The 144,179-nt window shown below is 43.5% G+C and overlaps 2 protein-coding genes across 2 annotated transcripts; both read right to left on the bottom strand.

Annotated features, from left to right (window-relative positions):
* Positions 1–34,892: 34,892 nt before the first annotated feature.
* Positions 34,893–100,802, bottom strand: LOC308258831 (guanylate cyclase soluble subunit beta-2-like; the record flags this gene model as incomplete). The annotated part of the gene is made up of 15 exons (XM_080689454.1): positions 100,735–100,802; positions 88,605–88,699; positions 69,372–69,532; positions 65,864–65,963; positions 63,590–63,786; positions 62,409–62,511; positions 61,060–61,163; positions 59,458–59,674; positions 55,534–55,854; positions 53,619–53,767; positions 52,817–52,963; positions 49,348–49,502; positions 47,695–47,846; positions 42,985–43,080; positions 34,893–35,038 (listed from the first exon to the last, which is right to left on the bottom strand). The coding sequence occupies exons 1-15, from the start codon at positions 100,749–100,751 to the stop codon at positions 34,893–34,895; spliced, it is 2,160 nt and encodes a 719-aa protein (XP_080545580.1). The 5' UTR covers positions 100,752–100,802.
* Positions 100,803–117,999: 17,197 nt separating this feature from the next.
* On the bottom strand, positions 118,000–140,665 carry LOC308259095 (uncharacterized protein C13orf42; the record flags this gene model as incomplete). Its single annotated transcript, XM_080689843.1, has 4 exons — positions 118,000–118,174; positions 119,058–119,298; positions 122,466–122,613; positions 140,252–140,665. 4 exons carry the CDS (start codon positions 140,663–140,665, stop codon positions 118,000–118,002), a joined length of 978 nt encoding a protein of 325 aa, XP_080545969.1.
* Between the last annotated feature and the right edge of the window lie 3,514 nt (positions 140,666–144,179).

The following is a 144,179-nucleotide window of genomic DNA, read 5'->3' as shown; positions in this document are numbered from 1 at the left end:
AGAGGAATAATATTAGGAACAAATAAATATGGGTTTATATATAAACACCATAAGCACACAAAACCATTAACATACCCAAATATATCCACATATGCATGCACATATATCCTACCCTTCTTTCATACTTATAAAAGAATTTCAAATAAGACCCATTTTAGATTTTATTATACCAAACCTTAGGCTACTTTAGCTTACTCATCCTTTGGCCTCTTGCTTCTCTTACATTATTATTTTTTTTATCAATATGCTAAGTTTGGGAAAGCTTAAAAAATTTCTGCAAATCATAAAACCACTTTGGTTCACATGCAAGACCTCTATCTTTTTCATCAAACTATACATATTTTTCAAACTGATCCCAGATTACCAATATTCTTTGCTTTTGTATATCCAATTTAGCTTCAATTTAAATGTTCCTCATACTCTACTCCCAGGCCCTTTCATCTTTTGCGACCTATACTTTGATTCTACGCTTCTAAGGAGATTCCCTTCTATCGGTTCAAGGTGGATGTCAAGGGAAATTGTTTTTTATTGGTTCTGGTCCTTTCCATAATGTGCTACAGGCCATGCCCAGAATCATATTTATTTTATTCAAGGGCCTTTATAAGATACCAAGGCAATCTGGGAGTGAAAATTTACTTACTAAACATGCAGTGTTGTTTATTTCACATGCAAACCTGTGACAACAGTAAATATCTTAAATTTTTTAAAGTACAAATGAGTGGAAAGAAACTGACTTTAAATGATCAATCATGTTTCAGTACCAGAAAGGCCAATTAATTTAGAGGAGCTGAATTGTTCCCAGTTGTAGTCTCCATCCTGCCATAACTCTGAGCCCTGGCCAAATCACTCATTACTGACCTGCAATCTCCCGTCCTGTGATATGGGACTAAATCATTGTCTTTTCATGCCCTTTGCAACACTTGCTGATTCCTGGGGCACCTTGTCTCTTTCACACTCGGAGGAAAGTGCTTCCAGAGTTCACATTCGTGAGATGTAGACCATACGCAGTGCACTCCTCTAAGCTCTTTTGGTGGGTCATCGTCTGTTTCTCTGGAAGAGAGTCTAATGGAAATAACACCACAACATTGCAGTGTCTGAGGGGTACATGTGTGTGTGCATCTTTCCAAAGAATACATGACTTTGCAGTGGAAAGAAATACACAGAGCACAATTACTGGAAAGTAATACCAAAGACTGGCAAAGTTCTTTGCAATTTTTAAAGTGCCTTTCACATGAATTTATGTGTTAATCCTTCAAAAAACTATGTGACACAAGTGGTATTATTTCCCTCATTTTACAGTAGAACAAGGCAAGATCAGTTGACTTACCCACAGTCACACAGTTAATAAATAACTGAGCCAGAACCTGAACTCAGATCTTTGGTTCCCAGGCCCTACCAGAGCCCCTCCCTTGACTGCTGCTGCATCCTAGGAAGTCACCTCTTCTCCAGATTTGGAAGACAGCTTTTTCACATACTTAAGAGACTGACCATCTCTCCTCTGTTCTTACAGCTGATATAATTGGCTAGCCATCTTGTATCACAAAAAGGCATTTCTTCCAAACACCCCTTTCTCCAGCACTAGCCTAAAATTCCATGATCCTATATGTCAGTTGTTTCATGCAACAGAGCCTATTCCTGAAAGACAGGGCTCAGGTCCAGGGAGGCGAGGAAAGGATGTTCTCTCAGGATGCCTAGAAGGTGTCTAGTGGCTTTGATCTGGTATGAATAATTAAAAAAAAACATTTGATGTTCATACTTTTATACACAGTTATTTACACACTCCTTGCTCTTTTTTTCCCCCCCTTGGTGGTACTGGGGATGGAACCCTACCTCCGGGCTACATTCCCAGACCTATTTTATATTTTATTTGGAAACAGGGTCTCTTAAGCCAGCAGGGTCTCTAAATCTGGCTTCAAACCTGTGCGATCCTCCTGTCTCCACCTCCCAAGTGCGGGGATTACAAGCGTGCACCACCACGCCCGGCAACACACTGCTCATTTTTTGCACACCTCTTGGGCCATCAGACTCACTGATTTTCTAGCTATGTATAATTCTATTCTACAGCTTCTGGGGCAATTATTTAAATTCACCTTTACAATCCTCCAAAGTCCATAGAAAGGGGTGCTATCTGTGTTCTAGGTAGTCAAAGTGAGGTCATATCGGCTCTCCTGGCCAGGCCAGGATGCCCCCTTCTCCATACAAGCCCAGGCCTCTTCTTCTTGGCTTATTCAAGGTTCTTATTTATACCACTGTCTATGTAGTTATGGGCATTTATCCTTAAGCAGACTGTTTTAATTACAAATTTCAAATTTACAAATTTTAAGAGATCCCATTTATTCTGCTGCATCTTCTTGTTCTATTCTTAATAAATTCTTCAGGTCAGTTGATCATCAGTGGTTGACAAACCAGAACTGAAGGAAAGATTCTACTTAACTGATGCATTTGCATGTCAAATCTTTAATCCAGCTGTCAGCTTTTTAGTATTTACTGTGCTTTCAATAATGTCATTCTGATGGTCTCATACTAATTGAGCTCATTTGAGAGGGGGAAAAGCACAAAATGAAATTTACAAAGAGAATCGGGGCATCTTGATTTTTTTTTTTTTTTTTTTTTTTTTTGGTGGTACTGGGGATGGAACCCTTCTACCTCCAGCCTACACTCCCAGACCTATTTTATATTTCATTTGGAAACAGGGTCTCTTAAGCCAGCGAGGCTGGCTTCGAACCTGCACGATCCTCCTGTCTCTGCCTCCCAAGCACGGGGATTACAAGCGTGCGCCACCACCCCCAGCCATCTCAATAAATATTAAAGGAATGTTTTTACCTTACACATGTTTTAATCAGAATATGTATAAAATGAAAGTCATGTTTTTAGTTCTTGTAAAAAAAAAAAAAAGAAGAAGAAGAAGAAGCCAAAGGATAAGCTTAGGTCATTTGAATCCTTTAAGAACATGCACAGAGAATCTATGTGCCAAACATTGTTCTAGGGACTAGATATGAAACTCAACATAGCAGACAAACTGCCCTGCCCTCTAGAAGTTCCCATTCCTAGGGTGGGCAGACAAGTAACATACTGGATAGTGGGATGGGGATGGGCATGGGAAAACGAGAAAAGGAAAGAGTTCTAGGAAGGGAGAATCAGGGAAAGCCTTTATATCTTATACTTTAAAATAGAGAAATATGATTTCCATCATCATTTTTTATAATTTTTACTCCATAAATTATTTTTAACTTTGTATTTGGTAAAAAAATAACTTATGGTAATTACACTTCTTCAGTTACATTCTTCAGAAAGATATTAGGGACTACAACTTCTGCTTACAAGTTTATGTTTATCTCCTTTGTTTTACACTTGAGTTTACAGCCCTCCACAGTAGATAGAAAGCGAGTGCTATCCCTGTTTATAAGTGGCCAAAATGAGGTCCTACAGACTGTTGGGTCCAAACCCAGGGTGCCAGTCAAAGGCTTCAATGCCTTAAAAAGAAAAATCTGTTAAAAAAAAAAAAGAAAGAAAAGCAAAAAGAGAAAAACATTTTAAGAATACATCTTAAATTCATTATATTCATCCTAGAATCTTGTATTTATGCATATCTTGTGTTTTCGTTTTTTCCTAAAATAATGGCATTAGTTGTATAAGTTTGGGCAATGTCAACATGATTTCATATTTTTGACATTAGTTTGTAACGCCTTTTAACACTTAAATGGTTGTCCAGGGACCTGCTATTAGCCCTAAAATGAGATCACCAGTGCTGACCACAGAGGGACCCCCTTCCTTCCCCTGAAGGTGAGAAGTCTAAGCTGCTGACTCCAGGCCTAAGGCAGTACCTGGTCTGCCGTTCTGGAAGCTGCAGATCATGCGGAGCTTTCAGGTGACTTCTTTCCTTTCCTCTCTAGATGGCAACACAAAGACGGAGAAGGAGCAAGTGACCAGCTCCACATGAGGTGAGGCTGCTCCCTGCGCAACTTCAAACACTCCAAAGGGCTGACTGTCTTCTGCACTTTCTAGAAAGCCAGAAAATGCCAACAACTATATTTTAAAGGGCCAACAATGAATGCTTTATTTCTTTGCTCAATGATGGCATTATCCCTTCTGAGAGCTGAAGGCGCCCCAGAGTATGAATCTGAGGAGTTCAAGCCAGTTGCCCGATAACCTGACCCTCCCCCACAACAGTATGGATCTTTCCAGATTTCAAAATGTCACAAGAAGAGAATGTACATTGTGGAACTTGGATCATTTCTTGGGCCTGACTGCACTGACTTGTCCCACTTGGGCAAGCATATTTTAGGGATATACATGGTGATGTAAGCACTTTTGATTTCACACTGAGAGCTCTAGCGAACCAAGTTTCAATCCTTGCCTTAAATACTTACCAAAAACCTGACCCTTCTCTACTCCTTAACAATTTTGCAGCTTTTATTCATAACAATACCCAAACATGTGCACTTTATGATCTCTTGGAGTTATGAAGTTATAAACATTCCTTCATTTTTAAAAGATTTGTTTGGTATGTGGATTATTGTTATGTTTTGGAGTGGGGGCATAGGATATGAGGGAAAGTTTGAAGTAGATGCCAAAAAGTAATTTAGTGGGGAATTTAACTAGTGAATATATTTTAGAAGTCAGTAAGAGGTTTTGTGAAAATATTTGGGGGCTCAAGCAGGCTCATCCACTAGACACGCAGAATGAATGGGGTGGCTGCCATTCAGTTAATTTTCCTGAATTCAAATGGATGCCTTCCCCAAACCTCTTCAGGAAATAATCCTGTTTCTGATTTTCCAACTCTATCAGATAAGTCAAACCTGGTCCTGGCAAGTAGACTATAGTTTTTCAGTGACTCCTTTCTTATGAAAAAATGTTTGTTAACCTCAAGGAACTTTGAACATTTAGTCATCTTCCGCTCTCAAACTCCAGCTCCAGGAAGTCAACATAGAATTCTGGACTACTGTAGACTTCCAGGAGGGGGTACTCTACAGAAACAAACCCTTTGAAGCCCAGGCCATTTGGGTAGGAACGGAGAAACTGCTGCATGATTTCACACACAGTTGTGGAATTAAAATATGACATCTCCCATTCTCTTCATGTACAGTCCCAAGCACTGTCCTGCAAGATCACTGTATATTTTGACCCAAAGCAATTGCCAACACAACAGTGCCACTGCTGGGTAGGTTCTGTGTCCTTGAACAAATTATTTAACCTCTTAGGACCTCATCTCAAGGAAAGGGAGCTGCTAGTGTAGTTGCTGTCAGATGCCAGTGGATGCTTATCTCTCCCTGCTCCAGAAAGAGTTACAGCTGGGGGACCTGTAGGCAAGCGCCAGGGACCCGGATGTGTGCGGCTCCCCTGGTGTGTGAAAGGCTTGTTGGTACAATTCTGTTTCTATCACTGGCTCCACTTACCAGCCATGTCTTTAGCCTTCTGCTTCTCTGTCTTCCTCCCCTCTCTCTACTCTCTCTTTCTTATTGTCTCTCCACAATATGCACCCCAAAGCCACTGGATGCTGAAGTTATCCACGTGGTTACCAGAAACCCTGCTCTCTTATTTGTGCCCCAAGTTCATGTTACATTGGCCTCTGAACTTTGAAGAGCTACTGATGCTTCAAAATTCAACACACCTAAAGTGACAATCACTTAATATAAGTGATTTCTGATACATCCCCCCCAAAAGAGCAAAAACAACTTCTACCTCTTGCCACCACCACCCAGGCTCCTCTTAGTAACTATATTCTTGGTCCTGAATCAGGTTTTTTGTTTTTTTTAGTTACTCAATCTCCAATACCCAATTTCTTTCCTTTTTCTAGTTAGCAGCCCGATAGTCACTGTTCTTGCCATTCACCTCATTATTTAATAATTAGATCCTACTGAGTTTGCCATCAAAAATACTTCATGAGAAAATTAAAATTAAAACAGATCAACAGATAGAAAACCCTAACATTCTCAAATAAGCCCTTTCCTCTCCACTCCCACTGCCACGAAGCAGAAGGCGGTTTCCCAGCTGGGTCGCCAGCTCACTTGAGGGCAGGGACCATATGTCTTGAGTCTCAAATAGAGACACACCCACAGTGCCCATGTGTCCCACACTCAGAGCATGAGTCACAGGTAGACAAATGAAGTCAGATTCCCCGTCCCTACCAGGTTGTCAAGGACTTAGACAACAGTCATGCTCAGAGCTGGAGAGGAGGTAAAAAATGGGCGCTATTGGTGAGGTTATAAAAAGCTACCACTTGTGGAGGACAACTTGCAAATAAATATTAAAAGCCTGGAAATTCTGCATTCCCTGTATTTCAAGCGATGATACTCACTACTAGAAGAACAGCCAGGAGAAATCATGAATGTGTGCATATATTTAGCTATAAGAGCATTCATTGTGGACTGTTTAAATGGCAAGCCATTGGGGAAAAAATAAATTGGAGGATTGATGGAAATCCTATTAAAAATTCAGTATAAGTGATCAGCTTTTCATCCCTTCTTTCTTCTTTTCTTTTTTCCTGCCTTTTCTCCTTCCCCCCCCCCATCTGAGAAATTTTCTATGATTAACATGTATTACTATTACATTAATACCAAAACATTAATGGTAAAAAAACAGTTGATTAACTCATACCATTAGTTTCTTAAAATTTTTTTAACATTATAATCTTTTAAACATTTTTGTCTTATTTAGTAAGTTTCTTGGAGAAAGAATTATGCCAAATGTATTTTATTATTCTGTGATTTGTACTCAATTGGATGCTTTGTAAATAGTACAGCAGATACTTAGCTCCATTAATCAAATAAAAGATCTTCTATTTCAAGATCTTTAAAAGTTTCAGATCCCCTACTCTTGCCCAGTCAAAATTATATTATTTTCTTTCTTTCTTTCTTTCTTTCTTTCTTTCTTTCTTTCTTTCTTTTTTTTTTTTTTTTTTTTTTGTGGTACTGGGGATGGAACCCTTCTACCTCCGGGCTACACTCCCAGACCTATTTTATATTTTATTTGGAAACAGGGTCTCTTAAACCAGCGAGGCTGGCTTCGAACCTGTGTGATCCTCCTGTCTCTGCCTCCCAGCGCAGGGATTACAAATGTGCGCCACCACGCCCGGCTATATTATTTTCTTTAAATTGGGAAGAGGAGGGTATGTTCATGATGCCAAAATTAATTAACTTTGTTTCAAGGTCTCCTGAGAGCCTGAGAAATAATTGCGAATTCTCTAGGGCATATCACAACCAAGGCTAAGAGTTGTTGTTCCTGTGTACAAAACTGAGGTGACAGAAAAACAAACAACTTACCAATTGAGGAGAACACTTAAAAAAAATAGTCCATGATTGCTAATGTTCAGCTTTTGTCAGTTTTTTCCTAGTATACAGTAACTGTGTTAGTCAGTTTCCATTGTTGTGACAAAATACTTGAGATAAACAATTTAAAAAGAGGAAAGGTTTACTTAGCCTCATGGTTTCCGAGGTCTCTGTCCATGGTTTCCTGGCCTTGTTGCTGTTGGGCTCTGGTGGCACAGGACATCATGGTGAACATGTAAGATAGAAGAGAGCTGATCATCCCATGATGGCTGAGAAGCAAGGAGAGAGAGGGGAAGGGGCCAGGGTCCCAATTTCCTCTTCAAGGGCCTGCCCTTAATGACCTAACTTCCTTCTACAAAGGCCTACCCCCTAAATGTTCCACCACCCCCAATTGCACCACAGACTGGCTACCAAGCCTTTAGTACACGGGCCTTTAGGGAACATTCTAGATTCAACCTAACTGTAACTCCAAAGCAGGAACTAGAAACTCAAGTCCTGAACTAATAGTTGTTTTTTCAAAAGAAGTTCATAGGGATGAGTTAAGATGGATTATTAACTGTAATTTTAATGGTTTATTTATTTATTTATTTATTTATTTTGGTGGTATTGGGGTTCCTGGAAACCCTTCTACTTCTGGGCTATACTTCTAGACCTATTTTTATACTTTTTTATTTGGAAACAGGGTCTCTTAAGCCAGCACGGCTGGCTTCAAACCTGCATGATCCTCCTGTCTCCGCCTCCCAAGTGCAGGGATTACAAGTGTGCACCACTATGCCTGGCTTAATGGTTTAAAAGTTGTTTAGGGCCAGGCATGGTGGCGCACACTTGTAATCCTAGTACTTGAGAAGCTGAGGCAGGAGGATCATGTAGGTTCGAAAACAGCCTCAGCTACTTAAGGCCTCTAGGTTCCATCTCCAGTACCACAAAAAAAAAAAAAAAAAAAAAAAAGTTTTAGGCCACTTGTAGAAATATGTAACTGATCCTAACTTAGTGTTGGACTTCTTCCTCGTATTTTACATGATTTGATAACTTAATAAAGGAGATTATAAAACCGTAATTGTTGAGACATTTTTAGGACAAGGAGACATGTTTCTTTGTATCATTGTTGCCAAAAAGACTAGAGAATGGTAAATGTTCTTTGACAAGAGGCTGTGGCAAAGTCAGCAATCTGTGCTAAATTCAATAAATTTTTTTCCTGGTTGACTTTGAAGCACAATTCTTAATGTATATTGAAATTTTTATAGAAATATAGATCCCCAAATATGTTTTACCACTAAACTCTTCCCCATAAAGCTTCTTTTTTTTTTTTTTTTTTGCAGTACTGGGGATGAAACCCAGAGGCATTTTACCTCCTAGCTACAAACCCTGCCCAACTTTTTATTCTTTATTTTGAAACATGGCCTCACTGAGTTGCAGAGGGCCTCACTAAGTAGCTGAGGCTGTCCCCAAACCGCGATCCTCCAGTCTCAGCCTCCCGAATGCTGGGATTACAAGCATGCACCACCATGCCCAGCTCCCAGCCCTATTTTTTATTCTTTATAAAATAATAAAAACGCAAAAGGCCTCACTAAGTAGCTGAGGCTGTCCGTGAACCACTATCTTCCTGTCTCGGCTGCATCTGACCCCTACTTCAACCTAAAAGCATGGGCAGAAAGGCCCAAGTGAGTCCTGCTCCAGGATTTTATCCCTTCCAGAAAGCTTGGAGGCTTTGTTTGCTCACATACACGTATATATGCTCACACCATTTGTTCCATCCTTGTACAGCTGTTAAGGACTTTGATATCTATCACTCAACTTTGACAAACCCAGTAGTCTTCTGTTATATATTAAAATGTTAAGTACTTTTTTTCTAGAGGCTTAGTCAGTCTGAATTCCACTTTTTTGTTATTTAAAAGTCTCAAGACTCTACTCCACAAATCTAATTCTCTACCCAACTTCCTATCCAAACCAGCCATAAATGTCTAGTCTAGTGCTTGTTATATATCACATTTGGATATTGTAAGGTCTAGCAAACTCATGACCTCTCCCTTGATGGGGGGGGAGGAGACGTGGGGGGGAGGAATTGCATAAGGAAGCAAAATTAAGAAACAATAATAAATCAGGATGAGCCAGATGTGGTGGCACATGCCTGTAATCTCAGTCCTTGTAAGGCTCAGTCAGGAGGACTGCAGGTTCAAGGCCAGACTCAGCAACTTAGCAAGACTCTCGGCACCCTAACAAAATCCTGTTTCAAAACAAAAATAATAAAAAGGGCTGAGGGTATAGCTCAGAGGCAGAACATCCCTGGGTTCAATCCCAAGTACCAAAACAAATAAATAAATCATGGTGACTTTTTCCTTAGCTTTACCCAGTCATACAAGTCACAAATCTCTGAGTCATTCTTAAACTTTTCCCCTATTTTACTCCTGCCACCCATGTATGGCCTTCAGTTTTACTTTGTGAAAGTCTCACAAAACCAGATTCTTTGCTCCACCCTCTCACCTTTGGGTCACCTATGCCAATCGCTTCACTCTGGCCCACAGGCTGGTTCTATGGCAAAGGAACCAGCCGACCATGAATCAAAACCTCTGAGACACTGTGTCAAAATAAACCTTTCCTCTTCTAAGTTGTGCTTGTCAAGTTTTGGTCACAGCCATACGAAGCTGCTTAACGTATCAGGTGCAAAGGGAGGCTCCATGGAGAGAATGAGCCTGGGCTGGAAGAAATGGGATTCCAGATCCACGAGGCCAAGGATGAGGAGGGAATGACGGTCCCTTTGCTCCCCACCTGCTGATCCCTTGGGAATCAGAAGCCCTGAGAATTCAGGAAGGAGTCAGCATCAGCTCTTTGGGTTTAGATATATTTCTACTTTTTCTTTGCCTGGTGCTGGAGTATAAAGATAAGGTGAAAATTGCAATTTAAGTTGTAGTTAAAGCTACAAGGAGGGCTGGCTAACAGGTCAGTGGGGACATGGCTCAGTAGTTGTCTGGGGACCCTGGTGTTGACGGGTCTGGGCAGGATGAAAAGTCAGGGGACTGCCTTTACCCAGGTGCAAAGAAAGGTGTCCGCTTTCCCAGCCGGTCAAGCCCATCCCCATTGTTAACAAGCCGACCAGAGGCAACAAATCACTAGGTGGAGACTAATCACTTTGCTGCTCATTTATTTTTCCAGTTAATGCTTTTCAACACAGTGCGTACCTCTCCAAAGAACAAAGACTTACATGGTAGAGTTTAGGATGGCAGGAAACTGGCCCTTGCTTTTCTCCGCTGACAGGTTTATAAGGCCAAGGAAGTTCGAACGGTAAAAAGAATTTCTAAGCAATGTATTCTCAGCATGCAGTTTTTCCTTTACTTTTTTTTTTTTAATGAAGGTTATTTGTATTGATTTCATTAGGGAACCATGACAAATGGTAAAAATGTGACATTAATTTTTAAATATAACAAAAACACCAGTGGGTTTTTTGTTTGAGGAAATAGACTAGGTAAAGATATTTGGGTTTTCAAACATATCTACTTGGTCTATTTGTTAAGTGAATAGTTTGCCTGAAATTGTCCTACCAAGGTATTAATAAGTGCCAGCCTGAGCAGGCTGAACACAGCAACCCCTAGCACAACACGGATTTGGTCAACGGACAAGTAATACAGTATGTTCTTTCAGTTGGATTCGTGATTAGCGACTATGTTGATATGTTGAATATTAGAAGGCCTGGTTTTAAAATAATTACCATCAAGCCAGGCATAATGAGGCATTCCCGTAATGCCAATACCTGGGAGGCTGAGAGAGGAGGGTTGCAGGTTCAAAACCAGCCTTAGCAATTTGGCAAGATGATCAGTAACTTAGCAAGACCCTATTCCAAAATTTAAAAAAGGGTTAGGGATGTAGCCCAGTGGTAGAGTTTTCCTGGGTTCAATCCAGAAAATTAATTAATTAACTTCAGAGAAGTACCAGAAAAATTAATTAATTGCAGAGAAGATTGGGCAGAGGGCAGGTAGACAGAGGGCAGTGGCTGGAAACTTGAACATAGTCCATGGATATCAAGCCATTTTCTATGACCCTGGAATGGCTCATAATAAGCAAGGTGCCTAGTAATGTCTCAATACATGTTAGTTCTCCTCTTTCAGTTCCAAGGCCCCAAGCTTCTCTCCCACATAAGTATCCCATGCCTAAATTCCACTACCAGGGATGCTTCTCCTGGCCCTAAGCTTTGGATTGTTCACTCTGTCTTAAGATTTTGTGAATCATTTCATTTAGTCCATCCCATGGGGGGAAAAAAAAAAAAAATGAGGCTCACAGGGATTGGATGACTTGCCCAAGTGATAAACTAAGAAAATACCCTGAAAACTTTAAATCCACTGTGAAGCTGCAATATTATCAGTATGCTCTCAAAAGGGAATCCCATATTATTTTTCTTTAAAAGGTTTTCAAGAGCCGGGCATGGTGGCACATGCTTCTAATCCCAGTATTTGAGAGTCTGAAGGAGGATCACAGGGGTTCACAGCCAGCCTCAGCTACTTAGTGAAGCCCTCTGCAACTTAGTGAGACTCTGTTTCAAAATAAAAAATAAAGCTAGGGGTAAAAAATAGCTCAGAGGTAGAATGTTCCTGGGTTCAATTCCCAGTACCTCAAAACAAAAAAACAAAAAAAAGGTTTTCAAAATTAACTGCCTTCAACCCTTTAGACACTTTACACTGAAATTTTAAAATATTAATGTCCGTGTTTCTGGTTTGGAAATGGAAATGGGAAATCTGTCTTCTACTTTTCCTGGAAATTATTCAAAAGGAAAAAAGGAAATAAAAAATGAAAACAAAAATTTTATTTTCAATAATACTATGAGATAGTTAAAAACCATACACAACCCAACATATAGATGCAGGGGCTGCAAAAAGCATCTATGAGGAGCATCCAGAAGAAAGAGGAAGAACTTATGGCTGCAGAGAACAGGCACAGTCAGGAAAAACACATTTGTAAACAGAGAGGGGTGAGGTGGGGAACAGAGTTGGGGCCCCGTGTTTACAGAGGAACACTGCACATGCCAGCGTAGCAGGAACTGTCCTAGCTGGGCTTGTCAGCACATGCTCATGATCCCACACTTGAGCAGCTGAGACAGGATGGTCACAGGTTCATAGCCAGCCTCAGCAATTTAGTGAGGCCCTCTGCAACTCAGTGAGGCCCCATTTCAAAAAAAAAAAAAAAAATAGGGCTGAGGGTTTAGCACAGAGGTAGATGTCACTAGATTCAATCCCTAGTACCTGTCCCACTTAAAAAAGAATTCTGCTGTACCCAGCTCAGTTGTGAGAAGCAGAGATGATGGGGTTGTAAACATTGCTGATGCCAGGATGAAATCATTCTTATTAGGCTCAGTAGAAACCAGATTGGGAAATCATGAAGGAGAATTCATGCATGCCTGTCTGAAATAACTACTATCTCAAGGATTTTCTAAAAACCCACAAGAAATTCTTTCACATTCTACACACACTTCAAGTTTTGCACGCCGTGTACATATGCACCGATTTCTATAACAAAGTTTAACATTCTTTATGACTGCAGCAATTCAGATAAGATGCTCTTGACAGAACACTGGTCCAGTGTTGGTACCTCCACAGGAAAGCTGACTCCAACTCCAACCTCCAGTACCCAAGACCAGTGAACACTGGATCTAAGCAGTTTACATGACTTCCCTCTTTTTGCTAATGAGATCTTCCTCTTGCCTTGACTTTCTTGAATGTGTCATGTGACTCCCATTGCAATTTAACTGTCAAATAAACATTAATCTTTGGGACATCTCTGTTATTTTGAAAGAGTAAAGAAATTATACACACAACACATTTGTAAGAAAAGTCTTATCTCAGTGACAGCTTGAAAAAAGAGAGACATTGCTTTTGCAAAATCTCATACCTGCCTATCTTTATTGTCTGAGGAGAAGATTCCCTAAAACTCACACCTAAAGCTGTGGTTAATAAAGAAAATACCCACTAGGCTGGGATGCGGTCCTGCAGATATTTGGTCCTTGAACTTATTTGCCTGAAAAGTGGGAAATCAAAAAGAAGCAACCTAAATTGTTATAGAGGTGCAAAGCATGATGGAAAAAAAAAAATGTTCAGGAAAAGGAAGTGATGGATAAAATGTTGCCAGTGAGCATTTGAGAAGAGTAACACTCATTTAACTGCAATCACTCATTTAATTGCAATCACAACTGCAATTGCAATTGATGAAGCAATTACCTCACCAAAACTTGGGAGCACAGCAGAGATACAGGCATCCATGGAAGTGATAGGCTAGAGATGGCATTTCAACTGGTGAGGTGCAGAGGAGACGTGTGTGGAGGGGGACCACCAAAGAAGAGAAAACGCACTCAAAAGAGAGAATAATAAAAACTCAAGAGCTCAAAGAATAAAAACGAGAAAACCAAACAAAATGACACAGATATGACTATTGGAAAGATTTACTAAGACACAAAAAGTAAGCATAATACTGTTATAAAACTCTGGTAATTGCACAAATAAAGTAAATATAGCCAGGCCTAGTGGAGCCCGCCTGTAATCCCAGTACTTTGGAGGCCGAGACAGGAGGATTGCAGGTTCTTGGCCAGCTTCAGCAATCTCACAAGGCTCTATGCAACTTAGTGAGACCTTGTTTCAAACTGAAAAATAAAATAGAACTGAAGGTTCAGCTCAGAGGTAGAAGGCCCCTGGGTTCAATCCCCAGTACCACCACAAAAATAAATAGATTTAAAATTTTTAATTATAATACTGATACAAAAATATTAAATAAAATATCACCAAATAGACTCAAGTCACTAAAGAATAATGCATTGTTACAAAGTAGTTATTCATAATTCAAAAATGGTTCCAGATTAGGAAGTCTAGGATGTGAGGGCCATCTGGCTGCAACATCTGTTACCACACTGATCACCAGGGTTGTTGATTTGGCTGATCTGGCTGGCTAGGCAGGTGTCCCCTTCCTCCCTCACTGCTCCATGTGCGTCCCTCCCGAAGCTGCACGCTCAGTGGAAGAGGACAACCTTCCCCAGATAGAGGAGGACCGGTCTTCGGTCAAGGGTATAGGAGTAGCTGCGCTCCCCTGCTAGAACCTCCAAACAAGCTCTCAAGGTCCATCTGTAGGAGAACATAGGGTAGTCAAGCTTCCAAGATGAGGTGCTGCATGTGGCGTGGCAATCTGCCTTTCTTAAAAATAAAATATATATATATATAAAATTAAATTTAAAAATTAAGTTTTAAAAAAGATTAGGAAGTCTATGAAAATTTACCATATTAGTGATCAAAGAAAAAAGCAGGTATATATCTCCTTAAAAGCTTAAACAATACTCAGCATAATTCATCTTCCATTATTCATCTGAAGAAGTTTGACAAAATTAGATAGATGTATGCTTACCTAATATAAAACAAGTTGAAAGGCCACAATATGTTTAGTGTAAAAATACCATTAGCCTTCCTATTTAAAGTCAGAGAAAACCTAAGAATGTTCTAAACAGATAAATGAGAGAAAATAGATCTGTAAAAATTGAAAATAGTAAAATTATCATTACTTGCAGATGGCATATTTGTATACTTGGATAACCCAAAAGGATCATCTGAAAAAGATTATAAAAATAAGAATTCAGTAAGGCAGGTGAATAGAAAGTCAATATATAAATACCATATGATTTCATACTTTTTTTTTTTTTTTTTGGTGGTACTGGGGGTGGAACCCAGGGGCTTTTCTACCCTGGGCTATACTCTCAGACCTGTTTTATACTTTATTTGGAAACAGGGTCTCACTAAGTTGCTGAGAGCCTCACTAAGTAGCTGAGGCTGGCTTCGAACCCGTGTGATCCTCCTGTCTCAGCCTCCCAAGCGCGGGGATTACAAGTGTGCGCCACCGCACCCGGCGATTTCATACATTTAAATATTACTTGTTAAAGAATATGAAGGCATAAAAGATCCTTTTATGCTTACAAGAACAATAAAAAAGCCAAAACAACCAGAAATAAATATCAGAAATGTTTTGTATATTTAAAGAAATTTAAAATTAATCCTTATAGACACACAGCAGTCTTTAATAAATACAAAGACATACTATGCTCTTGCAAAAGAGAACTGAACATCAGAGAGACATCAAGTATCCCTAAATTAATCAATTTATAATTCTAGTGAATACACTATCAGGGTATTTTTATAGTCCAACAAGTTCAATTGCATAGTCAAATTTAGATATGGCAAAAGTAGTATTTCAAATTTGTTGGCAAAAGAAGGATTAACTTAGTAAATGGCAATAATTAAGAAGGAATTTAAAAAATAAAGTAGATTCAAATCTCATACATCGTGAAAAATTCCAAATATACCAATGATTGAATGTTAAAACACAAAAATAATGACAGAAATACAAGAGATTTTAAAATAAAATTCTTCATGGCACAAATCAGCATAAGCAAAGTCTAAAGATAAGATAACTTGAAAAATATATTTTTATCTCATATCACCAAGAACTAATTTTCTAGAAATTAAGAAGTAATAAAAGAACAAGCCAAGCTGAACATGGCCCCATACACTGTAACCGCAGTATGTGGGAGGCTGAGACAGGCGGATCACAAGTTCAAAGCCATCCCCAGAAGACTAGTGAGACACTTTCAAAATAAAAAGGGCTGGGAGCTCAGGTAGAATGCCCTGGGTTCAGTCCCTGATTCAAAAAAGAAAAGATAAAAGAAGAAGAAATAGAAAAGAAACAAGTCAATAGAACACTAACTACTGAATAGAAAGAATTTGATTGTGAAGGCATCTACCTGATTACAAATGCATTTATCCTTTGACTCACTAATTTCAGTTCTGGGACTCTACCTACAAGTGTATGACACAATATACAGGGAAACATTTGTTATATTGTTGGTTGAAATAACAAAAGATTGGAAATGAATGATCATCTATAAGGAGTTGAATCGTGATGTAGCTGAATAATCCAAAGTTATCTATCTCTATATAACAAGCTACTTTAAATATAGTGGCTAGGACCACAATGTATTATTCTCTCTTATTTATTATTCTGTGGGTTGACCAGACTCAGGTGGACATTTCTCACTTAGGGAATCTCATCTCATTACAGCCAGGAGTTGACTAGGCCAGACTCCTCTGGAGGCTCAACTTCCTTCATGCCCATGTCTGCAGTGTGGACCACCATCTCTCCTCGTGGTCTCTAAACATGGCTAGCTTGAGCTTTCTCACAAAAGAGTGGTATCAGGCTGGTCAGTTTGCCTAACATCTGGCTGCACCAGAAACAAATGTTTCAGGAGGAAGGAGGAGCCACTCCTCATGCCTGACCTACGATTGGCAGACTCTCATTTGCACTGTATTTTGATAGTCAAACAAATCGCCAAGGCTAGCACCACATACTGTGGTAGGGGCACTAGAATCTACCTCTCAGTGGGAAGAGGAGCTAAGAATGGGGGCCATCTTGTCGGGGCCACATAATTAAACACAATACCAAAAAAAAAAAAAAAAAAAAAGAACAAGAAGGATTTCTATAGACTAACTTGAAAAAAAAAAGTCAGCTTTTTATTCTTTTTTTATTTTTTTAATTTTTTTATTTTTTTTAATTTTTTATTGGTGCACGGTATTCATACATCATAGTGGGATACAAAAAAACTTTTGTAGACATACATGCACACATCGCCAGTCAACCCCCACCCGATCCCCACCCCATTCCCTCCCCATCCCTCCTTCCCATGCTTGGCTTAGTGGTTGACATCTAGTATTATAGCAATTCATCCAAAATTTAAAAAGCCATATACAGAACAGCATAAAAAATATAATATAGAAGCTGAGTGTGGTAGCTCATGCTACAATCCCAGCACTTGGGACAAGAGGATCTCAGATCTGAGGATAGCCTCACCAACTTAGCAAGATACTGTTTCAAAATATGTATGTATAGGAAAAGTCAAAGTTTATAGAAGTTCCTATACTATCCATGATTTCAGACATCCACTGGGGTCTTGGAACCACTCTGTCCTGGATAAAGGGGTAACTATTCCATCTTTTGTGTAAGAAAGATAGCAGTAGGGAATAAAAATACCTATGCAAGTTTGCTTCTGTTTTCATAAAGAAAATATAAACAAATCAATAGAAATTATTACTATTAGAGAACAATGAGTGACCAAGGATGGGGCCAGAAGTGAGACCCCTTTTTTGTAGTACTAGGAATGGAATCCAGGGACCTTTTATCTCTAAGCTATGCCCCCAGGACTATTTTATATTTTATTTGGAAACAGGGTCTCATTAAGTTTCTGAGAGCCTCACTAGAGATCTTTTAATGTATACCTTGTGTATTTTTTCAACTTTTGAAATAAATTGGAAAAAATAAGATACTTGCATCTTAAAGAACTCAAAGATGTTTAAACTTGTTTGTTTCTTCAGGGCAAAGGACTTATTTGGAGAAGTAAGGCTGGGTTCTGATTTTATAATGTCATCCAAAGAATCTTACATTTTGCTACCAGAATTATTAAAAAAAAAAAAACAACCTAGAAAATGGTCGGTTTGCTCATTTGTTTAGTTATAGCTGATGGCCCCCATTGCTAATACTGCCTAGATTTGCCTATAATTGCCATATTTGTATTTGCCTACAAATGTAAGGAAGAGTCCATTTCCCTTTATTATCAAACCTAAATTACTAATTAACATGCAACTTAACATGCTAAACTTGTCAAAACAGAAGCTCAGCCAGTGGTGTGCTATCTCACGAAATCTATTTATTAAATATTCGAGAATTTTGCAAGCTACTTGTTAGACCATAGGTAGCTTAACATCAGCAGTGGTGGCAGAAAAGTACATAAACATGGGATTGCAATAAGTGCTGTGCGTAAAAGACACAGGGAAGCATGGCAGAGAAGGAATAAGGTGAGCGTTAATACACCACTGGAAAATTACATTGACTTCATCGTGAGATGGAGAATTTCTAGTTTTTGCCACTTCTTTCTTTTTCTTTTTTCTTTTTTGTACTGGGGATTGAACCCAGAGGCATATTATCTCCAAGATACACCCCCCACCAGCCTGAATTTATTTCTTATTTAGAAACAGGGTCTCACTAGATTGCTGAGAGGCTCACTAAATTGCAGAAACTGGCTTTGAACTTGCAATCCTCCTGTCTCAGCCTCCTAAGTATTGGGATTAGAAGTGTGCATCGCCATGACTGGCTTAGTTTTTCTTTTCTTTTTTTTTTTTTGTTTCTGTTTTTGGTAGTACTGGGGTTCCTGGAAACCCTTCTACCTCCGGGCTACATTCCCAGACACCTATTTTTTTATATTTTTATTTTGAAACAGGGTCTCTTAAGCCAGCGAGGCTGGCTTCGAACCTGCACGATCCTCCTGTCTCTGCCTCCCAAGCTCAGGGATTACAAGTGTGCGCCACCTTGCCCAGGCTTAGTTTTTCTATTGCTATACAGACATAGAAGCCACAAACATTTTTTTCTTAAATGGTTAACATTTATTGCACAGTTACACATTCAAGATTCTCTGTACTTTGCCTGTGTTACGTCACTAATCATAACAACTTTTTGAAGTTATGATTATTTCCCTGATATAGAGAAAATATTGAGGGTCCAAAGGTGGAAAATGGTTTGCAGAAGCCAAAGAGCTACAGAGCCAATCTCTAAACCCAGGGCTTGGCTTCAGTGCTCCATTTCTGCATCATGCTAAAAACCCATCACACTATTATTTAGAGAAGCACGAAGAAGAAACATAGAATTATCCACAATTGTAGCTCCTAAGATGACCAGTTTCCATTTCTACCCTTTCTTCACCCCATCCATCTACGCCCGCGACTCACTCACTTTGTGAGTAACTGTGGCACTCTCTGGAATGATATTCTCAGATATTATGATATTCACAATCCAAAATATCCCACATGTGTTTTTATATGATCTGTACAGTCACATTTTGTTCTTCTAATTAAAGATCTGGCTTTTCAAAGTTCACAATGCCCATGGTCAGGGGTAGAGAAGTCTGATATGTTTATATTGAAATGACAAATGAAAAGTTCTCCTGCTCTCTAGCAACTCTTCTGATTTAACTGAAATCTTTAGCACCCAGTGCTTTACTTTTCTTAGGACACTAAGATTTCTGGTAATATGCACACAGGGTCACTTATACCTGCATTCACCAAGAGGCTAGTTATTATCCAAATATACACATACGTTAACACACATACACACACACACAAACACACACATTTAGAAGAGCTGGATCAAAATAAATTTTTATTTCACCAATCACAGTCACTCTGAAAAAGTCACAACTACAAGGTATTATAATAATATTTTCAAATAAATGGTTAGATACAAAAGAAACCCAATTTATATTTTTAATCAGAAATTTGTAAACATTTTTATATCATAAACTGATGGCCAAAAAGTTCTTGAATTGTTTTCTAAATGAATTCTTATATTCAAGAAGTTAAAATGATTATGTGTGTGTGAATTTTTTATGTTTATTAATCACAGGTAAACTAGTTAACACTCAGGTTTTGAATAATTAATAACTATCTCCCTACAATTGTGCATTTGGAACTTCAAAATGGTATTTGTTGAGTCTAGGAAAATGTTAGAGATTACAAAGTGATCTCTCTTTTTCTATCAAATGGTTAATTAAAAATACTTTTTGCAAAAAAAATAGGAACAAAAATTACTTCTTGATGTGTAAGGAACTTGAAGATGTTAAAGTTATTTTTGAAAGGATATTATGTGCTAAGAACTGATCATGGACATTGAATGGCATTTACTGTGAAATATAGTTTGAAAGCTATTAGTTTTAACAGCTCTCAAACTGTATGCTCATCCTGACTTTGAAATGCTGATTGATTTTCCTGTTTTCTTCCCTCCAGTTCATTTTCCTTTTATTCTTTGGTATTGAGTTTCGGTTGATCAAAAGTTAGCCAATATGGTCTAAACTGGGTATAAGCCCCCCTCTTTCTTACACACACACACACACACACACACACACACACACACACACACACACTATAATGTTCCTCTTGCTTTCTGGAGCTCCTGAGTGAGGTTTGACTGGTGCCTCTTGTGCTTGTCATTGTTTTCAGTCCTTTTTAATAAAGGGAATTGTTGAAGAAGACTATAGGAAAGTTCCAACTTACCCTCTGAAGGTTCAATACTTGTGTCTGTTGAAATAAACTGAGCAGAGACAGATTAACAGGAAAAGTGGCATACAAATTTAACATGCACATGAGCCCCACAAAAAATGAACCTCTAAGTGGGGCCACGTGGTTGAAGCTTAAATACCCTCTTCATAGAGGCAGAGGAAGCGGGGGCATTTTCAAGTGGTTATAAATAAATGTGAGGGGAGACGCTACAACTAAAGAATAGAAAATGGCCTGGTTGACAAAGTTCCTGTAGGTGTGGTGTTTGATTTGGTCACTTCTTCTGTGATATGAGATCAATCTTCCTTGGTTAATGAAATTTCAGTAAGAAGATTAAAAGCAATTGTATTCCTTTTTGGTAGATTTGGTCTTTCAGAAGATAAAGTAACTTCAGAGAAAATATCTAGTATCTACTAATCCCTAAGTGCTTTTCATTTAAAATAATCTGTAAACCAAGGCATCATATTTTGGGGTACCACTTTCCAAGACTGAAAATGACACCTCAATAATATTTTTCACTTTGCAGCCAGGCTTGGTAGCGTACACTTGTAATCCCAGTGCTTGGGAGGCTGAGACTGGAGGATTGTAGGCTCATGGCCAACCTCAGCTACTTACTGAGGCCCACCACAACTTAGTGAGACTCTGTTTTAAAATAAAGAATAAAAATAGGGGACTTCTGGGAAGATGGTGGCTGAGAAGAGCAGCATTTACAAGTCCTGCCAAAACTCCATCTCTATTGCCACAAAATCAGCGCTTTTCATAGCCAGAAAACACTAGCAACAGAGAAATAAAAAATGTAAACACAAGGAATGGAGAAAAAAAGACTAGAAGAACAACCAGAGACCAGAAAAGAAATCAAGCCCAAAATGCGGCTGCAGAGCCACGCCGGCACCATCTTCCCTCACAGCACCAGGCTCCAGAGAGGAAAGTTAAAGAAGGAGCTGAAGTGAGCAGCTACGGATCATTCGGGTATAATTCAGCAGTTCTTTCAGCGCAAAGAACGTCTAACACTCCCAGTGGCAAAGCTCATCACGCCTTCCAGGGACTCATAATGGAGCTCAAAACCAGAAAAGAAATACGCCAGCCTCACGGCCGAAGGCATGGCAACAGCACAATATTGCCAGAAGCGACAGTGAGTACACCGCGCTCCGCGACAGCTCCTGATCAACGCACACAACAACTGTGAGTAAAATTGTGGCCCCTAAAAGAAATCCCTGTACTGCACTCCCAGGGACTTGAGCAGCTTTGATAACCTCCTTGGGTCTGAGATTTTGCAGTCCAACCCAGTGAAGGTGTAGCGGTGGCAGAGATACCACACCCTAGTCACAGCTCCCTGTGGGAAAATGCTGAGCCTGGCACCCCCACGGTCTCGTGCAGCCTCGATTAACTCCCTGGGTCTGACACTTTGTGATACAACCCAGTAAAGGAGTAGGGGCAGCTGAGATTATCACAAACTTGAGATCCAGAGCACCCTAAGTGAAGTCTTAGTGACCCAGGGAAGGCACAAAATTCTGAAATCATGGGAAAGAGGAACAATAGAGCAATGAATGCCCACAATCCCATATTATCAGAACCTGATAACACAGAAATTCAGAGATCTCCAGAAGATCAAATCAGGAATATAACTGTAGAAATAATACAGGACCTTCAAAAAGAATTTAGAGAGAGTCTAAAAGAAATAAAGGATGCAATCATTAAAGTAAAGGCAAAAATTCAAACTATAAACAATCGATTAGACCACATGGAGAATAGAATCTCGCTCCTAGAAGAGGATCACTCCAAAAACGAACGCATAACTTAAAACAGAAAAAAAAAATCAGACAGCAGGAATCTGACATTGAAGAAGTATGGGCCCATTTAAGAGAGCTAACCTAAGAATAATTGGAATAGAGGAGGGAAAAGAAGGTGAAACCAAAGGGATCAATAATCTCTTCAAGGAAGTAATAGCAGAAAATTTTCCAAACATAGAGCAAGTGGTCAATACACAGGTTCAGGAAACTTATAGAACTCCCTTTAGACAGGATCAGAGAAGAGGTTCCCCATGCCACATAATTGTCAAAATGACCACTGTGGAAGCCAAGCAGAGAATCTTAAAGGCAACAAAAACAAAAGGCCAAGTGACATTCAGAGGCAAACCAATTAGAATCACTCCAGACTTCCCAAACCAAGTCATGAGAGTCAGAAGGGCTTGGAATAACATTTTCCAAACTCTGAAAGAAAACAACTTCCAGCCAAAAATTTCCTACCCAGCAAAACTTTCTATCAAATTAGATGGGGAAATAAGAAGCTTCCATAACAAACAGAAACTGAAGGAATTTATGTCTTCAAAACCAGCGCTAGAGAAAATACTCAGAGATTAACTACAAAGAAGAAATAGGTAACACTCACCAGAACCAGAGAAACAAGATTTTCCATCCAACAGACAACTAAGATTGGTTATCTGTGGAGATTCATTATTTATGTTAGTCTTTTACATATCTCTAACTTGTATTGTTTGCTTTTATTGTTGCTAATTTTTAGAATTTCTAGTTGGAATATTAATATACCTTCAGATATTTGGAAATATTTTATCCCATTCTATCAGTAACTTTTAACTCTGTTTACATTGTCTTTGGATATACAATATTTTTTTATTTCTTAGGGAGTTTGTTTACCCCTCTGTTGCCTGTGCCATTGAAATCATATCCAAGAAATCACTGCCAACTTCAATGCTGTGAGGTTTTATGACCCAGATTTTCTTCTAAAAGTTTATAGTCTTAAGATTTATATTTAGGTCTTTTGTCTATTTTGAGTTAATATTTGTATATGGTGTTAGGTAAGGGTCCAATTTTATTCTTTTTCATGTAATTATTATTTTCAACAATATTTAGTTAAAAGATTATTATTTCCTCCACCAAATGTTTGTGGAAACCTAGTCAAAAATAACTTGACAAAATATAGAAGATTCATTATTTATTTTAGTCTTTTACCTATTTCTAAATTGTATTGTTTGCTTTTATTGTTGCTAATTTTTTTATGTTTTATTTTATTTATTTTATTTATTTTTTCTTTTAACAATTTTTTATTGAACATAAATAGTATACATTTAAACTATATTTGGTGCCCTCTCCCCCCTGCCCCCGTTTTCCCTTCCCCCCTCCCACCAATGGTTGTCCAGGTTAACCATGTCTTATTCATAATTTTACACATGTTCAGGTGTAGACCCTCATTAATCAAGATCAGCCTTCCTCCTCTCCTATCTTTCCATTCAAACTTAGCTCGTATTTCCCCTCTAATATCTGGAGTCCCACTGCTATCCTTTGTGTTTCCTAGTTTGGGCATATTAGAGGAAACATTTGTATCTTCTCCTTCTGTGCTTGGCTGATCTCACTTAACATAATGTTCTCCATGGCTTTCCATCTTCTTGCAAATGATATAATTTTGTTCTTCTTTATGGCTGAATAGAATTCCATTGTGTGTATTTCCCACAGGTTTGCTATCCATTCATCTGTTGATGGTGATCTGGGTTGGTTCCATATTTTGGCTATTACAAATTGTGTTGCTAATTTTTAGGATATCTATTTGGAATATTAATGTACCTTCAGATATAGCATTTGGAAATATTTTATCCCATTTTATCAGTAACTTTTAAACTCTATTTACATTGTCTTTGGATGTACTTTTTTTTTTTTTTAGGAAGTTTGTTTGTTTATTCTTTTGTTGCCTGTGCCTTTGAAATCATATCCAAAAAATCACTGCCAATTTCAATGTTGTGAAGTTTTATGACCCAGGTTGTCTTTTAAAAGTTTATAGTCTTAAGATTTATATTTAGGTCTTTTATCTCTTTTGAATTAATATTTGTATATGGTGTTAGGTAAGGGTCCAATTTTATTCTTTTTCATGTAATTATTATTTTTCAACAATATTTAGTGAAAAGATTATTATTTCCTTCACCAAATGTTCTTGGAAACCTCGTCAAAAATAACTTGACCATATATGGAATAATTTATTTCTAGGCTCCTTATTTTACCCCACTGGTTTATATATCTGCCTTTATAACAGTACTACACTGTTTCAATTATTGTAGCTTTATAAGGTTTAAAATCAGAAAATGTACATCTTCTAGCTTTGTTCTTTTTCGAGATTTTTTTGGGTATTTAGAGTTCATATCTCATGTTAGGATAGATTTTTTCTGAAAATAAAAATGTATGATAGTTTCCCCTCAAAAAAAAAAAAAAGAAAATATCCTCTAGTAAGAAAGAAAGCAAAAAGAAATATTGAAATGTTATCTCTAAGTAATCAAAAGCTTGATATCAGACAAATGAATCTGTTATGTGAGATTATTATTGTTCATTTTGGATAAATTGCTATAATATTAGATGTCAACCACTAAGCCAAGCATAGGAAGGAGGGATGAGAAGGGAATGGGGTTGGGATTGGGGAGAGGCTAACTGGACGATGTGTGCATGTATGTCTACAGAAGTTTTTTTTATCCCATCATGATATATGAATACAGTGCACCAATTAAAAAAATTTTTTAAAGAATAAAAATAGGGCTAGGTGTGTAGCTTGGAGGTTGAATGCCCCTTTGTTCAATCCCCAGTACCTCAAAAAATTGCAATACTCAATTATTATACTAATATATATATATATTATATATATATATATATATATATATATATATATATATATATTTTTTTTTTTTTTTTTTTTTTTTTTTTTTTTTGGTGGTACTGGTGTTCCTGGAAACCCTTCTACCTCCGGGTTACACTCCCAGACCTATTTTTATACTTTTTACTTTTTTTTTGGAAACAGGGTCTCTTAAGCCAGCGTGGCTAGCTTCAAACCTGCGTGATACTCCTGTCTCCGCCTCCTAAGCACAGGGATTACAAGCATGTGCCACCATGTCCGGCTATTATACTAATATTTTTAAACAAATATTTTCCATAGAGAAGAAAAGAGTAAACAGAATTCTTCCATAAGCAGAAACTTTTTTCTAACATAAAAAATGTTAATGGTGTAAAAGATTCTGAATCTCCTTAAATGTTTCTCTACCCTTGGGTATAGATATAGTAAAAACAAATCATATGGGATGGAGTTGTGAGTGTGACATGTTTACTTGTCACTAGCAAATGAGTAAGGGTTTTGTCTCCTGACACCTCTAGTTTTGTTTGAGTAATGCATTCTCTCTACAATGGTGTCTCGTGGACTTCCTCAAAATGGCATTTACTGAGCTAAGAAAGGATTACAGACTCCTATGTAAACCTCTATCATTTATTTACTTTATTACATGCTTAGTTTAAAAAATACTTTCTCTGGGAGACAAAATGTCCTCTCTTTTTCTCTCAGTTCTAATTGGCCTCAGTTTTAATGGAATCCAAGGCTCAGTGAGGAAATCCAGGAGCTGCTGGAGTCCAAACTAAAAGGCCCGATCCCTGGATACTTCCTTTATCGCAGGAGGGAATGACAACTAGTAATTGGGGGCGCTTCTGTTTTGGGTAAAATAAGCTAATTTAAACTCAGTTTGGAGGGTGCATTCATTCGAGTCACCCCTCCATGCCAGTCTGGTATGGAGTTGTACCTATCCTCTGTATTTCTATCTTTCTAATAAACTTCTTTAAATGTTCACAAAAAAAAAAAAAACCCTCAGTTTGGAAAACATTAAGAGATTAATCTTCCTGCATATTTCAGGTTCAAAATCAACCAACCATTTGAACAGCTGATTTTTTATTTTTTTTGTACTTGGGATTAAATCAAGGAGACTTCTCCTAACTTTGAGCTACACCTCCAATGTACCAGTATTGGGAAGAGGTTTCAAAATGTATTAATGTACCAGTATTGGGAAAGATTTCCAATTTTAAAATATATATTTGGTAGAAGAAAGCCAGGAGCTGTGGGGAGAGGGGAGCATATGTCCCCATGGATATAAATTACCAAAGGAATAGAAGAAGCCTAGGGTCTTTTTACATTTCTGAAAAGAGGCAAACTCCCTCCAGGAGGTGAGGAAATCCCAGATTCAGATTCCGGATAAGCAACTTAACACATTTTGGAGTGTAACAAAAGGTGTAGGGGTCTGTGCCAGAGACAGAGATGCCCCCCCTGCCCCAGAGTGGGTGGATCTGGTTGGGGTGGAGACAGAGCAGGTTACCTGGGCTAGAGATGGGGCAGGATATCTACACATCAAAGGACCTGCAGCAGATCTGGTCAGGCTGCCTATAAGAATGCTCCACATGTTGTATCTTTGGTAAATTCCTTTGAACCACCCCTTCATGTTACCCCTGGGTAACATGAGGCTGTAACTGTCTTCTGTATTTCTATTATTTATTTATTTATTTATTTATTTATTTATTTATTCATTTATTTATTTTGGCGTTACTAGGAGTAGAACCCAGAGGCTTTCTACCTCCGGGCTATACTCTCAGACCTATTTTATATTTTTTATTTGGGAAAAGGGTCTCACTAAGTTGCTGAGAGCCTCACTAAGTAGCTGAGGCTGGCTTAGAACCTGTGTGATCCTCCTGTCTCAGCCTCCCAAGCACGGGGATTACAAGCGTGCACCACCACGCCCGGCTGTATCTTTTTAATAAACTCCTTTAAATCTTCATCAAGAGCCCAGGCTATTGCATATTTATCCTTAGCTCAGGACTAGAACCCATGCTTTTTTTTTTTTTTTTTTTTTTGGTGGTACTGGGGTTCCTGGAAGCCCTTCTATACCTCCGGGCTACACTCCCAGACCTATTTTTACATTTTTATTTGGAAACAGGGTCTCCTAAACCAGCGCTCACGGCTGGCTTCGAACCTGCGCGATCCTCCTGTCTCTGCCTCCCAAGTGCGGGGATTACAAGCGTGCGCCACCACGCCCGGCTTAGAACCCATGCTTTTTATCTTTTTTTGTGGGTTTTTGTGTGTGTGTTTTGAGGGCATTTGTGTCTGGGAGCCTAACAAGGGTCCCCAGGGACAGTTTCCCAAACCATAACATCTTCCCTTAAACCCATAACATCCAGCCCTATTTTTTTATTTTGAAATATGGTCTGGCTAAATAGCTGAGGCTGGCCACCAACCTACAATCCTCCTTTCTCAGCCTCCTAAGTACTAGAATTACAGGTGTGTGCCACTGAAACGGGGTGGGGGGTGGTTCTTGAGAAGAAACCTAGCGTTTCATCAAATATGAAACGGAGTTTCTTGAGAAGAAACTCAGAGTTTCCTTACCAGGTTCTTGTCTACGGTGAGTGAAGAATGACACCTGCAGACCGCAGGAAGGGGAGTAAAAGGTTTTTTGGAAGCCTCAGGGAATAAGGAAAAGTGGCCAAACACCCCGAAGGGGCTGTCGGAACTCTGAAGTCCAGCAGCTGCCTTCAGGACAATACTTGAGGGTAGCCCAAGCCGAATGCCTTCAGTTGCAAGCTGCTTTCTCCCAGAGTCCACGTGATCTTCCAGAAAGGAAGTGCAGGTCACCCCTAGGGGCCCTGGTTGGCCTTGATATCCAGTGGAGACCTTCAGGTCATTACCTGAGTGTAGCCCGGGCCATGTGCTTTCAGTTGCACTCCGCCTTCTCTAAAAGCTAACATGACCTGAGAGAGAGAGAGAAAAGCTCTCCAAAGGGGAGGGGTTCCCAGAGAGGGAAAAACTGTCTTGGTGACTGTGCTAGGGGTTTATATATGTCTGCATGTCCTCTCTTGGTTGTGGTTGGAGTTTGGGATTCTAGGAATTCTGGGAAGCAGCTCTCAGAATTGGCATAGGGTATTTGCATGTCCTTTGAAGAGTCTCCTTTCAGTAGGAGTGTCAGACTTGCTCCAGTGATGTCTCCTGGGTTTGTTGATTAGTAAACAGATGGTTTTGTGACGCTTTGGTCCTTCTTATCTCTGAACCTTGGAAGAGCTGATATTCATCGCCCCTCAGGAAATTAAGGTTTTTTCTACCTGAGGCCTTTTTCCCTATCTGCCTATTTCCTTTCTATCTCCTCACCACCATACCCAGCATGCAGCTGGATGTCTCCTGGGAAAAGTTAAGTTCTAACTATTTTTTTAGTCTCTCATGTTTAATTCACTCTAATGGTATGTTCATGACATGAGAGGGCTTCATAAAAGCTGTATAAGTAAGTTAATATCTACTACTGTTCTCTGTGAGACCATTAGAGAATGCGCCAACCAGCAGCTAAGAGCCAATGTCATGGTGGAGCAGACCGAGGTCTGATGGCCAGTTCTACCTAACCCTGTGCCTCAGTTTCTCCCCTGTGAAATGTGGATAATACTGGTATCTACCTCACGCTCATGGGACTTTAGGAGGCCAGTGTGGAGAGCACTTACTGGGTTCTTGGCTTCTAGATTATCAACCACTCGTAATTGTGGTTACAATGCGGGGCTGAGGTGTGGCTCAGTGACAGAGTGATTGGCTAGCATGTGCAGGCCCTGGGTTCTGTCCCCAGCACTGAACAACAAAACAAATAGCCACAATGATATTGTCACCACTGATAGTAGATACTACTCGTGTGTTAGAGACCACTGGTAGGTAGACACTGTTATGGTTTAAATGGTGGGGGTTCTTTTTCTTATTCAACTAAGGTTGGTTGAATAGAAAAATTAAAACTAACAGGCAGCTCAGTGAAGCTTTAACAAATCTTTATTACAAAATAAATAGGAGATAGAGAGTAGGAAATAAAGAAGGAAAAAGCAGCATGCTGACCCACACGCTGGAGAGTCCAAAAGTGGAACTCTGGCCCCTCTTGGGGACCCCCAACCTTTAAATGGATTTTGTATTGGTATCTTTCTCATCAGCATTACCAGGGCAATGGGCTACTTACTAATTCCTTAGCCAGGTGGTGCCTCTTTGTCTCCGGACAGTGCACTTCCTAAGTGCAAGGGTCAAGAATCTACCTGGCCCTTGTCTCTATTGTACTGGGCAGTATTAGTTGCTCATCAACTAGGGTGCTTTGAAGCCGCACACAAAGTTTACCTTTCCTATGCCCAGGCGAGATCCCAGAGGAGAGGAGGTAAACAGAGGCCCCGGTTGCCTCTATTGTAGTTTTAGGGCTAAAGGCTTCAGGTGACTCTAAGGCTTTTACTATAGGTTAATTATTAGAATGAAGGGCAAAGACAGAGAGGAACTCTGCATTGTAATAGCCTCAGCCCCTTCCCTGCCTGAGTGCCTGCACAGCATCTAGGCTCTGACTATATTTTACATTTTGGAAATTAATATCAAAGCAATTTTCCAATACCGGCACCTTAATACATTTTGATGCCTCTTCCCAATACTGGTACAGACACCACTGCACTGCACGTAGATGCCCCACCAGGTAGCATCCCCTCCTCTCCTCATACCTAGGGGAGCCCCTGCTAGGGGAAACAAGTAAATATCCTCTGAAACTTTGCATTTGGAACCAGAAAGCAGATGCTGGGGAGGGGGGTTGCCTCTGTTTCAATGCGCGTGGTATAATGCTTTTCTGATGCCGCCTTCGAGGATGAGTTAAGCGGTTGGTTGACATATTATTATCACATCTTGAAGCTAAATAGCCACAGGATCCATGAACTCTCAGCACATAGTTAATTATTCCCAAATTTTTTTCCTGGGCTTTTGAAACATATTTAATGGTCCCTGGAGAGTACCGGGTGCCTTTGTCCCTGAGACAGGGCCAGTGGTGTAAAACCTCTGCATCTGTCAGATTTCTCCATGTGGCACATAATTGCCTGATTTCCATTTGAAAGTACAGCCCTGACATTAAAGCCACATAGACCCACCAATGATAACAATGGCTTCTTGACACCTACAAGAGGAGGGGGGTGGGACCGATGTGGGATAAACACGTAGGCTAAATGAGCACCGGTCTTTACTCGGACCAGGTCTGAATTTACAGCTGCAGATGAAGTGTTCCTCAGGAACAAACACAAAAAGAAGAAAGAAAAAAGACCCTGTAGATTAGCATCAGCCTGTGAGTCTGGTGGGGCCAGATGGCTCTGGGCGAGAGTGAGCTCCCCGCTTTCTTCCAAGCCCCCCCCCCCCAGCAGACAGACAGCCGCTAAGAAGGGAGAGAAATGATCTCATTCCTCAGCCAGGCAGCGATGGGCCTCCTTTCTCTCACTCACAACTTGGGCTGAAGGAAAGTTGGAAAGGAGAAAAAGAGTGAAAAGGAAGGGGCGGGCAGGCTGGGTGTCTGTAAAGAATGAGCAAGCTACAGCCCCGAGGAAGGGCAAGATGTCAGGCAGAGACCGTTGTCCACAGAGGGGCAGCCATGCCAGGGGGAAGGCAGGCAGAGGGGCCTGGAACATCACCCTGGAGGCTTGGTGGAGGAGGGCAGGGGGCCTGGCTGTGGCAACCTGGGACCAAGCACTATACCGGCGGGAGGAACGGTGGACAGGGTTTTCAAGTTCCTCCTAATGAAAGTGGCTGCTTCCCTCCATGGGCGGGAGGCCAGGGGGGTTGTCAGTCTTTGGCCTGTGGACCAGCCATCTGCTGGGATCCGCGTGTGCGTGTCCCCGGACAGGTGCCCCGAGGTGGAGAGAGCCTGAAAGGGTGGTGGGGAGGAGAGTTCCAGGGCAAGTGAAGCCCCAGGTGGTAGGTGTGGGAGGGCCCCTGTTCTACACTGCTCTGTGACCTAGAGGGGCTCTGTCTGAAGTCCCGCTGCCTGCCCTGCTGAGCACAGCATTTGCTGCTCATAAACAAGTCTGTTATCTCAAGTGGCAGCCAGACATCAGACTGTGGATGTCAGCAGACCACCAGACACCGGCATTAGAGCAGAGCATTTGTCTGTGTGTGTGGAGGCACGGGTGTCCCATGAGCCTCTGAGTATGTCCACGCACCCCACACGGCAACAGGACTCCTAAGCCCTCAGCCCAGAGGAGCGCATCCAAAAAAGAAGAAAGGTTGGGAGTGCAGGGCCTGGAGCACCGGGCTGGGTTTCCAGAGCACCTGGCATCTTCTCCAACAGTGTTTACTCAAAGGAATAAATAGGCTCTGGGGGGATACCAAATGCAGGGAGATGTAGTCATTCATTCGCAGCTGGAAACGATTATTCAAATCATAATAAACATTGAACAAAATACTCTCCGTTTTCAGCCAGGATTAGGGCACCTGCTTCACCAATCCTGGCAGTATTAGGTATAACTGAGCGTTAAACTGGTGTGTTCTCCAGGGGCCCAGAGAGCTGCCACATGGGAGCTGACCGCGGGCTAAATCGAAAGGCACCACCCCACAGAATAACTGCTTTGCTCTTCATCTCTGGGCAATGTTGCCACTTCACACGGTTCCTAGTTCCAGATGGAGAATCTCTCCCACACTGAGAGTAAAAACAAAAAACAACAACAACAAAACCAGACAAGGGGAAGGGAGATCCATTCCTGGATAGGACCATTTTTTTTTCCTTTTCTTTTTTTCTTTTTTCTTTTTCTTTTTTTTTTTTTTTCTTTTTTTTTTTTTGTGTGTGTGGTACTGGCGTGGAACCCAGGGGCTTTTCTACCTCCGGGCTATACTCCCAGACTTATTTTATACTTTATTTGGAAACAGGGTCTCACTAAGTTGCTGAGAGCCTCACTAAGTAGCTGAGGCTGGCTTTGAGCCTGTGTGATCCTCCTGTCTCAGCCTCCCAAGTGCTGGGATTACAAGACTGCGCCACCATGCCCGGCAAGAGCATTTAAAAATAAATAAAGAAAGAAAGACTGGCTTTTTTTAGTCAGGCATGTGGCACATGCATGTAATCCCAGTATTTGGAAGGCTGAGAGAGGAGGATCACAGGTTCAAGGACAGCCTCAGAAACTTAGCGAAACCCAGTTTCAAAATAAAAATAAAAATAGGGCTGAGGGTGTAGCTCAGAGGTAGAATACCCCTAGGTTCAATCCCCAGTACAATATATACACACTCGCTTTTAGAGACAGCTTATTATGTGTCAGAAACTCCTCCAGGTACTTTATGTATGTTTCCTGCAATCCTCATGACAACTCTATGAGGCAGGTCTTCTGATTATCCCCATATCACAAATGGGGTGCCAAGTAGGAATATTAATCAGCTTTGCCAAAATCACACAGCTGGTCAGTGGGGAGCCAGGATTTTTTTTGTTTTTTTTTTTTTCTTTGTTTTTGTTGTTGTTGTTTGTTTGTTTGTTTCAGTACTGGGAATTGAATGCAGGGGCATTCTACCTCTGAGTTATCTCCTCAGCCTCATTTTATTCTTTATTTTGAAACAGGATCCTACAAAGTTGAGGAGGGCCTCACTAAGTAGCTGAGGCTGGCTGTGAACCTGAATCCTCCTGTCTCAGCCTCCCAAGTACCGGGATTACAAGCATGCACCATCACGCCCGGCTTGGAAGCCAGGATTTGGCTGTGGCTCCAACTCACTCCCAGGTCCATGCCTCCAAGCTGCTGGACCTCTCTTGATGGTGTGATAACTCTGAGCATCAGGCTATTCACAGCAGTGTGCTCTCGGACTGTTAAATCTTTCTGACTTCCCATTTCCTCATCCATCAAGGTGAGATTAGATGAGTTGTCGTCCTACAGGGCTGCTGCGGGAGCTGAAGTGGCAAGTCGGATACACAGGTGCAGGACCAGGACCTGGCGCCCAGCTAATATTCAGTCCATGTCACTTGTTACTACTAGTGTGAGGATTGCTGACATTCTCTGTGCTCTTAAGTTTCAGGGAATCCTTACAAAATCTGTGAGATAAATGAGGTAGCTGTTATTAATCTTATTTTTATAGCTGGCAAAATGGAAGCTCAGGACATGAGAAGGTGGAGCTGGTGTCTCTGGGTGCTGCCCTTTGCATTCAGTTTGACCCCAGCTCCCTCTGCCCTGCTAGACCTGAGGGCCTGCTAGAAATAAGTTTTTCATGGTGTGGTAAGAAAAGATACGTATTTAAGAATGGCTCGGTCAGTTTTTATATTTCTAATGAGAATTTCTGCACCATACTCCTATTGGTGGGAGCATGATTTCACATTCTTAACACTGGGGGAGAGGTTGGCATTTGCAATTTTTTAGAAATGCTAACTTTACAAAACAAAGAGAGCTTATGCAAGGTTATAAAATGGCAGTTTCTTAAATGAAGCTAATCTTTTGATAGAAAAGACTTACTTATATTCCCCAGGGCCACATCTGTTCATTTCTAGACCCAAGGCATGGACATCAACTAGTAAATTCGGAGCAAGGATTTCAACTGTTGTCACCCTGCCTTCCTCTCCTGCCCCTGAGACTGGCTGGGCACAGAGCCAGGTCCTGCCCGTGCCCTCCTGGAAGGATCTGAAAGAAAGTCAACACCTCTTGGGACCAGGAAAGATGAGTCAGTAGCCCACACACTTGTGCCTTTAAGATTGTCTTTATTATTAGGTCCAAACATTGTTTATTTGCTCAGCATCAGAAATGCAGATGTGTAGCCCATAGATAACTTCTGTCCCCAGCTAGGGAAGGTTTGGCACAGCCCTTGCAGAAGACAGGCTTTATCTACAGCTAGAAGCAGAGAGGGGCTACTGGCCAGGGCCCTGGGGCAACTGTGCTCTGCTGTGTTCAGGATCTTTCCTAACTCTGCCCTTCCTTCCGGTGATTTTCACATTTTCCTTTCTATTTTACTTGCAGATAATCTCTGGGGAATGCAGCTTTTGTTCTGCTGCTTCATGTAACTCCCAAGGCTGGGAATGAAAATGATTTCCTTTCACAAGCCCTGGCCCAGTCCCCTTCCCATGCCACACAGTGATTTATAAACTACATTTTCTGGGGCCCTTTCCTCCTCCTGTACCTTCTCCTCCTTCTCCTCCTCCTCTTCCTCCTCCTTCATCTTTTCCTTCTCCTCCTCTTCCTCCTCCTCCTCTTACTCCTCTTCCTCCTCCTCTTCCTTCATCTTTTCCTTCTCCTCCTCTTCCTCCTCCTCCTTCATCTTTTCCTTCTCCTCCTTCTCTTCCTCTTCCTCCTCCTCCTTCATCTCTTCCTTCTCTTCCTCCTTCTCTTCTTCCTCCTCCTCCTTCATCTCTTCCTTCTCTTCCTCCTTCTTCTCTTCTTCCTCCTCCTCTTCCTCCTCCCCTTCCTCCTCCTCTTCCTCTTTCTCTTCCTCCTCCTCTCCCTCCTCCTCCTTCATCTCTTCCTTCTCTTCCTCCTTCTCTTCCTCCTCCTCTTCCTTCTTCTCCTCTTCCTCCTCCTCCTTTTCCTTTTCCTCTCCCTGCTTCCTCCCCTCCCTCCCTCCTACTGTCACTTAAAGCCAGGCATTGCTCTCCATGAGCCCAAAGTTGGGGTATCCCCAAGGTTCGGGGGGCCGTGGTAGTGATGAGAGCAGAAGCTGTTCACTCCTATCCGGAGCCACCAGAAATGCCCTCACTGCCCAAGTCACCATCCATAGGAACAAACAGGGCCAGTCTCAAAGGGGAGGGCTGGCTTTACACTCGGAACGTCAAAGCACATTTTCCAGGCTTGTCAGAATCCTGTTTCATTTCTACACTTTTGTTCTAAAGGGGACTCGGGAAAGAGAAGCGACCAAAGCAGTCTTCTGAGAAATGAGATTCCTTTTCTTTGATGCCGTACAAATGAACAGGAGGGAGGAATTCATCCCAACGGCCCTTTTTCCTCTGTTACAACAAAGCACAGAAAGCGGACGACATGGAGTCCTTAGGAAAGGGCTGGGTCTCCATCTGCCCTGGAGACCGCTGTGGGCCTGTGGCCTCCACGGAGGCCTGCCTCCTTGCTGGACTCCTGCCAGAAGTGGCTCCATAGGAAGCTAGAACGAGACAGATGAGAGAGTGGACCAGTCTTAGACTGGTCTCCTTCCAGAGGCCCCCTCTGAGCCAGGTCCCAGGGACAGGGTGTGCCTCTCTGGGCTGCCTCTTCTACCTCTACGTGACCCTGGGCAGGACCATGTCCTCACAACCCAAAGCCCGTGCAGAACACCGCCCTGTGGATTGACCATTTCTTCTGTGCTATTCTCTGCCATCTTGTTACCTCAAATCTTTACTCCTGCACAAAGAAGGAGGAATAAATAGCTCCGAGTCTCACATAATGGCACGGAGTCTCCTCTCTCCCCAGCCTGTGACATCTATGAGTTCTAAGCAGCAACGCGACACCAGCTGAGGCTCGGACCCAGCCACTTCTCACCGTGTAACTGTGGACAAGGTATTTAATCTCTCTGGGGCTTGCTTTTCCTTATCTGTAAAATGGGAACTAACAAATGATTCCTATCAAGTACTCAATGCAGTGCCCCACACTGAATATGAACTACAAGATGCCTGGTAGTGTTTCTAAGTATGGGGAGAGCCCAGGGAGGAGGTACAGGAAAACAACTGCTGCTGGGACTCTGAGCTGAGGCTGGAGGGAGGGGTGGGGATGGGAGAGCTGGAGATCAGAGGCTGGTGCAAGACAGGGTCTCCACCCCTCCTGCTTGCCTGTGGTTTTATTTGGAAAGGCCGGGGTCTGAGATTTCAAAGTCATCTATCATCCCATTTCCTGTTTTACACTAATCATTTTTCCAGAGACACTCAGGTTCAGAGAGGCTCCTGTGTTAGATCTGAGGTTCACATACAGTCAAGAGGGCTTCCCCCTTCAGCTCTCCCCTCCACAATTAATGAACGGGCTTTTTTTACTATTAGAGGCTGGTGGGGGGTTTTGTTGTTTGTTTCTTTGGTTGGTTTGCAGTACTGGGAATAGAACTCTGGGGCATATACCTCCAAGCTATACTCCCAGCCCTTTTTTTTATTCTTTATTTTAAAACAGGGTCTCACTAAGTTGCAGAGGGCCTCACTAAGGCTGAGGCTGGCTGTGAACCTGCGATCCTCCTGTCTCAGCCTTCCAAGAGCTGGGATTGAGGCTGTTAGGGCAGGCTTCTTCCTGGCCTTGGGTCAACGATCAGTTTTATTTTAAGATCCTAATAGCGATGGGTATTTTTCAGCACAATTAGACTGAGGTGAGCTCCAATTGCTAATGTCCTAGACATTACTGAATGTAAGGGACATATGCATGGAAAATGCTTGGGCAATGAGACCTGTCCCCCAGTCTCACTTCAGTCTCAAACCCAGGAGGAGGTGAAAATTGGGGAGAGGGCCCTGGAGCAGGGAAGGGGAGCTCCCGGAGCACCTAGAACCATGTCACTGGTGCAACTCCAGTACATTAGTCATGTGGAGTGTTTAGCTCATGCATAAATTGAGGCTAGACTGACAAGGAATCAAGGTTCATAAAACTCTCAATTGTGGCATTTTTATAGGGTATGGACAAACCGGAGTTGGCTAAATACAGATGTCATTAGTTATAGGTTCATTTGATAGCCATAGTATATTCCTTCTCCCCCTCTTATAAAAACTGAATCATGTCCAGTAATATTTTATGCTCTTTGGAAACTGTTACTTATTCAGATATAACATTTTCAGTTTTGCTTTTTTTTTTTTTACCAATTCTCTACTAATTTATTATTCCTAATACCCATTATCTCTTTCATTTTAAATTAGTTTATTGCAATATTAAATTTCTTTATAAACATTATTATAGTTTTAAAGGGCTTTAAATTTTTCCGAAATGGAAGCATGCAGGTTAAATAAGGGCAGTGTGTTTGAAAGATTTGAGTTCACTTTTGTTTGTGTATCATAATAAATAGGGGAACGCAAAGTTGGTTACAGAAGGAAGGGTGATTTTTTTTTCTATTGAGAACATGATCATGTGCCTCTAGATCGATCACCACTTAAAAAAGGACAACTGAACACTTCCCTTCTGATTCCCTACATGCCTCAGTTTCTCCAGGTATGAAAAGATACTAGACAACACATCTGCCTCCCACTCAACTCATAGACACGTTATAAGAATCCATGACAGAGAAAACTCCACAGAAGACTAGTGTGATCACAGAACTTCGGTGTCTTTGTACAAAACATGACAATTATCCTAATTAAAAAAATATAGAGCTAGAAAGGTCTATAGCTGCTGAAGGAGAGGAAATCTCCGAAAGGGAAATTATTTTCTTTACCTATCAGTAGCTAGAATCTGTGCGTGATATGCCCATGCTTCCACAGTCCTTTGTAACCAGATGCATAAAGTATGTTCTGGCTTAATCTTTCACAGAGACCTGTGCAAGTGCATGCAATGCTAGGAATTTATTTATTTATTTATTTTATTTTATTTTATTTTATTTTAGCAGTACTGTGGATGGAACCCAGAGGCATTCTACCTTCAGGCTACACCCCGAGCCCTGATTTTTTATTCTTTATTTTGAAACAGGGTCTCACTGAGTTACAAAGGGCCTAAATATCTGAGGCTATCCGCGAACCCAGATCCTCTTGTCCCAGCCTCCCAAATGCAGGAATTACGAGGGAAATAATATTTCACAGAATGCTTAGTTTCTGCTTTATTCAACTATTTTTTATGATTTTTTTAAAATTTTTTCTCTAAATTTGTTAAACTTTGCTTTTCATCATAGAATCATCTCCCCTGCCTATACAACACATTTTTTTTCTCTCTTCTAACCTGCCCATTTTTCATTTTCTTGTTTTATCTTAACCATGGTCTTCTGTCTCCACCATTTCTACTCTCATTTCCCTTAAACAACATTTGCCTCCTTCTCTTCCTGAAGAAAAATCCTCTGATCATTAACAGAAAGACAACTGGCTAGGAGCACATTGACAAAAAGAACTGAGACCACATTCTGGAAGCTGGTCAGGCCAAACATGACTCCATCAATTTGAATCTATGCCGCTGGTTGATTCAGATGAGACTTGGCCAGCACTGAATTGCAAGACTCTGGGAATTTCCACACATATATGTTGACACTTTACCTCACTCCAGTTCCACAATCCAAATGGTAGAAGAATTTCCTTGTTTACTTGAGATGAATTTTTATCTATCATCCTTTATACCCACAAGACTATGGCTCACAACCCCCCAGAATCCGAGGATACCTACTGATGCCATCATTTTACTGAGATGAGTGCTCATGACTGTGCATTCTAGTTAATTACATTTTCTAATTAATTAAGAATTATAAGGTACATCTTCTATGAATTATTGACATCTAGATACCTGGGAGAATCTAAACACTAAACTAAATCAAATTAGTTTACTCTTTCTTGTAAATTCCAGAGGCAGCTTCAGTACTTAACAAAATATCAGCGTCGTTACAAATGTATTGTAGATGGGCGGATGCATGAGATAATTGGGATTGCCATTTGACACCATATAAATGTGGGTTTAGCTATGTAACACCATAAGTCACATGGGAAACAAGATACTGTGTTAAGAGCATTATGTCTTTTTTAAACTTCTCTGTTTTAAAATATGTTTAAATGAGCTGGATGTGGTGGCATACACCTATAATCCCAGTATTTGGGATGCCAAGACCGGAGGATTGCAGGTTTGAGGCCAGCCTCAGCAACATATCAAGGCCCTCAACAATTTAGTAAGACCCTTAATAAACAACTTAGACCCTGTTTCAAAGTAAAAGATAAAATAGGGTTATGTAGCATAGAGATAGAACACCCCTGAGGGTTCAATCTCTAGTCTCTGTCTCTGTCTGTCTCTCTCTCTCTCTCTTTCTCTCTCTCTCTCTCTCTCTCTCTCTCTCTCTCTCTCTCTCAACACACACACACACACACACACACACACACACACACACACACACTTAAATGTACAAAGAAAAGAAATTCATGATCTTTCAACCAGAATGTTACAAAGCAGTATGTATGTGACAACCCCATTTTTGTAAGAAAAAGCATACACACACACCCTTATACATACAGGTATTGGAAGATCTGCACCCAAATTTTAATAGTAGTCTCTCTGGGTAATAAAATTAAAAGTGATTTTGCTTTTTTTCTTTTAGTTTGGCAGTATAGCTAAAGTATATTTAAGATATATTAAAATATTAATTAGCTGTGCATGTTAGCACAGGCCTGTAATCCCAGTACTTGGGAGGCTGACATAGGAGGATTCCAGGTTCAAGCACAGCCTCAGAAGCACAGCAAGACTTAGCAACCTAGTGAGGTTGTTTGTTTTCAAACAAAAACATACAAAGGCTGAGGGTATATCTCGGAAATAGAACGCACCTGAGTTCAATCCATGGCAACACAACACACACACACACACACACACACACACACACACACACACAGTCTCTTATTTATTTAAAACTTTAAAAAATTAAGTATTCATTCTCTAATATAAATGAATAAGCAAATTATTTTTAATTGGACAAACTACAAGGCCCAGTATTAAAAGCAGCACCAAAATCTATCTAACATAGATTAAAAGCAGGTTGAATGAGAAGAATGTTTGCAGGAGAGACCTCCATTTGGAAAACATCCATCAGGTGAGCCACATTGTGAGTCCTGAACTTGGAAGCATGTGTGGAGGGGGGATGTTGTAGTGTCTGCAATGAGAACAACATAGAGTTTGGGGGAAATGTTGTTGATTGGGCGGGAATCTGGATCATTGCCTGATCTTTACAGGCAGAATTCTATGAGTTATTCAGGTTCTGATATGGGTTTACAAGTAGGGACTGTAATATTTGTGAATAAAATCATCCCATTTATTTGCCCTGCATCTGTTTCTAACCTCCTCGGTACATAATAAGACAAAGAAGATTGCATCTTGGTATCTACACTGATTTTCCAGGACTGAGTAGAGGGTTTGGGTTGAACCTGGAATCAGACTCTGCCTGGTCTTAAGGCCTTGTCCCTGCAGCCTCACTCCATCAGAAGCTTCACCCATCCCAGAGCTTAGCTGTACAGGGCCTGCTACTGGCTGATCCCATGGACCTCCATTCTGCCCTGGCCTGGCCTTTACTCTGCATTGGGATCCACTTTCCAAGGCAGACACCTGCTTTGGCGGGAGGGCTGGCCAGCCATATCAGAAAGCAGAGTCATCAATTCCAGAAATGTAATTTTTGGGAGGCGCTCCATCATCGAGAGGACAATCCTATGCTAGCAGCACAAAAAGTGTGTGATGGTGTCTCCAGGATGTGGAAAAGGGATGCTATTTTAGAACTGCCTCCAGGTTCCTCCTATTTCTATTCCTGGGCAAAAGAGGCCATGTGGTAGAGAAAGTAAGTCTCTACCTTCTATAAACTTCCACATTCTCCAGCAATCAGAGTAGATTTTTGTCTATGCCCCCTTCTGCCATCACCGGTACCTCCTCTAAGTATTTTCCTCTAAGTTTTCCAACCTCTTTGGTGCATATGCAGTGTCTCCTGTGCTCACTGTTGGTGCTGGATGCCCTGTGAGAGGCTGGGCTCCTGATGCCTGCATGTGGATCCCTCTTTCCTCCTCAGGTAAGCTCTTTGTACATCATATAGAAGGTCCTTTTTAAGCCCTTTGTAATACCTCTTACAATTTTGTGCTAAGACCTACACAGTTTTTTTCTGAATAAACTCTCAGTAATCGGGTCCCCATGTGATTAGGCAGATGGAGAAACATCTTCAGTGCTTTCAAGCAATACTTTCTACCTCATATATCCCTTAAAGCAACTCAAGAACCAGGCCCTCTATCAGCCCTGCCTCCAGGATGAGAGAAATTAATTAGGAGTACTTGCCCCAGACCAGGACACAGCCCTCGGAATTCTGGTCTCAGTTTAATACTCTTTCCTAATAACAAGGATTTCAAAACCCATTGGCTTATCAGAACCCCCTGGAAAAGCTGCTTAACAAACCAGCTGCAGGCACAACTCTGACCTCCTCAATCACCCTTGGGGGCTGGTTCAGTGTCTACACTGTCCACAAGTTGTTCGCTGATTGTTCTGCTGCCCCATTCCACCACCTCCCACTCAGCAGCTCTTCTGTGTCATGCCAGTCTGTGATACCCAGAGATATGATACCAAGTGACTTTAGAGGCTAGTCCTGATACTCAAAATCTTATGTTTCTCCATCACTACCCCACATTTACTCCCCCCAGGATCCCTCTGTAGAATCTTGCTGGGTTCATAACCCAACTAGAAAGCTCAAGGTTAAAAACAACTCCAGGTAGGAAAGATTAGGACAGTTTTACAGCCAAACTTAGGAAGGCCTCAGAAAGGCTGTTGACAGGCTTCTAAGCTGAGAAGAGGGACCTAGCCTTCCTTAGCAGCAAGCTTCAGGCCAGCTGGACCCTAGCTCATTGGACAAGTCTGGAAAGATTCTTGTCTTGTCAGGACTCTGTAAAGCAAAGGGCAAGGAATGGCAGTTCAGTGACCACAAATTCATCAAAGGATTACCCATCAGGGGATTGCAAATGGTGGGAAAGTTCTTCCTATTGGGAAGAGTGAGTCAGATTCAGAGGCAACCAAAACCCCTTAGATTACCAAACCCAAAACTTGGTCAGTAGAGAGATCCTTCATCACCTCGAAAGTTCTCCAGAGAAATAATTAGGAGTTGGTCTGAGAAGCCCCCCTAAGCTGGTCTGATTTGCCATGAACCCAGCATGTGAACTCTCTCTGAGCATGGCTTCTACAAAGGGGTCACCTCCAGAGAACGGCCTGGGCTGCTCGCCTAATGCTGTGTCCAGGTCTGCCTGGAAACCATTCTGGAATCGTCGGGAGAATCAGTTAGGAGACAAGATGAAGCAAGCTGAAATTTGAAAAACACATTAACAGGGGCCTGATGAGATGCCAAAAGGGCCTGCCAGCAGGAGCAGCTGGAAGGCCAATTTCTTAGTCAATACTAAATGGTGGTTGCTTAAATATCTGAGTCAACACACACTGATTTCACTCCGGCTCAATACTTCTGTTTAATTGCACTGGGGAGCCTCCTCACTGACACATCTAACACCTAGATACACAGCAAGGGAAAGAAAAGTGTGTTATTGAAGTGCAAATGAGATCTGGGTGCAGCCTGTAGGCTGGGTTCCTGCCCATGGCTCCCTACTACTATGGCACAGGGGCACCCAGTGGCTGGGCCTCTCAGGGATATAACACGGCCCCATGTGACTTATGGTGTTACATAGCCAAACCCACATTTATATGGTGTCAAATGGCAATCCCAATTATCTCATGCATCCGCCCATCTACAATACATCTGTGACGACGCCGATATTTTGTTAAGTACTGAAGCTGCCTCTGGAACTTACAAGAAAGAGTAAACTCATTTGATTCAATTCAGAGCTTAACTCCCGAGGGTTCTGTGGTTGTCTGGCATAGGGTTTCCAGAATGGGAGAGGATGGCAGTGGTAGACATTCCACAGGTCCATCCCTGGCTCTTGATCTCTCCTTTGTAATTCCATACCACAAACCAAGCTGTGTTCGTCCTGAGAAGGGTCCTGGAGAAGGGCAAGGACTCTCCAAGCACTCACAAGTGAGCATGAATTTTAAGAAAGCTCTTCATCCATCCCTAGGGTGCAGAGTGGGCCTGGGGCTGTGCTCTGTGGCTGTGCTGGTGCCCTGAGGTCTATATAGAGCAGCGTAGGATGGGCTGGGCAGCAAGAAGTTCTCAGCACCCCTTAGTACGAGGAGTCATGTACCGAGGGCCACGGTATCCAGAGAAAGTATTAGTTTCTTTTAGAGGAGGGATATAAGAGCTATTCTGTATAAGGGTACTTTGGAGGGGCGCTCAAAACAAACACTTATTCAAAATAGTGAACAGCAAGTCCAAGGCATCCTGTCCCTCACCCCAAACTCCACCTGTGCTGGCCCTTCTCAGTTCCCTCCCTCCCCATGAGGCGGCCCTGACCCACTGATGGTCTTGGAGTGCCGCGTGGGGACTGGAAACCAGCCCTGGTGTCTCACCGTCTGTGACGTCACTGCCTGGGAGCGGCTGTGCACTGGCATGGTACCTCAGGATGGCAGGGGCTTTCCTGTCTTGGTTTTCCTGAGCACTTGCTTCTGCAAAAAAAAATGTGAGGGAAAAAAAGTGAGCCAGCAGCATAGGCAGAGGGCAGGCCCTCTGAGGTGAGGTGCTTGGGGCCTTCTCAACACCAGCAGCTCCTGAGTGTTTCCCTCAGAGGCCTGTCCTGTGTGTTACAGTTTGAACTATTATGGTTTGGGGGGACTGTCCCCGGGGACCTCTGTTAGGCTCCCGGAGATTATTCCCGTAACCACAGGTGCTTGTTCTGGACCAGGATCGATATGCACTAGTCCGAACTCTCACTGAAGATTTAAATGAGTTCATTACAAAGAAATGATAGTTACAGCCCTATACTATTGCAGAATAATACAGAGGGGGTGACCCAAAACAAAGTCACCGAAGTTCAAAAACACAAAACAGCCTTTTATACAGGTACAAAATCCCCCATCTTACTCTACCACGTAATCCTATGACCTAGTTGTAAGTCTGCCCCTTAATTTCCCACCTAGCTGCTGGTATACACCTAGGTTTCTTTGTTTCAGACCAGAATGATTCACAAGGTCAAGGACCATGTGGTATCTCCTCTTCTTTCACAAAGGTCAATCCCCTACCCCCATACTCTTGGGGAATTCTTAGCCTCTTGCTAGATATCATTTACTATTCAAACCTGATTTTAGAATGTGAAAGTCCTAGATCCCAATTCCTCTATCCACTTGCTAATTACTTTTAGTGAGGGTAATTTGCATTATAACAGCTACTTGAGTCCTCGAAGTCACCAAGCCCTGACTGCCCTTCTCCTTCACAGATCTGACCTCCATAAAGTGATTTTTTACAAATATATTAATAACCAAAACTTCTTTTTCAAATCTTTTAGGCCATTTCTTAATACTGGTACACTGTGGAAGACAGGGCAGCAGTTCCAAATGTCCTTCAGGGGAGGCCGAGGGACATTTAGCATACTTAATATACTCATTCCCTAGAAGAACGACTCACAGATGTGCTGCCTTCTGAGAAGAGGAGAAAGGAAGGTGTCTTGAGGGGATTCCCCTGGACACCTCCCTTCTTAGTCCTGCTTCCTCTGGTCTCTTCGTGCCAGGGTGGGTAGGGGCCATCCTGGAAAGCTCAGGAGAGACACTGCCTATCTCCCCCCCCTGCACTGCTTTGCTCAAAGACCCAGTGCTTCATGCCCCCTTCCAGCCACCTGAATTTCATCCCTCTGCCCCTCCCCAGGTTGTCAAGAAAACCAGAGTGTGACCCCAGGAGACCACATGAGGGAGGAGGCCAGCTGCAGAGAGACACGCACACACAGCAGGGTCCCCAGTCCCCTCCTCTAGCATGGCCTTGAAACCCTTGACCTGGCTGCAGAAGGAAGGCTGCAGTCAGGGGGGAGATGGCCCGCCCTCTGAGGTCCACTGGGGTCTCTCAGAAGCAGAATCTGTGTAGGTCTTTCCTGAGAATTCCTAGCATTCCAGCTCCTGCTGGGGCCTCCAGGACAGTGCTCCAGAGACTGAGAAGGTGGACCCAGAGAGACAGACATACCCTTGCCCAAAGCCTAAGGGCTCAGGGTCCCAGCAGGTAATCCAAGGCACTGGGGAACCTGCTGTAGAGAATAAAATACTTAGAAGCAGGAGAAGGTGGAGCCTCTCTTTGGGGACAACATATAACATTGTGCAGTTTCTCCACATGGGTCCACCTGGCTAAGGGGTCCAGTGAGGGCTGATCTCAGCCTAGAGGGAAGGGAGCTTTCCCCCTAGCTCCCCTTCCTTATTTGCCCCAGGACACTGTTTAGGTTCTGGGAGTTGACTGGTCCTTCCTTATCCTCTTCCCACACCTTCTCTCCCTCCTCTTTCTCAAGCTCCATATTAAGGTCTTCCAGTTGAAGAAGCCATGTGATATATGGAAGCTAGGAGGCGGAGCCCAGTGATTCCAGGAGGGGACCACACCTCCAGATCAGGAAGAAGCGAGTTTGGAGTTCAGAGAGGGAGGCCTGAAAGAGAGACACAGAGAGACGCACCCTCCCCCACCAGCCCCCGTGGGCACGTGGGGGCTGGCGGCCAACTTCCCACGAATAAAGGCATTCATATCATCTATAATGAATCTCTGCGTGTATCTGTGCACCAGGGGGACCCGCAATGCGCCAGGGGGACCCACCATATCTTTCAGCACATGCCTGCGATTGTGACCCCAACTACTTGGGAGGCTGAGGCAGGGGGATCACAAATTTAGGCCAGGCTGGGCAACTCAGTATGACTTGTCTTAAAATAAAATAATTTTTAAAAAGGGCTGAAGTTGCCGGGCATGGTGTCACATGCTTATAATTCCAGCATTTGGGAGGCTAAGACCAGAGAATCGTAGTTCACAGACAGCCTCAGTTACTTACTGAAGCTCTCTGCAACTTAGTGAGACCCTGTTTCAAAATAAAGAATAAAAAGCCAGGCATGGTGGTGCATGCTTGTAATCATAGCGCTTGGGAGGCTGAGACAGGAGGATCACACAGGTTCAATACCAGCCTCAGCTACTTAGTGTGGCTCTCAGCAACTTAGACCCTGTTTCCACATAAAGTATAAAATAGGTCTGAGAGTATAGCCCGGAGATAGAAAAGTCCCTGGGTTCTACTCCGAGAACCACAAAATAAAATAAATTAAAAGAAAGAAAGAATTAAAAAAAAAAAAAAAGAATAAAAAAAAAAAAGGGCACGGGTGTAGCTTGGAGGTAGAAAGTCCCTAGGTTCCAACCCCAGTACAGGAAAGAAAAAAAAAAAAAAAAAAGAGGCTGAAGTTGTTGTGTTTACAATTTTAGGGTAAAGTTTTATAACAAGGTGTGCCATGAGAGTGCAGTGCGGTGTAGTTGCTAAGAAATTGCTCAAACTAATAATGTTGATCAATAATATTGTACAAGAGTATTTTTTTAAGTTAAATAGTCCTAAATAAGTTTAAACTTTAAGTCTATCTATTAGTTAAGGGCATTCACCCTAGCTGAGAGCATTCACCCAACCCAAGGTTGCATACCTTAGATAAGAGACCCTCTCTCAAGTGACCTTCTCTCTGTAGCTGCTTTAATGTATAGAGTTGTAAATGTTAAAAGTCAAGGCTAATGTAATAAGAATGACTTTGCAACACAATAGTAGATAAGATACCCCCTACCCCTACCCTATTATCTTAAAAACCGATCTGTATCTTATTGGATGGAAGCTGTAAATTCAAAAAGCATCATCAAGGATGTAACAGAATGACTTGCAAGATGTTGTACAACTGTATAAAAATCCCCCCCAAATGGCAGTCCTGGCCCTTGCCGCTTATGTGGAGACACATGCTCTTGGGTCCAGGTTCGAACCTGTAATGAAGTGTGGCTTAATGGACTAATAATTGGCTGTGGACAGTTATGCTCTCTATAACAAAGTTATAGTTCATTGGTGGAGTGTTAGTTTGTCTAGCATGTGCAAGACCCTGGGTTCAATCCCCAGCACTGTAAAACAAACAAACAAATAATTAATGAATGAATGAGCATAATAACCCCTCTTCTTTTTACTTTGTCCATTCCTGACAACAAAGAAAAGGATAAAAAAAAATCACCCCTCTCTAGGAACCATCTGTGTTGTGGGGATGGCATGGTGACGGGAGAGACAGGGTAGTGATAGTGGGTGGGATGCCCGGAGCCTGGAAATTCAGAGTCCCCAAACTTTAATGAGGGTTCCTCCTGATCTTTACTAGCCAAAGTTGGTTTTAGTTCTTCATTTGGATCCTTGTATCTTGCTGTCTCCATTTGTAAGATTTAAGCAAAATCAAACTCTGCTCCCGGGGTGCTAACGTGAGTGCATATTAGAATGAACACACTGTGAAATGGTTTTAAAGTTCCTCAACCATAATCCATGTGTTTCAAAGAGGCATACTGTACACATCAGGTATGTTAATAAGAAACCTCTGGATTGAAAGGTTTTCCTCTGAGGGCCCCTGGAACAGCTGGAGATTAGCAATTGTCACAACGAATCCATTTCCTCCTCCCATTTCCCTCAAAGTTTCAGGAAGGTTTGTCTTTTGCTACAGGTTGTCCCAGGCCAGCATGTCCTTCTTAACCAGGACAGCAGCTAATGGCCCAAGAGTGCGGAATGGGTTGGACCTGCCTTGCAGCTGGCGGAGGCTGGGCTGGTGGATTCCACCTTCTTTTTGGAGCCATCATGAGCCAAACAGTGATCCCTGGTCCAACCTAGCACTGGGGTGTTTTACCTTAACCGCTCACCATCTTGTCATTGCCAGAGCTATGTGAGTCACAAATGTCCCTCTTCCCAGTTTTAGAAGCCAGAAAAAGAAATGAAGAAGGTGGAAGAATGCCTGTTTTAGAGCCTTCTATAGGATGGAGGAGCAGAGGGAGCACTCTGACACCATTGCCCAGGCACAGGAGTGCCGGGCAATGCCACTTTCTAGGGAAAGCCACTTTCTTGGCAGAGAACAACCGTGACAACCAATACAAGTGAGACCCCTGAGGCTCTGCCCACCAGCCCAGATCAGAAGACATCAGACCCTCCAGTTTGTGGAGAAAATGCACCACGTGGTAGAGGTGCCCTGTCCACCCTGCAGACCAGAGTTCATGCCAGAGGCAGCTGAAGTGCTAGTGGGAAAAAGTTCTACCACAAATGACAAAGACTTTTGGCTCACCCTCAGGATCAAGTGGCATTTTAGGTCTCCCCATGATCTCGTCCTCTGTGGCATTCAAATTCTGAATCAGAAAGTAGGTGGTCATTTTTCCTTTCCCTTTCACTTCAATTTCACCCCTCTCAATGATTTCAAACCCTTGATTTTCCAGGGCTCTGCACAGAAGAAAAATAAATGCACTGCTATCAAAGATGGTGAAGTTGGCTACAGTGGGAGGATGAGGCAAAAGAAGTCTGGGCCTCAGCAGGGGAGGAGGGAGACGGGAAGCATCCCAGAGGAGTGGGGTGAGGGCGGAGGGGAGAGGAGGGAGGCATCAAGGTGATCAAGATGGGACTTTCTGATCAGGTGCTGAAGACCAAAGGAGGGCACAGGGACCCCCCACAGCCTCCAGATCCTGCTGCCAATGCTCCTCCCTCAACACACTCGCATCCTGAAGCCTCCTCGTTTCTACTGTCCTGCTTGTTTTCCACTCTCAGTAGCCTGATTTTGGTTAAATTCCACTCCAGAACTCCTTAATGTCAGTTCAGCTCAGGCATCTTCTCCTCCATGACAGTCTCTTTCTGGGGTCAGGCCTCTCCCTGTGGCTCCCAGGACACACACTCTAGTACCCAAAGCAGAAGTGTAGTTCAAGAGTAGAGAGTGTACCCTGACGCCCAGGTTGGACTCTCTCTTCTCCTCCTGCCTGAGCCTGCCTGGGCCTGAGGCCAGTTATTAACCTTTTGGCGCCTTATATTTTTCTCATCTGTAAATAATAATAGTAGTACATCTTCATGGAGTTGTAACCTCAGTGAATAAATTAACACATGTAAATAAATTTAGAACTAAATGTGGCCTAATATAAGTGCTCAAGAAATTCTAAGCATTATTGTATGCCTATCTTTGTCTTTGCGCTTATCTCACTTGTAAAAAAATTAACTGTGGCCGGGTGGGGTGGCACATGCCTATAATCCCAGTCCTTCCTTGAGAAGTGGAGGCAGGAGGATCACAGGTTCGAGGACAGTCTCAGCAATTAGTGAGACTCTCAGCAACCTAATAAGACCCTGTTTCAAAACAAACAAACAAACAAACAAACAAACAAACAAAAAATGGGCTGGGGCTATGTAACTCAGAGGTAGAATGCCCCTGAGTTCCACACACATAATAGTAATAGTAATAGAATAATAATAATAATAATAATAATAATAATAATAATAAACTGGATTTTCTTTCTTTCTTCTAAAGGCCAAGAGCAAGGAAACATTTTGTATTAAAAAAAAAGGTAGTAAATACCAGACATTATGGACCATATAATATAATCCCTGTCACAATCACATAACTCTGCCACTGTATAATGCCAGTCATGGACAATATGTGAATAAAAGACCATGCCTGTGTTTCAATAAAACTTTATTTACAAAAACAAGCAGTAGACTGTATTTGGTCTGTGGGTTATAATATGCTGCTCCCTCCACTAAATATGCTCCTTAAAAGCAAAAATTATGTTATAGTAGGGGCTCAACAGTATTATCCGGTATGATGTCTTCTGTAAGCCAGTAAAGCATGGGAAAAAACACGGGATTTTCCTCCACTACCCCATCCCCTGACTGGTATACAGACATTCTGTATGCTCTAGGAGGAGGGAGGGGCGAGGGAGGGCAGAGTTACATGACTGGTTACCTGCAGGCTGTGGGGCTGAGGTGCACTTGGTTGGGAAGCCCATGACTTTCCATCCTGGAGGCCGTGTTTACAGTGTCGCCAAACAAGCAGTACCGGGGCATCTTGTCTCCCACAACACCTGCTAAGACTGGCCCAGTATGGATCCCCACTCTGATCTGTACAGAGAAAACCTCACTGAAAACAAACCATCGAATGCTCTCGCTTTCACTTTTAAATTAAGACATGATTTATATTAACATAAAAACCAAAGCTACTGAAGTCTTTAGCTCTGAGTTTTGATAAGCACATATGTCGCTGTAACCACTATCTAAAACTACTTTACAAAAATGTAGAATATTCCATTACTTGGCAAAATTATCTTGTGCCTCTTGGCAATTCAGCTCTCCTTTCATCTACTCTCAAAAGAGTAACCATTTTCCCTGTTACCAAAGATTAATTTGCCTGATCCAGAATTTCACATAAATGAAACAATTTAGTACACCCTGTTTTATATCTGGCTTCACTTAATCAACATAATGTTTTTGAGATTTATCCATATTGTTGTATGTATCAGTAGTTCATTATTTCTATTGCTGAAAAGTAAGCATATACCTTGAATCATTTATACATTCCGTTTTCTTCATTTATTTTATTTCTAGTTTGGAGCTATTATACATACTTAAGGCTGCTATGAGTGTGTGTGTGTGTGTGTGTGTGTGTGTGTGTGTGTGTGTGTGTTATTGGGGATTGAACCCAGGGGCATTCTACCTCCAAACTGCACTCCCCAGTCCTGTTTTATTGTTTTATGCTACATTTATGCTACATTTAAAATACAGTAACTGAGACTAAAGTATTTAATTTTTACTACTCAGAAGTCATGCCCTTTCTTTTTGTCAGGCTACTAGAGTGGAGACTAAGTGGATTTGATTTGTACTTGAGTTGGGCCTGGGCTTTTTCCAAAGATACTGCTAGGGTGCATGCAGCCCTGGATAAAATATTTTAAACTGAATCAGGACTTTCACTCCAGCTAAAGTGAAACCAGAAGGAACCTGAGCATCAGCAAAGCTTGGAGAACCTCGTGGCACTTTACTGCAAAGCCGCCAGCTTTCTGAATCGTCGGCGATTTCTTCTGCAGCATAGCCCAACAGTGAGGCCTTCAGGAGTCCCTCTGCTCCTCACCCCTACCCTGGCTCCCTGCACATGAGGGGATTTCTCTCTGCCTTTCTTCCTTGCTGCAGACTTCAACGGGTCATTACTGTGTACTTGGTGAGGGCCAAGAGAGCCTCGAGGGATTCCTCCTATCTTAGCTCTTGATGGGCCATTTGGGGAGGAACACACACACACACACACACACACACACACACACACACACCACACACACACCACACACACAACACAGACCCCCCTCAGGAACCAGGAGCTCTCTACTCTCCTACTCTGTCTCTAGCCTGTGTCCGAAGAACCCCATGCACACAGGAAAAGTTGGGCAAGAGCTGGTGGATGGGTGCAGGCTTTTTGGCTGAGGCTCTCTGGGACTCAGTCCTGTCATTCTGACGCCCAACGAGACTATTAAAAGCTCACTAAAAATTCGCCTGGTTTTAGCCTTCCTGCCCTTGCCTCTGCTGGATTACTTCTCCTGTTACTCTGCCAGATGAATGAAATATAGGCATCTTCTACTTGGAAAAGCTTGTAATTTTCTGGAATTTAGTTCATTTCAATTTTCTTGGCTTTCTCATGGGATTAAAAGTAAATTTACTAGGATGGGAACATCTCTTACAGCTTTCTACATTTTAGCCAGACCTACTTGTTTTTGCATACTAGATTTTCTTCTCCTTGAAGTAAGATTATTAATTTCTCTAAGGAAAAGTCCTTTTAGTACATCTCTAATTCCTTCAAAGCACCTGGCAATATTGTCTCATACATACAAGGACTTCAGTAAATCCATATGAAAGAATATATAGATTTAAAAAACAGACTTCCATGTGTAATACATTTAAAACTATAGAAATGGCAGCAAAGTTCTCCAAAAAAGATGTTTCTAGTCCTTTTCCTTATATCCTCAAATAAACCTACATGACATGCTGTTTCTGTTCCTAACCTTGTTCCTATTCTTATCTTAGAATGGCTGACAAGTTATCCTTATTTTTTTTGTAAATCCAACTTGAGAGTTGCCACAAATTCATTGTTTAATTTAGTTCTTATCTGTATAGCATTATTCTCATCTCTATTGCTATGCCCCTTTTATAAACACACACACACACACACACACACACACATGCACACACACAGGCAGGCACACACACACGTAATACTCTTTCTACTTACACAATCATGTATTTTAAGTTATGTTTTCTTTAGTGATGTAAATCAGGGCCCTTTAACTGAAATACTCATCTCCTATCAGACTTCTTATCTCTAATCCCCCTTTGCTCCTCATCCTAATTTCATTTATTACATTCAGATTTCTTATTCAATATATGCATACTATGTGTTTCCAATGAGTCAAGTATTGTGAATATTTTGTTCTTGTGATGGCCTATAGCCAGCTTTAACTTATAAGATCACTGTGTACATTAAAGCTAGGACCTATGCTATTTTTAGCCTCAAATTATTGTGGAAAGAGCGTGCGCAACATATTTTCAGAATCTCTTGCAAAGGTGCTGCAACTTGGAAAAATTATATTCTATCTTACAAATTAGTTCTACTTATTTTTAGTTGGATATTAAGTTTATTTTGATTTTTGACTGATATGAGCCAACGAGGAATCTATATGTAAAACGGCAGAGACAACACTCCAAGCCATCTCAGAGCACCAGGATCTGCTAAAAAGAGGACATTTACTTTTCATCTCCAAAAACAGTCTAACTTCTATCATGTGAACAAACTTCTGTGCTTGGCTTAGAAGAATAGCTTCCAAGAGAAAGACAAGCAGATGCCTCGCTAATGGCCACATGGTGGAAGGAAAGCCATTCTGAATATCTTATGGCATTGCGGTGCCTGGGCTGCTGACCGGAGGCAGCTTCACACCTCAGCCTGAGCTCCAAACTGTCTGACAGCATGTTGGAGACACAATTTCCCCAAGTGAGAAAAGCTGGCTGCTCAGTTAATCTGAACCACCTGTTGAAATACTTGAATAACAACAAAAAAGCAGGAATTATAAATGGGTTGGCATTCAGGATGGAGAGAGCCCTACAAGATAAATAGGAAAAGATACTCAGTACCATCCTAAGTTATGGAACAATAGGGTTGTTATGAATCACAGAAAAATCCCGAGTGTTGCGGCCTCTTCTGAGATTTCAGAGATGTTGAGACTGTGATATCCTTAGGAATATTTCTGTTCCTTAGGAACGTAGGCAAGAGAAGAAAAAAGCTGGGAGAAATTACCCATTTAAATTCCTGTAACATAGCCAGCAACCACCTAAGCAGACTCGCATTCCACTTTGGCATGTGAGATATATGGTATTAGGCAAAAGACTCGTCTGCTCTCTACCTGGATAGCTTCCCCAGTGACGGGGTTCATCACTTCCTTTGCAGAAATTCTCATCCCCAAGGCAAAATTAGCCACGCGTCGAGCATGGCTTTTAACAGGCACTGGTACGCCACCGACCACCATGTAAGCGTCCCCTATTGTTTCCACCTGCCAGAACAGAAAAAAACAACGTATTCAAGGGCTTCCTTCATACACTTACAGGCTCATATCTTTGGTTGTCATATGAGAACCTGAGGGAGGAGGAAGGAACATGACTCAGGAAACAACCATGAGACAGCCAAAAGCCCTTTCTTCCTGGGTTTGGTTTTTTTGTTTTGTTTTGGTTTGGTTTGGTTTGTTTTGGTTTGGTTTTGGTGCTGGGAATCAAACTTAGGGCATCCCACATGCTAGGCAAGTGCTGTATAACTGAACTCCACCCTCAGCTCCCTTTCTGCTTTTCATGGAAATGAATCCCAGAGAAGATGCAGCTCTTGGGGTAATCACATCCTGCTATTTGTTAGAAAGCACATTATTTGGATGAGAGTTTCTACTGAATTTAGGAGTAAGAGGCTATTTTCTAGGAAAATAATGTTTGCCCCCTCAAAGGTACCAAAGCACCATCTCAGCCGTGGATACTGTAAAAAGATTCCTGGTAAACTAAGATTCTTAAAATATTTCCCATTCCCTTTTAGCTCTTTCTCTTCACCCCACTCCTATCCACACCAAACCCGGACTGGTGCAGAGAGAGGAAAAGATGGCTTAGAATCAAGTATCTGCCCCACATTGAGTCCACGTGAAATCACCACGCTGCAGAGACACTTACTTTGTAGACTTCGTGGACACTGGTTAATCTGTCAAACTTGGAGTACATTGAATTCAGCATATTCACTATTTGGATAGGTTCACAGGCAGCACAGATGTTAGTAAATGTCACCACATCACTGAAAAGGATTGTGCAGGTTTCAAATTCTCCTGCAACAGACACTTCGGATCAATGACAGCCAAGAACAGAGAATAATAAAGTCGGGATTGGTGATGCACGCTTGTAATGCCAGTACTTGGGAGGCTGAGCAGCAGGATCACAGGTTCACGATACTCTGCTTCCGCTACTTAGTGAGGCCCTCCCAACTTAGTGAGTCCCTGTTTTAAAATAAAGAATAAAAATTAGGCCTGGGAGCTGGGCATGGTGGTGCACGCTTGTAATCCCAGCATTTGGGAGGCTGAGACATGAGGATCACAGTTCGCGGACAGCCTCAGCTACTTAGTGAGGCCCTCCACAACTCAGTGAGACCCTGTTTCAAAATAAAGAATAAAAAATTGGGTAGGGGGTGTAACTCAGAGGTCAAATGCCTCTGGGTTCTATCCCCAGACCTGCAAAAAAAAAAAAAAAAAAAAAAATAGGCCGGGGGATGTAGCTCTGAGGTAGAATGCCCCTTGGTGGCTCCATTCCCAGTATATTAATTCTATGCATTTCGGATTCAAGTGCCCTTTGGGAACCAAACCTGCCTGTACCTTGGGTAAAAGGCTCTGAGTGCCACTCACCACTCACCAGTCCCTTGGTGGTGTGTCTCTTGAGCCCCTGAGATGAGCACCTCTATTAAGTTTCTGCTCGAAGCTAATCATTGTACAAGGAAAATCGTGGGAAGAGAAACCAGCAAACAGGGCCCCTGCTCACAAGGAGCCCCCAGAGGAGTGAAGGAGATAAACAGGTAAGGTGGTAAACAAAAGCTCCCAGAAGGACCTAAGTCTGTGGGTGACAGAAATGGCTCCAAGCAAGTGGAGATCCAGGATCAGGGCTAACAGAGAGTTGCCATGGTGGGATGAGCTCCATGCCTCTGTGCAGTGGGCTAGGTACCACATCCTCCTGACTGTGTCCCCGCATCCACTCTGCCCCCTACTTGTGCTAATTCCCACATCAGCTAGATGCCCCATGTTAGCCTCATCTCCCTCCTCTATCTCAAATCTTCTATCACACTTAAGAGTTACCATGCCTTACACAGGGGATCCCTCTCCATCCCTACCACCTCTCTGACCTCGTGTCTTGACACTGTCCACCTGGCTCACTCCACTCCAGCCACACTGGCCTTTGTGGGGGTTTCTCCAGGAAACAATCATCGTTCCTTAATGCACGTCAGTTTCCTTTCTTCTAGCCAGTCCCACCCCATTAGTTTAGTCTGTATATATCTGTCAAACCCACAAGGCTGTGAACTCTTTTGGGTCCCCTGGATCTTAAAAAGCACCTGGCACCAACTTCACCAGGCATGCCTGTGAGTGAACACACACCTGGGGCAAATGGAAATTGAGTTGAGTAAGCGCAGTATCCCTCCATTCAGAAATAGCTGACTTCCAGAGTGTTCCTCAGAGGCAGCCCATGCTTTAGCTAATGTGTGGGCATTGCTTCCAGTTGTAGTTAAAGACCCTGCTTTTGGCCATTGTGTAATAAGCCTAGTCCACGACACAGCCTAAATTCTTAGAGAACCTGTTGCATGTGCATGTGTTGATGTGAACTGGTGAATTATTTACATTTCCTGCCTCTGTTCTTTTTTTATTATTATTCTCAATGTAGAGAGGAGAAACTGAGGCGATGCAGATTGGCAATTGGCCCAAGCTGGTGCCATGAACGAGTGATGGGGCCAGAATTCAACTCCAGATCTGCCTGGTTTCAAAGCATATGCCTCAGGGGTGAAGACACACTGCCCCTTGCTCTGAGGTCCCTGGGAAGGGGAGGGACGCCTTACCTGCGGCCACCTTTTTGCCCTCCTTCAGCTGGTTGGCCACGTGTTCGGGCAGCATGGCATAGAGCAGGGTCTCTGTTTTCTTCTTCTCTATGGCCAAGTGCTTGGAGAGAACGCGCAGCTCCTCCTTCTTCCTCTCCAGCTGGTTGGACAGCTCCATCTCCGCCAGCCGCTGCTGGTTGAGGAGGATGAGATCCCTGGTGGTATCATGCCGAGCGATGTCCGAGAGGTGCATCTTGCACTCCTCCAGCTCATGAAGGCTGCGTAGCTTCGGGGAGCACAGGAATATCATGCACCGTAGGGACTCCATCCAGATCATCTGGCCTGCCCAATATAGAGAGAATGCCACAGGATAGTCTACATCCAAGCCTGGTGAGGGGCGCTCCCCAGAGAAGCCCGATACCCTCTCCATGGGGCACAGCTCCCGTTTCAGCCAAGTGTCTGAGACCTATCTATACTCCCTGTGTCTGCTTACTCATGCCCCCCTCTCCACAGCAGCTCTCTGTGGCTGCTCTTCTAACTTTGAGGTGGCTCCCATTCATGGTCTCCAAAGTGCCAACTCCAACTCTGGTCAGGCAGCCCAACCTTTACTCAACCCTATGCCATCGATTGTATGATCTTACTAACCTGACTGCCCTTCCTGCAAACTTGGAGCTTTCTAACATTGTTCTCTTTCTGAAAATTTGACTTTTCCGTCCAAGGTTTTGTTTTCTAAATCTCCTTCCTTAAATGTTGACTTTCCCTAGGGTTTTGGTCTTGCAGTTTTTTCCAGCATCAACAATCGCATCCTACCCCAGGCTGACAATGAATCCAAGTTTCCAGAGAAGCCTTGCTCCCTGGATTTTAGATTGTATTTCTTTAAGAATAGATTGTTTATTAACTTAGAACAATAGAACTTCCATTGCAGAAAAGAAAACAAAGCAAAGAAGAATAGTGAAGTTTACCCATAATCGTGTATATAATTGCTGTTACTATTTGGAGATATCTTTGTATTACCCAAAATGGCACTATGTCATAGCTTTTGGTAATTTGTATTTTTCATTTAAAACTATATCAGTTATTTTATAGCATTAAATATAAACATGCATCATTATTTTTGCTGGCTACATTGATTATACTGTATAATATTTAAATAATAAGCTAGTATTGATTGTAGTACATCTAGTTTATCACTCTATAAACAACACTACAGCCAGGCATGGTGGCACACACTTGTAATCCCAGCACTGGGGAGGCTAAAGGCTGAGACAGGAGGATCATGGTTTGTGGACAGCCTCAGCTACTTAGTGAGGCCTTTGCAATTCAGTGAGACCCTGTTTAAAAATAAAGAATAAAAAGAAAAAAGAGCTGGGCTGGGGTATAGCTTGGAGGTAGATGGGAATGGATACTCCATCCCCATTACTGCAAAAAAAAAAAAAAACCTACAATGAAAAAATTGAGGTAAGTTTTTGTGCATAACTGTGGTTATTTTGTTTAAGGATATACTCTTAGACATGGAATTACATAGAGAAAAAATAGATTCATTTATAGGGTTTTTATACCTCCAAATTGCCTTCTTGGGATCATTGTGATAATTTATACTTACATCAGTAGTGGTTTTTTTTAACTCTCTGTTCTGTATTTCATTAATGTCTGTCAGTGATACCACTTTCAAGTCACTCTGCAAATCTTCTTTATGAATCCTCTCAACACATAGGTACTTAGTCTCTACTGTGATCCAGAAACACTTTTTTAGGCATTGAGGGATGCAGCTGGGACTCAAAGTGACAAAACCTCCTGCCCTTAAGGACTTTAAGTCATGTATTTTCTCAGCTAACCACACCTTCATCACCCAGTTACTTAAGAAGAATTCCAATAATTACCCTGTTTTCTCTCTTGACTCTACATCAATTCACCCTGTCCTGCCTTAATCATTTATAAATTTATCCCCAGATTGATTGCTACTAGGTAGCAATCATTCTGCACCTCAATACCTCTCACCTGCACCCCAGCAGTGGCCTCCTTCACCTAGCCTCCCAAGCTCCATTTTCTTTACACTGATCCATCTTCCACACACCTCCAACTAGTCAGTCTAGTTCTTAAATCTGATCATGGCAGATTCTTCACAATGTTTCCAACTGCAGGAGAGTTCAAGTCTTCATCTTGCTGGGATCATCTCTTATCACCCACTCTACACTTCACTCAGGTTCTCAGAACATGTGATTTTTCCCTCCTGAATGTCCCTCTAGTTCTATCTGTATGTTTACCATACCTAATCATTGGTCTAACGGAAAAATAACTCAAAATGTATGTTCCCTTATGCCATATACAAAACTAGCTCAAAATGAATCAAGCCTTAAGTGTAAGAACTAAAACTATAAAACTCTTTAGCTCAAAAAGAGTCCAAGACCTAAGAACTAAAACCATAAAACTCTTAGAAGAAAACACAAAGGAAAATGACATTGGACATTATAATGATTTATTGAGTATAACCCCAAAAGCACAGGCAGGAAAAGAAAAAATAAATAAATTGTGAAGTACCAAAATTAAAAACTTTTTTTGCATCAAAGGACACAATCAACAGCATGGGAAAAAAAAAAACAGAATGGAAAAAAAATATTTAGTCATATATCTGATAAGGGGTTAATACCCATAATATATATGGACTTCTACAACTTGGCCATATACAAACACACATGTACACACACCAGATAAAATATTTGAATCAACATTTTTCCAAAGAATATATAGAAATGGTCAATAAGCACATAAAAGATGCTCAATGTCACCAATCATTAGGGAAATACAATCAAGACTATGAAAGACCATTTCACACACATTATGATGTTTATTTTTTTTTAAAGGAAAAGAGTAGGTATTCACAAGGATGTGAAGAAATTGTAACCTTTGTGTATTGTTGTTGGGAATGTAAAATATTGCCAAAACAGTATGGTATTCCACAGCAAGTTAAAAACAGAACTGCCATGTAATCCAGCAATTCCACTTCTGTATATACTAAAAGAATTTAAAATAACAAAGTCAGAGACATCCACGTTTATAGTAGGATCTTTGCAATAGTCAAATGGTAGAAGGAACCCACATGTCCATCAACGAATGAATAAAGACAATTTATATACACAGAATGGAATATTATTCAGCCTTAAAATGGAAGGAAACCCTGACACATGGAACAAAAAGGATGGCTGCTGAGGATATTAAAGTGAAATAAGCCAATTACAAAGGGACGAATATTATATGCTTCTTCTTAGATGAAGTCTGTAGAGCAGTCAAAATCATACAGACAGAAGTAGAATGGTGGTTTCCAGAAATGGAGAAAACAGGAATGGGAAGCTACTATTTAATAGACAGAGTAATAGAGTTTTAGATTTGCAAAAGATGAAAAACGTTTTGGAGATGGATGGTGGTGACAGAGAGTTGTGCAAGCAGTAAATGTACTTAATACCAATGAACTGTACATTTAGGGTTCAAATGGTAAATTTTATGTTATGAAAAGTTACCACAATTTGAACAAAAGCATCATGTGTGCCTTACTGGCAACAGGTCAGAGGATCCTGTTGCTATATAAAGGACAGACATTAAGTTACTACCAATAGTACCTTGTACATTTTGAAAATCTTGCTAATAGAAACCAAAATTTTATAATTATATTTATAATAATATATGTTATAGTATATAACTATAGTATATAGTGTTATGCTATAAGTATGTGTATGTGTGTATAAATATATAGGTGCATGTCTTATGTCTAAGCCAGAAATGACTGAGGAGATAAAATATATTTATTGTTTACACATCAGGCCAAGTGGGGATGGCATAAAAATATCTTGCTTCCAATGTAGCCTCGGTGCAGCCAATTTTTCGGAAATTGGAAACCCTGTCTCTTCCCTTTCTGATCACTCTCCCGAGGAGGCAAAGGGAAAGCATTACCTCGGAGTTTGAGTGGGGGCTGATTTTTCCAGGCTTCAGGCATCATTTCTCTCCGTGTCTTCAGGACAAATTGGCTGTTGATAAACTTGCAGATGCTGAAGATGTTGAAGGCAACTTGAGGGTGAATGATGAAGAAATACTCATCTAACCGGATCTCCTGGGTCTGGAGTCCTGGGACGTACTTCTGAATATTCGCTCCAGCTTGCCTGACCCTCAGCTATCCACAAAGGACAGATGTCAGACCGGGAAATAGAAAGCAACCTCCACCATGCCCTTCCCCTTAGAAATAACATTTGGGCGGGCTTTGGGACTCACTAGGGAGAAGAGAGGTCAGTAATGGAATAAACATCATGGAAGTAATAAATCATGGAAGTAATAAAAGTTTTCTAAAACAATCAGACTGAAGCTAATGTCTGGAAGAGAAAAAGTAGTATAGGAGTGCTCAGAAACATTGCTGACAAGCAGGAAAAACACATTAAAGCTCTCAATTGAGTCAATAGTTCTTTCCTAACTAAAACACCCCCTGCCTCCCCCCCCAATCACCTCTGATAAAGAAACTAGCAAATTCTGGAGTACCAGATCTAATACTCGGGCCTGGGTGCAGGTGTCCATCAAGGGGTTAAGAAGAGACTTCATTGCTGTCCCCAGGGAACACATAGGAAAAAAAAAGAAAATGAATATCCTTTCCATAAAATGTCCACTGCCAGCTATATCCAGAAACACTTAACTTTACTAGCCATGGTGTCTCTGTTAGGCTGTAGAAATAAATCAGTTGCATCTTTTGGTATATGTATTATTATTTTTTCTGCTGTTCTATGCAAAAAATTTTAGAAAGTAATGGACTTTTTTTATTGTTGTTGTTGATGGCAGTTTTTTGTTTGTTTGTTTTTGTTTTGTTTTTTGTGGTACTGGGAATTGAACCCAGGGACATTCTACCTCCAAACTACACACCCAACTGAATTATTTTTTATTCTTTATTTTGAAACAGCGTCTCACTGAGTTGCAAAGGGCCTAAGAAGCTGAGGCTGCCTGAGAACCACTAGCCTCCTGAATGCTGAGATCACAAGCCTGTGCCACCACACTGGCTTCCTTCCACTTGCCCTTTTAATGAGTTTCAGGGAACTGAAAACAATCAAACGGTCATGCTCACAGCCCCCATAGAACATGGCAGAAGCTGAGCACAGACCTCTCTCCCTCACCTATGGTGCAGAAAATAAAGCCTGGTGGGACTAAGCCATTCGTGGTGGCCACAGGAGGGCAGGGGGTCCATTTAAAATTCCACCCAACCATTGGTACTGTTCTGATGTCTCTTTATGCGGTAAATTTTAGTGCCATTTTCTTTTTATCTTTTTCTAATGGCACATTTGCCCTTTCACTCACTAATTCAAACCTCCCTTCCACGTTTATCAAGATGTTCCACATTCTAGTTTCCGAAAGATGCCACCATATGAAAGCAAGTCAGCGGTCCTATCAAGTAAAAGTCTAGTCCCCCATACCCTGGGAACGTCTCAAGAAATTAAAAGTCCCAGAAAAAAGGATAAATCACACCCTTTCCCCCCAGCCACCCCCGACTCCAAGCTCTAGAGGGAAATAGCCTCTTACTGCTTCATCAAAGACAATGTGGAAGGGAAAAGCGCTGCAGAACGTCTTTGGTTCCACCCAGAGTTTCTCAGGATAAGTAGGCTCGAAGGTGTCCCTGAAATGCCCTGGACAGGGAAAGAGAAACCCTTAATGAGAGGCAGCGCCTGCTGTGGCCCTCGTACAGAGCTCAGCTGGGGACAGGGACAGAATCTTAAGTGTTTCACAGGCAGAGTGCAATCCCTGCTCTTTAGCCTGGGCTCCCTCAGCGTCTCCAGATGGCCATGGCAATTCTTCTCCCAAATTAAAACAAACAGAAAACTTGCTACCAGGTTGAGAAGCCCTCCCGCCCCCTGCCAAGTTTCTGCCCGCCACTAAAGAGTTTCTGGGCCAATTGAGTGCATCTCACCAAGAAAACAGAGTCGGCATTGAAAGGGTGACAGCCAGACAATGAGCTCGCGGAGCGGAGCGTGTGCGCCGGGGCCAGCATCAGGGACATTTGCCATGGAGCTTTTGAGACTGACAGTTTTGGGTGGCACATGAAAATTTAACCAACAGTCCTATTTGGCAGGGGGTAGAGATTCGAAATGGAGCCTTTTTGATATGAAAATCCCCTAGACAAAAGATGTCAATTGCGTGTTTGACTCATTTGCCACGGCTTGAGGGACTCAGAATGCAGTTCTTTGAGTCCTACAGACCTTCTCCCAGATGCGTGTCACCTGACCCGTGGGGCTGTGACCAGGAGTCTCTAGCCCCCTTCTACCAGTGGGTCAGAGCCTTATTCTGACTCTCGCATTGGGTGCTGGCTGTTGCACCAGCTCAATGCCCCCGCCCCTGAGGGGGGCACAAATAGAAAGATGGAGGACCTTGTCCAAGGTCACACAGCTTCTCAGAAACAGAGCCAGCAATCTGCTTTCATGGCTCTTGCACTACTTTCTGCTTTCAGTGCTCCTTGCACTACTGGATAACCTTGGTTATCACCTACAGATTTCTAGTGCAAAAATGTATGCCCGTTCAGAAGGCCTGCATCCAGAAGAAGGTCGAGAAAACTGCATCGTTTTTGACGATATGTCAGTAGCCATCCTCCTTCTCTTTAACGGTGCCCACTGAAGACTGAGCCCAATCCTCTCTCCAGTGGCTTCCCTAAAGACAGGGGTGACAGTGTCTCCATGCTACAAACAGGTCCACCGTAGGCAAGTCAGTCTGACCTTTTAAAGTTAAAACCAATGGCTGCCAAATCTGAGCTCTGCAGAAATCAGGGACATCACAATTGTAGAGGACTAGGCCCTCATCTATGTACAGGGGCTACTTCCTCTACGAACCAGGAAGCCTCTCCCCTCTAAGAGCTGAGGCTGGGAGAACAGCCCACCTACCTTTTCCAAGTGTGACTATACTCCGCACGACATCCCAGTTGGATTTCTTCACAGCATAAACACAGGCACTCTTATATTTCTCCTTCATCCTAAGGAAAGCCACCTGGAGAGCCCACGGTGGCAGGGAGAGAAGCAGAGGACTGATCGTGTGGCTGGAGAAGCACAAGCCCCATCTGCTAGGAAGGGCCCCATCTTTTGTTTTTTATTCCTGCCTTATAATTGTACACAGTAGTTGGACTCACTGTGACATATTCATACATGCACATAACATAATTTGATCAATTTAATTTCCCAGTTTCTCCCTTTCCCTCCTTTCCTCCCTCCTCTTAATCTTGTTCCTCTCCTGTCCTGGGTTCTCTTCTATTTTCATGAAATCTGCCCCTCCCCTTCTTTTTTTCTCTTTAGCTTCACTCATATGAGAGAAGACATATGATCTTTGGCTTCCTGAGTCCGGCTTATTTAGCTTAACATGATGCTTCAAGTGTCAGAAAGCTCCTGTAAATGACATAATTCCATTTTTCTCTATGGCTGAGTAAAACTCCTTGTGTATAAATACCACATTTTCATTATCTATTCTTTTGTACAGACACCAGGACTATTTTCATAACTTGGCTATTTAGTGATTTGTGCTGCGATAAACATGGGTATGCATGTAACACTACAGCATGCTGAATTTTGAGACAGGAGGATCGCGCAGGTTCGAAGCCAGCCACGCTGGCTTAAGAGACCCTGTTTCCAAATAAAAAATATAAAATAGGTCTGGGAGTGTAGCCCAGAAGTAGAAGGGCTTCCAGGAACCCCAGTATCACCACCACCAAAAAAAAAAAAAATCAGTAGTGCCAGGCATGGTGATGCCCGCCTATAATCCCAGCTACTTGGGAGGCTGAATCACAAGTTTGAGGCTAGCCTGAGCAACTAAACAAAACCGTGTCTAAAAATAAATAAACAGATAAACAGAGCTGGGGATGTGGCTCACTTGTAGAGTGCTTATCTAGCATGTACAAGTCCACAAATTCAATCCCCAGGACCACAAAACAAACAAAGCAATAGTACAAGGATTGAGAAATTCTGCCTAATCCCACTCTTAGAAGGTCCAGTTGACTAGCTTGTTCATGTAGCTTGTTCCAATATAGCTTTCGTCGGGGAAACTGTGCATTCTGAAGACATAGCAAACCCAGCACCTCCTGGTCTCTCTGGATGTCCTCGCTGTCTTGCAGCCTGTTTGGCTTGGCCCTTTTCATCTGCCTTGGAGCTTTCTGCACAACCAGGAACACAACATGCTCTTTCTTCCCTGTCCTCTCCACTTCTTCACTCATGTCAAGGATATCCATGGTCACATCAATGTCAAAGAAATCCTTCGCCACAGCCTCAATGATACCTGATGCAGAAGGACACTCGGGGGTAAGGGATGCTGAAGGCAGGTGTCAGTAAAAATCATGCAAAATTCAACTTTCACAACTCCTGATGAATTTTTCATCAGGAAAAAAAATGTCTCACAAAGCCCAGGACTGTCTCAAAATAGGGAGCACATGACAGATTAATAAAAGTATCCAGTAATTAAATTTTCTGGGCGTGGTAGCACACACTCATAAGCCCAGTACTTGGGAGGCTAAAACAGGAGGATCTCAGGTTTGCGGCCAGTGTCAGCAACTTAGCGAGGCTTAGTAAGACTAGGTTTCAAAATAAAAGAATAAAATTGGTCTCGGGGTGTAGCTCAGAGGTAGAATGCCCCTGGGTTCCACCCCCAGTACCCCCACCCACACACACACATTAAATGTATGTATATCTGAATACCAAATATATCCCTGCCATTCTAATTTCTAGTTTAGCATTTATTTATTTGTTTATTTTAGGAAACAAGTAACTCATTGAACAAACTCTGGGAATAATGAATGTGAAATTTAGTTCCAAAAGCAGTAGGAGTGTTTATAAAACTGTTATTCCATTTGGGCGTGGTGGCGCACACTTGTAATCCCAGCATTCAGGAGGCGGAAACCAGCAGATAGCGGTTCACAGACAGCCTCAGCTTCTTAGCAAGGCCCTTCACAACTCATTGAGACCCTGTTTCAAAAACCAAAAACAGAAAACTAAAAAATAGAACCAGAGGTATAGCTCAGAGGTAGAATGCACCTGGGTTCCATCCCCAGTACTGCAAAATAAATAAATAAATAAATAAATAAATAAATAAATAAATAAATAAATTTAAAAAAATGTAGGGCTGGGGGTGTAGCTCGAAGGTAGAATACCTCTAGGTAACATCCCCAGTACTGCAAAAAAAAAAAAAAAAGTGTTATTCTGGGAATCTATCCCAGGGTTAAAAAACAAAATATGGAGAAGGAATATGTGTGAGGATGTTCTTCACAGTGTTGTTTATAAATAGCAAAAAATTAGTATCAACGAAAAATGCAAAAATAGGGGGCTAGTTAAGATCATTAGGATATTTATCATTCATCCATTTAAGATGTAGTTTTGAAGACTATGTGAAGCTGAGCATGGTGGTACATCCTTGTAATCTCAGTACTTGGAAGGCTGAAACAGGAGGATCACAGGTTCAAGGGCAACCTCAGTAACTTAGGGAGACTCAGAAACCTAGAGAGACCCTGTTTCATTAAAAAAAAAAAAAAAAAATATATATATATATATATATATATATATATATATATATATATATATATTGCTGAGGTTGTAGCTTTGAGGTAGAATACTCTTGGATTCAGTCCCCAGTACCAAAAAATTTAATAAAAAAAAAGGCTATGTGAAAACATGGAAGCAAGCTGTTTCTATAATGCTAAATAAACAAAAAAGAATCGACATAAAATAGTATTTATAGAAATATTACAACTATGTAAATGCCTGAATAATTTAATTTTTTTTTTGGTGGTGGTACTGGGGGTGGAACCCAGGGGCTTTCTACCTCCGGGCTATACTCCCAGACCTATTATATATTTTATTTGGAAACAAGGTCTCACTAAGTAGCTGAGGCTGGCTTCGAACCTGCGTGATCCTCCTGTCTCAGCCTCCCAAGTGCTGGGATTACAAGCTAATTTAAAATTTAAAAAGCTTGAGGACTCTTGAAATAATAAGATATGAGGAGTTAAGCCGGGCGTGGTGGCGCACGCTTGTAATCCCCGCGCTTGGGAGGCTGAGACAGGAGGATTACATGGGTTCAAAGACAGCCTCAGCTACTTAGTGAAGCTTTAAGCAACTTAGCGAGACCCTGTTTCCAAATAAAATATAAAAAAGGTCTGGGAGTACAGCCCGGAGATAGAAAGCTTCTGGGTTCCACCCATAGTACCAACAACAACAACAACAACAAAAAGATATAAGGAGTTAGACACTGAAAGACATAGAGCTCCCTATGCTCACTGGCTCTTGGCCGTCCTGGAGAATTCATAAGGAGGCCTTTCTCATTCCAGAGTCCTCAGAAAGCTGGGGCTGGTTAGGCCATTTCATACCTGGTACGATGTGGCACAGGCCACTTCTGTCCGAGTAGTAATGAAGAAGCATTTCTCCACCCGCACCTCTCTCCACACGAAACGATGGTGCATTCATCTCCTAATTAATAGACACAACACATTTCTTCCCAAGGAACACAGATTGTTCAAATTATGACTTCAAGGCTTCATGAAACAATATACTTATCTAAAACAGCATGTAGAACTGTATCCCCAACCTCTCTTCAGTCACATAACACCTACCATGGTTTTAGCTTCTACGTGTCAGGAATTTTATACTGTACCATATTCCCAGAATGACTTTTTGTGGCAAATATTGTCTCTATTTTAAAGAGGAGGAGACTGAGAATCAGGGAAGTTAAGCCTAGATAAACATTAGAACAATGGCTGATCCCTCCCCAACCACCCTAAGTGAGCCAGTGGGCCACTGGCTGGGAGGTACCAAGAAACCTTAGTGCATCTCTGCCATGCTTGGGCTGCAACCAGCCAACCATGGGCATCTTTGCTCTCCAAAACATCAGGGGCTCAGAGGAATTTTCACATGGAACAAATTAATTTCTTGTTCTGGAAAGACCATACCATCTGGGTTTCAAGTTGCACATTTGGAGAACAGAACCTGCGAGGACACAAAGAAATCCTCTTTCTCCAGGAGTAAATGTTGACACTCCAGTATGTTCCCTCTTGTGGCAGGTGAGATATATGATAGGGAAAAAGATAATAACTTTGCCTGGGAAATCCTCTGAAAGAAGCAGCACTCTGCCCTGCTTGATTAGCAGGCAACTCAGCACCCTTAATGTACAGCTTTTGGTCTAAGAGAGGGAAGAGATTAGGAGGGTGGGTTCCTGCCAAGATTTTTGTCCTCTTACGTGGTAGAGGGATGCTAGCTAAAATTAATTTATTTTCTTCAAATGCTTATTTCATATTTCAGAAAAATATGCATAATTAAAAATATATATGCTGTTATATATGTGTGTTTATATCTTGGCAAAATCTAAAGAGGATTTGAGGAGCATCTATAAAGAGCATATAATAAAAGAAGAGATTAAAAGTTAATTTAAAAATTATATCCAGATTTTACATAGTGAAATAAAAAAAAACAGAGAACCAAGAGGCTGAAGTGAAGATCCATGGGTCCTGCTAATGCCCCCAGCCTTATGCCCCACCCACAAACCAGGCCTCTTCCCAGAAGTTCTTGATTTTAATTGGTGGCTTGGGAGAGTTATTTGACCTTTCCAGGCCTCAGTTTTCTTATCTGTATCGTGGATAAAATACAAGTAGTTAATCTTAGGGATGCTAATAAAATAGGTCAATGTTTATAAATTAATCAGCACAATACCTGCCTCCTTATTAGCAGTCAATGAGAAACAGTCAAAGATTAACAGGATTAAAGGCATAGTTATAACCAGAAATGCATGCCTTAAAAAAGTGGGCATTATTTTATTCATTTTTTTCTTAAAGATAATCTTTAATATTTTGTTAAGTAGTAATCACTATAGAGCTAGCAGGCATTACTGCATATATTTAATCCTATTCATGTGTTTTATAACATTTAAGTATTTTGTTTATCTCATTTATGCTAAAAGTCCTGACATATCCCCAGAGAGTTTTTATTTCTATTGCTTCTTTAACTATATGGTTTTGGCATATGGGGAGGGGAGAAGTTGACTATCAGAGGAAGGGCGGTGGGATTGGGTATAAAAATAATGTACTTGGGACATTAAAACTTTCACTCTTATTCATGAGGGTAATAGTAATATCAAGGAAACAGTATCTGAAACATGGGAGGTATTCCACAATGGTTTTCATTTAATGAATAAATAGAACACTTTAACTTATCTCCAGAACTGTGACTCAATATATTAGCCAGATTTCAGATGAAAGATGTGATATTAAAAAAAAATCATGAAAGTTTACTGAAGAGGTACAACTGTATTTATATCCCGGTAGTTGTGCTTTAAGCTAATACATTTTATAGAAAGTTGTCGTACAAATTATTGTCATCTTAAAACTGGCCATATTGAACAGAGAGAAAAGAAAAAGGAAGAAAGAACTATTTATGAAACACTTGTTTTGGACCTATCACAATGCTAAGGACTTTTACATGTTAACTCTTTTAGTCCATACATCACTACAAGGTAGATTATTTTGTTGCTACTTATCTTTCTTTTTTTTTGTCTCTGTCTAATGCCTTAAAAGTACTTGGTATATAATAGGTGTTCCTTAAGCATTTATTAAATAGATGAGTGAAATCAACTTGTCCAGCCTCACACCTCTGGTAAGTTGCAGAGATGGTGGGGCAGTGGCAGAAGCCCAGAGACCTGGGATCTCCCTCTACCCTCAAGAAGTTCACGGACAACGACAGGACAAGCCCAAGAACTGAAGGCTTCCAAGGCCCTGACTATCCAAAATACAGAGAAAAACATATTTTTTTCAATTTTACATAAGAACACAATTGCTAATGAGGGGCTCTACTATACAAGACCCCATTTTATCCTCATAATAATCCCACAAAGGATGACATTTTGAACACTAAATATAGAAATAATTACCAGGTATGGTGGCGCACGCCTATAACCCCAGTACTTAGGAGGCTGGGAGAGGAGGATCACAAGTTCAAGGTCAGCCTCAGCAACTTAGCGAGACACTTAGTGAGATACTGTTTTAAAATAAAAAATAAAATAAGGCTAGGAGTGGATCTCAGAGATAGAACCCTTCTGGGTTTAATCCCCAGTACCAAAATAAAACTAAATAAATAAATACAGAAATACAGAAATATAAAAATAGTGAAGAGTTTGAAAAACTCTTCAGGGCTCTAAGAACATAAACCATTTTACATAAAATAATCTGTTATTATGGTATGTGCAAATGCTACTTCATTTTTTCAATGAAGCACTTTCTTATCTAAAAAAGAAAAGGGAGCCTAAGCATTTGAATTTGCAGTGATCTCTTCAAAGAAGAAAACCAAGACGTGAACTCCAGAAGGACATATCCCAGTAGAGAAATTAGTTTCTTAACACCTCAGTCAGTCACCCCGTGGGTTAATCAGAGTTGGATGGTTTCCGATTCTGGCTCTTGGCCCCGTCGAGTTTTTCCTTCTGATATTGAATAACATGGATCTGGCTGCATATGCTATTTATCAGCTCTATCCAGGCCAGGAAGCCTAGGAGAGATTTTGTAAATCCACTGAAACCTGACAGTTTTCCAGCCTTTGTTCACATTGTGATCAGCCTCCTAGATCTAATTCAAGCCCACTCCAGCCATCGTCACAAAACTGTGCCTCTCTTTGAGTTTTTTTTTTTCCCAATCAGTTTATAGAGGTGGCCAACAGGTATTTATTTTTTCTTTTTTTCCCCAAGAGAACCCTGAGCCCCCTGGCACCAGGTGCAGCAGAGAAGAGGGGAAACAGTTCCTGCGTATCTGCTCCTCTTTGCAGGGAAGGGAAGAGATGGCCCAGAACTGTTGACTACTTCCCCTCAGGACCACCAAGCCCAGGCCCAGATGGTCTTACCTGGTAAGAGAGTGCAAGGTAGCTGTGGAGGGCATCTAGGTTCTCAATAAACTCTGTGAGATTTCCTCCCAGGGTCCGCAGCATCCTATCATAGCCAGACATCTTACAGAACTTAAAGAAGTGTTCTCCAAAGAGCTTCAGAATGGCTTCCATGGACATACCTGTGGGATCCAAAACATTACCCCCATAGAAGCTTGCATCATTTTGAACCTTGTTATGATGTATATTTACAATGCACCAAAAAAGTATTTTAAAATCCTCTGCCAGATGTTTGTTCTCTCTAAGGTATCTTCATCTATGGTGCAGATCCTGGCTGTGTGATACTCACTGAGCTACTAAGCCTTCCTCATCAGTGAAACGGCAGGCATAGCATCAAGGTCAAAAGGTCACTGTAAGAAGCCCAGTGCTGCTCCGGCACCTGGTGGACACTCATTAGCTATGAGTCCCTCCCAACCCCACCTCAGTCTTTTATCTGGCATCCATAGCAAATATTTCCATATATTCCAGGAGGGGGTGCAGAGCTGTTGTCTCCTCTTGACCATCAGTGGTCAGATCAAGGTTTCCTCTGGACAGGGCAGAGCACAGCCCTCTGCAATCTCTCCTACCACCTCCAACATTTTCAAATATCAGCAGCCAAAAGTTCAATCAAAGGCTATCTCTTGGAAATAACTATGCAACAATCCAGAAAACAATCCCACCAAGGTGTTGTTATTCTGATTCACCCAAAAGATCTTATCAAATGCCCTGATGACTTATTTTCTCTCTCGGCCTCATCAGATCCTAATCTTCCATCAATTTCCAGTTTTCACATCACATTCTTCATGAAAAACTCTCTGAATAGCCCAGGTCACACTGAATTCAGTCTTCCAAAATGTTGCATATTTTCTTCCTAACTTTGGGGTAATTATGGTGGGCGGCAACCTCCTCTTAAAATATTTACTGAACTAGACACACAGTAGGTGCCTGATTAATTTTTGAGGGTAAATATGCAGCATTAGGTGAGGACTACTGTCCACCTCCACCACCCACACTATTATACACTGGACCTTTTTTTTTTTTTAAGACTGTAGTTCCTGCATCATCCATTAACCAAAGTTATTTTATGCAATGCTTGTCCAAATCTTGGCAGAAAGATAAGCTCATTTTCATGTTCCCCTTTTTCCAGATGAGTCTATTGAGCCTGAGTCATCTTTGTGAATTAACCCCAATCACAGGGAGTGTCAGAGGCCAGATTTGTCAAAGAGGCTATAACTCTAAGATCCGTGGTCCTTGTGACATATCCCACAGCCTCTGGAGCAGCAATTAGAGAAACAAGAGTCTTCCCAAGGTGATGTCTGCTTATGGGTTGTCATCATGGCTACAGGAGACAGGACATCCCTTCACACTGCTGGCCTGGAGCTCCCATGAGAACCACTGTCTTCTTTGTGATGGGCTTGTGCCTCATGTGAATCTGGGGACCAAAAGTTTCAAAATATCCAGATCAATGGGAGACCTGCAGGATTTGCAGTTCCTTAACTGCACCCTTGAAGAATCCAGCTGGATCTAGAATTCACAGCCGGGGCATCCCAGGTCTTCCTTGTTTTCCAGGACTGGAAGCATACAGAGCGGCAGAGGATGGGAGGTCTGGGCACCTCTCAACCTCTACTTGCTTCCTAAGATAGTCTGAACAGCAGATTCCTGACAGCTCATTCATTCGCAGCCAGACCTTTGGGCAGATCATTGTTTGGCCATCTGAGCAGGACTAAATCCTCACTGAGTTGGTCTGGTCTTATTAGAACTGAGTTATACGTATTTCCAGTAAATTGTTAGCCACATCTTCTGAATCTAGGCAAAGCTGGGGCTGGCAGTGTGGAAGGTGGTCATGGCCTGTGTTAATATCCTCTGTTGGGTTTTTGTTTTGAATTTATCCTATCTGGATGCAGCCAGCCTTGTTTATACCAGTGATGGGGAGCCAGGTGCTAACTCCTACGTGAACTGAGATAAATCCTACTTAGGTCTTTTTGAATGCTTATGAGTTCCTGGGAGAACTCCTGAAAAGTAAAGGACAGATGTGAAATTATTCCTTCCTCTCTCCTTCCACCTTTCCCTCCCCTCTAAATCTAGCTTATTTATGCTGAGAGAAAACAGCTGTGCTGAGCAGCCTGGAGCCTGGAGCTCTGAGCAGGTGCATCCTGTAACCCTCCAGGAAAAGCACAGGGCCCTGAAGCCTTCCTTCTCCAGGGGACCTGCCCCAGGGGGACGGGGCTATCCACAAGCTAAGCAGAGTTATATTCAAGTGGCAGCGGCAGCCTTGTGTAGGGTTGACTTTTAAATCTGAAAACCTACAAAAATCCATGAAGTTGCTTGTTCCAGACCCTGGTTATTTTGTTTCTGGGTGCTCAGCTCTACTAACAGGGAAGGGCATGGGGCGGAGAGGCTGACTGTTCCTTAAACAGCGATCTCGGGTTTGAGTGTGGTCTCTTTCATCTGTGCTGGGCTTGGAGTTGCTTCTAGGATTCTTGGTGCAGAATGCTTGTCTAGTAGAGGACAAAGGCCTCTTTTTATTTTATTTATTTATTTTTGCGGTACTGGGGATGGAACCTAGGGGCATTCTACCTCCGACCTACACCCCCAGCCCTATTTTTATTCTTTATTTTGAAACAGAGTCTCACTGAGTTGCATAGGGCCTCAATAAGTAGCTGAGGCTGGCCGTGAACCGTGATCCTCCTGTCTCAGCCTGCCAAATGCTGAGATGACAAGTGTGCGCCACCAGCCCATCTAACATGGCCTCTTTTTAAATTCACTGCCTGTCTTTTGGGTTTTTTTGTTTGTTTGATTGTTTTTTAATGAAACCCAGGGGCATTCTACCTCTGAGCTACACTCCCTGCCCTATTTTTTATTTTTTATTTTGAAACAGGGTCTCACTAAGTTGTGGAGGTCTCACTGTCCACAAACCTCTGGTATCAGCCTCCTGAATGCTGGGATTACAAGTGTCCACCACCACGCCCAGCTACCTGCTTTATTTTTTGTGCAGCTTAGCCTCAGTGAATATAAATTACAAGAGCCCTCTAAGTTATATGGGGTCTGAGATATATAGAAAATGGAAGGAAAAATAGTAAGAAAATCCAAGAGCCAATTAAACATAAATCTTAGGTGCCTTAAAATGTTATTTGGACATACAAAGGAAAATATGTGTAGCTTTCTAAACTTTTTGAAAGAAAAAAGGAGAAATGAAAAAAATATCTATCTATCTGCCTATTTGAGCAACTAAAACACCAGCAGGGACTTTGCAGATGGCTACACACAGGACATTTGTGGGCACGGAATAGGACAGACCAAAAAAATAGGATGGTAGCAGGGGCTGGAACTTCTCTGAGCATAACTGTTTGGACTGAACTGTTTTAAAAATCACGTTGATGTTTTATATCCTTAAAATATGTAAGATCAATAAGGACAGGAAAAAGCCTAAGATAGAAAACAAGCTAACCAAACAGTATATTAGCAGAAGAGTTTTGAATAACATAACTACTCAGAGAAAAAAATTAACCCAACAACATCTGAACACAGCATTTATACTGCTTTGCTCCCAGACTACAAACAGAAAAAACTTAGAACAAAAATTTAACTATAGTTAGTAAGCTTCCTTCTACCAGTGTAAGTTAGTAATTCTGAAAACACTCCCTGAATTATTTGGGATGAAGTATATAAGTAAATATATTGTAGATAGTGGGAGCCATGTTTCTGGCTGCTAATGAGGTTACGATTATAGAATTAGAAATCTCTAACAAAATAAGACCACAAAAATAGATGTGTGCGTGTGACTCTGAGTGTGTGTGTGTGTGTGTGTGTGTGTGTGTGTGTGTGTATTTATCATCTATTTTCCAGCTCTGTTCATTGAGAAGATCTAAAAGCAGTTTCCAACCCAGTGTCAATAAGCCCACCTAGTGTTCAGATCTTAGAAGTGTGTGTGTGTGTGTGTGTGTGTGTGTGTGTGTTCCTGGGGATGGAACCCAGGGGCTTTCTACCTCTATGTTACACCTCCAGACCTATTTTATATTTTATTTGGAAACAGGGTCTCACTAGGTTGCTGAGAACCTCACTAAGCTGCTGAGGCTGACTTTGAACCTGTGTGATCCTCCTGTCTCAGCCTACCAAGTGCTGGGATTACAAGCGTGCGCCACCACGCCTGGCTGACAATATATATTTTAACACTATATATTTAAAAATCAATCTTGTGGCAGAAAGGATCATTTTTAGTAACAAAAGATTCAATTATCCAGGAAGAGTAAAACAGTTCAGTGCACACTGGCTTTGAACCTGCGATCCTCCTGTCTCAGCCTCCCAAGTGCTGGGATTACAAGCGTGCACCACTACACCTGGCTCAAATCTTGGTTTTTAAATGTTGTTCTCCCCTAAAAGGTCTATGGAGAAATGGCAGATTCCAAGGATGGGGTAAGAAAAGAATGAGAATGAATCTATACCATTTCTTCATTCCAGAAAGTAAAGAAGTGATTAAAGAATGCTAAGGGCACAGGGAGCTGGGCGTGGTGGCATTTGAGAGGCTGACAGAGGAGGATCACAGGTTCAAGTCCAGCTTCAGAAACTTAGGGAGACTCTGTTTCAAAACAAAAAATAAAACAGAATTGAGAGTATAGCTCAGAGGGATCCATCCCTGGATTTAAACCTCAGTATCACACACACACGCACAAAGGCACAGGGGTTAGCTTGGAGGGGCTTCCGTTATCTAGATCTCAGAGCCTTTGAACATCAAGGTAAATTATGAAAGTAAAAGTACAATGCTGTCTTTTATAGAAATAAGAATCAAGAATCTTCAGCACCATAAATAAAAGAGAAAGAAAATTCTTTCAACATAATTTCTCTAACAAATGTAAAAAAAAACACATAAAAATGACCATTTTGCCACCATCAAAATTAATGATTCAGATAAGAATCATAAATTAATACTAAAGTCATGGAAGTGGGAGTGTGAGAAGCAATAAGATATTTGTATGGTCTGAAAGTATCTCTTCATAATATACTAATTACAGAAGGAAAATAGTAACTTTACAGCAGAGAAACTTGGCAGATTCACCTTCACCAAGCGATCAAAGTTAACATCACCAATTATGGGACTCAGCACTAAGAAAACAAATAACCCAATCAAAAAATGACAAGTAAGTTAAATAAACACTTCACGAAAGAAGAAATTCAAATGGCCAATAAATGCATGAAAAAATGCTCAACATCTTTGGCAATCAGAGAGATGCAAATCAAACCTACCCTGAGATTTCACCTAACTCCAACTAGAATGGCCATCATTCAAAACACAAACAACAACAGATGCTGGCGAGGATGTGGAGAAGTGGGAACTCTAAGACATTGTTGGTGGGATTGCAAATTAGTGCCACCACTTTGGAAAACAGTATGGAGAATCCTCAGAAGAATGGGAACAAATCTACCATTTGATCCAGCAATACCACTTCTGGGTATCTACCCAAAAGATAGGAAACCAAACTACCAAACTAATGCATGTGTATCTATGTTCATAGCTGCACAATTCACCATTGCCAAACGATGGAACCAGCCAAGATGTCCATCAACAGATGAGTGGATTACAAAACTATGGAATATGTACACAATGGAATTTTACTCAGCCATAAAGAAAAACACAATTACATCATTTACAGGGAAATGGATAAAACTGGAGGACATTATGCTAAGTGAGTTTAGTCAGTCACAAAAAATAAGAAATCGATGATTTCCCTAATATGCAAAAGCTAGGGCGAAATGGGTAACAGGAAGAACTCTAGATGAGGAAGGAGATTTTATAGACGAAGAAATAAGGCGACCTAACTGAGGGGATGGTGGGGGGGGCGGGGAAGGAAACTCTCTAAAGCACGTGATGCACTTAAACATATCAAAGTCAGTCACTAAGCCAAGCATGGGTAGGAGGGAGGGGGAGGGAATGGAGTGGGGATCGGATAAGGGCTAATTGGTGATGTGTGCATGTATGTCTCCACAAGTCTTTTATCCCATTAAGATGTATGACTACAAAGCACCAATAAAAAGAAAAAAAATACAAAGCGTTGGGGATGTGGCTCAGTGATAAAGCACCCCTAGGTTAAACCCCAGCCTCCCTCCCAGAAAAAAGATTATTTCTAAGGTCTTCTGGCCAAGAAAAAAATAATCTGAATTATACCATGAGAAACCATTTAATCTTAAATTAACATATACTCTACCATATAGCTGACCAGAACTTTCCAAAGATATGAATGTTACAAAACATAAAGACATTCAGAAACTCTTTCTGACTCAAGGAGACTGAAAAGACAGGACAAATGACAGGATCCAGGGTTTTATTCTGTTTTAAAGGACATAATATGTCAATTGGAAAAAAAACAAAGTGGATGACATTAGGTAATTGTAGATTAGATAATAGCATTGTATCAAAGCTCACTTACTGAGCTTCCTGTCTTATTATGGTTATGCAAGGTCATTTTTACCACCAAGAAACAACATGCCTGCAACATCCTAACATTTTGATGAAAATAATTATGGCTATAGATACAGAGCTATATGGTAAAAGGTTAGCATTTGGGAAACATGGAAGAAAAATATATGGGAGTTCTTTGTATTATTCTTACAAACTTTTGTGTGTTTTAATTTATGTCAAAGTAAAATATTTTTGCTAATTGCCCTGAGAAGTCTTTAAGAAATCTTATATAATAAGACCACTTATCTATGGCCAGCCAAGATACAGCTGGGACCTGGACCTCTGTAGTATTATTAATTTTGTTAAGTATAATCAGGACATTATTTCTATGTTTTAAAATATCTTTAACTGTTAGAGACTCACACTGAAATATTTATGGGTGAAATTATGGGAAACTTGAGATTTGCTTCAAGACTTTCTAGCGAAAATAAAAATAGTAAAGGATAGAGGGGCCAGATAAATAAAATAAGATTGTCAAAATACTGATAATTGTAACCAGGTAAAGGATACATGAGCTGCAGTTTGCAATTCTCTCTACTTTTGTGTATTATTAGAAGCTCTATTAAAAAAGCAATTTGGGTTTTAAGTGAAAGTTTTCTTTGTTAGGCATCACAAAGCATCGATACTTGGCTTCCCTGGAGAGGTGTGGTGCCTTCTCACAGGCTTTTAAATTGGAATGATGTATGAACTTGAACTTTCTGGCTTAACAAGCTTGGCTCTTCTGTGTTGCCAGGAAATATTTCTTGCTGGGTTACTGCTCCAGGGACTGGAAAGAACAGAGGTGCGCTGTCCAGGGCAGCAAGGAGAGGCCACCTGTTAAGTCCCAGCGAGGAATGGCAGGTGGAGGAATGTGCAAAACCACAGCCTTCACAGAGCCTCCTGGCAAAGTGCCTGCTGGGGGCTGACTCCCCACGACCCTGCGCAACCCCCACCAGTGTATAGACAGCAAGAGCCGTTCTTCATGGTGAGCCTCCTGGGTCACCCAGAAAAGCACATGCCTTCCACAAGACAGAAAAGTACATGTTCCACATCTCACAAAGTTTGACATTTTTCTTTTTCCAAGGCTTTTTTTTTACTAGAAAAAAATTTTAATATTTATTGATTACAGAATACTTAAAATGTACAAATTATGAATATATTCTCATTAGCATATTTTATTTTGTAATTCTGAGAGATATGCCGATGCCATTGATGAGTTTAATTTGCAATTGCCTGATTTATTTACAAAATCTGAGCAGCACAATTTGTAATAGCCAAAATATGGAACCAACCCAGATCTCCATCAACAGACGAATGGATAGCAAAACTGTGGGAAATACACACAATGGAATTCTATTCAGCCATAAAGAAGAACAAAATTATATCATTTGCAAGAAGATGGAAAGCCCTGGAGAACATTATGTTAAGTGAGATCAGCCAAGCACAGAAGGAGAAGGTACATATGTTTCCTCTAATATGCCCAAACTAGGAAACACAGAGGATAGCAGTGGGTCTCCAGATAATGAAGGGGAAATACCAGCAAAGTTTGAATGGAAAGATAGGAGAGGAGGAAGGCTGATCTTGATTAATGAGGGTCTACATCTGAACATGTGTAAAATTATGAATATGACATGGTTAACCTGGACAACCATTGGTGGGAGGGGGGAAGGGAAAACGAGGGCAGGGGGGAGAGGGCACCAAATATAGTTTAAATGTATACCATTTATGTTCAATAAAAAAATTGTTTAAAGAAAAGAACAGTGCAAAAAAATAGGCATTCAGGTACAGTAATAACCTCGTACTATTTTGTATGCTAGTTTTATGAATGTGTTTTTTTAGTGAAAATTTATCAAGTTAAAAGAATAAGAGAGTTCAGGAAACATGCACTCCACTAAAAAGGATATTCATCTACATAATGAATATAAAAATATTTTCAGATTTCCAAGGCTTTTAAAGATGGAGCTTTGGCTCTCTGGAGAGAGCCATTTGCTGAGCATGCTGTCCTTCTCAAGTGATTTTGCTTGAGTCAGGCTCAAGATAAAGTGTGAACAGGTATTTTGTGAGTAGGAGAAAGAGGAGCGCAAGGAGCCACACAGCCACCCACACTGAGACTGTAGTTTGCGGGGAGGAAGCTGACTTCATTGGGAGGGAAGTTTCTTGAGGCAGCAAGAAAAAAGAAGCGAAAATTGAAGGCAGTGTGAGTGGGTAGTCCTCTGCAGGGACAAAGTGGTTTTGTTTAAACCAGGTAGATTAAAGGCTGTCCTGAAAGCGGGTGTGGTGGCGCATGCTTGTAATCCCAGCATTTGGGAGGCTGAGACAGAGGGATCTGGGTTTGTGAACAGCCTCTGCTAGTTAGTGAGGCTCTTTGCAACTCAATGAGACCCTTTTTCAAAATTTAAAAAAAAAAAATAGAGCTGGGGGTGTTGCTTGGAGGTAGAATGCCCCTGGGTTCCATCCCCAGTACTGTAAGTAAGTAAGTAAGTAAATAAATAAGTAAATAATAAATAAATAAATAAATAAATAAATAAATAAATAAAGGCTGTCCGCTCCTCATCAAGCCTTAGAACAGGACCATCAGCTCAACCAGGGGCCAGGGCAGAGGGCAGGGATCTACCAGGAGGCGTGTGTATGAGGGGGACAGGGCGAGATATTTGAGGTACTTTGCTGAGTACCTACTCTGCATTAGGCACTTGGCTCATATTATTTGACTTCTTTTCTGAGGTATGTGTGACAGGTATCAATCATTGCTGTTTTCCCAACAGGGAATTTACACTGGTGAGACAATACAGCGAGAAGGCCTACTCACATCTGTCTGATTGCAAAGCTCTGGCTACAGAACCTCAGCCTCCTCCACTCTATGGGATTCAGCACCAGCCTTGGAATCAGGAGTCCGGAGTTCATATCTCCATTTGCAGCTGGTGGGTGCTCTGGTTTGGATACAGAATGTTCCTGGGCAAAGCTCACATATTGGCAATAGAACAGTGTTTGGAGGTGAAATAATTCAATCATGGCTTTAATTTCATCTGTGGGTAAATCCATTGATGGATTAATAATTCTTTTTTTGCAGTACTAGAGATGGAACCCAGGGGCATTCTACCTCTGAGCAACACCCCCAGCTCTATTTCTTATTCTTTATTTTGAAATAGGGTTTCACTAAGTTTTGGAGGGCATCACTATGTATCTGAGGCTGTCCATGAACCAAGATCTTCTTGTCTCAGCCTCCCAAATGCTGGGGTTACAAGTGTGTGCCACCATGTCCAGCTTTGGATTAATAATTAGGATGGAATTATGGGGTGGTAATCGCAGGTAGGTGGAGTGTGGCTGGAGGCCATAGGTCATGGGAGGTGTGGCCTTGAGGGCTGTATCTGTCCCTGATTGCTCTCTGGCTTTCTGCTTCCTGGCCCTCAGAAGGGACAGCCTTGGGGGCGGCTTTTTCCCCATCCTGCCCTGTTGCTGAGCTGTTTCTGCCTTGGGACCAGACAGTTATGGACAGACCCCTGAAACCATGAGCCTCCAATAAGCCTTTCTTCCTCTAAGTTGAGCTTGTCAGATAATTTGATGAGAGCAACAGAAAAGCTAACTAAAACAGTGGCACGCTCTAGGTTACTTCCCCTATCCCCAAAGGAGATAGTAAGGAGCAAATGTCGTAGTGCCCGATTTCAGGAATTCAACATTTTAAATTTGTAAATTTTATATCACTGTTTTTATTTTTAAAGAAGTGAGTACAGAGAAGGGTTGTTGGCATTTGCTGATGGCTAACTGTTGAAACACATTTTACTATGGGTTTCTTAGCAGGCAAAGTCTAGACAGACACAGCTGTGCCAAATGGCTGTTGGGTGTTGTTTTGAATTTTGTCACTTCAGATCACTAATAACCCACTTACACACTAAGTAGGCACTTATTCATATACAGAACAATTCCTTATGCAATGCTCAACCTGCCATCTGGTCTCATCCTGAATTATGCTAATTAGAAAACACAGAGCTATGCTGTGGCAGAGGGGTCTGGAAAAGTCCCAACAATTGCTTCAAGGTGGGGAAATTGCATTCTGGAGCCCACTAGGAAAGCAAAGCCCTGGCTGGTGTGATTAAGCATGCTTTTCTCCTTGTCAAAGGGAGAAGTTGGCCTCAACCAACCAGTATATTTTATTAAACAATAAAATGCCCTTCCTGGAGTTGGCCCTCTCTCTCCAACTCATAAGAGTTGTAATATACAGAGAAACCACATGGCCCAGGCTTCCTGAGGCCATGCCGATTTCCAAGCCCCATTCAGTTAGGATTTTGCTTTCCAATTTTCTATTTGAGAAATGCACTTGCCATACTTATCTGCCCTTTCAGATATGGGCCAAGAGATGTTATAAAGACAAACAACAAGAAAAAAGACCATCAATATTCCAAGTGTGGAAGAGAAAAGTGACAGTGGTCTACTTTGGCTTTGGGTAAGAAAGTGATGTGACTCACTCCACACATGAGCCTATAAACTTGCTGTGACTCTAAATGCATGGGTTGGGTTGGAATATCACTCCAGTGGGGCAGCTGTGAGATGGCATCTCTCTGCTAACGATGCCACCACACCCTCAGTGTTCACAAGCACACACAATGGCAGAAGCTCACTGGGGTGGCAGGAGACGTACAGAGTATTTCTTTCTGGAGATATGAAACCTTAACAGAGTTCTGGAATTAGCCCACTGGGGCTCCCATAACCAAACACCATCGACTGAACAGCCAGAGTGACAGAAATTTATTTTTGAGCCTTTAAGTTCTGAAGGCTAGAAGTCTAAGACTGAGCAGCTGACGTGATAGGCTTCTGGCAGGGGCTTTCCTCCTGGCCGTCTTCTTGCTATGTTCTCACATAGAAGAGAGAGGGCACGCTCGCTCTCTGGCATCTCTTCTTCCAAGGGCGCTAATTCCATCATGGGGACCACTCCTTTAGGATTCCATTTAAACCTAACTCCCAAAGGCCTCATCTTCAAATACTTAATACATTAGAGATTAAAGGCTCAACATATAAATTTCAAGGGGACAAATTCAATCCATAGAAGTTCTTAAGTAAAAAAGGGATTTGGAAGTCTTTTTAAAAAATATATTTGATAAAGACCCATTCTCTAGAATATGAGATTACAAAATTTTTGTGTAAAGCACAGAGTATATTTTAAGCTTTGTTTGACAGGCAGTCTCTATCATAACAATTCAGCTCTACCATTATGCTACAACAGAGGCAATATGTAAAAACATGAGCATGATGGGCATGGCTGTGATCAAATAAAACTTCACTTACAAAACAGGTGGAGGCCCAGATTTGGCTCCAAGGCTGTACATTGTTTGCTGAACACTGATGAAGGGACATAAAACATTATTTTTTATTCAAAACATTTTTTTTAAGCTGGGCATGGTGGTGCACATTTGTAATCCCAGAATTCGGGAGGGAGAGACCGGAGGATCATGGTTCTCAGACAGCCTCAGCTACTTAGCAAAGCCCTTCACAACTCAGTGAGATCCTATTTCACACACACACACACACACACACAAAAAAAAAAAAAAAAAAAAAAGGGGGGGGGGGTTGGTTTTTTTTTTTCACGGTACTGAGGATGGAAACCTAGGGTATTCTATCTCTGAGCTACATCCCCAGCCCTTTTATCTTATTCTTTATTTTTGAAACAGGATCCCCCTAGGTTGCTGAGAATCTTGCAACATTACTGAGCTATTCTCGAACCTGTGATCCTTCTGTCTAAGCTTCCCAAGTACTGGGTTACAGGCATGTGCCACCACGCCTGGCCAGAACATTATTTTTTAATACAGCCAACTGAACAGAATAGCAAAGCCTGTGTCTACTTTTAAGGGACAGCATTTAGAAGTATAAAACATGAAAATATCCCCTGTCTTTCTTGCAGATTCAGCTCATCTTTGTTCAACACCTAGTAAGCACCCTGCATGTTGCTACATGCCTTACATTTGTTATTTGCTTTAATTATTCCTTCTCTCAACCCTTGAAGGTATTATTCCTTCTTGAAGAGATCAACTCTCAAGGAAATTCTAGCCCAGGGTCACACTGCTGGTATGACAAGCAGAATCCAGGCCCTCCTGCTCCTTCTAGAATAACAAGATGCCCTTTGGCAGAGGCCATATGATACAGCCACTGCCTTCTGCTGGGATCCCTTGAAATAAAACCCAGAAAAGACTGAAGGGGAGCTCGATTTCAGCACCCATTCCCAGCTTTTTTGCCCTTCTATATCCTAAGCTCTGTCAAAACTTCAACTAGGCACCTCTCATTACAGAATTATCACCTAATATTTCATATTCTTTCTGTGGAGAGACAATAACCAGATGCTCCTCTACTTAGCTAGAACAGAGGATGTAAGTATAAACAACTGAACTGGCTTATGAGTCACCAGCCTTCACTTGGAATTGCAGACCTGCAGTACTATCCCCGGGCTGGAGTGAGGCAGCATCTGGTCCTTGCCTCTGTGCAGTGGTAGTTATTAAGACCAAAAAGGGATCTGTCTGTGTGGTTTGGAATAGCATATTTTAACATCATCATCAGATATATTAAATTGTTGAAGAAAGTGGTGCTTAATAAACCTCTATGGCAGAGGTGTCAAACTAGGAGTCTGAGGAGCAGAGCTAAGGCCAGGACCCCCAGACCTCACGCTCCCAGTGCAGCAGGGGCAATGCAGGTCATAGAGAGTGCGCACTCTGGACTCAGACTCCGTGTGGAGAGCCTGATACCCACCTGCTTGTTGATTACCCATGGCCCATGCAAACCTCTTCTGCTGCCAGCGGTAGGGGAGACTGCCCCCGATAAAACAGGGTGGACAAGGAATGAGTGGGGTTCCAGGTGTCATGGATGCATGCAGTTCCGGCCTAGCTTCTCCTAGAATCTCTCTGTGTCCGATTCCCTGAAAGAGATGCCCAGCCGCAACTGCTGGGAGGCAGCATGAGCTTGTGCGGTGAACGGAAGCTGGCACGGGCTATGCGAGGGTTCTGGAAATCTTGCTTCTCTTGGAATCTGAGTTCTGGGAATTGAAGGAGCAAAGACCTGCTTCACTCCTGGGCGATATTTCAGTTGCGGCGCCAACCTTGTCTGGTGTTATCAGGAGATGCAGGCAACAAATGACCAGGGGCCACCACACATCTGTATGGAAGTTATGTTAATGACCAGCTGGTGTTGGATTCCACCCAGCTTCAGTCACCATCAGTCTGCTAGGCCTTACTGATGACATCTGTTGGCCCTGTGTGGCTCTGTAGCTCCACACAGGCCAAAGCAGCTGAGGAGCCAGGGAGCAGGTGGCACAGAACTGTCTGTCGGGGAAAGCAAGTGCTCGCCTCTTGCTGGGAAGTATCCTGACTGTTGCATGTACCCAGCTTCCTAAGCCTCAGGGACCCCCTCCTCCTGGCTCTGCAGGGGCCTTTGGCCTCTCCTGCATGCAGATCCCCAGGGAGGCCAAGGAGAGATGCAAATGTCAGTCTAATTGTCCCGTGGAAATTGAGGGGATAGCCCTCCATTCTATCAGTTCCAAGTGCATGGGTTAGAGCTGGCCCAATATTTTTAATCAGATAATCTTTCTGAAATTCAAAGGACAAGGGAATAAGTTCCAGGACTCACCCAACATGGGAACATTACTCATTGCTGTTGCATTCTGAAGAAGACACCTGTCCCTGGGGCTCAGTGTGAGCTAGCTATCCAGGTAGATTCTGAGGCGCACCTGCAGGGCTGATGATTGTGGTGTGTGGGGCTGGCTGTAACCTGCCGCCACCTCACAAATTACTCTTGAGGACGAGGGCCAGTTGGCTGGGCTCCTGAAGGCATCATGAAAACCAGTGTAACGCCAAACTTGTGCTGCTGTCCCTTCATAGGCTGCAAAGGAAGCTCAGAGGTGCTGAGCGACAGGGCCTAGCCTGACACTGCCAGCAATTCTGTCTCAGGCTGTCGGTGCCAGGGACAAAAGCTGATGTAGAATCCACCCTCAGGCAACCCTATTTCCCACTCTTATAGAAACCCACAAGATGAAGGGAGGCAATAGGACAACATTTTCTTTTTAAATTGGAAGGTGGGGCATTCACTCACCCCCCCATGCCATTCAAGAATGGCATGGCTGTAACTATCTTCTGTATTTCTATCTTTTTAATAAACTTATTTAAATCTTCAGCAAGTGTCCAGGCTATTGTATACTTATCCTTAGCTCAGGACAAAAACCCATGGTTTTTCTGTTTTTGTGTTTTGTTGTGGTTTGAGGGAAATTGTGTCCGAGACCCTAATAGGGGTCTCCGGGGACAGTTTCCCCAAACCATATCATCTCACACTGTAACAATTCCAGCAATATCCTAAATGCTAGGGTAATTAATTTAGACTGAAAAGCTCTGAAAAGGGGGGGGGGCGACCTTGCCCAGACAGGCCACTAAAACCCCACCCTTTCTCTCTCAGATGGGATCCCGGCAATCCAAAGTGAATGCCGGATCCCCACTCGCATGTGTTCTCCAAAACTGGGTCAAGTTTGACACCAAAAGGCTAAGGAAGAAAGATCTCTTATTTCTCTGCACCTGATTATTGCCACAGTATGTGCTGGGGGACAGAGACACTTAGCCCCATCAGGGAGGTTTAAATTATAACACTATTCAGCAATTAGATCTGTTTTGTAAAAATGAGGAAAGATGGATAGAAGTAGCTTATCTTCAGCTGTTCTGTAACCTTCGAGACCACCCAGATTTCTTTAATGATTGTAGGATTGAGACGACCGTGGCAGCCTTGGCTACAGTAGTGTGGGGAGAAGGGAGGTTAAAGTTGGATTTATAGTTGGGCGTGGTGGCGCACGCTTGTAATCCCCACGCTTGGGAGACAGAGACAGGAGGATCGCGCATGTTCGAAGCCAGCCGTGCTGGCTTTAAGAGACCCTGTTTCCAAATAAAAAGTATAAAATAGGTCTGGGAGTGTAGCTAGAGGTAGAAGGGCTTCCAGGAACCCCAGTACCACCAAAAAAAAAAAAAAGTTGGATTTATCCATAAGCAGTTTTACAGGCTGAGTTAAGCTATATCACCATCCTCAGACAAATTCTACTACTGTAGGCTGCCAATTCATTTTAACAGGGACTTTTAAAGGGAGAGACAGATGGGCAAAAGCCATGAAAGAAATCTGGCCGAGCACAGAAGCCTAGGCTCAAGTCTTTAGGGGTGGAGATCAAGGGCATCTCTGACATTACTATCCTCAACCATGAGGCCAAAAAGGGCCTTCCGAGGCCTGGCTCATAGGACAAGGGGGACCATTAAATGGCTGAGTGCCCCCAGTTCCAGAGGGAACTGGGGTCCTCAGACCTAGGTTCCCAGTGATTCCTCCCAACTCCCACCACCTGAGTTAAGACTAAAGAGCCTTAGGCGATCGCAGTGAGATCTCCGAGGCCAGATCTAAGGCATTGCCCTTCTTTCCCAGCCCGAGGTCCAAAAGCTTAGCCAGGGTTGGGGGGGGCAGATCAGACCAGCCCCCAAACTATTTTTTTTACCCAATACTCATCCTGTGGCTTCCAGGATGACCTCCAATTCTCCCATTCTCAGTTAAACTAAAAATTTCAGCTTCTTTCAGGAAACCAACTTTTTTCTTTTTTGCTGGCTGCACTAAAATTATTACTCAAAGTTTTTTTTATTTCAACCAGTCTTAGCTAAGATGTAAACCCCTAAAAAGCTATGCAATTAGACCTCTTAAATGTGATTAAATACAATCTACATTGTTTTTAAAGTTCTTATTTTCTTTGAAAAAATTAATGTTTTAAGGCACTCGTGATGCTTATATGATGTCGTGGATTTTTGTGGCAATCTACTATACATTTTTCAAGTTATATGATCAAATGTGATATGCATTGTCTTTCATTTTATTCCTTTTGCAAAACTAAGGTTCTAAGGTGCTAGTGATATTTACCTAATATCTTATAATTCAATTATTAAAGTGGGGAAATGCAAAAGGCAATGCCTTAGAATGCTCTTAACTTCATAAGGTATAAAGTAACACTTAGGTCTTTTAAATGGGTTTTTTAATTGCTGGTATCTAAACAACATTATTAAATGGTATGGGTTTTTTTGTTTGCTTGTACGTAACAATAAAAGACAGATGTAGAGAATCTATAGATGTGTTTCTTTATATTTTGGTAAATACAGAGAAAGGAAATTTTGTGAGACTAAGAAAGCATATTGTAAGGTTTATTCTAAGATTGTCCCAAATAGGAAAGAAAGGATCAGGATAGAAAAATCAGAGGGTTAAAGCAAATTGTAAAGTGTTTGTAGAATGTTTGTTTGCACATGTGATGAAGATGGATTATTAAAAGCCTACCGCTTGTATATTCCCAAGAAAAAAGTGCCCCCTTATGTCACCCCTGTTCAGCCTGAAGAAGCTGGATGAGTCATCACCCTTATTCCTTTGCTATGAGTACATATATGTAATGATAATGGGAGAGAATTGATGGGAAATTAGCTCATGTTAAGTGTTTGTAAAATTGTAAAAGTCAAAATGTATTTTCTGTATCTACCTTTGGCCTGACAGGTGTCAGGAAGTTACTAGACAGAGGGGGGACTGTACCAGTATTGGGGATGGCCTAGGAAGATTTGAGAAAGCTCTGATTATTAATAGGTATATTTCAAAAATAATTGTGTCAAAATGGCGGCAGACCTGGGGAAAGAAAGACTTGGCTTCGGTTTCAGTCAGGAAGCAAACAGCTATTGAAACTTAAATTAACCTAGCTAAAGTTAATTAGCAAGTCTATAGGAGAGGGGAACTAGGGCTTCCTCATCCTTGTTCTTTTTTTTTTTTTTTTGGTGGTATTGGGGTTCCTGGAAGCCCTTCTACCCTTCTACCTTCGGGCTACACTCCCAGACCTATTTTTTACATTTTTTAATTTGGAAACAGGGTCTCCTAAGCCAGCGTGCGTGGCTGGTTTTGAACCTGTGCGATCCTCCTGTCTCTGCCTCCCAAGCGCGGGGATTACAAGCTTGCGCCACCACGCCCGGCACCTCATCCTCTGTCTAAAGACAGGTTTACATAATAATTGGATAATCTAGCCAGGATGGGAGGAGGGGTCGAGCTTCGACCTTCGTGAAAGGAGATACCTTGCCAACCTTGTGAAAGGAGACACCTTTCCAGGGGAGGAACCTTACAGGGACGTTTAGTATGTCAGAATTATGTAAACAAGATGGAGGCCATGGGCATAAAAGGTCTGGTCCACGTGTTGTATCTTTGGTGAAACATTCACTCGAACCTCCCTCCCCCATGCCATCCATCCAACAATGGCATGGGGCTGTAACTATCTTCTGTATTTCCATCTTTTTAATAAACTTCTTTAAATCTTCAAAAAAAAAATGGAACTGGGAATTGAACCCAGGGGCACTGTACCTCTGAACTCTACTCCTAGTCCTTTTTATTTTCAGAGTCTTCACTAAATTGGCCTCAATCCTACAAAAAACAGCTCTGTGTTTAAATGAGCCATGTAAAGGTATCAAAATACCTGTTGAAGCTAACAGCAAGGGGCAAATATGATGTTGATGATGCAGATGATGAAACTCAAAGGGATGCTCATAATTTAGGTCTGTGAGAACTGAAGGCTGCTCAAATCGAATAGATCACACAAGCGCCCTGCACTGGGTTAAAAAGAGTTCCCCAAAATTCCTGTCTACCAGGAACCTGTGAATGTGATCTGACTTGGAAATTAGGGCATTGCCCCTGAAATTAAGTTAATAAGAAGTCATTTAGGGTGGATACTAAAGCCAATCTGATTAGTGGTATCTTTATGAAAAGATAGAAATTAGACAAAGGGATACACGCAGAGGGAGAAGACAGCTATGAGACGACAGAGACAGACACTGGAGTTATGCTGCCACGAGCCACAAACACCTGGGGCCACTATAAGTTGGAAGAGGGAAGGATTCTCCAGCATCTTCAGAGAGCACATGGCCCCACCAGCAACTTGATTTTGAACTTCCAAACTATGAGGAAATAAACATCTGCTGTTTTAAGCCACTCAGTTTGTGATAGTTGATCCTTATAAAGATTGCATATTTGCAAAATTTTTGTTTGCTGGACTTTATTGATAGCCCTAAAATCAAAACTCACAAAGATGTCAAAGTCCTTGGTAGACATGGATAGAGTGGTTAAAAAACATTCTTGTATTGTCCAACACAGTGTTACCAGCTACGGTTGAAGGAGAGGATGTTCTCAGTTCTTACTTCTGTTCTCATAAACAAGTATCCTTGCTGTAGCCTAAATATACTAAAAAGTACCTTTTGGTGCTTTTTTGGGGGGGGATGTTGGCTATTTAAAATGGCCCCTCAAGTATTGTATCAAATTTATCTAGTATCCCTAGGCACAAGAAAGCTGTGATATGCTTTACAGAGAAAATACATGTATCAAATCAGCTTCATTCAGGCATGAGTTAAAGGGATTTGGGCTGTATGTGCAATGTTAATGAATCAACTATATATGTATGTGCATATGTATGTATGTGTATGTATGTGTATATATACAGATAGATAGATAGATGTGTGTATATACACATTCACACAGATTGTCTTTAAAAACAGAATCACACATAAAACAATAAATACATTGATGTACTAGTCAGTTGACAAAAATACTGTGCCCAAACACTCTCAGAATCCTGGGCCTGAATGCCCCTGAAGAGCAACGATTTAGTATTCACTACTTCAGGGTCTGCAGCAACTACATAGAACATAACAAGTATGAATAGTGAGAACCAGCTGTATTTTGATACAGTAGCCCTAGGAAACTAAAACAAGCCCTTTCCCACCTACCGAGAACCTTGCAGGCCTCTTGAATGAGCTGGATGGTGATGATGTCATCATACACTGTATAGGTCATGAAGGCATCTTGGACTCCTACAGAAACTCTGAAAGATAAAGCAAGGTGCAATGAACACTCGGCAATTAGAGCCTAGTCCCACGCATATATACTGACCCGGCAAGGTACAGCATAGCAATCCACCTCTGATCATAGGAAAGCGAGACACTGGAGTGTTTGGTGTCCACTCCTACAGGGAGCCTTCTCTGGACTCCGGGGTGGCCAAGGGCTCCCTTCTCAAGTACTCTTCCTAAGCTATGCATTGCCCAACTTATAGAAAGGTCACCATTCTTACCCCCACACTGGTCTCTGGGTAGGCATTGTGACTTATTTTTGCCTTTGAACCCCAACAAGTGGCTCTGTGCTTGCTTGGCACACACATCCACTGGGGATTCACAAACAGCCGAGGGGGTCCTGCAGTTGAGGATCACTGGGCTAGAAGTTCTCTGTAGGATTTCCAGTTTGGGTCCAGTGGTTTTGAAGCATTATCAGATGCAACTGTTAAGAAATGCCAGATTTGGAGCCTGAGACAGACTAGGAGTGACATAACCACCATCACTCACATAAGTGAGGTGCTCTTCGCCATGTTGGGGTTACCTCTCTGCTTGCTCCCCAAGGGCCTGTGGGCCTCTGAGAATACATACATCATTCTTCTGTGGTTATAAGGAAAATACAGGCACGATGAGCAAGACCCCAACTTAAACCTTGCTATAATCTGTTCTGAAGCCCCAAAGAGGAAGATGTGATTTCTGGGACTCTTAGGGATGTAACAATCTCTGACTCTCCCCACCCCTCTAATAGGGCCACCCATGAGCCCCTAGGACAGACAGTGGCTGTGTTCCTGAAGGCTGAGCTGACAATACCTTAGTGTCTAATATTGATATATGTTTGTATATGTATTGTACATTGCTGGGATGCCTGACATGTTCACACTGTTGGCATTACACAGGGATTCAGGCCTTGTTTATTGATCTTCAAGATCTACCTAGAACATTTCCTTCAGTTAGTGCAACATACATATATAATTGATTTATATATATGCAAGTGTCCAGTGGTTTTGAAGCATTATCAGATGCGACTGTTAAGATTATATATACATATATATAATTCAAACTATTTTAATGAAATAATATGTTCACCCAAAATTTACTTAATAAATAAACTAATTGAAATTTTATTTTTCTTCTTTCTTTTTTTTTTTTTTTATCAGCACTGGTGATTGAACCTAAAAGCATTCTATCTTTGAGCTGTCCCCTAGCACTTAACAGGGTCTGGCTAAGTAACAGGATCTCACTAAGTTACTGAGGCTGGCAATCCTCTATCTCAGCCTCCTAATTCCTGGAATTACAAGCACTGGCTACTGCTCCTAGATCCTAACTGACATTTTCTAATGCGATGGCAAAGTTTCTGCTAAGAAAAAGGGAAAGAGAGGAAAAAGAACTATCAGAATATATTTTTTGTTTTGTTTTGGTTTGGTTCTTTTTTGCAGTACTGGGGATGAAACCCAGGGGCATTCTACCTTTGGGCTGCACCCCCTTCCCTATATTTTTATTCTTTGTTTTGAAGCAGGGTCTCACTGAGTTGTAAAGGGTCTCACTAAGTAGCTGAGGCTGTCTGTGAACCACGATCCTCCTGACTCAGCCTCCCAAATGCTGGGATTACAAGCGTGCGCCACCACACCTGGCCAGAAAATGTTTTGAAGAGACAGAAAGTTAGAAAAGCAACCAATGTGAGAAATGAAGTAGGAGTTTGTAGGAGTTTAATGTTTGCAACTTGCATAAAGAGGTGCATACAGCTGGACGTGGTGGCACACACCTGCAATGCCACTACTTGGGCAGCTGAGATGGAAGGATCACAGGTTCAAGACCAGTCTCAGCAACTTAGTGAGACTCTCAGCAACCTAGTGCGACCCTGTTTCAAAATAAAAAATAAAAAGGGCTGAGGGTGTAGCACAGAGATAGAACATCTCTGGGTTCAATCAGCAATACCACAAAAAAAAAAAAAAAGAGGAGCATACGTTATGTACCATGAAAAATGTCAACCACATTGGTGTGACCTTTTCTCTTTAGTTGGTTACAACTATAATACCTGGGTCAGAAATAATGGCCAAGACCAGGCTACTCATATCAAAATACCTTGGAGAGCAAAACAAACGGGCAGATTGCTGAACCCTAGGAGATCGTGTTTAGAAGTCTATATTTTTTAACCACTTGCCTCTTGACTATTTTTGGAAACCACTGCTGGGGAACCTGTCTAGACTCAATCCGATTGGTAGATCTTACATTGCTCAACCCTACTAACCAATGTCATGGATCTTAAGAGTCCAGAAGGAGTCATAAAGTCCACAGAATAAATGAAGTGATTTTCAGCAAGTTTTAGGCCAAGAAAATGGGATCAATTTAAGTGATGGGAAATATTTCCTTAAAGAGTTCCTTATGGTAGGTGAGGAATTCATACACTACTGTGGTGTGACAAGAGGTGAGGCTAGGGACAGGAAGGTCTGGGGGTGTTGAAGGGCTTGTCCTGTTGTGGTGACCATCTGAATGTTAAAGAAAGCACCAGCCTGTCCTTCCCCGCACCTGCCCCAGGCCTCCTTGATGAATCCAGATTCCTTAGCAGGGTCTGCAGCTCTGTGCGGCCTTGCCCTCCCTCCCCATCACTTCTCCCATCTTCCCTGTACCCCCAATCCGTCCTTTCCACCTACCAACAAGGCTCTCACCCTCCTCTCTGGTTAACTTTATTCTTCTTTCCTGACTCAGCTGGAGAATTGCTGGCTCGAGCCATTTGGAGCCCAGGCACATCTTTTTTTTTTTTTTTTTCACAGTACCTGCTGAGCTCCAAGGCTCCCTTGGCTACTTGTCTGAATACAAACTGCACATGTGACCTTTGATCCATACTTCATACATTCACATCTAAAGATCGGGAAAATGTCATTTGATACCTAGCATTATCCTTTGAACACAACTGGAGCCCAATCAATGCTTACAAGAGAATTTAGGGATTTAGATAAGAGATCTAACTGGACAGAGGCTTATAGCTTCACCATGTGTGAGTCAGGAAGAGACCTGGAAGTTAATCTGGCTCTAGTAGTCTATCTGGGTGATATGGAACAAATCTCAGTAAACCTTCACTTCTTTGTCTTTACAATGGTAGGACAATGTTTCCCTGGACACTGATATCCAGTCCTCCCTAGCTACTAATGATGTATCCTTCCTGGACTCTGACTCACTGAGAAGAAATCTGGCACTTAAAGCAGCAGTTCTCAAAGTATGACTTATGGAACCCCAGGGGAGGTCCCTAAGGTGATTTTAGGGATCCTATGTGCCCATCGGTGATCCTGAGCACCTGCAGATGACGCTTCAGGCCACCCAGTCCCAGTTCCACCTCCCTTGGCAGCCTCAAAAAGCAGCCAGACCCTAATGTGACCTCCAGAAAAGGTTTGTGGAGGAGAGGATGCACATGCCCTGTGGGGACCACGGGGTCCCAGAGGTGATGGAAAGGAGTGGGGCAGGCAGAGAGAGATCGAGGGCTGAAATTCTCCTACAGCTGTCACCATGGAAAAAGCACACCTCTACAAGAGACTGCTGAGAATGCCATGAATGTGTACAAAGCAACTAAGACATCAGCAAAGACAAAATGCAACGAAACAGTGTAGAGCCCCTGTGTTGGAGGGATGCTCACTCTATTCTCTTTAAAGAAAATGAAATAAAATTACTGTCATATAAACAGGAAACCAACTGCAGCCAAAGATGCAGAGAAACAACATCAAAGTGGGCCAATTGGTTAACGAATGATGGTGGTAATAAAAACCTGCTATCTTTGAGATTTTGGTTTTTCTGCTGTCAGTTTATTTGAATGGTTTTCTCATTTTTATAAATACTCTTACAGCTAAATTTTATCTGTAATATATTATTTTTAAAGGTAGGTCTTTAAATTAGATAAGCTTCAAAACTCAAAACAGCTATTTCAACTCTTGCTTAATACATCATCCAGATAGTCCCACTAAACAAAAATAGTTCTCAAGCTCAACCTTGGACAATTTTTTGTTGGAGAAAAATTCTACTTTATATATAACATTACAAAATAAACTATATTTTCCAATTTTCTACATCCTTGGATGCTTTGATATGATCTTTTGGAGGCTGCGGCTCCCTCTGACAGCTTAGGGTCTGAGGCAGCCAGATGAAATCAGCATTTATATACAGAAATAGAGCAGGACTTGGGAGACAGGCAGCACTCTCAGATCAAAGTTAAAAAAGAATATCTCTCTGCGTTCAGCTACTTTTGAACCACACTTTTTTCTTTTCTTTTGAGGTACTGGGGATGGAACCCAGGTACATTCTACTTCTGAGCTACACCCCCAGCGCAATTTTTTATTCTTTATTTTGAAACAGGGTCTCACTAAGTCACTGAGCATCTCACTAAGTAGCTGAGGCTGGCTTCACCCTGTGCGATCCTCTTGTCTCAGCCTCCCAAGTACTGGGATTACAAGCGTGTGCCACCACTCCTGGCTTGAACCACACTTTATTTATGGGAAAACTCGAGGACGTGGAGGAAAGGGGAGCTTTCAGTCTCAAAGGAGGAGGGGTCATTGGGACGAGAGAGATGAAGCAGAAAAGGAGGTGAGTGGGAGCCATTCTGATTTTTCCTGGCTCTAATACTTTCTCGATATCGAAATGCCCCTCAATTTATGATAGTGTTACATCCCCATAAGCTCATCTTAAATTGAAAATATTGTTAAATCAAAACTGCATTTTATACACCCAACCCCCTGAACATCACACCCCGCCTGAAATGTGCTCAGAACATTCACACCACCTGACAGTTGGGCAAAATCTTCTAACAGAAAACCTAACACAAAACGGAGCCTCTCACAGAAAACACATATAGAACCCTGTGTGGTGACACACAGTTGTAATCCCAGCATTTGGGAGGCTGAGATAGGAGGCTCATGATTTGAGGACAGCCTCAAGCTACTTAGTGAGGCCCTCTGCAACTCAGTGAGACCCTGTTTCAAAATAATAAAAAATAGGACTGGGGATATAGCTCAGAGTAGGATGCCTCTGGGTTCCATCCACAGTACTGCAAAAGAAAGAAAAGAAAAGGAAAGAAAAGACGTATGGAACACATATACAACCCTTTTGTAGGTGATTTAGAGAGTTCTCGAGTCCTCTCAAAACCCATCCATGTATCTCTGATGAAGAACCCCGGCACTGGGAGAAACCACGTGATTCCATTCACCTCTCTACTCGATGACTGACTTGGGCTCAGCAGTTATCCATCCACCTCCCTTCCCTTCATCCATCTTCCACTCATACACACCTGAACCTCCCACCCATCTACCCCTCCTCCGTGCCTCTGTTTCTACAGTGGAGAAATGTACGCCAAGCCTGATGCTGTGCCCGTAACTTAGGAACCCTGCCCTGCAAAGTCCATCTGATTAGGCCAGGTATGGACACCCGGTCAAAGCCAACCCATCAAACCCTGTGTCCCAGAACCTGGATAAATGATGGTGAGCTCTTGAATCAAAAGGGCGTACATGAAAGTTTAGAAGAAACAGAATAAGGGACTTGCAGAGCGAGAGAGCTAGGGAAATAAAGTCAGCATGAAGAGAGACGCAGCGATGGAGAGGGGCTGCTGGGCTTCCCTGTCCTCTGAAGTTTTTCCATACTTTAAAAGCAGCTGAGGGCCGTGAGAGTCCTCAGAACCTTTAAACCTTGGCTTACAGAGTGGACTGCTGATCTTTGCAAGTAAAATCCCAGACTAAGCTCCACAACCCATGTGCTGGGGGCTATTAACCACCTCACCTGTTGTCCTCAGGAGGACAGAGTGAGTTCCAGTACTGTCTCCCCGGACGACTGAGGCTGGAGCCCTCAGTAACCCCCAGCAATTAGAACGCAGCTCTTCTGGTCCCCCACCCACTCCTCCACTTCCATCTCCTATCAGATGTGTCACAGATGATACTCGAGTCATGTGGGATTATTGTCTGGACCACAAATTCACCAAACTCGGTCCTACCTCAGGCCCTTGCACTCCTCGCTCTCAGGGTCTGGAACACACAAACCTCTCTGGCTGGAGGCTGGCTCCTTCTTCCCTTTCAGTTCAGTCACTACCTTTGCAGGGAGACCTTTTCTGACCACTTCAGGGAAACCTTCTCTTCAGCCACCATTGAATCCTTAGCATTTCCATAGCTCTTTCCACAGTCTGAAAGGTTTCCATTCCTTTTCTTTTTCTTTTTCTCTCTCTCTCTTTCCTTTTCTTTCTTTCTTTCTTTCTTTCTTTCTTTCTTTCTTTCTTTCTTTCTTTCTTTCTTTCTTTCTTTCTTTCTTTTTCAGTACTGGGGATGGAACCCAGGGGTATTCTACCTCTGAACTACACTCCCGGCCCTATTTTTTATTCTTCATTTTGAAACAGGGCCTTACTGAGTTGCAGAGGGCCTCACTAAGTAGCTGAGGCTGGCCATGGACCTCCATCCTCCTGTCTCAGCCTCCCAGATGCTGGGATTACAAGCGTGCACCACCACACCCAGCTCCGTTTATTTTCCTTTTTACCTGCACATTGGGGTACATTCCCAGACACATCCACGTGTCTGTTCCCTTCACTATCATCCCCAGTGCCTGGAACTCTGCTTGGCACATGCTAGGAGCTAAATAAGCACTTGTTGGATATTTCGTGAACTTTGCCCAAGTTAAATAGCTAGCAAGTGACCCAGGCAGAATGCACAGGGTTATCTGATTTGAAAGGCCCTGCTCTTCCCAACCTATTAGCTCCTTCTCAATATCATTCTGATAAAGGTTTTAGCCAGGAGGTTATAAAAAAGTGGTTTATAATTAGAAATTCATAAACCCAGAGTAGGTGAGAGGGAAACCAACAACATGGCAAAGGAGGAGAAACATCTGTTCCTGATTGTTTCTTATACAATAAAGTCTGTGCCATAAGGTCTGGAGACATAGTTCATTTTACCTAATAATTTCTTCTTAAAATTTGTGTAGGAATTAATAGGGTTTTCCTTTTCAGCAAAAATTCTATTTTAAAAGCACTAGGGAGCTCGTTATTTAAATATTGCCTGGAGCAAATCCTTTTGCCCAGCAAATAATCTTGCCTTAATTTGTGTTTTATAAGTTGAATTTTCTGTACTCCAGTTTTGGTTTTCTTTTTAAATAATGAGTTCTCACATGATGCAATTTTCATAGCTGGCTAGACTCGTTAGATAGACTTGACTTTTGGCTTCACGATGCATTTCCAATATGATCACATAGGTGTTTAGTGCTAATGTACAAACACTGCCTCTGAGATCCAATTAGTCGGATTTTTCTAAATTTAGAGACAAAACCTTGTGATGCAGATCTGAGATATGGCCCTGACGCATCCTCCACTTCTTGTCATCTTTCTCTGACCCCTTGCAAACTTGTACCTCTTGTTCAAATGCTGTTTGGCACCGTGGAGTGTATAGAGACCCCAGGCCTCTGTCCATTTGGGAGTACTATAAGAACTGTCTTCTCGTAGCGAGGATAGGAAGAGATGATGCTCCATCCTTTCCAGTGTGGCCACACCCAGGATCCAAAAAGGAAAAAGTCTCTTTCGCCTTCTTACACCTGGAAACCTGTCTTTCCCCTGGATTTGGAATGACATTCTGAATATCTCAACCCATCAGAGTCCTGACAGCTGGTCAAGCACACTTGCCCAATACGGCATGGGAGGGTGAGAGTCTTCTTACACAGTGCATCTCCACTGTTGGGCATGGGCAGGGCTGAAAACATTGTTGTTTCGCCTCTGCTTCTAAGTGCGCCAGCCATTTCTGCCTGTTCCCAGCTATTTCCAGAACCCTCACCGTTCACCTAGGCAGGATTGACTGGTCAGCAGCAGCTGAGCTGAGGCTAAAAGTCCTAACCAGGAGATCAGGTTCATGAGCCAAGAATCAGTCAACAACAATCAGTCCCTCCCTCTCACAGGCTGTCCCTAGTGATTCAAAGGGCCCTCGGAGGGCTTGATAGTGGCCTGCACTGGGTATCAGGGAGACCAGTCTGAAAAGGGGACTAGACACAAAGCCATCCACCAAATCATGATAGCCTCAGAAACCTGGGTTTCCCTAGGCCAGGAGGGAGGAAGCTTTTGAGAAACATGCTTCTTCAGGAGAGAAGCACAGGTACCCCATCAGCAACAAAATGGTTTCTATCCGTGTTAAATATAGTCAGATCCTCATGCTGCACCTGTGATGTTGGTAGTGTAGGGTTAGGGGGAGGAAGGATAATGCTTACTCAGTTTCTACTAGGTTCTTTGGTATAAATGGTTTCCCTCAATTTTCTCCTCAACCCTACAAGGTAGGTACATTATTTCCTTTTATCTGTGAGGAATCAAAGCTTCAAAGAGGCGAAGCAACCTGCTTCAGAACACACAGTTCTAAGCGTCAGAACCTGGACTCAAATCCAGTCCAGTAGGATGCACACCTGCTTGTCTCTCCGCCTCTCCCCAAGCTACCTGTGGACCACATCCTGAAAATGAGCCCATAGCAAGCACCAACTTCAACAACAGCTGCTGACATTTGCTGAGCTTGCCCCACACCAGACCTGTTTTCCGAGTGTCTGGTTTGTTTCTCTCATTTAACATTTGCAACACCCCCTATATTCCATAACCTCATTTCATCATCACTTTTATTATGAAGGATCTAGTTCATAGAGTGTGTAACTACTGTGCACAGGGTCATATGATTGCAAGCGATGCTTCTCGGCTTTGACCCAAGCACTGTAGCCTCAGAGCTCCTGCTGAATCCAACTACAGCTTTCTAGAGACCTGTAACCATGTCCAGTGACTTCTAAGAATACAAATATCCCATTTCCCAAAGTTGTTCCCCACTGCACTCTGCAGTGTCCCCCACAGCCTGTCTGAGCTCACCATCTCTCCCTCCTCTTCCTAAGACTCTGTGTAGGAGGGACCTACACAGGGCTTTAGCTGACCTGTCCCTGCCCAGTTTGTGGCAGCGCAGATGACCCCACTGTCTCACTGGACAGGACCCTTCAGCACCCTGGTTCCTGCATTCCAGATATATATGCAACATTTCTGAGCATCATAAAACCATGTGGGCTGAGGGCATGGCTCAGTGGTAGAGCATCTGCTTAGCAAGCACAGGGCCCTGAGTTCATTCCCCAGCAACACCCCATACATAGACAAAATTAAAAAGAAAATGAAACCATTCAGGTATATTGTGTACCTGAATCTTCAATTCTCCAAAGTTTTTCTCAGTCCCAGGGACACTATGGAGACTCTGTAATTGCAGGTTTAATGAGATGACCCTATTATTTCACCCCACAACTTGATAGACATGAAGATGTGTACCCATTGCCAGCTGCACCTCCTTTCTGCAGGCAGACTGACCTGAGGAGAGGGGTCTGCGCAGCCCCACCCCTGCTGCTTACTGCACAGCCTCCAAGGAGGACTGTTCGGTCTCCTTCCTGGCAAATAATAATAATAATAATAATAATAATAATAATAATAAATAATGTGCTCTATGCTACCCTAGTGCTCTTCCAGGGCTTTAATAAGGTGCCTGGCACAAATTAGGTGCTTAATGTAAGAGCACTTTTCTTTTCATTCCTCTGTTCTACTGAATTTATGCTGCATGAAGCAATGGTCATAAAAAGGGCTCAGAGTCAGTGGGCATCGTGGCCCATTCCTGTAATCCCAGTTCTTGGGAGGCTGAGACAGGAGGATCACTGGTTCGAGAATAGCCTCAGTAACTTAGCAAGACTCTCAGGAACCTAGAGAGACCCTATTTCAAGACAAAAATTAAAAAAAAATAGGACTGGGGGTAAAGGTCAGAGAGAAAGTGCCCCTAGGTTTAATCTCCAGCCTCAGAGTCTTCTAATGTGTCTGTTCTCAGAGCAGCTTAGGGTAGAAAAGGAGGATCTCAAGACTCCAGCAAAGGCACCTGGGCCCGGCACCATGTGCTTGCAGGCTCGCCCAAGCAACTGCACCTCTGTAGCCTCAGTTTCCTCACCTATAAATTAGATGTGGGCCAAAGGAACTCCCAAGCGCCCACCAGCCCAAAGTTCCTTCGATCATAACTCTTCAGGGATATATTTAGAAATGAGTATTATTTGCCCCTATGAGGTCATGGAGCTTAAGGTAAATTATCCCAGAGATGCTGAGGAAGTGACCTGGAGCTGCCTTTTCCTAAAACAAGGGAGCTGGGGAGCCCATGTGCAGGCAAGGCCTGGCTGAGGGGCGTGGGGTGTGGGCCTGGCTCCAGCTCAGCTTAGCCACTTGGACAGTCCCTGTGTGATCAGCTTTAAATACTTTATTTGAAAAATATGAGGTAGGTGGGAACAAGCGAATTTTACACTAGGCATTTTAGGTTGTCTCTATATTACTAAAAACATACAGAAAATTAAAAAAAAGAAAATTTAGAAAATAAATGTTAGAAAAAAATTTTAATCCATCATTTTATCTTTCCAATTCACTTACTACAAGTTATTAGTTTGGCCTCTTAGTCTTTTTTCAATTTATGTGATATCCCTAGTGGCTATATAAATGTTTCTTAATTTTTCTTTGGACTCTTTCAACTTAATATTGTCATGAAATTTTACAGGTGACTTTAGTCTTTGCAATCATATTTACAATGATGCTTCTTTTTTCCATTTGCTTTTTTTTTGGCCATTGAGGACTTAATCTTTCTTTATTATGTATAAACAGAAGCTATGCTCTATCCTTTTATACGCATAGGCGTATATGTGTGTGGAACTATGCGCCTCTAAGAGAACAGATTTTCAAGAATGGACTCAACTGTTTCAAAGAATCAGATAATTTTCCAAGCTTTTGGTACGTGTCATCCAGTTGCTTTCCAAGAGGGCCTCCCTGATTTACAATGCCATCAGCAATTAACCATTTTGCTGCAACTTAACCAGAACTGGTTATTATCATTTAAATTTTTTAGATATTTAATAGGCAAAGCAGTGCCTAATTGCTTTAATTTGCATGTTACTGATTAACCAAAGAAGCCAATCATCTTTCCATATTTCTATATCCCTCTTTCTTTATAGGACCAGGTGATTCTCATTCTCTCTCTCTCTCTCTCTCTCTCTCTCTCTCTCTCACACACACACACACACACACACACACACACACACACACACACACCTGCAATGTTTTAATGCTGGAGGCCTCTGAAAAAGCAGCCAGGTAGCACAAATTTATAGAACTCAGCCAGGGACTGACTATTTGGAGATGTAAATGACAATATTAAGGGATTAGTGGGTGGAGATGAGGAGGAAATTCCAAGGATTAACTAAAGAACAACTAAGGAGTAAGATTCTGGCCAAGCTAGAAGGGACATGCCCTCTCTGACCAGGCTTCCTTCAGGTGCAATGGAAATCATGTAGTTGATTTTTCTTCTGTGTTAGGAAGATCAAATGAAAAGCTCATTCATGAGATCATCGTGAGAATCATATTGGTATTATTTACACTAGAGCCCCGTGTTAAGGTTTGGACTTTAGGAATGGAGATTGATACTTTCCTTAAAGGCAGATATGGTTTAGTTTTTTTTTTTCCACATCTGTTTGATTATGTTTAAGACACTTTAATTATGCCAGGCTATATAAGACACTTTAAACCAGGAGTGATGGCACATACCTGTGACCCCAGTACTTGGGAGGCTGAGACAGGAGTCTCACAGGTTTGAGGACAGCCCAACAGCGTGAGACTCTGAGACTATCAGCAACCTAGACAGACCCTATTTAAAATAAAAAAGTAAAGAGGGCTGGGGGTATGCTTGGAGGCAGAATAACTCTGGGTTCAATATCCAGCAGCAAAAAGAAAGAAAGAGAGAGGGGAAAGAGAGGAGAAAGAGGAGAAAGAGAAGGAGGAGGAGGAGGAGAAGGAGGAGGAAAAGGAAAAGGAAGAGGAGGAGACGGAGGAGGAAGAGAGTCATCTCTCCAGTAAATGAGTTTCTTTGAAATTAATTCTAATATTATAAAAAGTCTGTTCAACTATTGGCTTAATCAAGAATTCAGTAAAACACTTTAACTGTCTGAAATCTGGAGGCTTACCAATTGTTCCAGGGGTACTTTATCTTTCCTATAATGTACTTACTTCAGTTTTTCCCACATCTCTTCACCAAATTTCTCTATCACGAGAGATTGCAGACAAGTGTTGATAAATCCATACTAAAAAAAAAAAACAAAACATGGTACTGGAGAATAAAGTTGACTAAATTATGTTATGCACGTATACAAATATGTAATAACAAATCTCACTATTACATATGATTATTTAATACATCAACAAAAATCTAAACAAATAGGACAATACATGTCATGGAGCTCAGCACTCACTGTCATAGACATCTTAATGGTGTCTTTAGGCGCAATGGCGTCCTAGGAAACACCAACCATGCTCCTTGTTCTCTTGACTTTATTTGCTTAGTAGCTGAGCTTTTTTCTGAGGTGTGGCAGCCCGGGCAGCTCACTGCTCATGTTGTTTTCAGGAAGGCATGATCAAAATTTCCAACCAGATTATCATCAGAGGGATTTAAGAAGGTGCTTACTGCTCTTTGTAACCCTTTCTAGAATTTAGAATTGACTGGTTAGAGCAAAGAGTTAAAAAACACAACACAGCTGGACGTGGTGGCGCACACTTGTAATCCCAGTGCTTGGGAGGCTGAAACAGGAGGATCGCACAGGTTCAAAGCCAGCCTCAGCTACTGAGTGAGGCTCTCAGCAACTTAGTGAGACCCTGTTTCCAAATATAAAATAGGTCTGGAAGTGTAGACCAGAGGTAGAAAAGCCCCTGTGTTCCACTCCCAGTACCACCAAAAAAAAAAAAAAAAAAGACATAGATAAAGGAAGGCATCTAGACACGAAAGAGAAGCAGGGCATGCACTGCACATTAACTCCAAAAGAGCAGTGAAATGAATTTTGTCTTTATCAAACTGAATCTAGCCAGGTGTGGTGGTGCACACCTGTAATCCAGGTACTTGGTAGGCTGAGACAGGAGGATTGCAGGTTTGAGGCCAGCCTCAGCAACTAGATAAGACCCTGTTTCAAAATAAATAACTAAAATAGGACTGGCAAATGCTTTGGGTTTAACCCCACTACCATAGAGGGGAAAAAAAAAAAAAAGAATCCAGGTCAGAATGTGTGTGGGGGGGGGAGTGGGGGCTTGCCAAGCATGTGTGAGGCCCTGGGTTCCATCCATAGCAGCACAAAAAAAATTTAAAAGATGACACTGGGTTAACAACAACAAAACAACTTTCTTCTGGGTTTGCTCAGGCTTCAGTGCTCTTCTTTCCTCCTTCCTTCATCAGGGGGGAAAAAAGTGAGTGTCCATAAGTGCCTTGCTGGTCAAGGGCCAGCAGGCCATGGAGCCCCCCCCACCTCAGGCTCTAATCTAAGGTCTTTATGCCATTGCATTGTGCATTGTATTTAAAAGCTATAAGTGAGCTCCGTTTCCAAAAAGAACATCTTCCTAAGCTGAGTAATCCTTTCATCCCCTGAATGTCAGGCTCAGGGTTTATGTTACAGGTTTGGAGTTTCATAGCTAGGTTAGGGGTTTCTGAAAAAGAACGAGCCTAGAGCCCAGTGCCAACAGTTCACAGGGGATGCTAAGCTCTCGAAGGAAGGAAGGTCTTTCTGGAAATGGAAAGGAGTATCCTGCTGGGCGGTGTTTCCTGACCCTCTCCAATGTCAGCTTCACCACTTTGGTCTCCACTGTCCCCGTGTGTGTCTATACCTCACCTGGCACTCGGTGCATGCCTGAGAACTATCTTAGTTTGGACTTGGTTTTAGCACTCGGGATCACCCCAAATACCCACTGCCCTTCCCTAAGGGCACACAGCTGGCACTTCTGGAACGGACAAGGAGTCCTCCCGCTCCTTTGCTAACTTATGAGCTGCTCAGAATCAGCAAATGAGTGTCATTTATCTGTATTTTGACTCAAAGACAAGAGAGTGCCTGGTGTGTAGAAAGTATTTAATAAACAATAAATGAATAAGTCTTGATCGAAGCCTCAAGTCTGAGCTCATAACAATCTTCACACACACACACACACACACACACACACGCACACGCATTTCAAATCAACCCAACATTAACAAAGAATGCAATTATGCATCCTAGCAATCTTTGCCAAAGAGTGTTAGGCAGAAGGGAAGCATGGAGCCCACTGCGTGAGCCCCAATTACTGGCGGTCCCCTCCTGGGGTGCAGCAAAGGAAATTGAGGTCACTGCTGGGTCATGGCCACATGGACCTCAGCTGGAGAAGTTGAGGGTCGGTGACATGTGCAGTCCTGGGGTCAGGGTAAAGAGAGGCCTGCTGGACCTCTGCCCATTGTGCATGGGCCCTTCTGCTGCTGCAATCAGGGGACTTGGCTGCTGGGGGAGCACAGAGCCACTGGCAGGCTGGCTTCTTACAATGTGCCCACAGTGTGCAGGTCCCAGTGCTGGCTGCTCAGAGCTGGCCGCAGGGATGCTCAGCAGGACACTCTCCTCATAAGGTCAAGGGCTTGGTGGAAATGCACAAGGGTCACAAGCCCAAGTTGGGGTTCTCTAACACTCCAGGACCAGCACGCTAACTTCTCATTGGCTACTGGCATCCAAGTCTTTCAGGGGGCTGTTTGGATTGTAGCTGTGGCATCCGTGAGAAATGTCAGAACGCCAAGAGAATATTAAGACAGCTGAGAATGTTAAAAGTTAGCTATATATTTCTCTTACAAAGATACCTCCTCACATTGTATTTCTAAGCCTACTTCCTGGAGCTGATACCCGCTGGCTGGGAAAGGAGGTTCCACCGTGTGATACAGCCTCTGGGAGCCCAGGGAGGGTGTGCAGCTTAGAGGAAAAGGGCTTGGGCTCTGGAGGTGTTTTGTTTTCTTTGTCTCTGTGCCTGATAGCTGTGTGATTCTTGTTTTATTGTGTTTGTTTTTGTTTTGTGATACTGGAAATGGAACCCAGAAGCCTTCTACCTCCGGGCTACGTTACTGCCCTATTTTTTTTTTTTTTTTTTTTTTGCTTGTAAACAGGGTCTCACTAGGTTGATGAGAGTCTCACAACTTGCTGAGGCTGTCCTCGAACCTGCAATGTTCTCCTATCTAAGGCTCCCAAGTACTGAGATTACAAGCATGCACCTACGCCCAGCTGTGGTTTTGTATCAGTTACCAAACCTCTCAGAGCCCAGTTGGCTCCTGAACTAAAATGGAAATAATAGTGCTTATTCTCTTGGAGGATTATTGCAGGGTTATAGAGCTATGGTTCTGGATTTGGAATAATAGAGCCTATTACTGATCCAAGTCTTACTCACTGTGACCCTGGCCCTTCATCAAATCTCACTCACTTTCAGTTATTTCATTTGGAAAACGGGGAGGAGAATGGTCCCTTCCTCCTAGGGTCAAATGACATAAGACGTATAAGCACATGGGTGCCCAAAGAGCTCTGACCACACTCCTAGAGAGCAGGCCTCTTGAATGGCAGAGACTCAAGTGGAGGCTGGCCTGGGGCATCAGGACAGAGGACACCGGGCGCTGCTTACCATGCTGCCCGGAGGCTGTCTTCAGATGGAGAGATCCTGGCAGAGCCACACTCCTGCACAGTGGGTCGTTAGTGCCCACAAGCCACTCTAGAAGCTGGTCTTGTAGCGGTCTGGGTATTCCACAGGGAAATCAGGGTGTATCGCAGGCCTCCCAGCAAGGAGCAAACTGATGAGCCTTTGGGCACCTGGGGAGTTTAAGAAGTAGGGCTGCCTCACTGGGGAACAAGGGAGAGGGACCTCTGCCTGGCACTCCAAGGGGTATACATCTCTGATGTAAACCCTGGGGAGTTCAGCCTGAGGCCTCCCTGCAGGGCCCACCCTACAGCGGTGCCATCCTGCCAGCTGGGGCCAGTGCCTGGGGCAGCAGAGCCCTGCAGAGCCCTGGGAGGCGCCCTGCCCGCTCGCTGCCTGCAGGGGCGGTGGCGCTTAGAGCAGGAGCACATCCTGATCCTGTGTCCTGCTGGGCCCTTGGGTTTATCATCTTAGTCTCTTCCCACAGAATCCAGTCACATCCTCTGCACTGTGGCCCTCAGGCTCAGCACCCCCTAGAGCACAGGCATCTTGAATGGCAGGTGTCTGATTCTTTCTGAGACTGGCTGAAATGGGAGGCCAAGATTCCTGAAACCTGGCAGGCTATTGCAAAATCACTCATCTTTCCCTTCAGCAGATCACGATGGATTGCTTACCTGAGCAACGTCCACCTCATGAGTGGCTGGGGAGAAGAGGGACTCTGCTCCCAGACAGCCAGGCCTTAAGGGCAGGGCCATGAACTTGATTTAGGAAACACTTCTAGACTCCTACCAGGAGGGTGTCTACTGAGGGGACTCTAATTAAACCACTTTGGATCCCATCCAAGAAAGCCCCGCCTCGACCCACACTTGACCCTATAATATTAGAATGTGGAGTCCCCTTGGTGCCTGGAAGCCGTATCCTCCAAGCCCAGCATCGCTGTCCCATTTCAGGCTCCAGCAGGCTATTGCCAGAGGTCTATTTCCTGAGAACTGCTTATGACCAGAGGTGAGAAACCCAGCCACTAACCAGGTCCCACGCGTGTCGCCTGCGGCAGACCTAACAGACATGCCAGCTCTGGTGTAAAATCAGGAATAAAAATAAAAACAGGCAATAAAACCAAGTGGGGGTGGTGAGCCCTTGGGCTGCAGTGCAGAGGTGTAGGTCAGCTACTTGGATGTGACTCATGGCTAGCACAGCCTCTCATGAGCCCGGTGAGGCTAGAGACAGAGATGGCCCACTGGAATGAAGGTGCAGACATCAGACACACCCCTCCAAAAAAAAAAAAAAAAAACCCCATCAGCATCTTTATCTCAGCATCCTCCGCTTGATGAAAGATTGCAAACTCTCTCCCTATTCAGATCTCTCTCTGCAGCTCCCTTAGAGGGATTTCTTGGCGCCTCCATCCTCTGAGCCTTTGGGGCTCCCTTCTTAATTAAAACACTGTCTTTGCTCAAACAGACATAAAACTCAGAGAGACTAGGACTTGGTTAAGCCCTCTCTTCTTTCGAAGCAGGGACTTAATTTTAAAAGCTAGACTTTATGGGCTGTTCCTCTGTGGAAGGGACATGTGGTCAGGAGAAGAGGAAAAAAAAAGTCTCCAGAATAGATGATTTCCATAATTATGCTCCCCAAGCCTGTGCCACCACCCAGCTGCCAAGTCTTCTTTCTGCCCTGCCAAGTGGGCTCGCTCTGGCTCTCTCCGACAGCCCCCACCCCCCGACACCCTGCTTTTTCAAACACATACACCCGCACGCTCACATTTCACAATAAGTAAATGGTTAAAAAAATTTCCCCCTTTTTCTTTTTCATGCAGCAGATGGCAGGTCTCAGGAACTCGGTGGAAATTAGGCTTTCTGATTTTCTAATAAATTTCAGCATCTCACACAAAAAGCACAAGCTCATTTTGATTCTGATGTTAAGTACCATATGGCACATCATCGTGGAACGTGGCAGCTTTGTACGCTGGGTAACGAGGTAGGGAGGATCCTGCCTATAACAATGAGGTCTAGAGTGCGCCGACCAATCGGATTCCTGGGTGAATACCATTTGATAATAATATTGTATATGGCAGTGGAGTAATTATCCCTCTTTTATGGTATGTGTTAATTTTCGCTGCCAGTTTCCCTAATTACAACTGCCACCCGAAAGACTACTTTTGGTAAATACTCTGTAAACATTTGAAAAGACCTAGACAGTGTATGTATGAAGAAAAACGTCCCTGAGTTTTTAAACTGTCTGGAGAATTGGCTGACGTTTTATGTGTTTTTCAACTGCAAAAACAGCCGGGGAGGGGCTTGCACTATACAGAAATGCCTGTCTCTCTCCCATAACATGTGGGCTTTCTTGCCCATACTGTAATAGTTGTTTTGAGGGACATATTTATTGCTGCTATTTTTGTTAATTTGGGGGGAAGGCATTGGAGATTGAACTCAGAGACATTCTATTTCCAAGCTATACCCCCAGTCCTATTTATTTATTTATTTATTTATTTATTTATTTATTTATTTATTTATTGGTGGTACTGGGGTTCCTGGAAACCCATCTACCTCCGGGCTACACTCCCAGACCTATTTTTTAAAATATTTTTTATTTGGAAACAAGGTCTCTTAAGCCAGCCAGGCTGGCTTCGAACCTGTGCGATCCTCCTGTCTCTGCCTCCCAAGCAAGGGGATTACAAGCGTGCGCCACCACGCCCGGATGATTTTTTAATTTTGAAACAGGATCTCACTGAGTTGCTGAGGCTGGCCTCCAGCCTACTATCCTGTCTCAGCCTCCCAAGTACTAGGATTACAGGTATTTGTTAATCTTCACCAAACAGTTCCATGAGCTTTGGCGAACGCATACACCTATGTAACTCACATCCTACTAAAGACACAGAACATCTTTGTGGTCAGACAAAGTTCTCTCGTGCCCCTTTTCAGCCATCCTGCCATCCCCGGCTACACCGGGGTACCACACTCTCACTGTAATTAACGTTGCTTGCCCTTGAATTTCATCCACACTAAATGATACAGTACATCTTCTGCAGCATCAGGCTTCACTGTGAACTCATGTCTGGTACACAGGGTTCAGAATCCAAAGTAGACCTGCAATTGTAAGCATGGCCTTGTGTGTGTGTGTGTGTGTGTGTGTGTGTGTGTGGCACTGGGGATGGAACCAGGGGCATTCTGCCACGAGCTACACCCCCAGCCCTATTTTTTATTCTTTATTTTGAAACAGGGTCTCATTGAATTGCAAAGGGCCTCACTACACTAAGTAGTAGCTGAGGCTGTCTGCAAACTGCCATCCTCCATTCTCAGCCTCCCAAACTCTGGGATTACAAGCGTGAGCCACCGTGCCTGGCTAACACGGCCTCTTTTGACATGTCTTCTCTGATACTCGAGGACCCAACAAGGTGGTCTATGCATGCTGTGGAGAAACACAAGCCTTGTGTTTTTCATGGGACCAGGAGGGAAGGCTGAGATACGGAGGTCAGTAGAGTAAGCCTATTTAAGGAGAGAGTGAGAGGGCGGATGAGGCGAAGGGAGGAAAACTTCACCATTCCCTGGTCTTTGTTGATGTTCACATCTCGAGGGCCCAGGCTGCCTTCCTGAAAATAGTAAAAACAGCTAGTGTTGATCCTTCTCTTTTTCTGGAAGAAGCATAGGCCTGTCTTGGAGTCTGGCGATAGCTTTAGAAAAATCACTTTTTCCAGGAAAGTCCGAACTCTGGCTTAGGTCAGCACATTTTCTTTCTACCACCCTGGAAGAAGCTGTTTTGCTGTTTTGATCGGTGCGTGGATTGGGGTGCGATGTTCGCGAGGGGGGTGGGGGGGACGACTCGGTGTGGAATTCCCGGCCCTTTCATTTCAAACCAGAGCATTTCCTTCCCCCTTAGAACCCAGGAAACCATGCCGGAGAGCAACCAGTTAGCAATTTCTGTTTGCCTCTACTACGACGAACAGCCGGGTGTTCGCTGAGATACCTCTGTATTCTACCAAGGAGAGGACGACGCGGGCCTTTTCCTTTCCGTTTGAATTTAAAATTGTCAAGCACGCCGGAGGACCAGCAGGATTGTTGGGCGTGGAGCGCCACCGCGTGGCCAAAGCGCCGCATACCAACAGGAAAGCCACAGCGTGAGGGAAAAAGGGGGTCACGATGTGTCTTTGCAGATCCTGACCAGGTGGAGGAGTGAGGCTCCAAGTTTGGACTCAGATCTGGATTAATCATAAAAAAAGGCCCAAAGCAGCAGTTCCCCTCAGGGTAAGATAGGGGCTCCAATCGCCAGGTTGGCTGACTGCGACGTGAATACGCATTGACTCGTTACTTGCAGAAACTGGAGAGACAGGAGGAGAGAAGTCAAGCATGCGTTTCCCAGAAGGGTTCACTTAGGACCATATTCTACCACTTGAAATCTGACCTAATCTGTGCTTCCAGATGATAATGGGAAACAGCAAATAAATCAGGAGATCTGGTGTAAGGAGCCACACAGGGTTGTCACAGGCCATCAGGTCAATGCAACTTACATCTGCATGTTTGGGGAGCCCTGATAATAGCGTTAGCTGCAACGCTGGCCGCTGCTAGGTGCTTCACAGGTGTCATCCTGCGAGGAGCTGGGTCCCGCCCGTAGACGCTTGTACTGTCCATTCTACATCTAGGGAGCAGGAGCCGGAATGGCTGAGCAGCGCGCCTGCAGCATCTGGCCAGTGAGCGCAGGAGGCAAGACGCCGGGCCGACCTGAGACCACACGAGCTGATTTTCACTGCAGGTTGGTCCGGTGTTGTCTTCTTCCAAAGGATCTTCTTGGGAGGTTGGTTCTTCCATTATGCTTGGGATAGTTTTAGAATCTCTCTTTTACACCTATGCTCAGAGTGTCTTCCAAAAATTGTTAAAGCCTTCAGTGGTAGCAATCCAACATTCTTGTATTACAGCCATAGTTGATTACTATAGAAAAGACTTTTTCTTCCTTTTTTTTTTTTTTTTTTTTTTGCAGTCTGGGGATGGAACCCAGGGGCATTCTACCTCTGAGTTACACCCTCAGCCCTACTCTATTCTTTATAAATCTCACTGAGTTGCAAAGGCCCTCACTAAATAGTTGAGGCTGGCCACAAACTGAGATTCTCCTGTCTCAGCCTCCCGAATGCTGGGATTACAAATGTGCGCCACCACGCCCAGCTTGGAGCAGACATTTTTTTTTTTTTTTTTGGTGGTACTGGGGTTCCTGGAAGCCTTCTACCTCCAGGCTACACTCCCACGGGCTACACTCCCAGACCTATTTTTTAACTTTTTTTTTTTTATGTGGAAACAGGGTCTCTTAAGCTAGCGAGGCTGGCTCCGAACCAGCGTGATCCTCCTGTCTCCGCCTCCCAAGTGTGGGGATTACAAGTGTGCGCCACCACGCCCAGCTTGGAGCAGACATTTTAACAAATATACATTCATTTAATCCTCTCATGACAGTATTTGTCAAAAAGTAGTGCAGTCATGCCTGATTTAAGTTTAGGGAAATTGAGACTTGGAGAGCCTCGGTCACCCACCCTGATTTACACAGGGCGTCAGGGTCTGCAGTTCAGATTAGACTCTGTGAGGCTGAGGGAGGCCAGATAGCCTCCTGGATGAGGGCGTGCTCATAACCACCTAAAATGCTCAAAGATGTCCCCGTGACCTGTGGCCTCCTTCTCACACTCAGCTGCTCCCTGGGAGGGCTGGAGTTTTAGAAGCATCCAAGCAGCCTGGAGCTGGGTCCCACGGGTAGGGTTAGTAAGCTCTCTGTGCCGTGGCAATCCCATTTTGAATCAAAATCGAGACTGCGTTCCTCACGTCTTTGTAGCATGCCCCACTGGCCCCGAAGGAGCCTATGCTCTGTCCTCCCACCTTGGAGAACTTTCTCATCAGCCCACTTCTCCACCCCCTTGCTCTTTGTCTACTGGCCTCTAATGTTGGGCATTTGCTGTCCACTTCTCTCCCTCCTAGTTCTCATCGGTACCTTCATGACTTCCTCCACCTCTGGCTTCAAATTCCATCTCTAAGCCGGGTGTGGTGTCGCATACCTGTAATCCCAGCATTCGGGAGGCTGAGACAGGAGAATCCCAGTTCGCAAACAGCCCCAGCTACTTAGTGAGGTCCTCTGCAACTTAGTGAGACCCTGTTTCAAAATAAAGAATAAAAAAGAGGGCCGGGAGTATAGCTTGGAGGTAGAACGCCCCTGGGTTCCATCCCCAGTACTGACCATCTCTATGCTGATGGCTTCCAAGACCTAACCATTCCCTCCAGACCTAACCTTTCCCCTGTGCTCTACATGGAGGTGGTCAATTTCCCATTTGACATTTCTACTTAGGAATCTATAGAAAGCTCTAAGTTAACATTTAATATAGAGCTGTTGACTTCTGACTTCCCTCCCACACAACCACCCTCCACCCTGCTAATCATCCCCTCCCTTACTAGCTTCATAAATGGAGTTTTCATCACTAGCTCCTTAGCCATACCCCACATCTCTAACTCACAGCTGTCCCTGATAACCTGTCAGTGCTGCCCCTAAATCCAGTCATCGTTCATCACTGCGTTTCTCCTTCTTGGTCTCAGCCGTCACCATCTCTTGTGTGGACCGCTCAGAGCAGCCCAGCTGCTTTCCTGCCCTCCTTCGCTCCACAGTCAAATCCTCATCTAACAGCTAGAATCGCCTCTTAGAACAAAATCAGATAGCCAGGTGTGCCAGCCAGTACCTGGGAGGCTGACAGAGGAGGATCGCAGGTTCCAGGACAGCCTCAGCAACATAGTGAGACCCTGTTTCAAATAAATAAATAAATAAATAAATAAATAAATAAATAAATAAATATAAAGCAATAAAGCAATCAAACAAGCAGTCTGGGGTGTAGCTCAGCTCAGAAGTAGAATGTTTGTGGGTTTAATCCCCAGTGCCCCTCCAACACACACACGATGAAGTCTGACCATTGGTTACTCAGAATCCTCAGGAACTCCTCCTTCCTGCATCCTCAGGCGGCCCTGGTGCAGACTGCTTGGTGCTGAAACATGCGTTTCCCCACATTGAAAAGCCCTGAAGGTGAGACTCTTGTCTTATTGTTCCCTCAGGACCTGAAACAGCGTTCTGCGTATACAGGTGCGCGGCAACGCCCGAGGAGTGAAGTCATGGCGGCTGTGGACTCCTCAGAAGTTCCGCAGCCCCCAGCCCAGATCCTTTGCTCCTGATCTATCCTCATCCAGAGCCCTTCCTGTGGCCAAACCCTTTGCATCTGGATCTCTGTGCCCCTCAAACCTCAGCTCCCAGTCACTTCATTCATTCTCGTGCTGTGTAAATCAGCCCTTCACCCAGGCTCTGTCGGCACAGCTAAGCACTGAGGGCAGAGGTGTGACCCCGCCAAAGTGAGAGCTTATGGTTGGATTTGCATCTGTGTGTGTGCGCGCGTACACAATGGAGAAGACGCCAGCATGGCAGAGACGAAGCTAGGGCTGCCAGAAAAGGCCTCTCAGAGAGGGGACAGGAGCATCTGAGCAGATGAAGCCACATAGAAACTAGAATGTTCTCTCCAAGCCGCCCCACCTGGCTAGCTCCGCCTCCCCTCTGGCCCGCTCAGTGACCGCCAGGGCCTCCCGCGCAGCACTGACAGCACTTCCAGTTCTCCTCTGTTAGCGCGACACTTCCGTCAGTGCCCGTCTCTCCCTCAGGACTGAACGCTCTGTGAGAGGCTCTGCTCAGCACGCAGACAGGATGGGACAGAGCACATGCTCAGCATTCTATGTCAAATGACAACAAACAAATAAAAACGGGCAGTTCCCCAAGAGCGCACCCAGCAGGCTTCGGTGTCTCACGTGGCCTGTGGGGTCTCCCAAGACGTCCAGCAGACTGGCTGGGGGCAGACAGCCCCAAAGAGCCGCGTGAACCACACAGCCCAGGGCAAGATCTCCCACAAGAATTGAGTCTGGCCAAGTCTGGTGAGATTTATGGGTGAACACCAACCATGACTGGAGGAGGAGAGAGTTCAAAGAAAGAGGAGAAACCAAGGCAGCCAGGAGACCGACAGCAGCAGACCCAGGGCAGTGTCTGTCTTCCTGAGGGCATGGGAGACTCAGATTAGCTTAACAGCAGAATGTTTCAGGGGACCGCTGGGGACTCCCGCCCCTTCCTCCACCTCTGCTTTGCCTCCTGCTCCCCTCCTCCTCCAGAGTGGACGAAGGCTCAATTCTCCACCCCTGCCCCATCAATTCCCTGCTCCTCCTTTATTTTCTCACCGGTCAGTCTGACTGTCAGCCCTCCCAGGAGCGCTCTGGTGTCTGTCCTGTGCACACCACTTCCCCTGGAGGAATAGCCAGGCTTCTGTGATTTGCTGAAGCCTAAAGCCACCGTTCAAAACTCCACTGTGGCCAAGGATGTCTTCACTAACACGTCCGCTGCACGGGCTCATCCCTTCCCCCCCTTTGCAGGCAGACAGGGGCACTCGATGGCACCCCAGGGCTCCCCACTGTTATATAAGGTTTCCTCCTATTTCTGCTCTTCAGATGACCAGCTGCTGAAGGGCAGAATACATGTGTTATACTATTTGTTTGGAACATAGCAGTTGCTTAATAAAGGCCTGGTAGATTGATTGAAGATATTCCATTCCTTGTCCCTACAGAAGGAAGTACTATGTTCTCCCACAGAGGAATTTTGTATACTTGAAGAGTCTTTCTAAAACCGGAACTTGTTGGACAAGAGAGAATTTTTTTTTTAACATAATGACAGGCCAGCATCTAGAACCCAAAGGATCTCAAAATAACAACTATGTTCAAGTTAGCCACAGATACTGGGCTGATGTAACCAGCCCTGACTGAGAATTGAGCTGGGTTCACAACAGAGAAGAGAACATCTAGTGATACTCTGCGGTTGGCTGAATAATGATCTCACAAAGATGCCCGCCTGCTAAACTTGGGCGTGCTACCTTACATGGCAAGAGGAACTTTGTAGATCTCACTAAGAACCTGGAGATGGGGAGAGAATCCTGGACTATCCAGGCGGGGCTGACGTAATCACAAAGGCCCTTAGAAGAGAGATGGGCAGTAAAAGTGAGCCGCTGGAGAGCTGAGGATGGAAGTGGGAGTGGAAAGTGGTGCAAAGGGCTCATGGGCCAAACAATACAGGAAGCCCCTGGAATCTGGACAGGCAAAGAAATGGATCCCCGCCCCAAAGCTTCCAGAAGCAATGCTGCCCTGCCAACACTTAGACTTGCCCCAGTATGACCAATTTGGGTTCTTCTCACTTCCAGACTATGAAAGAAGAATTGTGGTTCCTATTGGAGCCACGCTGGACACTGTTGTGTCTGCAGGTTAGCACCAGACAGCTCTATCCTGGAAGCCATGTTCTCAGTTGCATAGCAACCAGGCAAAGAGATGGGTACCCACAATTCAATTCAAACCCAAGGGCCCCATGCATTTTCCTCCATGTTTTAGTTCATTTTCCATTGCTGTGACCAAAACAGCTAGCAGAAACATAGAGGTGGTAGGATTGATTTTGGCTCATGACTTCAGAGGTTCAGTCTAGAGTTGGCCAGTTTCAAGGCAGACATCAAGCCAGAAATGTGTGGTAGAGAACAAGATCTCATCTCCTAGCAGTAAGAAGGCAGAGAAAGTTACAGGAAGTGGCCAGGGACAGGCAGAGCCCCCAAGATCACTGCCAGTGACGAGTGACCCCCCCAGCTCTATCCCATTGCCTAAGTTACTACCCTGTAAACCCACTCAAATCATTGATCCTTCAGGGGATTTGTTCACAGATGAGATTAGAGCCCTAATTTAATTATTTCACCTTTGACCACTTTTTTTTTCACTGCCAATACATAAGCTTTTCAAATCTACGTTCTATATTCAATCCATCACACTCCACAAAAAGAAGACATTAGAAACTACTGGCTAAAGAGTAAGCCAGATGCTAGGGGATCCCGTCCTCCTTTTTTTTTTTTTTTTTTTGACAGTTTTTGTTGCGGGGGGGGGGGATATGTGTGGTGTGTGTGTGTGTGGAGAAGTAATTCCCCCACCACCACCACACAAACAAACAAACAGAAAAAAACCGTGGATTCTTGTCCTAAGCTAAGAATAAGTATTCATCGCTTGGACCGTTGCTGAAGATTTAAAGGAGTTTATTAGAAAGATAGAAATACAGAAAATAGAAATACAGCCCCATGCCAAGATGGCATGAGGGGATGACTCGAATGAGTACACCCAAGGGCTTACACGTGGACTTGGCCTTTTTATACCCATGACCTCCATCTTGTTTGCGTGACTCTGACGTAGTGAACGTTCCTGTAAGGTACCTCCCCTTGCAAGGTGTGGTGAGGTGTCTCCTTTCATGAAGGGCAAGGTCAAACCCTGCCCCATCCCCCCTAGCTCATCAAGTAGATCTGTCTTTAGAAAGGGGAAGCCCTCGATCTCCTCTATTGACTTGTTAATTACTTTGAGCTAGGTTGATTTACATTGGAATAGCTGCCTGTTTTGGGCAGAAACCAAGTCCTTTCTTCTGCCTCCATTTTAACACAACTATTTTGAAATATACCATTTATTTTCTTTTGAAATATATTAATAATCAGAGCTTTTCCAAATCTTCCTATGCCATTCCCCATACTGACATAGTTTTGATAGGTGGATTTTCATGTATCTAAATTGATACAGTCTTGGGAAAGCCACGGTTGCTAACGTAGTACCCAATAACCTGATTCCACAAAACAACTGGTCCACTCAAGAGGGACAAGAATCAGTCAAATAAGCTTGGCTTTTCTGAATCGACTTTTATTGTTTTCAGTACAATTTATCTCAAAACACAGTAGATGCCATCCAAGATTCCCCAGAAGGAGCCCAAATCCTGGGGTTCTTACCAGTTTCAAAGACATAAGCATCATCCTCAAAGACAAGCCCACCTTATGTTTCCAAACCTTCAGGCAGGCTGTGTATGACCTTATTAAAGACAAAAACATACAAAACATAAAGCAAAATACAAAAGCACAGCTTCATATCCCATAGGGAATAATGCTTAAAAAAAAAAATCAGGCATGGTGGCACACCCTTGTAATCCCAGTGCTTACTTGGGAGGCTGAGACAGGAAGTTTGCAGGTTTGCAGCCTGCCTCTGCAATTTAGTGAGACCCTGTTTCATAATAAAGAATAAAATAAGATGGAGGTATAGCTCAGAGGTAGAATGCCCCTGAGTTCAATCCCAAGTAACACACACACACACACACACACACACACACACACACACACACACTTAAAAAAAAAAAAAGGACTCCAAACATCCTCTCTGTCCTACTTATTTTTTTTCTTATCTGTCAAAGCAAAATTTATACAGTGCCTTCACCACATAATGCCAGGGTGAATCTATGATAAACTGTAGTTTGGTAAGAGACAGAGTTAAGAGAACTGTATTGTCAGTTTTTCCCCAGCAGAGAAATTTCAAACATGAGACTTCAAAGAAGACCACACTCTGGGGAAAGAAAGATGCATAGGGCTAAGTTACAGTGCTTTAATGCAGTTTATAAAACAAATCTTCTAAACATTTATTTTTTAATCAAGATTCTGGCCATAGTTGGGTTAGTACAAGCAACAAAATGAAAGAAACCTCCCAAACATTGATGTTGGCACTCCAGAAATAATAAAGAGAAATACTGAGACATGTCCAGTATGTTTTCATTCTGGAAATGTGTGGGTATAAAATTTCTAAGAATGCTGTGGAATTAATACTATTTTTCTTGCCTCGTAGGAGTTAAAAATACTTAGATTCAGATAATCAGGTTCACATGAATAATAGGTTCTTTCTAAAAAACAAAAACCTGAAGAGTAAGAACATCATCACACAGGCCTGGCAACAGAAAAGTCTTTATATTCTGTTCTCAGACAGACCTTAACCTTGGCTTAGTTTTGATGATGAGTTTCTCCTAGTCCATCTCCCCTCCCACCCCCGGCATGCACACGCACAGGAGCAGGCGCCTTCTCTTCCCAAAGTTTTCAAGAATCTTCTGCCAGGTTAGGCTGAAAGATGAGGCTGTACTAGAAAATGCCAGAAGAATCAGGGAGAAGGACAAAGTCCCGTGTTCTCTCCAAACCCGTGGGTCTCGAGCCAAGCAGGCACAGCCCTATGCCAAAGGCCACATGCTTGTAATCCCAGTATTCAGGAGGCGGAAACCAGAGGATCACGGTTCGCGGACAGCGTCAGCTATTTAGTGAGGTCCTTCCCAACTCCCTGAGACCTGTTTCGAAAATAAAAAGACTAGCCGAGCGTGGTGGCGCACACTTGTAATCTCTGCGCTTGGGAGGCAGAGACAAAAGTATCGCAAAGGTTTGAAGCCAGCCTCGCTGGCTTGAGAGACCCTGTTTCCAAATAAAAATATAAAATAGGTCTGGGAGTATAGCCTGGAGGTAGAAGGGTTTCCAGGAACCCCAGTACCACCAAAAAATAAAAATAAAAAGACTAAAAAAGTAGGGCTGGGGGTGTATCTAGGAGGTACAATGCCCCTGGGTTCTATCCCTGGTGAAAGAAAGAAAGAAAGAAAGAAAGAAAGAAAGAAAGAAAGAAAGAAAGAAAGAAAGAAAGAAAGAAAGAAAGAAGAAAAAAGAAACAAAGAAAGAAAGAGAGAGAAAGAAAGAAAGAGAAAAAAAGAAAGAAAGAGAGAAAGAAAGAGGGAGGGAAAGAAGGGAGGGAGGGAGGGAAGGGAAGAAGGAAGGAAGGAAGGGAGAGAGAAAAAGGGAGAGAAAAAGAAAGAAGAAAGACAGAAAAGAAAAGAAAAGAAAAGAAAAGAAAAGAAAAGAAATACGAGGAATAGCTTTAAATGGAAATCTGATTCAGACGGTCTCTGAAATACAGAAATCCTTTCTAGGCCAAAAGAATTTAATGGCCCTGATTACTCTTAACAAGGGACAAGGAGAAACATCACCTGTCATAAACTAGCTGCATGGAGACTTATCAAGATTTTTCGGGGGTAAGAATAAGAGAAGAAAAAGAAGATAGGTGTGGTGGCACACACCTGTAATTCTAGGACTTGGGAGGCGGAGACTGGAGGATCAGAGGTTCGAGGCCAGACTCAGCAACATAGGGAAACTCTCAGCAAACTGTTTCAGACCCTAAAAACGGTGTGAGACCCTGTTTCCAAACAAGCAAACAAAAAAAATTAAAAGGCCAGGGGTATAGCAAATAAATAGAATGTCTAGAGTGTCCCTGGGTTAAATTTCCAGTACCACAAACAAACAAACAAAAGCTCATCTCCTCTCTGAGACGTGGAGTTGGTCTTTGGGGCTGGGGGTCCTGACATACCCCTTCCCTCACCCTAATGAGGTGCTGGCCTCATCTTTCAGCCTAATCTGGCAGAAGGTTCTTGAAAACTCTGAGAAGAGATGGAGCCAGAGGAGTTGCTTCCTCACCTTGTTCTGTGCAAAAGAAGCCAACGGCAGAACCTAACCCGCGTGCTCCTAAGCCCTGTGGACAGAGAAGCTGCCTCCTGGAAAATTTTGGCCCAGAGCCCAGCAGGTGGGCGCTTTCCTGGGGGGAGCACAATGTGAGCAGCCACTCGGGCAGGCCTGGCAAGGCTGGGGAAGGGCAGGCCCAGAAGCTCTGCCCGCGGCCCGGCCCGGCAGGCCCTGCTCGCTCAGGGGGGCACCAGCCAGGCTCTGCCTTGCTACCCCCTGCTACCTCGGGACACCCAGGCTGGGTCCCCTGAGGTGGGGCCTCTGGGCGGCCACAGGTCTTTTTGGCACCAACGGGCAGCTGGCTGAGCAGTTTGTGTTGCAATCTCCATTTCTATCTCTCCAGTGCCTCAGGCTGCACCGCAAGCAGGCGCCTCCTCAGAGCCTGGCCTGAGACGCTGAGGCCGGAGGAGTCAGGGCACTGTGTGCTCCCACAGCCTCTCGCGAAGCAGCCACTGCCCTCGGGGCTTCTCTGTCTCATAGTGGTCCTCCCCTGGAGACGCCAGGGGCTCCAGTGCAAAGAGCTCCGCGTCCCACTCCATGTCTTCTCCCGAGAAGTTGAGGAGGATCTGTCTGGAGCTCCCCAGGCTGCAAGGGAGGAAGGAGCAGAGGGTTCAGCTGAGGTTGGCACCGAGGGAAGGGGCACCCGCATCACCAGCCTTCCTGCAGAGTCGGGCAGGTGGCCCCCCAGTCCTGGACCTCGGGGAGGACCAAGCGGTGTCGTCACAGGGCTGTGATGGCCCTCAGGAGGGCCCGGCCTGGCCTTGCAGGGGAAGAACGGGTGACATGGTTTTGCTGTGTCTTGGGCGTGTTTTATTATTATGAAGTTGAGTGGCCATCGCAGAAGCAAAGGGCACAGCCGGCTGAGTCACAGTTTCCCTTTTGTTGGCAGGTGGGGTCCCTGCAGCAAGGCCTGGGGCGACCAGCCCCAGAGAGAGCCTCCGGCCCCCAGGGTCGGCGAAGGAGGCGAAGGATGTGGGCCCAGTGACGGTGACCAGTCTTGGGACAGAAGGAGGATGTGGGGTGAGAGAGGCCACAGGAGGAGAGGCCAAGATGGCCTTCCAAGTCCCAGCCAGCAGGAAGGCCCCTCCACAGAGCGGGCCTGTGTCTTCCAAAGCAGTAGCATCTTGCTTAGCCCAATACTACTTCCCTTGTGCTCTACTGAACCCGAGTCTAATAAAAACTGTAGCGCATAACATGTCAGTGGCGCCTGGGCTAACTGGTGGACACGGGTGGCCCAAAGCCCGAGGCTTAGTGGACACAGACACAGCCCCGGCCAGGGCCAGCAATGGATCAGTCAGCTAGCGTGTGGACTGCCCTGCAAGGTTTAAACCAAGTCCTCTCCCCACCAAAAGATAAAAACACACAGGAAGAACTTTGGCTTGGAGGATGGGGGCCTGGCGCACCTTTGGAGCCGCCCTGACTGGAAGGCAGGAGAACATCTAAGTGTTTGTTTGGCCCGAGCACTTACTCTTTTTTGCGGGCTTTGGGCTTAAATTTCAGGGTGTTGAATGCTCCCTCCACGGCCTTGGGCAGGTAAATGGGGTGCCTCTCCAGCCTCCTCTGGGTGCCCAGGGTCCTGCGCTCCGTGCTCCTCTGGGACTGGCTGTCCACGCTGGGCCCACCCCGCGCTGCGACGTCTTCGGAATGCCTGCGCGGCACACGCAGGATCCAGTTGGAATGCAAGGTGTGCTCCCGGGAGCTGGTGGCCACTGGAAGAGAGAAGCAGGGGACCCGGGGGGGGAACACTCGGCACGAGGAGGCGGGCGGCTGAGGGTGGGTGCACTGAGAGCGCCCGGGACGTGGGTAGACACGACCACTTCTAATGGCGAATTCTTAGAGAGGCCTGGGGGTCCTGACAGAGCAATTAGTGTGCAGAGCTAGACTGGAATACTTTCTCTACTAAACACAAGGAGAGAAGGGGAGGTATGGGGAAAGAAAGATACTAACTATATTGCTATGAATGTCACTGAGGAGGTAGAAAGGAAGTAGGCAGATAGGGAAGAGGCCTCGGTAGAACAAAAAAAAAACTTAATTTCCTGAGGGGCGACGAATACTAATTAACTTCCAAGGCTCCTAAAAGAGACCAGCTCTTCCAAGGTTCAGAGATAAGAAGGGCCAAAGCTTCACAAAACCATCTGTTTACTAATCGACAAACCCAGGAGACATCACTGGAGCAAGTCTGACACTCCTACTGAAAGGAGACCCCTCAAAGGACATGCAAATATACCCTATGCAAATTTTAAGAACTGCTTCCCAGACTCCAACCAACAGAGGACATGCAGACATATATAAACCCCTAGAAAGCCGGGCGTGGTGGCGCACGCTTGTAATCCCCGCGCTTGGGAGGCAGAGACAGGAGGATCACGCAGGTTCGAAGCCAGCTGCACGCGCTGGCTTAGGAGACCCTGTTTCCAAATAAAAAAATGTAAAAATAGGTCTGGGAGTGTAGCTCGGAGGTAGAAGGGCTTCCAGGAACCCCAGTACCACCAAAAAAAAAAAAAAACCCTAGAGCAGTCACCAGGACGGTTACCCACTCTGGGAACCCCTCTCCGTTGGGGAGCTTCTCTCTTTCTTGCAGGTCGCGTTAGCTTTGAGAGAAGGTGTAGTGCAATTGAAGGCACTTGGCCTGGGCTATACTCGGGTAGTGACTTGAAGGTCTCCACTGGACATCAAGGCCAACCAGGGCCCCTAGGGGTGACCTGCATTTCCTTTCTGGCAGATCACGTGGACTTTGGGAGAAAGCAGCTTGCATCTGAAGGCACTTGGCCCGGGATACACTCAGGTAGTGACCTGAAGGCAGCTACTGGACACCAGAGCCGCAATAGCCCTTAGGGGCGTTCGGCCACTTTTTCCTATTCCCTGTTGCTTCCAATAAACCTTTTACTCCCCTTCCTGTGGTCTGTGGGTATCATTCTTCGCTCACCACACACAAGAATCCGGTAAGGAAACGCCGAATTTCTTCTCAAGAAACTCCCTTTCATCTTAAGGAAACGCCATGTTTCTTCTCAAGAAACCCCGTTTCATCACCACCATGTACAATCTCAATGCACCAGTAAAAAATAGAAAATGAGAAGCCAAGCATGTTGGCCCACACTTGTAATTCCAGTACTTGGGAGGCTGAGACTCGGAGGATCCGAGTTCACAGCCAGCCTCAGCTACTTAGTGAGGCCGTCCGCAACTTAGTGAGACCCTGGTTCAAAATAAAATATAAAAAATGGGGCTGGGGGTTTAGCTCAGAGGTAGAATGCCCCTGGGTTTGTTCAATCCTTATTCTGCAAAAAAATGTAAAAAATAAATAAAATAAAATAAAATTAAAATTAAAAATGAGGATTGAGATGTGCATTTATTGACTTGAACATATGCCCAAGATGTGTTATATAATATTAAGTGAAAAGATATCCTATTTTGCTTAAAATAAAATAAAATAAAATAAAGCCAGGCATGGTGGCACATGCTTGTAATCCCAGTATTTGGGAGGCTGAGACAGGAGGATCACGGTTCGCAGACAGCCTCAGCTACTTAGTGAGGCCTTCTGCAACTCAGTGAGACCCTGTTTCAAAATAAAGAAGAAAAAATAGGGCAGAGGATGTAGCTCGAAGGTCGAATGCCCCTGGGTTCCATCCCCAGACTCGCAAAAATAAATAAATAAATAAATAAATAAATAAATAAACAAATAAATAAGACCCTCAGCAATTTCGTGAGAACTTGTTTCAAAACAAAAAATTAAAAGGGGTGGTAGGGTGGAAAGGTAGCTCAGAGGCAGAATGTCCCTGGGTTCCATCCCCAGTACCACATATACAAAAAATAATAACTAATAAATCAAATAAAATGTGTCTCTGTGTTATAAACACTTTGGAAAGGGCATGTACTCCAATGGGAACAGTAATTATCTCTGGGTGGTCAGATTAGAGGCTGTACTTTCTTACTTTCTTACTTTCTTCTTTTTCAAACATGTTGTTTGAGTGACAAGAATTATGATTAATATAGACTGATGATCATCATTGGAAAAACGGGATGCGGCAGTACTTGGGATCACAGGTGTGAAGCCAGTGGTGGGTAACAGCAAGACCCCTTTTTTCAGAATAAAAGGGCTGGAGGTATAGTTCAGAAGTAGAGCATTCCTGGGTCCCATCCCAGCATTACAGAAATAAACAAATAAACATTTTAAGTGTTCATTTCCTATCAAGATACCTGATTAAAGGTGATAACTGTGAAGATAGCACTTGCGTCCTCAGTGGATTCTTTTCATTTTTGTTTGTGTTTTGTTTTGTTTTTGAGACACTAGTAACTGAAAACCCAGGGTATTCTACCTCCAAACTACACCCCCAGCCCTTTTTACTTTTTTAATTTTGAAATAAGATCTAAGTTGCTGAGGCTGGCCTTGAATCTGCGTTCCTCGGGTCTCAGCCTCCTAAGTACTGGGATTACAGGCATGCACCATCAAGCCCTGCCATTCCCTTTCTTTAAAAAAAAAAATTGTGATGAAGAGCACATAACATCCAGTATTCCATCCCACCCAAATTTGAGTGTGCCATTAAGTATATTCACATAAGCAAACTCTAGAACTTCTCATGTCTGGAGACTGAAACTCTGGACCATTAAGCAACGCTCTCCATCCAGTCCATCGATCACTCTCCTTCTTGGAGTCTTGGAGAGTCTAGCCATCCCCCACCTGGAGTAAATGGACCACAGGGGCGAGTGTGTGTTCACACAGGGCCCTGGAGTGCTGGAGGGTGTGTGGGCAGGCGCAGCAGGAATAGCTAGGCCCAGAGGCCCCCAGAGAACAAGGGCGCAGGGGCTCCGTTGGGAAGGTGGGACTCGGCTGCCCAGCGGGGGTCCACTCACCCGCCCACCCCCGGGCCTGCCCGGCTCTCACCGTCGAAGTCCACGTCCTCGTTCAGCGGGTCGGCCTCCGCAGCCCGCGGCCACCGCTCTGTATCCAGCTCCGCGATGATGGCGTCAAAGAAGGCGATGGCCTCGGCCACATCGGTGCTGAACTGTGAGTATTTCTTTGCATTTACTTTCTTCTGTAAGTGAAGGAGAAGAGAGAGTGGTTTGTGAGCTGGTTTCTGAATGTCCTCATGCACATAGCCAGAGAAGCTGAGAATTAAATGTTGCTAAAACCAAAGCTTATGGAATTGTGAAGTTTCAAGGTAAATTTGATAGCCAAGATATGGAATCAACCATGGTGTCTACCTATAGATAAATGAATTAAGAAAATATGTTCTGAATACACAATGGAATATTATTCAGTCATGAAAAATAAAAAACAATGAAAGCTTGCCGTTTGCCACGAGATGGATAGAACTGGAGGACATTGTGTTAAGTGATATAGACCAGGCGTGGAAAGTCAAACACCACATGTTCTTACTCATAGGTGGAACCTAAAAAGATTGATCTCATACAAGTACAGAATTGAATATTAGAGGAAGAAAAGAGAAGACTGGGGACAGAAAGAAGGGAAGATAATATACAAAAATACAGTGAGAGAGGGGGAATAAGTCCTTGTGTCTACAGCACAGCAGGGTCACTGTATCTTACAATAATTTTTAATGTATTTTGTGAAGAACTAGAAAAGAAATGTTTGAAGATTCCCAGCACAAAAAAAGGATAAATGTTTAAGAAAATGAAAATTCTAATCACCTTGATTGGCTCTTTACAAAGGGCACACATGAGTTGAATTATCATACTGTATACCAGATACATGCAATTATTACGAGATATTAAAAATCTTTTAAGCCGGTAAACTTGATTCTATGCCCTGTGGATACTCCGCGTCCCTCATTGCTGTAGGCCAATGGGTTTCTAATTACCTCAGGCAGGAAACTTGAAAGGACAATAAGATCGACTTCTTTCTTGGTCATAGATTTATCATCAGACGTTAGAATAAATAATGTACCAGGCTCAGTGGCACGTGCCAGTAATCTCACTACTTGGGAGGCCGAGACAGGAGGGTCGCAGGTTCAAGACCAGCCTCAGCAACTTAGTGGCCCTCAAAAACCTAACGAGACCATTTCAAAACAAGAAAGCAAAAAGGCCTGGAGGTATAGCTTAGAGGTAGAATACCCCTGGGGACAATCCCCAATACCATACACACATATACAAAATAAAAATAAAAACAATGTGCCCTTCTCTGGCCTTGTTTCCTGCTGCTAAACAGGAGACGGAACAGTCCCTTGGGTAGGTGATGAGGTCTTCACAGTAGGAGAAAGAGGATAAGACACGCTGAAAACGCCGGTGAGGATCCTCGGCTTCAAAAATGGCCACATTTGGACTCAAATCATCGTATAAATTGCAGAGACATTAGTATGAGTCTTTGAACGATACAAAACCAAAACGTGCAGAGTTAGAAGCATCTGCTCCTTGTTTAACCTCCAGGCTCCTCGCTGGCTCCTTCTTCCTGATCTCAGTTTATTGTCTTCTTGACCACAGCGCACCACCACCGGCCGAGAGCGGCTGCCCGGCTGCAGGCCGCGCCGAGGGGCGCTCAGAGGAGAGGGCAGGATGAACGTGTGGGCCAGAAACAGCTCTCTGAGAACTTCAGGAGATAAAAGACCTCGGCCAAAGTCGTGCATCTGTGTCAACAGGGACCATCTTGACCAAATGGAGAGTTCTTTTATATGTACGTGTTAGAAGTGATATTTGGGGGTGGCATTAAAAAAATAGGGCTAAGTTACAGACTAGCATGTTGGGAAATAAAAAGGATGCTATTTCTATATGCATACAAGATTCTAGTGGTATTTATGCATTTTGTACTGCTAGGAAACACTTAAAGGGCTCTTTTATTTTTTATTTTATTTATTTATTTTTTATTTATTATTTTGGTGGTACTGAGGGTGGAACCCAGAGGCTTTCTACTTCTGGGCTATACTCCAAGACCCATTTTATATTTTTTTTTGGAAACAAGGTCTCACTAAGTAGCTGAGGCTGGCTTCGAACCTACGCAATCCTCCTGTCTCAGCCTCCCAAGTGCGGGGATTACAAGCGTGCGCCACCACAACTGGCTCTTTTTTTTTTTAATTGTAAAGAGATTTCTTAGAAAGAAATACTGAAGGAACACAACATACATCTGAATCTTTTCTGTTACAAGTGGAAGAATATTTTCAGGTATTTATCCAGTCCTTTCAAAGAGCCCGTTAAAGTAAAAGCTAACAAGGGCAAATAGAAACCCCAAGGACAAAAAGAGAGAGAGAGGGGGCATCCTCCCTCCCAGCAGAGCTGGAGAGGCCGTGGCTGTGATGGAGCCGCGCGGCGTGGTGGGCGAGGCGGCGAGGAGGTGCCTTGGCTCTGGTCTGCAGTGCCCTCCGAGTGTGTGCAGAGGCGGGGATTTTAGGATCAGCCCACCGATGGCGGAACGGGCTGGGGGAGGGGGGACCTAGTTCTTTTTTTATCTGTGATTTAGTGCATATCATTAACTTTGGAAAATTCTCAGCCATCGTCTTCTCAAAGACTTCTCCTGCCCCAGTTTTCCCACCAATCACATTTACTCAAGACAGTTCAGTGTCTCCCCACAGTTCTTGGATGCTCTGTGCTGTTTCCACTGTTTTCCCAGAATGGCAGCTTTGACACTTTCTTATCTTTTATCCCGTCTGAAAGTTTGCTGAGTCCTTCCTTGGCTGTGTCAAACCTGCCGATGAGTCCATCGAGGACATTCTCGTCCCGGCCACTCCACCCTTCTTTCCCAGTCACTTTATTTTATTTTTCTTTCTTTCTTTTTTTTAATCCTGTTTTTTTCTATACTGAGAATGGAAACCAAGGGGAATTCTACCTTCTATCTACAGTCTCAGCGCTTTTTCTATTTTTTATTTTGAAACATGGTCTCACTGAGTTGTGGAGGGCCTCTCTAGGTTGCCAAGGCTGGCCTCCAATCTGAAATACTCCTGTCTCAGCCTTCCAAGTACCGGGATTACAGTATGCTAGGTGTGCGCCACCACACCTGGCCATTTAATTCTTTCTTAAAGTTGATATACTTCTACTGTAGTTTTCCATTGGATCTTGCATGTTTCCTGCCTTTTCCACTAGGACTTTTAACACATTAAGCATTATTTTAAAGAAAAAAATATCCTGCCTGAGAGTTCCAAGGTCTGTGTCATACCTGAGTCTGGTTCTATTGGTTGTTTTGTGTCTTGACACTTTTTTTCCTCTCTCTCTTTCATGAGTCTTAAGTTTTTGTTGAAACCCATATATTCTGTATAGGTCAAGCAGACCCAGGGTTTTTATGCCTGGAAGTAGTCTCTGCATGGCTAGGCCTTTAGTCCTGCCTCCAGTCAATCCAGGCCGGAGTCTGGGTGGTGGGATTGGTCTCTTGCTGCTATGTTATTCTTGGGGCATCATAAACTTTACAGTTCTCGTGCAATGCCGTGCATTTAAAGTGGAAGCGAGTATTGCAGAGAGTTCCTCCTCAGAGTTGGCTGCATCCTCAGCCTTGGGTCTTCCCTCTGAGCTGTCCTTGGAAAGGGATTTCTCTCCATGCCTGACCCACTCTTAGCACTGTTCCACTGCTGTTCACTACTAGGTGCTTGTTTGCAGGGTGGTGGGAGCAGAAGGGCCTTGACTTCAGCTGCATGGTCCCCAGTTTTAGGCCGACACTGCATCCCTGGGGATGTGGTTTACTCAGTACTCCGGTCTTCCTCCAGTTATATTTATGGGCCTTAGAAATTCCTCCCAGATTCTCCTCCTCCACTGAGCTTTTGTTTCAGGGGGAGATCTGAAGGCATGGTCTGGACAGGCGCTGGGCGTCTCCTGAGCACCGGTTACCCCCTCCCCAGCCTGCACCCTAAGGGACCCTTCTCAGGACTCTCTACCACACTTTTGTGAGCACTCACCGAAGTCGGTGAAGAGTGAGGGTGCACTCTACCTCTATCTGCAGCCCTCAGGGCTCGCTCATTTGCTAAGGACTCTGGGTGACGTCGCATCTGTGTCTGTCTGTGACCCCCACTGCAGCAGGGACAGTTGTCCTGTTGCTCTCTTAAGGCCCCTCCGTCCCCTTAGATTGGGGGCTGGTTGTTTCCTCCAAGATCTAAACTCTGGTGGTTCCAAGAAGAATTATGAACTTGAGCTTATCTGGATTTTTTTTATTGGTTATGGATTTGGGGTTTTTGAGTTTTTTGGTATTTTGTTTTTTGTTTTTGCTAGAGTCATGAAAATGGGCTTTATACTTAAATTCTTTAGTTTAAATGTGTATTTATTTTGCACAGAACAATCTTGGTTCCCTATGACATTAACAAAACCACTTACTTGATCCTACTATATATAATTATGTCAAACGAACACTACCAACATTAGCCCATTGAATGCAATTTAAGACTTGTGTGCATCTTTGTCCTTGGCACGTATAACCAAAATTCTATTTTAAAGTCTCTTGAAATAGTTGTTTTCTGTGTGATTATCCTGTTGACTTGGTAATCACTTAGGCCCGTATGCTCCAGTTGGTTTTCAAGTTTTCGTGACTGCTCTCTTTTTCTTTTTTGAGTTAATGTTTTATAAATATGTAGCAATATTCATGGTTCCAAATCCAAAATTATAACTAACATTCAAGAGAGAACTTATTCCCACTCCAGTCCCTTTCTTCTTGTCTTCTCTACTTTCTTTAATATTTTATTTCTCTTTCAACCGTTTCTTTTAGAAACATAAGCAAGCATGTATTTACATTTGTATTTACTCACTCAAAAATGGGAGCATACAATCTATGTCATGGTCCGGCTACAGAATGTCTCCCAGAAAAACTCATCTGTTGGCAAATGCAGCCGTGTTCAGAGGTGAAGTAACTGAGTGAGAGCACTCGCCTCGACAGAGGATTGATCCCCGATGGATTAATAATTTGAAGGGACTTACTGGGTGGTAACTATCATCAGAAAGAGCATGGCTGGAGGAGATGGGTCACTGGGGGCATGGCTTTGAAGATTACATCTGTCCTTGCTGCTTCCCATCTCTCTCTGCTTCCCAGCTGCCCTGGGTTGAAGAGCCATCCTCTGCCCTGCCACCGTGGCGGTCCTACCTTGGAGCCAGCCAACCATGGACTAAACCCCTGAAACCATGAGCCAAATAAACTTTTCCTCCTCTAAGTCATCCTCGTTCGTCGTTTTGATCACAGTGATGAAAAATCTAACTAAAACAATAGACCTGAAGACGTTGCCTTCTTTGTGCCATGTAGCCAGAAGATCAACTCCAGGCAGCACACAGAAAGCCTCCTTTCCAGGCCTCCTCACCAGGTCTCCACTGTACATGCTCTGTAGAAACAAGTATCAGCCCCCAGTAATGGGTCTTTGAGTTGTTTGGCAACTTCTGCTCCAACAGCTAGTGCTGCAGTGGAGAGTCTTATGCATGTGCCATTTTGAACTTTGCCAGCAATACCCTAGTTTGAGGTAGATTTACTTATAAGTGCCCAGCTTACTGTGGGTGACACTTAAAGACGAGAATGGTACAGAGATATTAGGTAATTTGGCAAGTAAGTTAGAGAGGGTTTGATTAAAAAGGGTTTCAGAGTGACCCTTTAATAGCATAGCTTTCATAGACCTTTAGAAAGTACACCAAAACGTGTCCTCAAATAGATTTGGGGATGACTATCTACACATCAAGGCTAAGCTACAAGTCGGGGCTGGGACTCTCCGAGTCCTAGTTTGGTTCCAGCTTTTTCTGCCCTCTCCCAGCTTCCACTGAGCTTTCTGACGGCATTCTTGGTGATTCTTTTTAACTGCATTGATATAGGCTCAGATTTCTGGGCTCAAGCTAATATCACAGGACAATCTACTTTACAAAAAGGTAGTTATGCCAAATGGGGCTTCAGTCATCAACACCACGGCTGAGCCTCAAGTGCTCCTCCCTTCTTGACTCAGAACTCCAGGCAAATGTGGATCGACTTTTTCCTAGCACAGAACTTTTGGACACACCTTTGGGAAGGCCGACCTAGCGCAGTTCGCTTCCTGGCGCAGACTCGCTTTGCCCAAGGTTTGCAGGATGCCTTTGCCATCAGCCCTGCAGCAGCCCCAGGGATGAAGAACATTGTCTAAGAGCGTCTATATCTCCTGGTTAACGCCACTCATTCACAGTCCACGCTTGACCCTCCAGGCCTTACGGCCACCATTTTCCAAGCCTTTCTGCTCTGCCCCCACACCAGGCCTAGGCGGAACCCTCTGCATGTTTCCCAATCAAACTCCATTCTTTAACTTGTGAATCCTTAAAGGCAGTGTCTGCTTTTCCCCTGCATTTGCCGTCAGCCTGCCCTCCTGCCGGGCTCCTCCTGTCCTCTGCATACTGAGGCAGCCACCTTCTCCAATCTGACCACTTCCTTCTGGACTGTACAGTATCTGTCTGCAAGAGCTCTGAATTCTACAAATTGAACTTCCTACTATAAACAGTAACACTCTGCCAGAGTCGGGTACGAGGACATTCTAATCCCACCCAGCGCCAAAGGATCAGCACTGAGCATCCGGGACTCTTCCCTTCTCCTCAGCAACTCCCTTCACCCCCTCAGAGGGTCGCTCATGTGTCACGGTCTCTGAGGTCTCTACTCTCTGAGGCAGACCTGGGCACGTTTCTGTATGCTCACATTCTGTCTTGCACGAACAAGCCCAACCGTCGCACATTGTCTTATATTCTCCATAGTCCTACGCTAAACCTGTGGTCCCAAACCCTTCTTTGACATGGCTTTGTGCAAGTGACACTCACAACTATGAAATAACTCCTTTTGATACCTGCTCCCTGGCAGCTACTACACAAATGAGAGAAGGCGCAGGATTTTGGCAGCTCCCAGCACTCTGCTTGTAATTCCACATGCTTCTCTTCCAAGAAAACACAGCACACCTGAGTGGTCCCAGCAAAGATGCTGAGAGTTGCTGCTTCCGACCAGGGGCTGCCTTCAGGCAAACATATGATCTTTCCATCAATGAACAATGGGTGCCTACTTCAATGCCCAACACAGAGTAAAACTATTTTTCAAGAGAATGAATCATCCTATATACATAACATTACCTAACGTTCATAGTCATAAATCAACTTGAGTGTTACTGATTTCCACATTTAATTTGACAAATTTTAAAGGCTCTGTTCAGATGCTCCCACTGTATGTTGAAAATATCTTAAGCTGCAAATGCGTTTAATATGCCTAACCTACTGAACACCATCGCTTAGCCTGGCCTACCTGAAACTGCTCAGAACACTGCCCTTAGCCTACAATTGGGCACAACTATTCAGCACAAAGCCTATTTTAGAATCTGTAATTTAAATTTAATTTAACCGGGAGTGGTGGCGCACGCTTTTAATCCCCGCGCTTGGGAGGCAGAGACAGGAGGATCGCGCCGGTTTGAAGGCAGCCACGCGCGCTGGCTTAGGAGACCCTGTTTCCAAATAAAAATGTAAAAATAGGTCTGGGAGTGTAGCCTGGAGGTAGAAGGGCTTCCAGGAACCCCAGTACCACCAAAAATAAAAAAAAAATTAAAAAATAAATTTAATTTAATCTTTGACTCTTTAATCACACTTCTAGAAATCTCTGCTAACATGTCTTACAGAGCACAGAGCAAGATGTATTTGTTTATAGTGCTTAATGACAGTTTAGAGTGAGTTGTTAAATTTTTTGCCTTTACAACTTTTATTTATAATAACTAGTTAATGAGTTGGAATAGAACCCACTATATACTGAAGAGAATACAAAAATGTATATGTGTATGAACCCAATACAGTACATACACACACATTAGGGTTGCCAGATTTAGCAAAAAAAATACAGAATGACAGTTCAGTTTCACTTTCAGGTAAACATAATTTTAGTATACCCATTTTTAGTATAAATATGTATCAAACATTGCATGAGACATATTTATACTAAAAAAAATTGTCCAGGTCACTTATCTAAAATTCTAACTTAACTGGGCTTTCCTGATTTTACTGAGAAACTCTAATATACATATATACAAACACAGGAGAGAATTATTGAAAAAATGCACTTATGTTAGATGTGATAGCACATGTGTGTAATCCCAGTATTTGGGAGGCTGAGACAGGAAGATTTCAGGTTCAAGGCCAGCCTCAGAAACTTAGTGAGCCCCTTAGCAATTTAGCAATTCCCTATCTCAAAATAAATAAAAAATAAGGTGGGGCTAGGGAAATAGATAGAAAGTAGCATGTCCCTGGGTTCAATCCCCAGTACAAAAAAAGAAGAAGAAGAAGAAGGAAGGATGACTTGAAAAAATATATAGTCATTATTCCTAGATGGTAGAATTCTTAGTTGTTTTTATTTTCTTCCTTATATTTACTGTGTTTTATAAATTCCCCCTAATGAGCAAATACAACTTTATCATAAAAAAATGAACGGTGCGTGGTGGCGCATACTTGTAATCTCAGTACTTGGGAGGCTGAGACAGATGGATCTGGGATTGCAGTAAGCCTCAGCTACTTAGTGAGGCCCCTGCAACTTAGTGAGACCCTGTTTCCGAATAAAGAATAAAATATTAGGCTGCAAGTGTAGCTCAGAGGTAGAATGCCCCTGGGTTCAATCCCCAGCACCACAAAAAAAAAAAAAAAGAAAGAAAGAAATGCATAAATAAAAACGATGTTCTTTTGATGGTGGGCTCTAGTCAATTACACATTGAATATTTTTATCATTAGGATATTATTTCATATTAACAGACTTAAACTATATTCTATTTTATGAAAAAGAAAAGGACAGCCTTCTATTCATCAAAACTACTGAATTATGATATTCTGAATCTTCCATCAAACATTTCGTGTGTGTGTGTGTGTGTGTGTGTGTGTGTGTGTGTGTGTGTGTGTGTTACTGAGGGTTGGACCCTGAGACATCTGAGCTACACCCCAGTCCAATTTTATTTTGTATTTTGAAATAAGTTTTTACTAAGTGGCTGAGGCTCTCACTAAGTTGCCGATGCTGGCCTTAAACCTGCAACCCTCCTTTCTCAGCCTCCCAAGTACTGGGACTACAAGTGTGCGCTACCACGCCTGGCTCTGTTTCCTTCTACAATTGGAATGTCTTAGCTGTTGGTTTATTGAGCACCTACTGTGTGTCTGGGACTGTGCTAGAGATTCCATCTCTCGTGATCACTAAGATGCAAAGCCTTCCCTTAAGGAGTTCACAGTGAGTGGCAGAGAGAAGCAACTCAGCTGACAACCATAGTGGGCATATTACGAAGTGCGGAGATTGGACTTGGCAGCCCAGGGAGGAGGGAAACCCAGCAGGTGGGGTGTGGGTATGAGATAGTCTTCCCGGGGAGTGCTCAAAGGCCAAGTTAGCTGAGTGAACTAGGTGCAGGGGAGGGGCATAAGAGGAGAGGAAGTGTTGTTTCCAACAGATCCAAACAGGCTGAGCAAACAGCTTGTGCCTGGAGGACAGATTAGAAAATATAATTATACATCCTGTGGCTTGACTGAGAGGAGCCGCAGGAATCATACAGCGTGGTATCAATCATTATTATACTGTCTGCCATCTTGCAGAGAGCTCTGCCAAGCATAATGGAATGTTCTTAGCAGCTCATATTGAATTTTTAGTGCCTTTCAGCTCTGCAAAGCAAAGATGGGCCAAGTGCTAGAGGTTCCCCCCACCCACCCCCTAGAATTTGAGGCTCACAGAGAATCTGCATCTTAATATCACTGGGCTTGCAGAAACTCTCAGCCCAACCAGCATCAATATGTAATCCTGGTATTTAGGCTAAAGCAAAAGGTTCGCAGGTTTGAGGCTAGTCTAGCAATTTATTGAGGCTCTTCAGCAACTTTGTAAGAGCCTTTTCAAAATAAAAAATAGAGCTGGGGATGTAGCTCAGATGTAGAATGCCCCTGCATTCAATCCCCAGTACAAGGAAGGAAGAAGAGAGGGAGGGAGGGAAGGAAAGAAGGATGGAAGGAAGAACCTCCCAACAGATCCAAAAAATAATTCTCAGCAGTGTCAAATGGGTTCAGATCCTGCTTCCCATCCCATGTGCAATTTGTCTATGGATGACTTGAAATACATTCATATGAATTGGATTCAGATCCTATTGACATCCAAGAGAAAGGAACTTCTGTTTGTTGTTGACATGGACGGTCTTATTTTATGAACCAAGACTGAGTAACCTCGATAGAAAATTGATTCTGAAAGCTAATTGTCAGAATAAAACCAATTTAATTAAACCTTTGGCAGGCTTTCTCTAAAATTCAACTGGTCTTTTGAAGGCATTCTTATAGCAGGTAAATTTATTTCATTGTGGGATAGGAAAGAAGAATTCATTTATTTAACAAGTTTGTCCGGGAACCCAAGCTGCTCAGAGCTGCATGATCAGGGAATAATTAATGAGATTTCTTCTGACTTGGGTGGGTGACCAGTAGCCTTGGCCTCAGGGAATATCCAGGCCCAATCATCTGGGTTTGCATGGAGCTGATGGTGTTCCTTGGGGTGTTGTATTGTGCCCCAAATACCCTCCCCAGCCAGCCCTGGCTCTGTGGCTGCAGCCCTAAAGCTCTTCTGTGGTCCACAGCCCTCTCATGTCGGCCCAGTTCTTCTCACAGGAGTGTGCTGGCTGTGCCCCTGCTCACCTGGCTCTAACGGGTGAAGACTGGTCCTCAGCAAGAACCCCAAAATGCCAGAGACACAGTATCATCTCAAAGGGTCCTCTTCACCTGCCACCAAAAGCCAAACACCAAACCCAGACCCAAATGATCAGCCACATAAAGGAAATTCTGACACAGGTCAGGCACAGAAGCACAGCTACCGTACGGCTCCATCTGCAGCATCTCTGACATATCCGTCAGCAACAGCCAGCTGTATGGAAGACCGTGGGCCCTTGCGGTCATGTCTCCTAGTAACGTGGGAGCTGGACCAGTCGGTGTAAGTACACCTCATGATGTTTGCACAGTGACATGATGACCTACAGGCACATTTCTCAGACTATACCCCTGTTGTTAAGCCCACACAACTGTATATATGTTACCTGGGTGGCCAAAGTCACAGAGACAGAAGGAATAGAGGTCGCCAGCGACTTGAGGGAGGGAGAAAAGGAGTTAGTGTTTAGCGGGTACAGAGCTTCTGTTTGGGATGATGGGAAAGTTCTGGAGATGGAGGGTGGCAATGGCTACACCACGTTGGAAATGCATTCAATGCTATTGAATTGTACATTTAGAAATGGTTAAATAGTCGTTTTAGTTTGTTTGAAGCATGCTGGGGATCAAACTCAGGGTGCTGCTTGTCTAAGCACACCCTCTACCACTGGGCTGCATCCCCAGCTATAAATTTTAAACTTTAAAGTATTTCAAAGACTGTTTTATCCAGGCACGGCAGTGCACTTCTGCAATCCCTGTACATGAGAGGCTGAGACGGGAGGATACAGGTTCAGGAACAGCTGCAACAAGTACTGAGACTACAACAAAGTACTGAGGCTCTCAACAACCTAGTGAAACTATTTCCAAATAAGAAATAAAATTGGGCTGGGGTGTCACTCAAAGGTAGACTGGCTCTGGGTTCAATCCTCAGTACCACAAAGAAAAAAAAAAGACTGTTTTATAGTTAAAGAAATGTTGTCAAGTCTTTTATAAAAACACTCTCCTGATTCTTAAATGAAGTGTTTTTAAAGCTTCTATGATTTCTTAAGGAATTCATTTTTGAGTGCACTACTAACAATACTTCCACAAAGTTTTTTATTTTTTGGCACTGCGGCATGAACCCAGAGCACTCTATGTCTGAGTTACAGCCCCAATCCTTTTTGATTTTTAATTTCAAAATAGGGTCTTCTTAAGTTGCTGAAGGTCTTACTAAATTGCTAAGTCTGGCCTCAAACTTGAGGTCCTCCTGTCTCAGCTTCACATGTACTGGGATTATAGGCACTCACTACCACACCCAGCTTGTAAAGTATTTTAAAATACATTAGTTGGGGCTTAATAGTTTGTAGAATGAACTATTTATTGTTGTATATAAATGATAATTTGGAAAACTTCATAAAATCTATTGTGAAGAGCTCTAGCAATTAGCTGGCAATTAACAATTTAAAGATGCGTACTATTACACACTTTTAAATGTTGATGCAGAATCACTCAAAGGAAGGACTAATTTCTTAAGATTTAATAACTTGTGATTATTACTTTTATTATCTATAATTCAAGGACACTAAAAAGATCCCACTTAAGAAGCTATAATGTGCTTGTTGAAAATGTTAAGTGTGAAGTTTATTTTACCACACCAAGGAAGAGAGAGAGAGAGAGAGAGAGAGAGAGAGAGAGAGAGAGAGAGAGAGAGAGAGAGGAGGGAAATGAGGGAGGGAGGAAGGGGCTAAAGTAGATTATGGAAATGTTCTGTTGAGGTAGGATAGAAAAAATAAAAAATAATAGATAAAAAGGAGACAAACTGGAAAGAAAGCAAAAATTATAGTTTTAAAATCTAGAGACATTACCATCTTTACCTTCACCTTCAGAGCCTGCTTTTTTCCTGGACAGGAGCCTCAGGAGGCCCACACCCTTAACCACAATGGACTCTCTCCCCACCTGTGAGTCCTGAGATGCTTAGTAATTAAAAGATCCCTGAGGAAGGTCGCGCTAAGGTGCCACCCAGCCACCACCCTTCAATGCCCGGAACCTGAGGATTCTGAGGAAGTCTAGGCCTCCACCTCTGTTATACACCCCTAGCCCCTACAGGGGTCGCCTATAAAGTAAGAACTATGAGACCCCAAAGGCGCTCTCTCCCTCCTGAGATGTCCCAAGTTTTCCCCTGAACGTGTGTCCCTTACTTTCCTAAATAAATTCTGTCTTTGTCTCTGACTGGTGCAGGCTGAAATTCTTTTCTGCCACTGAAGTCAAGGAGCCTGCAAATCCTGAGTCTTAGACATTCACCACCGCGAGTGTACTCAAAACCACTGGCTTGTACGCTTTAAGAAGGTGAGTTGTATGTATATGGGTTCTAGCAAAATGCAGGTTGGGCTTAAATCCCGGCTTTCTCTTTTTCGGGTGCACATCTTATGTAAATCCCCCAATGTCTCTGGGCCCCAGTTTTCTCATCTTAAAATGGGGCTGATGCCTCCGGGCGTGGTGGCACACGCTTGTAATCCCCGCGCTTGGGAGGCAGAGACAGGAGGATCGCGCAGGTTCGAAGCCAGCCGCGCGCGCTGGCTTAGAAGACCCTGTTTCCAAATAAAAAAGTATAAAAAATAGGTCTGGGAGTGTAGCCCGGAGGTAGAAGGGCTTCCAGGAACCCCAGTACCACCAAAAAAAAAAAAAAAAAAAAAAATGGGGCTGATGCCTGGCATGTCCGTTTGAAGGATGATTCAAGGTTGGGAATAACTGGGTATGGAGGAGACTGTCACCACTTCTCACTGGCAGAAACACCCAAGGTGCCCAGAGCAGAAGGGCCTCTTGCCCCCAGTCAGAGGCTCTCCATTTCAGGACAGGACACATCCCTCCCGTCTTGTGCACTATGCCCGGCGTTGGAGATTCTAACGTTTAAACACCCAAACAGTGAACACCAAACTGTCGCTCATGTCCAACACTGACACCAACATCGTGATAGGGATTTCTATTGTTTCAATTTTAAAATACTGCAGAGTGTGTTTCATGCATTCTGCAATGATTTCATATTGTAAGGGAGAAATGGACTGTCACAGAGCCTGTGATACTCCCACCACTAGGGGCCCTGGGGGCACTTCCCACACCTGCCGCAGGCTAATGTCCTTTTGTTTGTTCACAGTCCCTCCTCCCTTGACCCACATGGGAGCCCTCTGGGCTCGGGGGTCTCCAGGGGCCCGGGTGGCAGGCTATCCAGCACCTGGGTGCTCTCTACCTTAGACACCATTAGCTTCCTAATGGGCCAGTCATAATGCCCTACTCCAGAGCATGAGAAACTACAGATGGGTGACAGCTCACGAAGCAGGGTGACCTGGTAGTGCCTTGCAAAAGCAAGTTAGCGTGCCATGACCAATATTTAAAATAGAACACTCAGGTGCAGTGGCGCATTCCCAGTCCTTGGGAGGCAGAGATGGGAGGATTGCAGGTTTAAGGTCAATCTCAGCAATTCAGTGAGACCCTGTTTCAAAGTAAATAAATGAGTAAATAAATAAATAAGGTTGGGGCTGTAGCTTAGAGGTAGAATGCCCCTGGATTCAAATCCAAGTACCACAAGAAGAAGGAGAAGAAGAAGAAGAAGAAGAAGAAGAAGAAGAAGAAGAAGGAGGAGGAGGAGGAGGAGGAGGAGGAGGAGGAGGAGGAGGAGGAGGAGGAGGAGGAGGAAAGAATAGAATAAAATACTTTGATAAATATTAGTGCCAAGAAACAGATATTAAGTTAATTTCTTTTGCTCTACTTGTGCCTAGATAAGCTGAATCAATATCTAAAATACATTTAAGGCTATGGCTTTTAATCTAAATAATTTAAAAGCCAATCCAGCATAGTGGTGCATGCCTGTAATTCCAGCACTTGGAAGGCTGAGACAAGAGGATCTCAGGTTCAAGGCCAGCCTTGGCAACTTAGGCCCTCAGTAACTTAGTGAGAGCCTATTTCAAACTAAAACTTAAAATAAAATATGGCTGGGGGTATAGCTCAGAGGTAGAATGTCCCTGGGATCAATTTCCAGTAGCAAAAATAATAACTTAAAGGCCATTATCTTACCCACAAAAGAGGAACAGACAAGGAAACCAGCTCAGTGGCCAAGCCAGGGGCTGCCGTTGGAGAGGGGTAAGGAGGCCCCACATGCTACCTAGAGCCACAGAGAACACAGCTTCCCCTGCAGGCAGGCCAGCCCTTCCTTGTCCATGCACACAAGACCAGATTTTGGAGGTTTACAAAGCCCCAAGAGCACTCGATGGCCTCTACTGCTATGTTGTAGGGTAGAAAGCTTCAAGTTCCCACAACAGCCCAGAGAGACACAAGCTGTGATAAGGTGTGATGAACTCGAGAACAGACCTGAGTTTGGTCTAGGGCTAGAAAAGAGAAAAAGGCTAATTCTGTCCAGGAAAACATGTGCTCCCTAGGGCTGCCTAAGGAAATGATCCCACCCGGGTGGCTTCCAGCAGCAAAGCTCATTCTCTCGCTGTCTGGAGACCGGAAGCTTGAGATCGAGGTGCAGGCAGGGCTGCTCTTAGCCGGACAGCACCAGGCAGAATCAGTTTCCTGCCTCCCTCCTAACTTCCGGGAGCTCATGTCTTCAGTCTCTACATGGCCTCCTCCCACCTCTGCACCTTTACATGGCCATCTCTTATAAGGACACCAGTCATCCTGGCCTTAGGGCCCACTCCACTCCAGCACAACCTCACCTTCATCAACAGCAATCCCAGTTTCAAGTAAGGCACCTTCCATAGAAGGGGGTTTGGAGGGATAGGGCTTCAGCTTGTGAATCTTGAGAGGCTACAGTTCAACCCCATCATGGGGCTTTCTACCAAAGATGAGGACTACGGGGAGCCGGGGGAAAGAGTCCTCCTGCTGGGCTGTGCCTGTCCTGCACTGAGCCCCAGCTCACCTGCTTCCCATGGCTCCTGCACACAGGCAGCTCTTTCTGTAGCAGCAAGGGGAAGGAGCCTGGCTTGTCTGAGAGCCTCCTATACTGTACCTTCTGAGTCCATAAATCCTGGTGAACCCAGGCAACAGCACACCAAGCAGGTTGCTGACTCTGGCCAGGGATCAGGGATGTTATCATTTCCATGTCTACAAAATGGGCCCAGAGAGGTAAGCTTCACTTGAGAGAGGCACACAGCTGGTAAGTAGACAAGCTCCGTCTGATTGATGCCCATGCCTTCAAGACTTTCCTGATTATCTCTGGGAAGAGTTATCTCCTGAGGAGATGCACCCATGCCCAGGCCTGGGCACCTCGTCATAGCCACTTCACAGAGCTGGACCTGGCTGTTCGTTTTCTGTCTCCTCTCCCTGCCCTCGGCTGGACAGGGAGGCAGCTGGGTCCTACCAGGGAGGGCTCCATTTGCAGGCAAACCCAGTGCCCAAAGGGGATCCAACCAGAACCTACAGACCCAGAACATCGATCTGGAAGGAAGTCCAGAAGCCCTGCCCCCTTTTTGTTATCAGAGTTGGCCCAGAGGAGGGGGGTGGGGATGTGGCCCACAAATCTATAGCTCACTGACCACAGGGTCAGCACAGGACCCAAGACTAGGAGGCTTTTGTACTGGTCCCAACGCTGACATACTTTTGCAGTTAAAACCTTTATTAAACTGCTCCACCTGGTATTAAGTGCAGACAGCTGAAACCAATGGTTTAGGCCGAGCCCCAGAGATCTGATAGCGGTCCAAGCAGTCATTCAACATTAATGGGCCTTGTACGCCTGCAGGACGCTCTGGGGAGACTGTGAAGAAGTAGGAGGCAGGGCTGCTCTGAGCGCCTTCCAGCCTGGAATCAGGAGAATGGTCGATGGAAATGCACAAAGGAAGAGCCTCAAACTGTGGCATTAAGAATAAGCTAAATAAGTTTAAAGAAGTGAAGGGAAAGGTAACTGAACGAGTTGGGAGTCATAACTGGAACCAAATGACCCCTAATAGCCAGGCAGAGGCAAAGTCCCCGAGCCTCAGCTTCTGTGATACGTGAGTCCCTTCCCACCTTCCACTCTGGCATCTGTTGAATGCTCAGAAAAGATAATATTTACGAAACTCTGTGATAAGTAGAAATAATGCAAGTATTGCCTTCTCTGTGTCTGCTGGAGGCCTCCAGTGTCCAGAAAAGCCATCTGGCAGTCTCCTGCAAGCCCACACTCTCTCTGTGCCCTGCCTGAGCCACCAGGACACCTGCGCCCCAAAGTGCTACTGGACTAAGTCTCAGGTCGTTTGGCCAGCCTGGGGTAAGCACCGAGATACTTAAAATCATCTAGTCCACACGGAAGTTTCACTTTTCAAACTGAGATTTTTATCTGTGATTTTTTTTTTTTTTTTTTTTTTTTTTTTTTGCGGTACTGGTGATGGAACCCAGGGGCATTCTACCTCCAAGCTACACCTCCATTCCAATTTTTAATTCTTTATTTTGAAACAGGGTCTCACTGAGTTGCAAAGTGCCTCACTAAGTAGCTGAGGCTGTCTGCAAACCTTGATCCTCCTGTCTCAGCCTCCCAGGTACTAAGATTACAAGCGTGTGCCACCACGCCTGACATGATCATGATTTTAGAAAAAGAAGAAGAAAAGAAATATCAGGCTGGGCTTAGTGGCATACCCTGTAATCCCAGTACCTGGGAGGCTGAGACAGGAAGATGGCAGGTTTGAGGCCAGCCTCAGCAACTCAGCAAGACCCTTTGCAACTTAACAAGGCCTTGTTTCAAAATAAAAAATAAAAAGGACTGGGAAATAGCTTAGAGGTAGAATGCCCCTGGGTTCAATCCCAAAGAAGGAGAAAGAGAAAATAAAAGCAAAGAAATAATAGTAATACACTGAGGAATTATTTGCCATCATCCAGTGCCATGAGCGTTACCTCGTCTACTCAGTCCCCAGTAAATGACAGGTGCCGGATGCAAATTCAGTATCACCTGGCGCAGAGGCCGTGCCCTTCCCACTGGCTGCTCTGCCCATGCCATAAGCTGCTTCTCCTTACGTCCCCAGCATTAGAAATAAGCATAGAATTAGCCACCCCTCTAGGCTGGAGAGACAGCCATGAACAATAATTGCTCGGAATGCATCAGCCTCGTGAGACCGCTCATGGATGGGAAGAAGGTTTCAAACAGGTGTCTGCGGCTCTTGGAAGAACTCCCATGGACACGGTGCGCCCGGCCACACTCACCTTCCCTTCTCTGGCGGCGGCCTGGCCTGAGGTCTTTTTCCCTCCCTTGGAGGACTTGGAGGAGGTGGAGGACAGGCCCTGGGCGCGGTGCGGCTTCAGGTCGCTGAGGCTGCTGAGGTACTTCTTGCGCAAGGCCAGCAGCTCCTGCAGGTACTGCAGGCAGTCCTGGGTGCGCGAGTACGTCCACGCCCGGTCCTCCTCCTGTGGCAGGTAGTACAGGCTGCTGTCCATGCTGCTTGTGCTCCTGTATTTCTTTAAGGACTCGCTGAACTTCTCGCCGTGGTCCCCCACCACGAACATGGAGCTGCTCCGGATCAGCCTCACCCCGGGGCCGGCTCCAGCGTAGTAGGTGCTCTCTGCGGCCGCCTTCCTCTGCGGGCTGGAGTTAAAGATGGAGTGGAGCTTTCTGAGCATGGTGCTCGACTTTCCTCTGTGGGCACCTTCCAGCTGCCTGCGCTGCCGCCACTTGATCTAGCTGGGGGTGGAGGAGCCCACATCCAGGCCCCACGCCATCTGCCTCCCGGGAGGCTGGGATCTCTGCAATCCCTGAGCGTGCCGGGCTGGGTCAGGCCGGCGACCTGAACATCTCTCATGGGGGGATACTTACATCCAATAACCAAGAGGCCATAGGCAACCTGAAGATAGGGCGCAGTGCACCGTGGACTCAAAAGCTGGCCTCCTGAACCATTTGGTGTGGACGCCAGCCGTGCTCCCTGTGGAAGGCCCGGCTTGGGTGGGGAAAGTCTGGCCACCTTAGGTTACATTCTTTCTTTTTTCTTTTCCGTATCCTGGCATGATTGTCTTCCCTTTGATTCCGTCTTGGCTTTTACATTTCCACCACGGCTGAGCTGGCCCAGGTGCTGAATTCTCTGGGTCTAAAATAAAATCCTCATCGGCAGTGACACCCCTCAGCCAAAAACACGCCTGTCGCTCAGGGTAAAATCCAGGCCCCCACGCAGGGCCAAGAGCCCTTGGCAGGTGCTCCCAGGCAGATCCCTGATAAGTAGGGCTCTAAGCGGGCATCAGAGCGCCCTGGAGGAGGCTGACCCTGACGTAAGGGGACCTCGCTGCTGTCACCGGATAGCAGCCCTCTGTGGAGGAGGGTGGATTCAGGTATCCATCAAGACCGAGACTTTTTGCACAAAAGCATTAACAGACTGAAGAGTGGCCGCTTATGTGGGGCAGGCCTCTTTGTTTGTCTGAGCATGATTTCGTTCAGGCCAGTTGAAATCAGACATAAACTACTTTCTGAGAGCATTGTATGGTACATTAGTGTCCTGGGGACATTCTCTCTGGAGTTTTTCTCAGACGGGTGCTAAACATCATAACTGTGCTCATTTCTCCACGCAGTCTATTTCTTTCCCCGATTTCAGTTAAGAGAGCTAGGAAAGGCATTTTCCTAAGGTTTTACAGGAGATTGTGGGCCCCAAAAATTGCATATAAAGTGTTGTTGGAGGTATGTATTAGCACACTTAACTTTTGCTGTTTGCTGAGTTTACTATCCCTTACAGTTTTTTGAAAGAGGAAGAGTTTGTGTGTGTTTTATTTTTATCAAATACAAAGAAAGACATTTTAAAAATGTCTCTGTCCTGCTCTAAGACTGCCACTGTGCCTTTTTATGTAGCTCTGTAATAGCATTATAGCATGCTCAGTCTGAGGGTGGCGTGCACGTGTGGCATCTTTGCACTGTGGGGACAGAGATCCTCACTGTGAACCGTAAGCCTTACTTTCGCAGAGGGCATTAGGGCCGACAGAACATTTCTACACATACTAATTATTTAATATGTGTAGCTTCCTCTGGAGAAGGGTAATTTCCATTATGATCTTTAGTGCTCATCAGTTCACAGATAGATAAGGGGCAGCCTGGAAAGCTCACGAAATTTGTCTAAGATTTAAACACTCTGGCCTCAACCTGATACAGCCCGTGCTGCTGCGGACACGTGAAGGCACCAAGACCCCAGGTCTTCTGGGAGGTCTCCATCTGCCCCATTTCTCTGGCTTCACCCGGACACCATGGTGAAGCAACCAGGGTGGACAAGTGCTGGCAGAATTTCTCAGAGCAATCCAGGGCCTGTGCAACAGAGCCCTTCTCAGTGGATCACACCCGTGGTTAGGATTGTAACTGTTCTACATGGATTGAGAATAGGCGTGAACAAATAAAAATTGCATCTAGTGCCCTGTCCAGAATGTCACAGGCAAGCTAACTTCTTGATCGCAAAGGGAATAAACTACCTTCCTATAATTCTCTTCTTCTCTCTCCACTTCTGTCTCCCTGCTGGATTCTTCCTGAGGGCCAGACTCTGAGAGAATGTCAAGAGAAAATGAAGCTGCCCCCGACCAGAGAGCGCTTCGTGCATGTTAATGGCCAGGACATGTAGCGGCAGCCGGGGTCCAGCCAGCCCACTCTCCTCCCCAGCCGTGCCAGCCTGCGCCTGAGCCACCCCGTTCTACAGACGCTGTCTCCCTCCAAACACACTCGTCACCCCTGCAGGATGAAGGGATTATCTGGAATGGTGACTGCCTCTGTGGTGCTTTATTTCAGGTTTTTCATGGCCTTGGCTATGAAAAATGGGAGTGAAATTACCTTTCCGGTTTATAAAGAATATTCTGGGGACACAGCAAAAGACTTTCAAATCCCAAATCGAGCACCCCAGGCTAGCTTCTTTGCATTCTGCAGGAATACGGACAAGCACATGGACAGGGAGAGTGAAGAGGCTGTGTCTCCTCCCCAGCCCAGCCCTGGGCTTTGTCCTGGCCGCAGAGCAGGCCTGCTCTTTGTGGAGGGGTCTGAGCCTTGAGGCTTGACCAGAGGATCCATGTAAAGTGACTCCGTTTCCCAGGGCAGCAGTGGGGCATCTGGCTAGGATCTCCTTTTTTGAGGCTGAGTAATAGTCCACTGTTGCTTTATCCATTCATTGGTCAATACATATTTTGGTTGTTTCCATAGCGCGGCTACTGTAACTAATGCTCCAGTGTGAAGATATGTACAATAAATAATTCTAGAGATCCAATAATGTGTATGAGGGCCATAGCAAATAATACTGTATTATATTTGGGATTTTCGCCAAAGAAATAGGTTTTAGGTGCTCTTGCCAGAAAAAAAAGGAGATGTGAGATGTTGAATATGTGAGATGTTGGATATGTTAAAATTGTGTATCAAAACATCTTGTTGTGTATGTTTAATATATGCAATAAAATTAATTTATAAAACAAAAACTGAGATCATAGAGTGGCTAAGTATCATATTTAATCAATCAAAGGTAGCAGTCAAGTTGGATATGGTAGCACATGCCTGTGATCCCCATACTTGGGAGGCTGAGACAGGAGGATTGCAGGTTCAAGGCCAGCCTCAGCAATTTATAGTGAGGCCTTCTGCAACTCGATGAGATCTTGCTTCAGAATAAAAATTAAAATAGGGCTGAGGGTATAACATTGACCTAGAATGCCCAGGAGTTCAATCCCCAGTACCAACACAACCAGAAAAAGTAAAACAATCATTATTTGTTTATTTATTGATTTTGTACTGAGATTTAAACACAGGGGCGTTCTAGCTCTGAGATGCATCGTCAACCCTATTTTTTAATTTTTTTGAAACAGGGTCTCACTAAATTGCTGAGATCTTGCTAAGTTGCTGAGGCTGGCCTTGAACCTGTAACCCTCCTGTCTCAGCCTGTTAAGTATTGTAATTACAGGCATGCATCACCACACCTGGCTACTAGCATTACTTTATAATAATGTAAATAGCATTACATCTACTTCTATTTTGTATCTCCCTCCATATAGGTGCCAAACTATTATCTCCGGCAAATTGTTTTTTATTTGGTCACAATGGCAGAGGCCACTGATCTTTCTATATAAGGTCCACAGCTCGGATGGCCAGCTTAGTAACAGTTGGCTTGGACATTCTCGGCTTAGCTGGATCCCCTGA

Source organism: Muscardinus avellanarius (genome assembly GCF_963383645.1).
Source record: "Muscardinus avellanarius genome assembly, chromosome: 2".
NCBI classification, from domain to species: Eukaryota; Metazoa; Chordata; class Mammalia; order Rodentia; family Gliridae; genus Muscardinus; species Muscardinus avellanarius.
The sequence above is the reverse complement of the archived record's forward strand: the minus strand, read 5'-3'. Positions and strand labels throughout refer to the sequence as shown.